General features: G+C 47.7%; 3 protein-coding genes across 3 annotated transcripts; all 3 read right to left on the minus strand.

Moving 5' to 3' along the window:
* Positions 1-50,494: 50,494 nt before the first annotated feature.
* LOC136551488 (ethylene-responsive transcription factor ERF096-like) lies at positions 50,495-51,127 on the minus strand. Its single transcript, XM_066543037.1, has one exon. It carries the CDS (start codon positions 51,003-51,005, stop codon positions 50,589-50,591), a length of 417 nt encoding a protein of 138 aa, XP_066399134.1. The 5' UTR covers positions 51,006-51,127; the 3' UTR covers positions 50,495-50,588.
* A 22,407-nt stretch (positions 51,128-73,534) lies between these two features.
* Positions 73,535-74,073, minus strand: LOC136548495 (ethylene-responsive transcription factor ERF096-like). Its single transcript, XM_066539998.1, has one exon. It carries the CDS (start codon positions 73,949-73,951, stop codon positions 73,535-73,537), a length of 417 nt encoding a protein of 138 aa, XP_066396095.1. The 5' UTR covers positions 73,952-74,073.
* A 14,552-nt stretch (positions 74,074-88,625) lies between these two features.
* Positions 88,626-94,844, minus strand: LOC136548496 (protoheme IX farnesyltransferase, mitochondrial-like). The gene is made up of 8 exons (XM_066539999.1): positions 94,649-94,844; positions 94,456-94,478; positions 94,311-94,346; positions 92,557-92,686; positions 92,170-92,307; positions 91,910-92,043; positions 90,419-90,571; positions 88,626-88,692 (listed from the first exon to the last, which is right to left on the minus strand). The coding sequence occupies exons 4-8, from the start codon at positions 92,590-92,592 to the stop codon at positions 88,626-88,628; spliced, it is 528 nt and encodes a 175-aa protein (XP_066396096.1). The 5' UTR covers positions 92,593-92,686; positions 94,311-94,346; positions 94,456-94,478; positions 94,649-94,844.
* Between the last annotated feature and the right edge of the window lie 49,335 nt (positions 94,845-144,179).

Raw genomic sequence — 144,179 nt, forward strand, 5'->3', positions numbered from 1 at the left:
GAGCACGACCAAAACCATGGCCAAACCCACCACGTCCATGTCCATGACCAGCGGCACGACGTGGTGCCTCGTTATCCTCATTGTCATCATCCTCATTTGGTGGTGGTTCTCTATGAGGCATGTTCAATTGGAGAGTTTGTAGTTGTTGCATCAAATCATTCATTTGTGTACGTAGCTCCTGGAATTCCTCCACCGAAATAGCAGCACCATCTCCACGTCCTGCCATATTAGTAGAGGGAGAAAAATAGGACAATATATATGTGGAATATATGTGAAATCACTCCCTCACCACTTGCTGAACAAGTTCTTTCTCTTCCTGGAAAGGGCAAGAATCGGGGCTGCAATCTGTAGTGGAAGAGTGATTGTACCAGAGACTACGGTGCAACAGCTCACGGTGCTTTTTAGTGGAGCTTGGTGGGGATAAAATGTACAAGTAGTGCGCTGAAATGTAGTGAGGCAAAACCGAATAATAATCCAAAAGAGAAATAACACAAGTCTAAGTTGCTAAATAGAAAGAAAAAGATGCAAAAGAAAGGAACAATATGGAAGAAGTGGAAACAACTCGCACCAACCAAAGTGCTGCTCAAGCCCCTTTTGGCGTGCTGATCACAAGTCTCTTTTGTTTCTTTTTTTTATATATACTCTCCTTTTTTTTTCTTTTTTTTTGATATCTTTTGAGATAAATGCAGCATAGCTTTCAACCGAGATAAATGCAGCACAGCTTTCAACTAAGGGGGCGCAGCAAAGACAACATAGAGGGGTGGCGCATCCCAAAGAACAAGAAAACTCAGGTGGAAAGGGTGGGAATTTGTGGCGGTTAAAAAGCAATCAAGGGTGGGACGGGTGGGTTTTTTCTAATATATATATTCAGCTGATCAAGGATGAAAGTTAGAACGATGTGGAAAAGAAAATTTTCAGCAACTAGACAAGTCTCAAAGGATTGAAAACTCGATAATGCAAACTACAAATCAGGCACAAATGAGAGGCTGTAGGTTTTCTATTTGTCTATATGTGGACTATAGGTATATAAAAAACTATCCTACCAAAATAAGAATGATCCTAACGAGTAAACGGAGGCTCTGGTACCAGATGATGGGCACACGTCTATGGATCACGTGTGACGAGTAGTTGTGTCTCGATCTTCTCGAAGGATTCACGAACTTGATAACTTGTCGCTGCATGACCTGGTGAAGAGGCAATGCACCGCGAAGGCTGCCCACGCGATGAACTACCAAGACAATCACCCTTCCACATACCGACGATACAGCCCATGCAATCACGTCGTATAGATGTGAAGGCACAAACTGGGTGAACCGTAGTTTGGCGTTCTACAACTCCCTCAGGAATTGAAAGAACAAGTTTGCAAGTCTCTCAAGACTCACACTGGAACAAGAACTCAAAGAGTTTGTATGTCTAAATTTGCAATCTCGAAGTTACTGTTCACGTCACCCATTACATGGATATATAATACTAGTTGAGTTTCAGTTTGGAAGAAATAAATGAGAACATGTAGTGGAAAGTTGTAACACTACTTTTATTAATAGCCAGGCCTAGTGGGATGGATGGTTGGCATTCTTCTGCATGCATGCTGGAACGTGTGTGGATAGCAACCCGGTTGCTGGCTGCATGCATTCCTAACTTCCAAAATATTTGCTTGCACTCCAATGACTGTTATTCATGGTAGCTGAATGTTCTTTTCTCTCTCTCTTGCACGTCCAGTTCCTTGCTTATATTTGGCGGGCAGAATCCATCATCATCCCACGCTTGTTCGTGCACTCCATCGTTTCTAAGAACATTGAAACAAGTACTCAAAAGCATAGGCCCATTCAACATAATCTGATTATTAAGCATAAGGTTAGCGTTCACCTGAGAATGAATTTCCTTCTCCAATTGTTTTGCTCTACTCCTTGTAATCGGACCAGCTATATCAAATGTAGTTTCATTTGGAGATGAGTGAATGCTAGGAATGTCCTCATTAGCCTCCCCCTCTTGAGAAGGAGTCGTCCTCGACTTAGGCTCATCAACAAATGGAAGCAAGTCTTTGACATTGAATGTTGTACTCACATTGGAATATTCAGGTGACAGCTCAATTTTGTAAGCATTATCATTTATCTTGTGTAAAACCTTGAACGGACCATCACCCCTAGGAGATAACTTACTCTTGCGCTGTTGGGGAAATTGATCCTTGTATAGATGCAACCACACGAGGTCTCCGGGCTGGAATGTAACCTTCTTCTTATCTTTGTTCGCTTGCTTTGCATATTATGCTGATTTCTTCTCGATATTCCTTCTTGTCTCATCATGTAGCTTCTTGAGAAAATATGATCTCTTTGCTGCATCCAAGTTAACTTGTTCCTGTAATGGTAAAGGCAAAAGATCTATGGGAGTATGCGGCTTAAAACCATAAACAATTTTAAATGGACAAAAATTTGTTGTGGAATGGACTGCCCGGTTATAAGCAAATTCAACATGTGGAAGGCAGTCTTCCCATAGCTTCAAATTCTTTTTCAGCACGGCACACAGCATGGTTGATAGGGTATGGTTGACAACTTCAGTTTGCCCATCCGTTTGTGGATGATAAGTTGTGAAAAATAACAACTTCGTGCCAAGTTTAGCCCATAAGGTCTTCCAAAAATACCTTAGAAATTTTGTATCTCAGTCTAAAACAATAGTCTTTAGCACTCCATGTAGACGAACGATCTCTCTGGAAAAATAAATCAGCAAAGTGTGAAGCATCATCGCTCTTATGACATGAAATAAAATATGCCATTTTAGAGAAGCGATCAACAACAACAAAGATAGAATTCCTCCCCCTCTAAGACCTAGGTAACCCCAGAATAAAATCCATGGATATATCTTCCCAAGGTACAGTTGGGATTGGTAATGGAGTACAAAGACCATGCGGATTAATGCAGGACTTAGCTTTTAAGCAGATTATGCAGCGCTCAACATGTCGCTGGACATCACGTCGCATATGTGGCCAAAAGAAATGATCAGAGAGCATATCCAATGTCTTTTTGATGCCAAAATGACCAGCTAAGCCACCAGCATGTGCTTCATGCAAAAGAACTTGACGAATCGAACTGGCTGGAATACATAGTTTGTTAGTCCAAAATAAGAAACCATCATGCACATAATACTTATCCCAGCTTTTTCTAGCAATGCAATGAGAGAAAGGTTCTTTAAAATCAAAGTCATCAGCATAAAGTGTTTTAATGGATTCCAAGCCAAGCACTTTTGTATCTAATTGTGTAACCAAGACACATCTCCGTGATAAAACATCAACAACAATGTTATCTTTCCCACGCTTATGTTTTACAATATAAGGAAATGTTTCACTGAACTCAATCCATTTAGCATGTCGACGGTTCAGCTTACCTTGGCTTTTGAGATATTTTAAAGCTTCATGATCAGAGTGGATGACAAATTCTTTAGGTAACAAATAATGTTGCCAAACTGCTAAAACTCGAACTAAGACATAAAGCTCTTTGTCATAGACAGAGTAATTCAGATGTCAACCATTTAACTTTTCAGAACAGTGTCGCTGTGAGTGCGCTGGCTAGCCCACCCAGCCAGTCGGCCAGCCAGCCGTTCCAAACAAAGTCAGAGGCAACCTCCAAACAGGGACCAAGTACAACCCAGATTAAAGCTCTCTTTGGCACGGCTCATCCAAAACGGCTTCACCGGTAAAGTCAAAACCGATGAAGCCAGAAAAACTGGTTTTTTCCGGCTTCTAGTTCATTTAAACTCCGGCTTACAAAACGGCTTCACGCTATAGTACCTCGATTTGCGTAAAATAGATGAAACCGAAACTGATATAAGCCGTACCAAAGAAACCCTAAAATGTAGACTCGCCTCTTCGGCTCTTTGTCCTCGCCCTCCTGCCACTCGTAGCCTCTAACCGCTGCAACGATTAGGGCGTCCCAACAAGTCTGAGTCAGCTAGCTATTTGGGTGTATAAGGGCGCGTATAGTTTCGAATTTTTTTGGCTTTTGGCTACTGTAGCACTTTCGTTTGTATTTGGCAAAAATTGTCCAATTATGGACTATTTAGGCTTAAAAGATTCGTCTCGCCAATTACAGGCAAACTGTGCAATTAGTTATTCTTTTTACCTACATTTAATGTTCTATGTATGTGTCGCAAGATTTGATGTAACGAGGAATCGAAAATTTTTGGTGGGATCACGTGAAAAAAAAAATCGAGCCAGCGACGACTCCGTCGCTCGTCTTGCACACAACACGAGGTACCAAATCGCCTGCTGCTAGCTTTTTCACTCGCGTTTCTACCTCCAACGATTTATTTGCTGAAATCGCAAAAGCAAGGTCAGTCCCTCACCATATCCTTCGTATCCAACATTGGGAGCTGAGAGGGAGCGGAGAGGGCGCGGTGCGGAGGCTGACGCGCGCGCGAGCTGACGGCGCCGGCGAGAGCGGGAAGAAGTCGTGGCTGCCGGTGATGAGCCGGCGAACCAAGCGACAGATGGCTCCGCCACCACATCAGGACGGACCTACTCCTACTCCTGCTCCAGCATATCAGACCGGCTCTGCTCCTGCTCCTACGCTTGATTCATCTTCTCTTCCTGCGCTTCTTTGTGGTGGTCCTGCTGTTCCTACTCCAGGAGGCCAATCAGGTAATCCACTTGGGGATTTATTTCTTTATACAAGATTACTCGTAGATCCATGTTAGCTGTGCAAAATCTGTACTGCGTGGCCTATGTCCCTCGGCGGCGGTGGTTCACCGGCTCCTGTTCGAATCAGCCGGTGGCGGAGGCACTGCTCCGTCCATCCCCAATCTTCTCCGCAGTAGTTTTCTATTTTATTGTGCTTTTTGAGAAGGCTGTTTCAAGAGGCAAGGTTGTATGGCGATGCAAGTATTGCAATGTGGAGTACAACTGAACTTGCTCTAGGATAAAAAATCATTTGCTTCGGATATCAGGAGGTGGAATCAAGATGTGCATATGAACTCTGAATGTGAAACCTTATTAGCTGTGAACTATGTGAACTCTGACAAACTGAGTTGCTCTTATTTATGGGTAGAATGTATAGCTAATTTATTATTATTATTATTATTATTATTTGAAAACTATCATCAACTTGGATGATGGAAATGATGGCACGACTGTAAAGCGTCTTGTATTTGATGCAGACGAGGACGAGAGGCTAGTAAGTAAAATTATATCACTCACTTTCTTTTTGTACCTTCACAAATATATGAACCTACAACTAATCATGTATGCTAAATTCAGGTCAGTGCATGGTTGATTCTTTGGTGTTGCTGGGTCTAATAATGACATCAACGTGCTCAATCAGTCCCCTTTGTTTCTTGAGGTTATAAAGGGTGAAGCTCCTCGGGTTTAGTTTTCTGTCAATGGCTAAGGAGTCTATTGATCTGAATGCAATTCCTAGAGCATCAATTGTTCTTCCTCCAGAAGTGCAAAAGGCCTTAAATAGTAACCCATGCTTCAATGATGTTCGACGTAGAAATTCTGCTATCCGTGCTCACTCAGTCCACGCTTAACTAAAAGATGATTTAATTGAGCACATTTGGTAACGTTTTGGCCATAGGGCTCCCCACTAGTCATTTTTTATAATAACCTCATGTAAGATCTTTCATGGAATTATTTTTTTATTAGCACAGCTATTTATGTTGAGTAAGCTGACTATGACGGAGGTTGATTGGCATTTCTAGCAGGCTATGACAGGAGGTTGTTGGGTCACAGATGACTTTTGGCTTTTTGTGCTTCTTCCTCAACGATGCAGTTAGCTGTTCAATTTGCTTTCGTGGCTTTGAAATAAAGAAATGGCTTGAGGCCACGTTTAGTTTCCAAAAAGTTTCTCAAAAAGTGCTACAGTAGCTATCACATCAAATCTTGCGATACGTGTATGGACCATTAAATGTAGACGAAAAAAACTAATTGCACAGTTTGGTTGGAAATCGTGAGACGAACGTTTTGAGCCTAATTAGTCCATGATTGAACACTAATTGCTAAATAAAAACGAAAGTGATATAGTAGCAAAATTTTCAAATTTCGCGAACTAAATACAGCCTAAGTCATTGTTGACGAAATATGGTCGGTAGTCTATCGAGGGGTATATCCGTGGTGCTAGATGAATCGGTGGAGGTGCTCGAGAAACAAACTAGATGGTGACACAGAACGCAGTGACAACGATTTAGGTAGGTTTAGGCCATCAACTCGACGTAATAACATACGTCCTGTGCCTTTGTTGTATTGTATTATGAGATGAGAGATGAATTTGAGGTGGATCCTTACCTGCCTTATATAGCTCGGGGGTGGAGTTATAGGTTAGTTGTACTTATCCTGATCGGTTACATGATATGTGTTTACAAGGAATACGATATCTAGCATATCCGATCATATTCTTCTTCGTTATCAAGGATGCTTCACGTAGACCTGCGGCGCACGTCGACCTATGTCGTGCCTCGCGTGGCTTGATCTCGTGGGCTAGGCCTCTCCTGGTGACACGGGCCATGTACAACCTTGTGGGTATCCGGGGTTATACCTCCACATTTAGTCCCCGAGTGTCTTGTATCCACTGAGCAACGCCGTCTTGAGCTTGTCCGAGTAGTTCAACTTGACGCCAATCATTAGGAGCAGGCGTTCGACCAGTTTAACTAGGAGTCGAGCTGTTGAATCAACCATCCGACCAGTTTAACTAGGTGCTGAGCAGTTGGAACATGCATCCGACCAGTTTAACTGGGTGCTAAGCTTGGACTCACTCGAGAGTAAGGTTTGTCAAAAGGATGTAAGGAGCTAAAGTAAAAAAATTTGAAGCCTTCACCTTAGGTGAAGTGTGCCCACTTAGGTTCCGGGCGGCGAAGTTGGACGCTTAGCGTCCCTGACTTAGTCAGTGCGGAGGAACTTAGGCTCTCGTGTGCAACGGTAGATGCTTAGCATTCATGCCTTAGGCAAAAGAGACTCTTAGAGCCAAACAAAGAATGTTGACGATTATCGTCGATGACTTAGTCGTTTAGGAGAACAGAGGGTCCTAGAAATAAGCACATTCACCGCTAGGTGAAGTGTGCCCACTTAGTCCCCAAGCCTGACAGTGAGTGAAGTATTCATGTGGTGCTAGGGTCCAAAATAGTAGACTCCAGGTGCAAAACCAGTCCCTAGCTTAGCTGAGTACAAAATCCTATGTAAAGAAGCAGTACAGTCATCGCTAGATTACGTGTACACATATAGTCCCCGAGCCTACTAGAAGATTAAGGAGGAATCTTGTAGCAGGATCAAAGAAAAAATGCTTGAAAAATCCTAGGACACGGATTAAACAGTGCTTAGCACTTAACTCCACTTAACGGCTCGCGTGCAACGTAGCTTCAATTGTAGATCCACTAGGCCCAAGTAGCGGCCCAGGAAAGCTCGCAGAGCTTTTGAGAGTGAATGCAGTGCGACAGGCGTGGTTTCCCAAAAACCCTAGAAGTCAAAGTGTTGGGGTTGAACTATTATAAATCCGCCGCAGCTCCGAGATGCGCTCCCCATTTCTCCACACGCCTTATCGTCTTCCTTGCGCACATGCCACTTCGCCTGCAACCGCTCTGCCATTAAGGCTAATCCAAGAACCAAGCAACCTCTGCCTCGTTAGATCTGACTGATGGTGCCGAAGAGAAACCGTGAAGGCTCAAAGAAGGCGGCTCACGAGACTAGCCGTGACGAGGAGTGGGTGTGGTCAACCAACAGCAAGGCGGTGCTAAACAACTTGGTGGTGTACGACGTCCTCCTCGACATGGCGACTGCAGGGTGGCGCCTGGTGGCCGGTGAGGATTTTCCAACACCCCACACCAACAAGTTGGTTGTGTTTGAGGATTATTTCTTTCGTGGCTTTGGCGTTCCAATTCATCCCTCCATGGTCTGATCACCTACTATGGGATCAGTCTTTGCAATCTGAGCCCCAATTTCATCTTGCATGTTGCTATCTTCATCAATCTTTGCACGTCGTACCTTGGGATCCTCCCCCATTTTGATCTATTTCACCATTTCTTTTGCCTCAAAGTGAAGGGGGTGTCGCGGGGTTGGAACCGCAGCAAGCATGTTGTTCGAGTCGGTGTCAAAGTATGGGTCTCGGTGGCTCAGGTGGACTCACGAACACAAGAATCACAGAGAGGACGCAACGGTTTATCCTGGTTCAGGCCAATCGGTGCCCTACGTCCATCAGTTGATAATCCTTATACTCAAAAGCACCCAAAATCAGGGGTTTACAACAGGGTTGTAGAGAGATTTTGGTAGGGGGTTAGCTCGGTGCTAATCCTAAGGTCGCCTCACCGCTGGTGGAGCCTTCCCCTTCTTAGAGAGCAATAAGATGATCGGATGCGATGGAGGAGCTCTCGTGCCCCTCTGTCGGTTGCTTGCTCTAGATGCTGAGCAAAGTCCAAATAATGGAATGGAATGAACTAAGTTCTGGTGATCGTCCCCTCTCCTAGGTCTGACCTTATCCCTTATATAACGAGATAGGTTGGGTACATGTCAGTTTGGGGGATCTAGTCTATGGTCTACATGTGTTGGAGTCTAGGAAGGCCTTGCAGCGACGTGCTATGGACCGTGGCGGTGTCGTGGAGCCGAAGAAGCCTTGGGCATCATTAGGCTGCTCTGTTCTAACACTCTATGTGTCAGGCTATGTCAGCTTGGACCAGCCTCCCTTGTGTGGACCTTCTAGAGTCTTGGTGGTGAAGGAGGTCAGTTCTAGGGGCTGATGCGCAGGCCTAGGAGCCCTAAGCCTCTAGAGGCCGTTGGGAAGCTTTGTCGTCTTGTGTCACGCTCCATGCATGACCTTGTTAGGAAAGTGTCCAGCAATGTTGTGCCCAAGGGGCAGCACCAGGGAGCCCCCAAGCCTCGGTAGCTCAGGGCTTGTCTTCTTGTGTCCAGACCTTGGCTGGCGTCATTTGCCAGGCAGGAGCCAAGGGCCGGACTAGAGTGTCAGCGTGAATTGGGAGTCTGGGGCCTTGGGTAGCCCCCAAGCCTTAGGCAGAGGTTTCCGTAGAGTCTGGCTCGGCCGGGTTTTGTTCTCCGAGGGTGCACATGAGCGTACCCAATAGGTATCGCCCTCGAGCCCCCAAACGATCCTAGAGGGGTCGGTCAGGGGTCTTCTTTGTTCAGAAACCATTGGACCTGAGGCTTAACATACCCATATGTTAGGATCTCATCAGGAGCCCCTGATCCCTTCATGGCCTCACTTGGCATGATGGCGATGAAGGTCTGAATTCGATCTTCTGGTGACCGAACCCTCCTTGTTGGAGATGGCTTCCGCTAACAAGGGTGCCATGCCCTGCTTGGGGCCTTCTTCTCCCATGTGATGGGTGTTACTTGGCTATTGAGGCCGGGCGATGATGGTGCTGATCCCTTTGTGAGTCTATGTCGCATAGGTCTCCCACTCAAGAGAGGGCTCGGTGAACTCGTCTGGGAGTTACCGTCCTTTGGCCTAGGGCACCCTCCTTTTTGACCGGGGCCTACCGTGGGTCGAGAGATTAAGAGCATCTGGGCTCTGGCTCAGGGCCAACTAATCACCTAGAGCGCCATGCCCTTCTGAGGGCTACGGTAGCAGACCCTGATCCTCTCAAGCTGACCTTCTAGGGGCTGATGTCCTGCGGCCATAGATCAGGGTGAGGGGAGCATGCTAAGCCTCAGGCAAAGGCCCTCTTTGGGCCCTCTACTTTGTGGCTCCCGACCCAACTCTAGGGAGTTGGTTGGTTTTTGGGGATGCTCCACCCAAGCGCTCATCGTTCGAGGGGTTAGGTTGCTCCAACTGGGGAGATGGGGCAGCCCCCAAGGCCGTTGTGGGGCCTCCCTACCAGCAGGAGTGGCAGCTTCTAGGCACGTCCCTTCCACTGACGTCTTGCGCAGGCGATTGATGGCATCTGGGCCATCGTGCCTGGTGGAGGAGTTAAGGCATGCGCCCCCGTGCGATCCCACTTTGTTTGGGAGATGGGATGTTAGGGCCACGTGGAGAAGATCCAGTGGAGGGGAAGCCATGGCACTTGGTGTGCATGAATCTAGGCTATTGATGGTACCCAGTGGGTGTGTGGGGAGTCGGATCCCCTCAAGTCCTGTGAGGAGGAGTGCATGGAGTGGGCGGCGCCATGGTGGAAAGTGGAGTAGGGACTTGACTTGTTGTCAGTGGTTCCCTGAATCCACCTTTACTGCACAGCCGTCATTACGCAACTGCCTAGGGATGTGCTGCAAGGATCGAGGAGATGCCCGACCGGTTCCCTAGGGCCCCTTCAGCTGTTGATGGCTGAGCGTAGGGCTTGGAACCGCTCACAATGCATCATCTGGGCTATAAAGGGGAGGACTAGGGGACATGACATCTTCAATTCCTTCCTCCGGCCCATTGTCTTCTTCTCAAATCCATCTTCTTTGGCGGTGATGGCGATCATGTAGTGCGACACTTCCCTTTGGGTGAGCCTGTCTTGGTCCGCCGGGCGATTGCTTCTTCGAGGGTGGAAGGGCTCTAGCGAAGGGAAGGCCATGGTGTTGCATGGAGGGAGATGAGGGTCAGTGCCGAGAGCTGCTGTCCTTTTCTTGTGCGCTGCCACCCTCAGCACCTCCCTGACCACGCGCGTCATGTGCTTCTTCCCTGTCGTCTTCCTCTAGAGGGTCGAAGAACCCCAGCGATGTGGATTGCTGGGTCTTCCCTCTTTTATCAACGGAAGAGCACCTTGTTTGCCATGGGGTCGGTGGCCAACATAGAGCTAGAGCCTGAGTGGGGGAGAGGACGCGGCCAGGGCCTAGCTCTCCCCCTCCGCTTCGCCTCTCATCATCACTGCTGCTGTGGATCCGCTCCCGCCCCCTGGGTTAGGGGGTGGCATCATCTGGGCCTCCCCACGCTTGTTGGTGAACTGCATGCCCCCGACCATGGATCGGTTGGGGTCGAGTAGGCTGGTGTGGCCGCTACTGCTACGTGGGTGGCTCTTGTAGTAGCGGTTTTTGCTATCGTATATTGTAATCAGGTCATTCCCAATAAAATGAAATTACTTTCATTTGTAATCCCTTTTGCTCTTGAGTCATGCTCAGAGGATTTGTCCCTCGTTGGGATGGGCTATTACGACAATGGCCTCGGTGGCCAAGATCGCCGCGCCCATGCTGCTAGCGGGTAAGTCTATGAGAACCCTAGGTTTACGGTTGATCCATGCCCTAGTCTTGTCCCCAAGAGGGAAGATCCTTGGCTTCCTGACCGAGCCACTCGTATAGTTCCTAAGCCCGTCTGTTAGTGCTCGAGGGCTCGCCGCTTCCCTCATTGGGTCACGACGAGCGGCTCTGAGTCAATACTCGGACATTATTCATCTAGACGGTTGGGACGCTTTGGGTACCCTGGCTACAGCCATGTGGTCTTGTCTCCCAAACATCCCTCGCACTTTAGGTGCTTTGGGCGGCCTTGAAGCCTAGTGGGCTAGCCTTAGAACCCTCGGCGATACCCCTTCTGGCCCCCCTAGACTGTCATGCTATGGGGTGGCCTGATCCAATGAAGGATCGGGAGACACGCAGGTACCTATAAAGAAAATGAAATGGACACAAGAGAAGGGGAAGATGGCATAACTTATAATGCGACAGTTGAGGTTGTTCCATTAGTGCCTTGCCGATCCCTCGCCTAGTCCTCTTACTCCTTTGTCTCCTTCCCGCTTCACTCAGGGGCCTTCTATGGTAGTTCTCCTTTAGAAAGGTCAGCACATGATTAGCTCAGTCGATCCTCTATTGTAGCTGAGCTATTGCTAGGGTGGCTCAGGATAAAGGAGACAATTATAGAGACAAGCAAAGCAAGAGGGTCGGGAGGACAAGACTTATCTTAGTTTTTGTTGTTGGAGAGGTAGGCCGACAAAGGAGGTTGGCAGGCAGGCCATGGCTTGGGAGACGACGCTTCTGGGTGGATGGCTCGGAGTTGGCCTTCCCTCATGGGGAAAGGTCAGAACTCACCTCGATCGAGTCAACCCCTTCTGGGGGGCCAAGCTCCTGGATGGAGGGGCCAGCTAGGCCACCACTACCGCCAGTAACCTTATCCGCCTCGCCAATGCTCGGTTGATCGAGCGCCACTGCTACCTTGGCTGCTTCCTCCACCCGTGCCATTCCTATGTTGTGGCCAGAGCCATTAGGATCACAGGGGGGCGACGAGTGCGGCGGCTAGGGCAATGCAGTCTTGCTCGCAGTAGTAGGCTTGCTCGAAGCTGCCCTCGATAGTGATGACCCCCTTCGGGTTGGGTATCTTGAGCTTTAGGTAGGTGTAGTTGGGGATGGCCATTAACTTGGCAAAGCACGGTCGACCGAGGAGGGCGTGGTAGACGCTGGGGAAGTCAACCACCTCAAAGGTGAGTGGCTCCTTGCAGAAGTTGTCTGGCTGGTCGAAGGTGACGTTGAGATACGTCCAAGGGGCATGGCTTCCTTCCCCGGCATGATCCCATAGAACGGCGCCCTGCTGGGGAGCAGGTTGCTATGGGGGATGCCCATCTTGTTGAGGGTTCTGGCATAGAGTATGTTGAGGCCACTGCCCTCGTCCATCAACACCTTAGTGAGACACGTGGTGCCCACGATTGGGCTGACCATGAGCGGGTAGCGCCCTAGATGAGGGACGCTATCATGGTGGTCTTCCTAGTCAAAGGTGATGGCCGTCTGGGACCATCAGAGCCACATCGGAGCGGCGAGGGTGTGGACGGTGTTCACCTCCTGCTCGGTGATACGGTGCTTCCAGTGGGATTCATAGGCCTAGGAGCCCCCGAAGATCATGAGGCAGCGCTCGGCCTCCAGGAACTCATTGTCTTCCTCTTGGGCGCCTCCCACCGGGTCATCGGCCTTTAGGACAGTCTTTTGGGCCTTGCCCTATTAGATGAGGGTGCCATGGATGTAGCCCTTCATGGTGGCGTAGTCCTTGAGGAGGTGCTTTGCTTGCCCCCCATGGAATGGGCAGAGGTCTCAAGCACCTTCTCAAAGTGTTCTGGGTGTGCGCCTCGCCTATGAGGCTGAGGTCTGGCAGCGTGGTTGCCCACGGCCACCATCTCCTCCTCGAGGCACTTCCGATCCTTGATCCTCCTATCGTGGCATCGCTGGGATGAGGTGGGGTTGTCACCGCCATCGCCTCCGCTGAGGTGAACGACAACCTTGGCCTTACCGCTGAAGTTGGCTAGGACTGCCTCCTCACCGGTGGCGTACTGGGTGGAGACATCTAGGAGCTCTCGCATTGTGCATGGGGTCTTGTGGCTGAGTGCATGGATGAGCGCCTCGTAGGTCTACCACAGATGAAGGAGTTGATGACATCGGCATCGGTGATGTTGGGGAGCTCATTGCGCTTCTTGGAGAAACACTAGATGTACTCCTAGAGGGTCTCGTCGAGCCTCTGCTTGCAGTTATGGAGATCCCATGAGTTCCTAGGCTGAGTGTACGTACCTTGGAAGTGGCCGATGAAGACCAAACGGAGATCGCTCTAGTAGCGGATGCTTCTAGGCTCGAGCTGCTTGAGCCAAGCTCTGGTCAAACTTGACAGAAGCAGAGGAAGGTACTAAATGGTGAAATCATCATTTGACCCCCTAGCCTTCATGGCAAGGCCATAGTCCTCTAGCTAGTGATCTAAGTTGGTCTTGCTATTGTACATGGAGATGTGCATCAATGGCAAGAAACGCCTACGGTAGGGAGCCTCCCGAATCGCTGCCCCAAACAACAGGGGCAAAGTGATCCGACGCGGCACCCCTACCCCACCGCTTAGGGGTATGGGACTGTGCCTAAGCATGGTGCCTAGCCTCGATGGTGTCATGGATGTCGCGGTCTTCACCGATCTAGTGGCGTACGGGGGGACACCAAGGAGAAAGGTCGTGCCTTCGCTCCTGTCGGGGCTTGGCATGTCCGTGGCTAGTCAGAGTTCTTGCTAGAGGTGTCACTACTACTTCCCCCTGCCTGTGGGGTGCTAGTATCGGAGCAGTCCCTATTAGGAGTAGCCATCATCTAGGATGGCCGGGAGAGCACGGCGCGGTGCCAGGATGTTGAGGTCTTGGCCTGCAGCTCGAGGGCGACGTGGAGGGTCCGCTTTGCCTTGTTCAGCTACTCATTGGTCTTTTGGGTCCGGCATGTCGAAGATGTCTTCTAGGTGGTAGGCGGCGGTCGCCATGTTGTACACCGTGCGGGGGAAGCAAAGGCCGCTGGGAGCCCCCATGTGTTCGTCGTTGTCATTGCCAAGAGGGTGCATAGCTTGCTGCCATGCAAAGTCCTACCTTTGGTGCTCGAGCTCTACCTCGACGACCTCCAAGTCCACCTGCAGAGCTCAGAAGCGGTCTGTCTTCTCCTAAAGGTAGGCCGTGTAGCTGAGGGCACTCTAGTCCAGCGGCATGAGCCCAGGCGCCTCCTCTAGTAGAACCTCGCCATTGATGTGGTAGCATATGCATGGAGGGGCATGGTAGTTGATGTCATAAGAGTCATACTCCGAGTTGTTCCCCAAAAGGATCTCGAAGAAGGTGTGCAGCGATAGGACATCGGTCCTCGCCACACCAGAGAGGATTGTGCTTCGTGATGCCTTGCGACTGATGAGGTGCTCCAGCTCCATCTAGAAGGATGCCGCCATGTTCTGGATCCCAAAAGGTAGGTCTAGGAGGTAGTACCAGAAACGGTTAGGCGGTGGGAGCACCTCACCGGTGGTGATCTAGTGGTAGACATTGGCTAGCATGTAGAATATCTAGTGGTGGTCTAACACGATGGGGTTCAGGCCCAAACCACACCAGATCTATCGAGCTAGGACCTTAAGATCTGCTCCTAGAAGTCCTGGCAGAGTGGGCGACACTGGGGCTCGATGCCCACCAGTGCATCCTAGTGGAGTGGATGAAGCTCGCCATAGGAGTCGACGACATAAGCCAAGCTCCCAAAGGTGAGAACCTAGCCTAGAGCGAAGGCACTGGCCATGATGGAGAACTCACCGGGGAAGCGGACATCGCCGTCTAGGGTGGTGCTGCTTGCTTCGATGATGAGGTAGGTGGCTCTAGCCACCATAGAGATAGAATCACACTTGATGCTGCCCCCTACCTAGCATGCTAGCTGTCACGGGGTTGGAACCGCAGCAAGCATGTTGTTCGAGTCAGTGTCAGAGTATGGGTCTCCGATGGCTCAGGTGGACTCAAGAACACAAGAATCATGGAGCGGATGCAATGGTTTATCCTGGTTTGGGCAAATCAGTGCCCTACATCCAGCAACGGATGATCCTTATACTCAAAAGCACCCAAAATTGGGGGGTTACAATAGGGTTGTAGAGATATTTGGTAGGGGGTTAGCTCGGTGCTAATCCTAAGGTTGCCTCACCACCATTGGAGCCTTCCACTCGTTAGAGAGGAGGAAGACGATGGGATGTAGTGGAGGAGCTCTCATGCCCCTTTGTCGGTTGCCTTGCTCTACATGCTAAGCAAAGGCCAAGGAATGGAATGGAATGGAATGGATTGATCTGAGTTTTGGTGATCATCCCCTCTCCTAGGTCTGACCTTATCCCTTATATAACAAGATAGGTCAGGTACATGGTGGTTTGGGGATCTAGTCTATGGTCTACATGCGCTGGAGTCCAAGAAGGCCTTGCAGCGATGTGGTATGGATCGTGGTGGTGTTGTGGAGTCGAAGAAACCTTAGGCATTGTTAGGCTGCTCTGTTCTAACACTCTGCGTGTCAGGCTGTGTCAGCTTGGACCGGCCTCCCTCGGGTGGACCTTTTGGAGTCTTCTTGGTGGCAAAGGACGTCAGCTCTAGGGGCTGACGTGTGGGACTAGGAGCCCTCGAGCCTCTGGAGGCCACTGGGAAGCTTTGTCTTTTTGTGTCACGCTCCGTGCATGACCTTGTTAGGAAAGTGGCCAGCAATGTCGTGCCCATGGGGTAGCACCGGGGAGCCCCCAAGCCTTGGTAGCTTAGGGCTTGTCTTCTTATGTTCGGGCCTTGGCTGGCATCGTTTACCGGGTAGGAGCCAAGGGTCAGACCAGAGTGTTAGCGTGAATCATGAGTCTGGGGGATTGGGCAGCCCCCGAGCCCCAGGCGGAGGTCGCAGTGGAGTCAGGATTGGCCGGGTTTATTCTCAGAGGGTGCACCCGAGCCCCATGTTTTTGAAGATCCATGGGTAGGACCGAGTGGTGTACTTCTCCACCGTGCCATCCCTAGTGTTAGTCTAGCTCGGGGGCTGACGAGGAGAGGTCAAATGGCCCTAGAGACAAGGATGAACAAGCGCGGACTGTCTATGTCTATGAGAAGCTTCGAGGGAAGTGACCACCATGAGATGAGCCTTCCTTGAAGAGGAAGAAGATGTCAGGCTCCTCTCGCCGTGAAGAGGGACCTATAAGCATTAGGCTCTCAGCCCCTCCCTAGAGGTAGTAAAGGGTTCTGTCAGACTCATCTAACGATGATGAGACAACGATTCTTCATCCTCCGAGCACCGAGATGCCTCTACCAGCTATGTCAGCTAGGGCAGAGACATGGGAGAGGTGCTGAGCATGGGAGGCTATGGCCGTAGTCCCTGAGAGTGCTTGGATGACCCCAACGACGATAGGTAGGACCATTGGTCATGTCCCTAAGCCAGCTAAGGTGACCCCAGAGGTGATAGCTGAGACCACTGGCCTAAGGAATGTTGAGACGCTAGCTGGCTTCGCTACTAGATAGGGTAGATCCAGACGGGTATGCCGCTTTAGGACAACTCAGTGAGAGTCATAGTTGTAAGTTTTTCTTCATTCACGTTGCTTTGTGAGAGTAAGGTTGTTGTTTGATGAATTTGTTTCCTTACCTTAGCACGGAGACGACTGAAGAGCTGCATCTATCAGTCACTGATTATGAGCAGTGAGGGGTGGAGACGGGAACTCCTAACATAGAGCAGGGATGAGTAGGAGCAAACCCAGTTGTCCCCAGTATGAGGGAGCCGCCAGCTACTGGGCTGACCTCCCCTAGTGGTGGTGCGCATGATAAGGGTGACCCCACGGATGTGTTAGGCAACAAAGAGGCACAAGCCACAGTGGGCATGCCAGTTGGCTCTACTGGAGCAAGAGCGGAGACCATGGGGGATGCGCCGAGTTGCACGGCGTAGGATCCACATGTGGCCATAGAACATGCGGCGCCCGTGGCATGTCAGGTGATGGAGGTAGGCCCTAGACGTCCTGTCCGAGCACAACAGTGTTGGAGGAGGTCTCCTCCGAGGATGGCTGTTGTACATGTTGAAGAAATACCAGGAGAGCCTGTGTGGCCTCCTTAAGTCTTCCGCACAGTTGTCCGGTGTGGCAACGAGTTCAACATGCTGGAAGAGGAGGTGACCATGGAGTTGAAGAGGCTGAGGGCCAACCTATCGGCAATGATAGGCCAGATTGAAGTAAGTTGAAAGCAACCTTGTTGCCGAATTCTTCTTTAGGTGTGGTTTGTAACCACTTGCTCCTACATAATGTGATGAAGATGTCTAAGCAGTGGCGGCGACATCTAGACAAGATGGCTCTAGTTCTCATAGAGAATAAGAAGCTACAGTCATCGATAAAGGACCTTGAGGTGAAGCTGACTAGGGCAAGCTACTGGGAGGAGGTCTTGGAGGTGAAGGTCCTAGCATTTGATAAACAGCTCCAGCTGTTAAAGGTGGAGAACTGGTTGCTAACGGAGCGACTTAGGCGTGGCGCCAACTAGTAGAAGGGTAAGACCTTCAGCGTTGTCCTATAGGTGTTCAGTGTCTTAACCATCTTTTCATGTGTAGAGTTCGAGATAGAGATTGGCCTTTCCCGCGAGGCCATCGCCCAACTCTAGAAGGAGAAGGTGGAAGCGGAGGAGAAGGCCAATATGGTCACAAGGGATCTTGAGAGTGAGGGGATCTTCTATAGAATTTGTTGTTGTAGTGCTAGGAACATGTTTAACATGTCATCACCTTGTTGTAGAATATCAGTACAATGCCCATGCATAGTTCAAGATCTTTGGAGACTAGGTGAAGGCCTAGGAGGATAAGCTAGAGGCAGTGATAGTAGGGATCAAACCCATGCTTGACTTGTCAGCTTCAAGCCACCCAAGGGATCAATGCAACTACCCGGCCACCTACCCCACCGACCGATATTAGATCGGTGCCAGAGGGCTTGGATGGACTTCAAGGAGTTCATGCACAATGCCGCTCAAGGAGCTATCATCCATGCACTTGCGATGCTATGGTCGCATTATCCTTTGGTAAAACCTGAAGTCATAATGATCGGCTATGCCCATGGGACGAATGCAACGAAAGATCATGAAGCTAGAGGAAGCGGCGGAGGAAGCGGTAGCAAAACTTGCCGGAGACATTGACCTATTCATCAAGGGACAAGACAATGCCTAGTAGATTAGGGAAATACTTATAATGTAATGTTGTGTAAAGTTGCTTAGCAGCTTTCGTTGAACACTTAATGTTATTTTGGAGTCATGTTTATATTTAATATAAACTGTCAGTTTGTAGCTAAGTCTCTAGAGCTAGCTAGCCCATAGACCGTAACGTGAAGTGCAGAGCTCATGTATGTGTAAAAAAACAAGGTGTCGCCAAGGAGCCCTGCCGACCACCCATAACGCAGAGGGCGAACGCTCATGCATGTAAACGTGACTGCTCGGGGATTTGCCTTAGGCAAAAACATATTTCATCTTTGAGATGTTATACATGGGGAAAGATCGCTTAGCGAATAAGTATGGAGAAAAACAACATGAAGAAACAATAGAGTGAAAACTTTATTTAATACTCAAATATAAAGGGTACAAATCTTAGTATGCAATGTTTCAGGGATAGAAATGCTTAAGGAGATCGATGTGCCAGGAGTTTGGGATGTCTACTTCATCCATGTCACATAATCTGTAAGACCCTAGTTGGGTGACTGCCTTGACGATGAAGGGGCCTTCCTAGGGTGATGAAAGCTTGTGCATCCCATCGGTCTTCTGTTTTCTACATAACACTAGGTCGCAGACCACGAAGTTTCTATCATTAACGTTGCGGTTGTAGTACCTGCTCAAGCCATCTAGGTACTTGGCCATCTATACACAGGTGACTAGGCGCTCTTCTTATAGGCAATTAACATCATCGAGCTATGCTCGGTCGGAGTTCTCCTCGTCATAATGCTCTACATTTGGTGCTTGGAAGGTGACATCGGCGGGTAAAATGGCTTCAGAGCCAAAAACCATGAAATATGGGGAGACATCGGTACATGTTGTGACTGGGTTGGGTTCTTAGCCCCTAGACCACAGCCAGAAGTTCCTTGAGCCACTTGCTCGCGTGCTTCTACTCCTTCTCATAGAGCCTCTTCTTCAATGCGTCCAGAATCATGCCATTGGCACGTTCGACCTGGCCGTTAGCCCTAGGGTGAGCCACGGAGGCATACTAGACTAAGATGCATCTTTCATCACAGAAATCCCTGAAGTCGCTGCCGTTGAACGTAGACCCTAGATCGGTGATGATGCTATTCGGCAGGCCAAACCTATGAATGATATCGTCGAGCAGCTCAGCTGCCTTCTTCACTGTAGCTTGGACAACGGGTTTGTATTTGATCCACTTGAAAAACTTGTCGATGCAGACGTAAACCCAGCGAAAACCTTCGAGGGCAGGCTTGAATGGCCTGATCATATCATGTCCCCAGCATGCAAAGGGCTAGGAAGTAGGTATGGTCTATGGAGCCTAAGCTAGGACGTGGGTTTACTTAGCAAAAAACTGACCATTCTCACACCGGTGAATGAGTGCTTCTGCGTCAGTGATGGCTGAAGGCCAATAGAAACTAGCTCGGAAGGCTTTGCTGACTAGTGTTCTAGAGGCTACGTGGTTGCCACAAGTGCTGGCATGGATCTCCTTAAGTATCTTCTCTCCTTCTTCTTTGGTTACGCACTTTTGTAGTAGCTCCTCCTTGGCATTCTTGCGCATTAGTCTGCTATCAACTAGGACATAGTGCTTGCTGCATCAGATAAGGTGCTCCATCTCTGTCCTATTAGCTAGGACGTCTATGGTGGTTAAGTACTTGATGAAGGGTTCCCTCCAATCACTGTTTGGCCCAAGGACCACTATGACTATCTGCTCGGCAGGTGGCGCTTCTTCAATGTTTTGTTGCCCCAGCTTGATGGAAGTGGTCAAAAGGTCATGGATGAACACTCTGGCTAGAACTTTGGCTTGGGTTGACCCTAACTTTGATAGCTCATCTGCTGCTTGATTATCAGCTCGGACCACATGGAGATATTCAATGCCATAGAACTTGCCTTTGAGTTTCCTTATCTCTGTGTAGTAAGCGTCCATCTTCTTGTTGGTGCAACTCCAGTCTATATTAAGTTGGTTAATCATGAGTGTGGAGTCATCGTACACCATGAGGTGTTTAATGCTAAGCTCTATGGCTATATGAAGATCGTGTAGTGCTGTCTCATATTTCGTGGCATTTGTGGGATGCCCAGAAGTGGATGCGAAGGACATAGCGGAGTTTATCCCCTAATGGAGAAATGAAGTATACACCTGCCTCGGTGCCGTCGAGGTTGAGGGATCCGTCGAAGTGCATAGTCTAGTGCTCGGGATAGGAGTATGCATATCCATCCACTTAGTGATGAAATTAGCGAGCGCCTGTGACTTGATAGTCTGATGTGGCCTGTACTCGATGGTATAGGTGCTGAGTTCAACCACCTGTTTAATGATGTAGCCATTGGCTTCCTTGTTCTAGAGGATATTGCCAAGTGGGTACTCAGTAATAACTACTATGGGGTAGGTCTCGAAGTAGTGGCAGAGTTTTCGAGATGTGATTAGGATGGTGTACATCAGCTTCTGGACCTAGGGATAGCGAGTCTTAGACTTGTTTAGGACCTCACTGATGAAGTAGACTAGGCACTAGACTTTATAGCCGTGTCAGTCTTCTTCACGCTCGACAATGATGGTCGTGCTCACCACCGGTTGGTTGCTGCGATGTAGACTAGTAGGGTTTCATCGGCTTGGGGCGCAGTCATGATCAGAGGTTGGGTGAGAAGCCGCTTGAGCTCGATGAACACCTTGTCAGCATCCTCTGACCAGATGAACTTTTCTTGGGCCTGGAGTAGCTTAAAGAAGGGGAGTCCCTTTTCACCTAGATGGGATATGAAATGACTTAAAGTCACCATGCACCCCATTTGATGAGGACATCCTAGCCATCCGTAACCCGAGTGCATCGGTTATGCCACAAGTTACACCAAGCAAAGCCATGGATATAGGCGCTGAAGGCTATGAAGGACCCGTTACACGCAGCCATGTAAAGTTACTCCAATAAGAGGTGCATACTTTCCTCTCTCGGTTACACCTTGATATTGATGAGAATTATATACTGCTAAATCATGTACTCTTATGTTACTTAGGTTTACACAAGAGGTGACAATGTCGGGTTACATCGAGGACGCTGAGGGCTATGCCAAGAACACCAAGGCGACTGCTCCTAAGGAGAATGGGTTATGCGCCAAGGCCTAGTGTTACACAGCAACTGCTCCAACTTCCAAGGCAAAACTGTACCATCTTGGGAAGAGACTGATGAGGACATGACCTCCATACATATGACCATGCTTGGAGAACCATATGGAGACCAAGGAGATCAGCGAGGGTGTCCTAAGCATGAAGGAGGCCCAAAGCTCATCCGGTTCGAGTCACCAAGGTGGAGGCCCAAATCAAGTTCGAGTCCATCTCAGCCTCTAGGACCAGTCTGCCTTAAACTGGTCACCCAGGATGCATCCAGACTCTGTTTTCGATGATCCACATATGGATGGAAAGCTAATTGGATAAGGAAGCCAACCCAATTGGTCTCACATCAAAATCCCTTCAGAATCAACGGAAATCGTCAAAACAAGTCAGCATCCAGAATCTGCCAAGGTGCTGCGACACCATCTTTTGGTCCGTTGGACCGTGTATCGTGTTTGGGCCCATTAGGGGGCACGTCCAGGGGGCGTGACACCCAAGACTCTATAAATAGCAGCCACCACTCTTCTTAGGGTTTGGGTTTTGTTTAGTTCTTGATTTCCTCGTGAAACAGACATCGTTTTGCTGCAACTGTGCTGCCAAGGCTGCTTGCTGTGAACCAGGGCCCCAGTTCTTGATCTTGTTCGCCTGTGGAGATTAGTCCTTTCGAATAAAGACTTGAACTCCTTCTCGTTATCGTAAGCCTCATATTTATTTGTAATTTTAGATTGCGTTCATTCCGTTCTTACTTGTATTCTTGATTCGCTTGCAAGAAAGCCTTCTCGGCGAGGTCAATCGCGTTCTCATGGTTGATAACTAATGGAGCAGTGGTGTAACGGTTGCGGGGGTCCAAATCAGTCTTGGTTCGAAGCCTAGATCGTGAATGTCGAGTCTCCACCAATCGACGCTATCATACCTTTCGGAAGATTGGGCCTTGTCTACATCAAGTGGTATCAGAGACCTTGTTGTCCGTTAGGTATAACTTTGTTTTTCCCTTTAGATTGTTACTGTTTTTGCATTACCTATAGTCCACAAAAAGCCAAAAAAATATACATCATCACATATTCCCTGTCTTATAGCCTCATTGTGCCATGCAATTTCGTCTCTGTTTCATGTTGTTGAGTTTGTGCCCTAGGTCAAGTTCTGGTTGCTGGTTTTAGATTGTTTTTTAGTCCAGTTTGTGTTTTTCCCTTTGTTTTTCATCATAATCCGTGAACATCTCTAAGTCTTGTTGAGTTTCCTTTGTATCCATCAAACCTTAGTCCACGCCATCTAATTTCCTACACTTGTCTTCACTGTTTCCATCAAATCATTACTGCCATGACTAATTTTGCGCGCATTATTCTTGTTTTGTCCTCTAATTCAGAGTGCGTTCGTAAAACTGGTCTAGTTTTCGCATACGAACTCGGATTTCGATGTTCCATATATCAAAATCGATTAGAAATTTTTTTGGATCCGTCCATCCTCCATTTTGTTGGGGTCAGAGATTTTTATTTTGGTCAAATAGTGGTCACAAGATCCTGTTTTCGTGGTCACAAAGTTTTGTTGATTTTGAGCACGTCTTCTAGAAATTCCATAGGCCACGTCTTTCACTTGTTTATATTTTCTGTGGTTACTTCTTTTGTACTCCTAAGTGAAGAAAAAATATCAAAAAAATAAAAAGAAAATGTCAAAATTTCTCAAAAAACAACGACAACCCAAAAAAATAGAAAAAAAGAAGGGCAAAAGAGAAACAATATCTAGAGGAGCACATAAAGAGCGTCATTTGAGTTGTGTTTGCGTGTACTATTTTTTACCTTGTTCCTAATCATATTCTTGCTGTTCACATCACTTAATACATCTGGTACTTGGAATGTGAGTAGGCCAGCAACTAAGACAAGTACTTGGGATACTTATTCAGCTTTGCTATTCAGTTGCGAATTTTGCTATTCCTTGCTACTATATTGTGCCTGTCCAAGCTCCACTTTCTTCTAACCAAGTACAGGTTTGCCTTGCAACTATTACACTCAAGCTACAATACAATGGTATCATAGTCACCAACTGATTGTACCACCTGTTGCTTTAGTAAGAACACTTGTAAGACCGTGGTAAGACGCTTGAGAGTTGAGTGCCTTATTTTTCCTTGTCCACAACCTAAGTAGTTGGTAGGGATAATACTTTTGTGTTGTCTTTTGCTATCTTCTAACAATGACATGTTGTTCGTATCCACCGACTTATGATGGTATAGGTGCTAATGAGTACATGGAGTGGGAAATTGCCATCGATAACATATTTGCTACTCGCTTTATGTGTCCAAGGAGGAAGGTAAAAATGCAGTTAGTGTTTTGCGACATTTTACTTTATCTTGGTGGGAGTCTTTAGATTCTTCTGATAAGCCTCAAACTTGGAATGATATGAAACTTCTTATGTGAGAAACCTTTGTTAATCCACCTCCTGTTTTGACTTCATATGATGAGGTGCACCATTTAGAGGAAGAGTCTATTGTTATTCCTCCTGCTATGCCTAACCTTTTGCAGGACAATGCAGAAAAGAGCGAGGATGACGTGATAGAAAATGAGAAGCTCACAACCTCATGTGAAAATTTAGAATCATCAACTATTACCCCTGTTGAACATGAGAGCAAAGGTAATGCCCATGATGCTAAACTCACAGCAGGTGAGAGTTCTCTTGATGTGCTGAATTTTTCCACCAATCATGCTATGATAGAGCAAATTTTAGTGGAGCATTCGTTTGATTTACCTTTGTCACAAGATGATTTGCTTGATGTTTCTTGTGATGAAGATGACTTGCATGATGATATTTATGTTATACCCATGCAATCATTGAAGAATGATCACGCTATATGTGTGCTGAAAATGAGAACTTGTGCTAAAAATAGACTTGTTATTCATAATGCTAGTGAAGTTGATGAGCTAAAATTATTGTCTTCTTTAAATACTTTGGGTTACATTGAATTTGATGTTCCATGTAATCTTAGTTCTTTAGAGGAGAAACTTTATGCATATGCTGATTTGCCATGGTTCTCTAAACATACATATCATGTTTTGGGTAAATATAACAACCAAGGGCAATATGAGATACAACGAGTTTACATTTGTACAAATCTGAATTCTCCTTTTGTTGTGCAGATTAATGATCAACTAGAGGACAGTAAAATCAACACTGTTATTATGCCATATTCCTCTAGTTTTGCTTTTTGAACACAAGTGGAATCCAAAGAAAGGGAGCATATATTTCTTGTTAGTACTAATCTTTTGCAGGATAGTATTGGCAAAGATCGTGTGTATTTCAATCGAGCAGACTACATGTCTGTAGGACAAGACATGCTACAAACCTAGACATGTGGTCATATTCTTTCTCACAACATTGTCCATTCCCATTATTTTGGAAACCTTGTTTGTTCTCATGTTGTGCAGGATTGACTTCAAACAAAATCGACGCCGATGACGACTTTTCGTCAAGAAAGGGAGGATGATGAGGACATGACCTCCGTACATATGACCATGCTTGGAGAACCATATGGAGACCAAGGAGATCAGCGAGGGTGTCCTAAGTATGAAGGAGGCCCAAAGCTCATCCGGTTCGAGTCACCAAGGTGGAGGCCCAAATCAAGTTCAAGTCCATCTCAGCCTCTAGGACCAGTCTACCTTAAACTGGTCATCCAGGATGCATCCGAACTCCGTTTTTGATGATCCATATATGGATGGAAAGCTAATTGGATAAGGAAGCCAACCCAATTGGTCTCACATTAAAATCCCTTCGGAATCAACAGGAATCGTCGAAACAAATCAGTGTCCAGAATCTGCCAGGGTGCTGCGACACCATCTTTTGGTCCATTGAACCGTGTATCGTGTTTGGGCCCATTAGGGGGCGCGTCCAGGGGGGTGACGTCCAAGACGTATAAATAGCAGCCACCGCTCTCCTTAGGGTTAGGGTTTTGTTTAGTTCTTGATTTCCTCGTGAAATAGATATCGTTTTGCTGCAACTGTGCCGCCAAGGTTGCTTGCTGTGAACCAGGGCCCCAGTTCTTGATCTTGTTCGCCTGTGGTGATTAGTCCTTTCGAATAAAGACTTGAACTCTTTCTTGTTATCGTAAGCCTCATATTTATGTGCAATTTCAGATTGCGTTCATTTCGTTCTTGCTTGTGTTCTCGATTCGCTTACAGGAAAGCCTTCTCGGCGAGGTCAATCGCGTTCGCGTGGTTGATAACCAATGGAGCAGTGGTGTAACGGTTGCGGGGGTCTGAATCAGTCTTGGTTCAAAGCCTAGATCGTGAACGTTGAGTCTCCACCAATTGACGCTATCATACTTTTTGGAAGATCGGGCCTTGTCTACATTAGAGACGGGGTCATAATATATATGGTTAGAAAGTGCTTCAAGTCTAGTTTCCAACGCAACTAATGGCACATCATTTGGACTTCTGAGCTATGAGTAATGGCCATTTTTGTGAAGACTGCGCAGAAAACCCCAAGACGTGCGAGAATTAAAGACCATCTCAGGAATGCTTCACCTGTTAGCCTTCCACCTTCCCAACATGGAGACTTTAGTTCACACTTATCTTAGACTTGTTACTAGTAAATACCCCTATGTACTACTACAAAGGGGGAGGATTTTGATCATTTTGTGAATGAACACATAACCTGTATGATTTTGCAAGCGAGCTACTGAGTGCCTTGCACACCCTTGTTCTTCCTAGACTTGTGAAGAGATCCCTCTGGGGTCCTCTAGTTCATGCTCTATGGTTTCTAGTACGACTGCACCGTTTTGTGTGGATTAGTCCTGGTTGTGTTCTACGGTCATTCAGAGATCGAGTCAAAGTTTTCGCGGTTTCGGTGCCTCTCTCCCCATCGCTTGGTCATATCCAACCTTGGCAGGTATAAAGCTAGTTATCCTCCGCTAGTCATAGCAAGTTATCTTGTGATTTCCAACCTACTGTTGTGAAGATCGGGCCACTTCGAGGAGGTTTCCATCGGTATCTTGCTATTGGTGATCTCCGACCCTTATCATGTGGTAATCAGAGCTATCATTGTCATGGTAGGTTTTGTTATTACCTACTTATCTATCTATTCGTTTACCATCTACTACTGCTTTTATCCATCACATATATTTGTTTCGCCATATCCTACAATCCACTAAAAAGCCACAAAAAAATCCTATAGCCATTTCGTGGTGCTGTTACTTTGTGTTCATTTCGTTCATCTTGTTGCTAGTCATCATCTTTGTTCTTCCACCGTACTCTTGTTTAACTTTTATCCGCATCCCTCATATGTCATCGTGTGTTTGCTGAAAAAAAGAAGCAAAGAGGGCTGTGTTGCGGATTGTGTAACTACAAATTTCATATCTGTGTTGTGGATTGTGGTGCACTGACTGTAGCATTTATACATCATTTGAATGGTTACGCCACTTTGTTACAGTACCATAGCCTCCGTTGAACAGCCACCTATAGCTCCACAAAAAGCCGTAAACTGGACCTCTCGTTTCCTAATCCTTTCGACCGCTTAATCACAGCTGTGTTACACCACTTTGAGCACATTCACGGTCCTTGAGAACGAGCAAGAACTTGGGTAAGCAAGAGGTGAGATTGTGTGTTTCCACAAATTTACCTATTCCACTTTTTCTTGCAACTAGTCTAACATGGCAGGATCCAATTTGAGTGTTCATGGTCAGAACCACGGAGATGAAGAACCCCCTATTGCACGGGCGGAGCTACGCCAAATGGCCAACTCGCTCTTGGAGGCGATGGAGAGGATGTTCAACGAACGTCTTCCTGCAATGGGTGGTTGCGGTCCACAACATCAACATGAAGACAATCACCATGAAGAATTTGGTGATGAAAATTCTGGTTTGGGTGCTGGATTTCATGGCCAAGATGGCAATGGTCGTGGTGGTCATGGTGGAGGGCGTCGTGCTGATTTTGATCAGCACGGTGGTGGACGGCGTGCTAAATTTGATCATCAGCGCAGAGGAGGACGTGGACGTGATCGTCGTGTACATTTTGATGATGAAGATGAGGTTCATGATGAGTATGAGGAGGGTTTTGATGATAATGAAAATCCTTTTGGTCACCACGGGCATTTTGGACAGCCACATGAACATCGTCGTGGTGCTGGTCATGATGGGGAAAATCATCGTGGTCGTCGCAATAGAGATGATCCTGATAGCATTGCTAGTGTAAAGTTAAGTGTCCCAAAATTTTCAGGGAAAGAAAATGCTGATGCTTATCTTGAATGGGAGGAGCAATGTGATTAGATTTTTAGAGTGCATAATCTTTCTGATCAGAGGCGTGTCAACCTTGCTTCTATTGAGTTTTCAGGTTACGCTCTCACATGGTGGAACCAAGTTCAAGAAAATCAACGTGTGTTGGGACGTGATCATATCAACACATGGGCTAAGATGAAGAGAGTGATGAGAAGACGCTTTGTGCCATCAAGCTATCAGCATGACCTCCGCAATAGGTTACAAACATTGAGACAAGGATCAAAATCTGTTGATGACTACTTCAAGAAGATGGAGTTACTCTTGGTGAGATATGGAATTAGAGAAGATGAAGAGTAAAAAATGGCAAGATTTTTGAATGGTCTTAATGAAGAAATTTTAGGTTTTGTTGAGATGTTTCCATATCATAATTTGCAAGACCTTGTTGATCAATCTATGCGCACCGAGAGGAAAATTCAGCAAGAGGGATGAAGAAGGTCTTATGGGAGCCAATCAATTTCAGCCCCATTGGCGTCGGCAGCAGCTCGGTACCTCTGTTGGTGGGGGAAGATCACAAGGAGTTGCTACTAGGCCTTCTCCATCCATTGGTGCTGCAAAGACAATGATTTCTACTGCTTCTTCACCTGCAATTATGCAAGAACAGCGACATCCTGCTGCAAGCACAGCAACCCCTTCTGTTGCATCAGCTGCTGCTTCTTCTTCCCATACCCGAGGCATTGTTTGTCACAAGTGCCAAGGTCAAGGACATGTTGCTGCTCAATGTCCTAGTCGAAGGACCATGATTATAAATGAGCAAGGTGAATGGGAATCTGAAAGCAAACCTGAGGAAGAAGCTCCAATATATGATGAAGAAATTATGCAAGATGAAGGTGATGAAATTCAACCTGATGATGGAGACAATAATTGCTTCATTTCTCGCCGAGTGCTTAGTCTTACTGCTGTCTAAGAAGAGAATAATCAGCGGCACAATCTTTTTCACACCTGGGGCATGATCAAGGACAAGTTGTGTCGAATCATTGTTGACAATGGCAGCTGCAATAATATTGCAAGTCGAGAATTAGTTAAAAGATTGGGACTGAAACAGCGGCGCCACCCTTCTCCATACAAGATGCAATGGTTAAATGATTGTGGTGCGCTGCGTGTAACAAACATTGTGACTGTTCCCTTCTCCATTGGGCGGTACAATGATCACGTGGAGTGTAATGTGGTTCCAATGGAAGCATGCCAATTGCTGTTAGGAAGACCTTGGTTGTATGACCGAGATGCTCAGATTTGTGGTCGTGCCAACAAGATTGTTCTCATGTACAAAGGAAAGCGCATCACTTTGCTTCCTTTGTCACCGGAGGAGATTGTGAGAGATGATCTGAAAAGAAAACAGCGAGCAAGCGAGAACCACTTGCGAGTGACACACAAACATAGTGAAGGAGTGTTTCCAAAGCCAAATAAAATTCCATAGCTGCAAAGAACCGAGCCAAAGGGAAAAGAGGGTTTAGTGATGATGGCTAGGAAGGGAGATTTAAAAGAATTGAGTGAACCCAATGCTGTGTTCTATGTACTCCTGTACAAGGACAATTTTCTTGTCACTAACGACTTACCCTCTACTTTGCCTAGTGTTGTTTTTGATGTGTTACAGGAATATGAAGATGTGTTTCCTGAGGAAGTACCACCAGGGCTGCCACCAAAGAGAGGGATTGAACATCAAATCGATCTTGTTCCTGGTGCTCCACTTCCTAACCGTGCACCATATCGCACCAATCCGGAGGAAACAAAAGAAATTCAGCGCCAAGTGCAGGAGCTCATCAACAAAGGTTATGTAAAGGAAAGTCTATCACCTTGTGTTGTTCCTGTCCTTTTAGTTCCAAAAAAAGATGGCTCTTGGAGAATGTGTGTTGATTGCCGAGCCATTAATAACATCACCATAAGGTATAGACATCCCATACCTCGACTTGATGATATGCTTGATGAGCTTAGTGGTGCTATCATTTTCACCAAAATTGATTTGAGAAGTGGCTACCACCAAATCCGAATGAGAGAAGGAGATGAATGGAAAACAACCTTCAAAACCAAGTTTGGGCTATATGAATGGTTGGTAATGCCATTTGGTTTGACCAATGCACCTAGCACCTTCATGAGATTGATGAATCATGTGCTTAGAACTTTTATTGGCAAGTTTGTTGTTGTTTACTTTGATGATATCTTGATTTACAGCAAGTCTCTTGATAAACATGTTGAACATATAAAATGTGTGCTTGCTGTTTTGAGGAAGGCATGCTTGTATGCTAACCTTGCCAAGTGCACCTTTTCCACTAACAAGGTTGTGTTTCTTGGTTTTGTTGTTTTAGCTTATGGCATTGAGGTGGATGAGGAGAAGATCAAAGCTGTTCGAGAGTGGAAGCCTCCACAAAATGTGAGCCAAGTGCGAAGCTTCCTTGGACTTGCTGGTTTCTATCATCGGTTTGCGAAAGATTTCAGCTCTATTGCTGCCCCAATCAATGAGTTGACAAAGAAGGACATTTCATTCCAATGGGGGGGAAGCACAAGAGAAGGCATTTGAAGAATTGAAAAAGAAGTTGACATCAGCCCCACTCCTTGCACTTCTAGATTTTGGTAAGACCTTTGAGATTGAATGTGATGCAAGTGGTGTAGGGATTGGAGGCGTGCTCATGCAAGAAGGAAGACCCATTGCATACTTCAGTGAAAAGCTAAGTGGTCCAACTCTGAATTATTTAGTTTATGATAAAGAACTTTATGCTCTTGTGAGGAGTTTGGAAACTTGGCAACCCTATCTATTGCCCAAAGAATTTGTGATACATTCAGACCATGAATATTTGAACCATTTAAAGGGTCAATTAAAACTGAACAAAAGTCATGCTAAATGGAGTGAATTCCTTGAGTCTTTTCCTTATATTGTCAAATACAAGAAAGGAAAGGAAAATGTTGTTGCAGATGCTTTATCTAGACATCTTGCTTTGCTGTCCCAACTTGATGTTAAAATTCTTGGTTTGGAGAACATAAAAGATTTGTATGCTACAGATTCATTCTTTGTTGAACCATTTGCAAAATGTTGTGATGTCAAGGGATGGAAAAAGTTCCATTTACATGATGGATTTTTGTTTTGAGCTAACAAACTTTGCATTCTAGATTGCTCTATTCGCCTAATGCTTTTGCAGGAAGCTCATGCCAGAGGACTTATGGGCCACTTTGGTGCTAAGAAAATGGAGCAAATGCTGGTTGATCATTTCTTTTGGCCAAAGATGCGGCTAGATGTGGAGAGACATGTTCTTCGCTGCATAACATGCCACAAAGCTAAGTCACGCTTGAACCCTTATGGTTTATACACCCCTTTGCCTATTCCTAGTGTTCCATGGGAAGATATTTCTATGGACTTTGTTCTTGGCTTACCTCGAACAAAGAGGGGGAGGGATTCAATCTTTGTTGTGGTTGATTGCTTCAGCAAAATGGCACACTTTATTCCCTGTCATAAGAGCGACGATGCTTCACACATTGCTGAATTGTTTTTAGGGAAATTGTACGTCTACATGGAGTGCCACGTACCATTGTGTCTGATCGTGACACCAAGTTTTTGAGCTACTTCTGGAAGACCTTGTGGGGAAAACTTGGAACAAGGCTGCTATTCTTTACAACGTGTCATCCTCAAACTGATGGGCAAACCGAAGGTGTGAACCACACACTATCAACTTTGTTGCGAGCTATCCTAAAGAAGAATCTGAAATTGTGGGAAGAAAGCTTGCCTCATGTGGAATTTGCATACAACAGGGCGGTACACTCAACCACAAAATTTTGTCCATTCGAGATTGTCTATGGTTTCAAATCTTCTGCTCCCATCGATCTTTTGCCTTTGCCTATGCAGGAACGTATGAACTTTGATGCAAGCAAGCGAGCTGAATTTGTAAAGAAACTTCATGATCAAGCAAGAGAAAACATAGAGAAGATGACCAAGCTGTATGAGCAGCGTGCAAACAAAGGGCGCAAGAAGATGTTGTTTCAACCAGGAGACTTGGTTTGGGTGCACCTACGCAAGGACTGCTTTCTTGAACAATGCAAGAACAAGTTGCAGCCCCAAGCCGATGGTCCATTCAAAGTGCTTCGCAAGATCAATGACAATGCATATGAAATTGATCTTCCAAGTACTTATGGTGTGAGTACAAGTTTCAACGTCGCCGATCTATCTCCTTTCTTTGGATTGGAAGAGTCGAGGATGACTCCTTTTCAAGAGGAGGAGGATGATGAGGACATCCTAGCCATCCGTAACCCGAGTGCATTGGTTACGCCACAAGTTACACCAAGCAAAGCCATGGATACAGGCGCTCAAGCCTATGAAGGACCCGTTACACGTAGCCGTGTAAAGTTACTCCAACAAGAGGTGCACACTTTCCTCTCTCGGTTACACCTTGATATTGATGAGAATTATATATTGCCTAAATCGTGTACTCTTATGTTACTTAGGTTTACACAAGAGGAGACAATGTCGGGTTACATCGAGGACGCTGAGGGCTATGCCAAGAACACCAAGGCGGCTGCTCCTAAGGAGAATGGGTTACGTGCCAAGACCCAGTGTTACATAGCATCTGCTCCAACTTCTAAGGTAAAACTATACCATCTCGGGAAGAGACGGGGGTCATAATTACATGGTTAGAAAGTGCTTCAAGTCTAGTTTCCAACACAAATGACGGCACATCATTTGGACTTCCAAGCTAGGAGTAATGGCCATTTTCGTGAAGACTGTGCAGAAGACCCTGAGATGCGTGGGAATTAAAGACCCTGGGAAGTGCTTCACCTGTTGGCCTTCCACCTTCCCAACGTGGAGACTTCAGTTCGTACTTATCTTAGAGACTTGTTACTAGTAAATACCCCTATGTACATGTCGGGTTCATAAACCCAGGGTCCCTCGGGGACCGGCTTCCGCGCCAAGGCTCGGCCCAAGAGTCTAAAAACAACAGGGCAAAGGAACGGTCCAGCAACCAACCAGAAGGCCAGGCCTAAGAAGAGAAATGCCCGCTCGTCAGCTACTTCGGCCCACTTCTCCGACCAGAGCGCTCAATTCGGGCTTCAGCCACCTCCGGAAGGCCTACCCTGAGCCCTACTTCCGACTCCAACCCCATGTCCCTCCGACTAGGGCTCGTAGGAACCCTGCTCACCGCTCTTCTCTGACCGGCGCACTCAGAGCCGACTCTAGCCATCCGACAGGGGATGCCCACTCGGTAGGAACTAGAAGACATGCAGAGAAAGGCAAGGCATGGCTCACAAGTCAAAACCACTGTACCAAGGACCATACCCTACTCAGAATAGTACTCTGTAGCCACCTAACGCAAACAATATTACAGGCGCCGACATCTCCCTCTATAGTATTGTAGGGGCTGCTAAAACTCCATATGGTAAGACCCCCCGCGTGTCTTTGGACATCGATAGTGGTATGGGCACTAGGATTTACCAAACCGGGTGAACATAGTGAGACTCCTCACATGTCTCTAGGCATCAAACATTATTTGTAGGTAACGACGTCCACCATCCCTGAAAAAGGCAGCACGACCTCCCGAGTGCATCTCACATTCTATAGTGATAGCAACAGTGTTGTAGGCGCCTACCACTATCTTGTACCCGCCCGTGTGGGCGACAAGGCTCGGTAGGCATGGGCAACAAGGCTCGGTAGCATACGTACCCTCACCCTCTCACTTGTAAAGCCATCCCCTTCATCTATAAAAGGGGGTGCGCTTCCTCCAACAAAAAGAGAGACCAAATGATCCAAGCTCAGTTCCTTTAGATTCATTGGTCCAATAGCTCACAATCATAGAACCGCTAGGTTTAGACCTCAAGCGCACGCTTGAACACTTAGCTCATAGCGGAGTCCCCGTCGCTCTCGGCCCTTCCGACCAGAGGCAACCAGGCTTCTTGTACACCCCATCTTTCTCCTTCTCATTTGTAACCCCACAACAAACTTCGAGCACCTGGGCTCGGGAATAAAGTCACCGACCGACCCCAACTGGACATAGGGCATGTTGTCTGAACAAGTATAAATCCTATGTCATTGAGTGCTAGGCCACCTTCGATCACAACGTACAACAAAACTACAAATATTCACAAGTTGGTCACTTTCTGCACCGATAGTTGGCACCGTCTGTGGGGAAGACGTTGTACGTTCAACACTTTTTGGTCATCAGATGGCCCACTTTTTAGCCTCCCTCGCCGTGGCGGGCTCAGGCGATACGATTCACTTTGGCTCGTTGGAGTTTCCCACACTCTCACCCGCTGGGATGTGGGTTCCACCCATTTTTGAGCCATCCCATCCCTTCCTCTTTGGAAGCCTAGAATTCATCGCTGACTGGCTCGGCGTGCTCCACCTCTGTGAGGAGGATCGCGACCCGGCACCCGTCAGAGGGACATCCTCCATCGACTCTGGGACGCGCAACTTCGATGACGCAGCATCTACGCTTCATTTCGAGCAAACTCTCTGCTCAAACCCCACTATGACTAATATACACGCTGTTATTTACTTACTATTCTCTATCTTCCGCCGATTACCCGACAGAACCCCGTTGTCCCCAACGCAACCACCGTACAGCCGGTTCCCCTATGGCCTCGCATCTTCCGCGAATGCATACGCCCGGGGGCTTCGAAGGATGCCTACGCCACCCCCTCTTGCTTCCAAATTCGTGGGAATGGCGAGCTATGCTCCCACCTATTTCCTCAATCTCTTAGATGACGATGGCGAGAGTGATGGCTCTAGCATCGGTGACATGGCACCTAGCCACCATTCATCCCAGGAGTGCGCCATGGCAGACCCTCCGGGACACCCACCAGTGGAAGCATAGTCCTCATGGACTCACACCTCTCCGGACCCTCATGCAGAGACCCCCGAACTCACATGTGAGCATGGGGAGAATCTACGACGACAGTGGCCACATCAGCCACCGACCGCACCAGCGTGCTCAGCGCACCCCACTGTGCTCCGTGCGCATAGACCAGTGAATGACGCTTGGGGTCGCGCCCGCCAGGTCCAGCGCAACACCCCAGTTATGGGGACCGATCCCCTATAGTTTGCTCGGGCCAGTCAGAATGTTGTCATCGCGGCAATGCTCCTACGCGGCCTGTCCGAGCCGAACATCCCTCGCGAATGGGCAATCCACCAAAACCTCCGGGCATTGTTGGAGACCACCACCATTCAACAAGCGCAGTGCTCCATATCACGATGCCTACTCGTGACCTCGCTCCCCGTCCGAGGAACAGGGATGCAGCAGATGGGGCACAACACCCTATCACCGCAACAACCACAGAGTGTGGCACAGGAAGCCACAATGGCACCTCATCTTGACTTGATGACCGCTTTGTGCTGACCGCCTGTCCACACATGGCTCAGGCTGAACCGAGATACGCGCAGCATCGACTAGAGTCCTAGCCCTGTAATGGAGACGGGGATCCCAATCTTCCACCAAGTGATGGTAACTATCATTGTGGCGGAGAATGACACACCGATCCGGCTTCAGATCGAAAGATCGAACCCTGCAATCTTAGCACCACAGCTCCTCTGGTTATCAACCAAGTCATGGACCAGGTTGACCTCGCCAAGAAGGCTAATCCCTGCCTACGCAATGAAGAACACAAGCAAGAACAAGAAAGAATGCAACCAAATTGCAGATGAAAGATTAATTTCATGAGTTGGGGTCTCACAAACCGAAGAACGGCGAAACTGTTTCTTGACAGAATAATCTAAGCAAAACCCAAAACCTAATGACGGTGGTGGCGTATGATTATAAAGGTCTTAGGGTCGTCGCCTACCCTGGACGCGCCCCCTAATGGGCCCAAACACGATACACGGCCCAACGGACCAAAAGAAGGTGTCGCAGCACCCTGGTAGATTCTGGACGCTAAATTGTTTCGACGATTCCTGTTGATTCCGAAGAGTTTTTGATGTGAAACCACTTGTATTGGCTTCCTTATCAAATTATCTTTCTATCCATATGTGGATCATTGAAAACGGAGTCCGGATGCGTCATGGGCGTCCGTTTTATTGCAGACTGGTCCTGATGGCCGAGGCAAACTCGAACTCGGATTGGACTGGGCCTCTGGCTTGGCTTGGATGTCCTTGCTGGCCTCCTAAGGTGGTGGCCAAGGAGGAGGACGTCCAAGGCCATCTCTTAGGAATTCTCCATTTTCTTGAGGCATGCTCTAACTTGGGCCTGGGTCCCAAGGATGTCTAACAAGCCCATGACGACAGTGTAGCTCCCGCCATAAATAGCGATAGAATATATTGGTGATTGTGAGGCCTTGCCGATGTGATATTGAGATGCGACCAGATCTATTTGAAAGCTTATCAAACAAGCTTTCCATCAAGTGCTCATTGACCTCGATCGCACTCTGGATGGATGAGTTATGGCCTTCCCAATGAGGCACTGTCGGGCTGCCGATGAACCAAAAGTTCAACTTTGATGAACTTCCATTATGAAACATATTTGAACCTACAATCAAATAGTGACATGTACATGTGGAACCAAGTGAATTATAACCAAAGCCACTATGCAAATGTAGGAATGAGCGCACCTTATAATCATTGTTCGTATCCGAAGGTGCCATGTCCTCATCATCCTCCCCTTCTTGACAACAAACGTCCTCGGTTTGGGATTAGCTGAAGGAAATGTTGTTGGTAGTAGCCAACATTGCTCCCCTTCTTGAAATTTAACATGTTTCTTTATAACAAAACTAGGGAAACTTGACATGACAAGATTATAGCAATTGGAATCCTTTGGTTGATCATACTTTTGCGCAATATTAGGAGATTTCAGAGTTGAACAAATATAGACACGATGCACCATATACTCTCCTTTACAATTATATTTTCCAATAAAATGATATGTACAAGTAGACAACCATGGCAATTCAACGCATTTAAGTTTCTCTTCTAAACTACTAAGAGCATATAAAGTATCAAACTCAATATAACCCAAAGTATTTGAAGAATACAATAATTTCTTTTCTTTTTTTTCGATAGCAATGGGAAGCAAACGTTTATGTTCAGCATAAGTAATTGGTTCCAAAACATGGAAAACTGAAGCATTATCAACTAATTCATCTTTATCACAAGGAACATCAAGCAAATTATCATGGGACAAAGATAAATCAAGAGAGGGTTCCACTAACAATTGCTCTATGATAGCATGGTTTGTGGAAAAATTTAGTACATTAAGACAATTTTCACCTTCCGTGAGTGTAGGACCATGGGCATTACCTGTGTTCTCAGCAGGAGTAATAGGTGCATTGTGAAGTGATGGTTCTGAATTTGCATATGAGGTTGTGAGGTCCTCATTTTCTTCCATATCATCCTCTCGCTTATGGATATTATCCTGCAGAAGGTTAGTCATAGCAAGAGGAATAACAACAGATTCTTCCTCCAAATGGTGCACCTCATCATATGAAATCAAAACAGGAGGTGGATTAACAAAGGTTTCTCGCATAAGAAGTTTCATATCATTCCAAGTTTGAGGTTTATCAGAAGGATCTAAAGACTCCCACCAAGATAAAGCAGAATATCGCAAAACACTAGCTGCATTTTTTACCTTCCTCCTAGGACACATAAAGCGAGTAGCAAATATGTTGTCGATGGCAATTTCCCACTCCATGTACTCATCAGCACCTATACCATCATAAGTCAGTGGATACAAACAACCTGTCATTGTTAGAAGACAGCAAAAGACAATACAAAAATATTATCCCTATCAAATGACTACATGGTTGCAGTGGTGTCACTTTTGACAGCAAGTGGAAGCGTCTTACCAAGCTCTTACAAAGTTCTTACCAATGCAAGCAGTGGGTGGTACAACCGGCGGCTGGTTCGTGATACCTGTGAGGTAGTGGTACCGAGATTGCAAGGACCTTTTTTCTGTACTGATCTAAAGTATATATGTGGAGCTTGGGAGGCACGAAAAAAAACAAATATATATATGTGGCACACAAGTCAGTGATAGACAGCAATATTGAATAAATGTCTAGAGCACTTGTCCTAGTTGCTGGCCTATACGTGTTCCTATCACCAGTTGTGATAAACAAGAGAGGAAACAAGGATGAAAGGAAACAAGTATTAAAGGTAGCAACGGATATGAACAAGGCAAAAGGTACCACAAACAATAGAGCTATTGAGTGTTCCTTTTGTGCTCCTTTTCGATATCTTATATTCTCTTTTACTATTTTTTTCTTTTATTTTTTTTGTCTAATCTTTTTTTTCTTACTTTTGCTCTTTTGATATTTTTTTCTCAGCAAGGAGCACACAAGAATAAACCACAAAAAATTTGAGCTCAATTGAATAAAAGATGTGGCCTATAGAAAATTAGGACTGTGCTCTAAAAAGCATACCAAAATTTGTGGGCCCAGAAACTCAATTTTCCTAATCGAATTTCGCAAATCTAATTTTTGCGAACCCAGCAACGCTGGGATGAAATAGATCTAAAATTTTCTGGTGTTCTCCATAGATAAAAAATTTTCCCCGTTTCGAGTTCGGATGCAAAAGTTATGACTGTTTTAAGGAAGCTGCTCGAATCAGGGTTTTAGTGGACACAAGATGCAAACCGATGGTAATACGGAATAGCGGCGGGTGAAGGGATCAACACAAACTAGAAAAGAACACAATCTAAACCAGCAACAAGACTTTGACCTATGACACAAACTCAACAAAGTGGACTCTGAAACTGAATCATGCAAAGGCTATGGCGCGGATGGTTATAGGATAGGAAACAAATATGGCATTGGACTATGGGATAAAAGCAAAAACACTCAAACTAGGGAATAAAAGTGAACCTGACGGTATACCTTAGCTCTGATTACCACTTAATGGAGACGGGGATCCTGATCTTCCATCAAGTGATGGTAACTATCATTGTGGCGGAGAATGACACACCGATCCGGCTTCAGATCGAAAGATCAAACCCTGCAATCTTAGCACCACAGCTCCTCTGGTTATCAACCAAGTCACAGACCAGGTTGACCTCGCCAAGAAGGCTAATCCCTGCCTGTGCAATAAAGAACACAAGCAAGAACAAGAAAGAACGCAACCAAATTGCAGATGAAAGATTAATCTCACGAGTTGGGGTCTCACAAACCGAAGAACGGCGAAACTGTTTCTTGACAGAATAATCTAAGCAAAAACCAAAACCTAATGACGGCAGTGGCATATGATTATAAAGGTCTTAGGGTCGTCGCCTACCCTGGACGTGCCCCCTAATGGGCCCAAACACGATACACGGCCCAACGGACCAAAAGAAGGTGTCGCAGCACCCTGGCAGATTCTAGATGCTAACTTGTTTCAATGATTCCTGTTGATTCCGAAGAGTTTTTGATGTGAAACTACTTGTATTGGCTTCCTTATCAAAATATCTTTCCATCCATATGTGGATCATCGAAAACAGAGTCCGGATGCGTCCTGGGCGTCCGTTTTATTGCAGACTGGTCCTGACGGCCGAGGCAGACTCGAACTCGGATTGGACTGGGCCTCTGGCTTTGCTTGGACGTCCTTGCTGGCCTCCTAAGGTGGTGGCCAAGGAGGAGGACGTCCAAGGCCATCTCTTAGGCATTCTCCATCTTCTTGAGGCGTGCTCCAACTTGGGCCTGGGTCCCAAGGATGTCTAACAAGCCCATGACGACAGTGTAGCTCCCGCCAGAAATAGCGATAGAATATATTGGTGATTTGGAGGCCTTGCTGACATGATATTGAGATGTGACTAGATCTATTTGAAAGCTTATCAAACAAGCTTTCCATCAAGTGCTCATTGACCTCGATCGCACTCCGGATGGATGAGTTATGGCCTTCCCAATGAGGCACTGTCGGGCTGCCGACGAACCAAAAGTTCAACTTTGATGAACTTCCATTATGAAACACATTTGAACCTACAATCAAATAGTGACATATACATGTGGAACCAAGTGAATTATAACCAAAGCCACTATGCAAATGTAGGAATGAGCGCACCTTATAATCATTGTTCGTATCCGAAGGTGCCATGTCCTCATCACCCTGATAGCCTGGGACCATGGACCTTTGTCCAACACCTCCAGCAAGCGTCGTTCCCACCGCGCTTCAACGAAGGCCACGGCAAAGGTAAGGCCAAGCGCTAGGATCAAGATGAGGGCCCCTCCACGCAGAGGGAAAAAAGAATAGAAAGGATCGCCGCCGATCGGCCAACTTCGCGTTGGTCACCGCGGCTGATCACGCGGGCACACAGCCCCAGCAAGACCCTCCGGGCCACTTCCACGATCTCATGTAGAGCCCGTGCACCAACCACGACTACCCCATCCAACACCTCTACAAGGACTACCAGCTCCTCAAGCGCCTACTGAGGTAAGCTGGCAGGCCAAAGGAAGAAAAAGGCGAAGAGGCAGCAACCGAAGAAGGGGGCGCAGCGGGCAAGGATCCTAACGACCGAAGGATGGAGTGATCTAACAGGACGCCTACCAACTGAAGGACAACAATGACGATGCTCTCTCCGAGCACCTTGGAACAGCTATGTCATTTTTTCTTTTCCTAAGTTTCAGTCTTACCTTTGTTTACTTAGCGAACGCTCCTATAAAAGCACCCCGACCCGAACACTTTTTGGCTCAGGGCACTCGGGGGCTCCACTATGGTGCTCTACTACCCCTCTGTTTTGTTTTTACTTTGAATACTCTTTTACTTTCATATGGAGAAACTCCTTCCTACCCGAACAAAAGGGCAGTTCGTTCCTTTGATTTACCTTACATAGCTTTGCTTTAAAACATTCCGACTGATCGCACCCCACCCTTACCTACGGTTATGAACATCCGAGCCTCGCAGGCCATGCCCCGGGCTCACAAGGTTGCAGCCTATGGGACAAATGGGCAGGTACGAGAAAGAAAGAAATAAAAACAAAATTATGCTAAGGGAGAACTAAGGAACGAAAGGGAACAAGCTTCCCCAAATGGAGCAACTCCATCACAAAAACAAAAACCGATTACAGTCATTAAAACACACACAAACGTTTTACACAGGGGCTCCCCCATGAACTTAAACTTTTTACGTTTACTAACTGCTTATATTCTGCAAGCTATTAAACCGGCTCGGCGGCATCTGCTGATGGCACGACCAACGACTGAAGGATGACAACGACGCCCATCTCTCCGAACTACTGGAACAGCTATGTCGTTTTTCCTAAGCTTCAATCTTACCATTGTTTACTTAGTATATGCTCCTACAAAAGCGCCCCGACCTGAACACTTTTTTGCCCGGGGCGCTCGGGGGCTCCACTAGGGTACACTACTATCATTATGCTTAATGACTACCTCCATGTTTTGTTTACCTATGGTGGAATTCCTTCCTACCCAACCAACGGGATAGTTTGTTCCTAAGTTTTGCTTTACATAGCTTTGCTTTAAAAACATTCCAACCAATCGCACCCCGCCTTTCCCTAGGGTTACGAGCAACCGAGCCTCGCAGGCCACGCCCTAGGCTCCCAAGATCGCAGCCTATGGGACAAACAGGTAGGTATGAGAAACAAAGAATAAAAAACAAAATTATGCTAAGGGAAAACTAAGGAACAAAAGGGAACATGCTTCCCTGAACGGAGCAATTCCATCACAGAAAACAAAACCGACAGTAGTCATTAAACAAATAGTAATATTTACACGGGGCTCCCCACAAACTTAACTTTTACATTTTCTACTACTGCAAATACTACTACGACCGCAAGGGATCCGCTCGGTTCTACTCCCTCGGCTTCATCAAGCGCAACGGGTAGGAAGCGAAGGGACGCCCCATGTAGGCCATGCTGACTCCATCACGAACGACGAGCGTGGGTCCCGGTTGGACATTTCTGACTGAAGCTCTCCAAACCCCGTCACTCAGGTTATCAAGGTCCCAGTCGAACATTTCCAACTAAAGCTCTCCGAACCCCGTCACTCAGGTCATCAAGGTGAGCAGGCGTCCATTAATATAAAAACTATTCACATGAGGGCTCACCCATGATTGATGAGCGTAGGTCCCGGTCAGACATTTGCGACTGAAGCTCTCCAAACCCCATCACTTAAGCCATCAAAGTGAGCACTACCAACCCCCTCTATTTCCTTACAATCATTTCATACATCCATACGCGCATTCATTCCATACGCCCACGCCTCCCAGATGATTCAGGCCCTGAACCGCTCGGGGGCTCGGGAACTAAGCATCGCACGTGCAGCGAAATACATCAGAACGCTCCATGTTGTGTCACAAAGCGGCGGTTGCCTCATTCGACATGAGTAACCAATAGAGCTAGGGGAGAAAACCGTAGATGAGCACCGTGCGACCCTCGCCCGGTCTGACAGACCGGGTCATCTCAACCTTCTCGTTCGATCCTGAACTTCTCGCTAGGCCCATAGAATCTCCATCGAGGGGAGTCCGTTAGGCCACCCGGGTCGGTCTCTGGAATGACCTAGGCATCTGCCAGGTTGCAGGTAAAGGAGTAGTGGAATGTCACAAGAGGGATACACCAACCCCGTCATGAACAACGGACCCGGATTCCGCTCAATCACACCCGTTAGTGAACTCACCGAGCTAGTCTTTGAGCCCGAGTGATCGGGACAAGCGACGAAACTCAGCCCCTTCAGTTGTGAGGAACCAGATGGGGTAACGCACATAACTCACATCGACCCCCATGAAGGCCCGATAGGGATCGGGGGCTCAAGACAAATGCCAAGGAAAGCGACCTCGAACTCACCAAATCCACGACTACGACTCGCTCGGTCCCACAACGCGCACCGACGCTAGGATCCACAAGAACCACCTTGTCCGATCTTTAACTAACTAACTACACTTCGTCTGCACTCCAAAAAACCCTAGGACCATGACCCCGAACTCGCATCGATAGGATCTACGACATCCGGCTACAGCTTGGGACCGTGACTCTGAACTCGCATAACGGCTTCACTTCGACTGCACTCCAAAAATCTAGGGACCACGACTCCGAACTCCCATAACGGCTTCACTTCGACTGTGCTCCAAAAATCCAAGGACCGCGACTCCGAACTTGTGTGAAAACTAACTAAACTAACTACCTCGGCCGCCCAGGCTACGCCGAGGCCGGGATCCATGACTCCGACCCGCTCGGTCCCACGGCGTGCACCGACGCCAGGACCCATGGTCTCAGTCTTGTCCGACCCCTAAACTAACTATTTAGAAACCACGACACGCACTGACGCTGGGGTTTGTCCAAACTAACTCCCTCACCCGATCCCATGGCGCGCATCAACACCAGGATCAGTGAGCTCTCTCACGACCGAACTAACTCCCTCACTCGATCCCAAGGCGCACATCGATGCCAGGATCAGTGAGCTCTGTCTTGTTTGAAACTAAATGCCTCACCCAATCCCATGGCATGCATCAACACTAGGATCAATGAGCTCTATCTCATCTGAAACTAACTGCCTTACCCGATCCCATGGCGCGCATCGACGCTAGGATCAGTGAGCTTTGTCTCATTCGAAACTAACTCCCTCACTCGATCCCACGGTGAGCATCGATGCCAGGATCAGTGAGCTCTATCTCATCTGAAACTAACTGCCTCACCCAATCCCACAGCGCGCATCGATGCCAGGATTAGCGAGCTCTGTCTCATCCGAAACTAACTGCCTCACCTGATCCCACGGTGTGCATTGATGCTAGGATTAGTGAGCTCTGTCTCATCCAAAACCATTGACTGACTCTCTCGCTCGATCCCATGGCATGCACCGACGTCGGGATCCACAAGCTCCCTCTCACCCAATTTCTCAAAACAAACTAAAAACCGCCTCGGCACGCCTCGGGCGACAAAATTCCGTCTCAGACTAAAAACATGCACACACACCCACCAAAACAACACCCCCTAGACAGTTCTGCCCGAACCGCCCAAGGGCTCAGGGCTACACCCATGGGTGCGCTCGTGCGCACCTGTCAGCAAGACAAAAATCCCCCAAACGATTCGACCCGAATCGCCCGGGGGCTCGGGGCTTCTGTCGAGTTCATAAACCCGGGGTCCCTCAGGGATCGGCTTCTACGCCAAGGCTTGGCCCAAGAGTCTAAAAACAATAGGGCAAAGGAACGGTCCAGCAACCAACCGGAAGACCAGGCCTAAGAAGAGCAACACCCGCTCATCAGCTACTTCGACCCACTTCTGCGACCGAAGCTCTCAATTTGGGCTTTAGCCACCTCCGGACAGCCTCTCCGATCAGAAGGCCTGCCTCGAGCCCTACTTCTGACTCTGACCCCATGTCCCTCCGACTGGGGCTCATAGGAACCCTGCTCACCGCTCTTCTCTGACCGGCACACTCAGAGCCAGCTGGAGCCATCCAATCAGGGACGCCCGCTCGGTAGGAACCAAAATACATGCGAAGAAAGGCAAGGCAAGGCTCACAAGTCAAAATCACTATACCAGGGACCATACCCTGCATAGAATAGTACTCTATAGCCACCTGACACAAATAGTATTGTAGGCGCCGACATCTCCCTCTACAGTATTGTAGGGGCCGCTAAAACTCCCATATGGTAAGACCCCCCGCGTGTCTCTGGACATTGATAGCGGTATGGGCACTAGGATTTACCGTACTGGGTGAACAAAGCTAGACTCCTCACATGCCTCTAGGCATCAAATAGTATTTGCAGGTACCCACGTCTACCATCCCTAAAAAGGCAAGCACGACCTACTGAGTGCATCTGACATTCTACAGTGACAACAACAGTGTTGTAGGCAGCCTACCACTATCTTGTACCCACCCATGTGGGCGACAAGGCTCGGTAGGCATGGGCAACAAGGCTCGGCTACATACTGTACCCTCACCCTCTCACTTGTAAAGCCATTCCCTTCATCTATAAAAGGGGGTGTGCTTCCTCCAACAAAAAGAGAGACCAAATGATCCAAGCTCAGTTCCTTTAGATTCATTAGTCCTAATAGCTCACAACCACAGAACCGCTAGGTTCAGACCTTAAGCGCATGCTTGAACACTTAGCTCATAGCGGAGTCCCCTGTCGCTCTCGGCCCTTCCGAACCAGAGCCAACCGGGCTTCTTGTACACCCCATCTTTCTCCTTCTCGTTTGTAACTCCACAACAAACTTCGAGCACCTGGGCTCGGGAATAAAGTCACCGACCGACCCCGACTGGACGTAGGGCACGTTGCCTGAACCAGTATAAATCCTATGTCATTGAGTGATAGGCCACCTCTGATCACAACGTACAATAAAACTACAAATATTCACTAGTTGGTCACTTTCTGCACTGATAGTACTACTGCAAAGGAGACAAATTTTGATCATTTTGTGAATGAACACATAACCTGTATGGTTTTGCAGCCGAGCTGCTGAGTGCCTTACACACCCTTGTTCTTCCTGGACTTGTGAAGAGATCCCTCTAGGGTCCTCTACTTCGTGCTCTATGATTTCTAGTACGGCTACACCGTTTTGTGTGGGTTAGTCCTGGTTGTGGTTTTGTGGTCGTTCGGAGATCGAGTCAAAGTCTTCGTGGTTTTGATGCCTCTCTCCCCGTTGCTTGGTCGCATCCAACCTTGGCAGGTATAAAGCTAGTTATCCTCTACTGTTCGTAGCAAGTTATCTTGTGATTTCCAACCTACTATCATGAAGATCGGGCCACTCCAAGGAGGTGTCCATCAGTATCTTGCTGTTGGTGATCTCCGACCCTTATCACCGTTAGCTTCTATACGTCTTTGATGTAGGTTGGTGGTTTCATCTTGGTCAGCGCCTCTATCTTTTCTAGATTGGCCTCGATGCCATGATGGCTAACGATGTTTCCTAGTAGGATACCGGATGGAACGCTAAAACTGCACTTAGTGGGATTTAGTTTCCATCGATATTTCTTCAGGGCTTTGAATGTCTCGATGAGGTCGACGATAAGGGTATCGGTAGTCTTAGACTTAACCAACACATCATTGACATAGGCCTCAATGTTCTTCCTGATTAGGTCCTTGAGGCAATGCTGGATGACTCTTTGATATGTAGCGCCAGCGTTCTTAAGCCCGAAGGACATGGTGGTGTAGCATTTGGCGCCGAAGGGCGTGATGAATGATGTCCTGATCTGATCTTCTTCCTTCAATGCGATCTGGTGATAACCAAAGTAGCAATCTAAAAAGCACATGGAGCACACAACTGGCTATAGAATCTATGACCTCAGTTTATGTGAGGTAAGCCAAAGGGCTCTTTAGGGCAGTGTTTGTTGAGATCGGTGTAATCAATGCACATTCTCCATTCTTTATTCTTCTTTCTTACAAAAACCAGGGTTGGCTAACCACTCTGGGTGATACACCTCTTTAATAAAACCAACAGCTAAGAGCCATGTTATTTCTACTCTAATAGCCTCCTTTTTGTCCTATGCAAATCGTCGAAGCTTCTGCTTGATCGGCTTGGTGGTCGCTGAGACATTTAAGGAGTGCTCGATCAGCTCCCAAGGCATGTCGGGCATGTCTATAGGCTTCCATGCGAACACGTCAATGTGCTCCCTTAGGAAGCTGATGAGCGTGTCTTCCTATTTGGCATCGAGGTTGGCCCCGATCCGAGCAGTCTTGCTCTGGTCGCCGAGGATGAGGACCACCTCCTTAACCTCCTTGGACTTGGTCACCGCTCTAGGGGCCTCCATGGTCAGGATCTCCAGTGCCTCTAGTGGGATCTGTTGTGAAGTAGCGAGGCAGTCCTACATACGTATGGAGATGTTAGTAGCCTCGACGAGCGCAAAGCTTTCCTTCTCGCAGGCAGTAGGCGATGTTGAGGTTGGAGCGCAGGGTGAGGATCCCCTGCTTCATTAGGATCTTCAGCACTAGGTACGTATAATGCGACATAGCCATGAACTTGGAAAGAGCTGGTCGACCGAGGATGGCATGGTTTGCCATGTTGAAGTTGGCCACCAGGAAGTTGACGTAGTCGATTTGGAAGTGCTTGGCGGTGCTGAACTATATCGTTAGAGTGATCTGTCCCAGGGGTTGGGACACCTTCCCAGGAACGATCCCCTAGAACAGAGAGTCCATGGGGGTGAGGTCTTCCTTGGTGAGCCCTAGCACATCTAGGGACCCAGCAAACAGGATGTTGAGGGCACTGCCACCGTCGATGAGGACCTTCTGGAAATGCATGCTCTTGATAATGGGATCTAGTACGAGCATAAAATGCCCTAGGTATGGGATATCTGGCCACTGGTCGGCCCTAGAGAAGGTGATTAGGTACTCCAACCAATCCAGGTACTTGGGATCTACGATGGAGTCATCATAGGTGGTGACCGACATGATCTACCAGGCGGTGAGCTTCTATTCTCGCCTGTTCTTGGAGGCAGCTCTCCCACCAAAGATGGAGGCGACAATCTTGGTGGGGTCCTGGTAGGCAGGATGAGCATCCTTGCCGCTATCTTCTTCCTGGCCATCGTCGGTCTCATCATCCTTCCGGTGCGGCCTCTTTTTATCTTCTTCATGGAAAGCCTTGTTCAGGCCCTTACACTCCCCATGTCACGTTTGGCGCCTTTATGAATAGGGCATGGACCATCCATGAGTTTAGCATAGTCGGCGTGTAGCTATGCTTAGCATGAGCGCTAATGGTGTGGACTGAGTTATCTGGCCTATGACGGCGGTTGTGTCTGCCTCTCGAGCCTTCTGGCCTGTCATCACATTGGTGGTCGCGATCATCGTGGCGACGATCACGGTCATCATGGCGGTAGTCGCGATCGTCGTAGCGCCTCTCCTCACGACGGTCGTCACTACTAGAAATATCCACTTCTATGATGAAATTCTTAATGACGAATCTAAAACTGTCATAGAAGATAGCTTTTTATGAAGAATATTCCCGTTTCAGTCATAGATCAGCGAGTAGCTCGATCAGCTTCTTCGACGTTGTTGTAGGTGTTTGCTATCTACAGCAGCTCACCGATGGTAGTTGGCCTCTTGCGATATAACTTCCCACTGAGCTGCTCGTGGTAGAGGAGCCCTTGGATGAACGCGGCGATGGCCTCGCTGTCGCTGATGTTGGGGATGGAGTTCCTTGTCTCCAAGAACACCTATTTATAGAGCCCCCTTGGCTCAAAGAGCCGTTGGGAGCTCAGCAGACACAATAGGACTCTCAAACATCGAGCGTCAGGTCGAGTACAGAAAGGTTGCAGAGCCAGTTTTAAGCGATCGGACTCACCCTAGCGTCCGGTCCTCACTGCGCTCGCGCGAAGAAACTACGTCAGCTGCGACCTGATGCACCCCATGTGCGTCCAGTCGCGTGCTCCTTCCTGCATTCGATCGCGAAGCCGCGCAACACCTTCACTGCAACGAGTGACCGGACGCTAGCCCTGCGTCCGATCCTAGCAGTCTGGTCATGCCACAGAGGCGGACCAAGAGCAGCGCCAACTGACTGGACACTCCAAGGGTGAGTACTGGTCACGTACCTTCGCCTCCTTTGCTTTTTCTAACTCCTCAACCTCTTCACCCTTGCTTTAAGTTGCTAACCACAAAGTGTGTAACTTGTGTGCACGTGTGTTAGCATTTTTCCAAGCATTTTCAAGGGTCAATTGTTAGCACACTAGGTCCCTAATGCATATGCAAGAATCATGTCACCTAGTGGCACTCGATAACCGCTTAGCCAAAGATTTCTTCTTTTTATAGTACGACTATCGATCATAAACACACTCACACCCTCTATGGTGTCTTGAGTGCAAAAAAAACTATTGATACTTTTGCCTTGATCTCCTTGATTTTTGTTTTTCTCTTTCTTCTTTACCAAGTTGGAGCTTGATCACCATCATCTAATGTCCATCTTCATCTCCATGGACCTCATCTTGCTCCACCACTTGGAATGGACCATCCTATCTAGTCTACACACTTATCTCAAGGATTAGTTCATAGGTTTCATCAATTACCCAAAACCAAACTAGGGCTTTCAGCGCTGCGCCTTGGTCCGTCGAGCGTCGGCTGCCGCCACCGCATGCCGCTCTCAGTTTCGCCTGCGCCGTCGTCCGCCGGGTGCCGTCCTAAGCGTCGTAGCACCGCACGGCCGAGCACCCGAGCTGGCCGAGCAGGAACTCTAGAACGGGAAGAGTGAAGTGGTTTCTTCTCTTTATTTCTATTCTTTGGTCATTTTGATTCTAACTTCTAGGTTTACAATTTCAATTTTGTCATTTCTATGTGGAGTTTTGAACTTTTGGTTCCAATTAAAATATAATTTTATAGATTTCTTAATTGGTATATAAGATGAAGAGCACTTGGACTTTAGCATCATGTTTCTCTCGACCAGTCAGGAACAGCTATTTTTTCCTGACACACATGTATATAGACTATGGTGTAGCTATCAGTATTTCGCCTTTGAAATTTGGCCGTAGTCTTCACTGAATCCTAGGGTCGCCACCGGACGCAAGGAGTGATGTAGGCTTGTTTAAGCAGTGTTGTCGCTGCATGGATGTTGACAGGCACTAAGCATAACGCCAGAGCCAGTCGTACATGCGTGCGTAAGATCACACGTGTATGCCGTCCGTGCTCCATCGGTCGTTGCATTGTATAGTACTAATAAGAACCAAAAGCTAAAACGGATCACGCTTAGCTTGCGTTAGTTGACTAACAACTCTAAAACACGCTCCCTAACGAGCTTTCTAGAGATAAACTATTGTGGATCGGAGTACTGTACTGTACAGCGTGGAGGATCGAGTAATTAGTACATACTAGCAGTGTATATATGTATGATACTAATATGCACACGTATGATCATGCATCCTACGATTTTTTTTAAAGGATCCCGAAGAGGTAATGCCTCTGTTCCAAGCAGCACCATACCATACAAGAAAAAAAAACTACCCATGGAATTCAACAGTTCCTACAGTCTCTTTTATGGTTGTCATACTCCCTCCGTCTTTTAATAAATCAATTTCTAGAGTTATCAAGTTTTTTTTTAAATTTTACCAAATTTATAGAAAAATACAACAATACTTATGACATCAAATGAACAAATTATAAAAATATATTTCATAGTGTATGTGGTGATATTAATTTGGTGCCATCAATTTTTGTTTCTTTTTTCCATTAGTCAAACTTAGAAAAAAGTTTGACTTGGAACAATTCTAGAAATTGATTTATTATTAGAGACGGTGGAAGTACGTTCATGTTAAATTTCTTTGTAGATTTCTTTACACAGTTATTGATGATCCACCATTGTTATCGATATATGATGCTCCTCTGTTGATCAATCGACCTCTATTGAGGTTATCCCTAAATCTGATTTCCCTCATCTTTTAATTAATTGCACATCTAACTCAGAACTCATTAATGATCGATAAATACATGTATGTTGACCCCGAGAAACTCTGTTGTATATACATACTCATGTAGGTAATAAGTGAACAAATTATTCTTTGGAAAACACAAGATATATAGGCGCATTATTTGCGATTTTTGTTAGAAATATCTATCGGAACTGAGTTAATCCATGATGATTAGCGAATTAATAATTTATAAGTTTGCTATTTATATAAGTTGTACTGTACACCCCCAACAAATAATGATCGACGAATGCTTGCAGAGACGTTACGTACGCACGGACTCCGCAGGCACGCAGAGAATTCTAGGAAGCTTCTGCCGCGAGCGCGCAGCCGGCATGGTACAATGCTCTCGAGTGTTCTTCTCGGGCCACTGCATCTATCCGGCCGTCCGGTCCGGGTCCGGGTCCGGGTCCGGGTCCGGATCCGTCCCACATACAGGCATACAGCATACAGGAAATTATAACTTTACCGACAATATCCAACAACTCAATCTTGTATGCAAGACATTTATTTCTTTGATCAAATTGTTGGCCTTGAAATGATTATCATTGGTCCACCGTCCACGAGAGAGTTAACACACACACACACACATATATATATATATATGTATGTGTGTGTATATATATACACACACACCTACCACTCATGTAAGTAGCAGGTCCGATATATATCCAGGAGCCGGCCGGTAGTCACTCACTGCATGCATACAATTGTACGTAACCCACGCATACATGGCATTCTCATGTGTCCAACTGCATTCGCTCGCTACTTCTTCTTCCGCGCAGACGACGAGGGCTCGTGGTTCCTGAGCATCTCCTGCAGCACCTCGTCGTCGAGGTACTCGAACTCGATCACGTCCCTGCCGCCAGAGCCCTGCTGGGGCTGCTGCTGCTGCCTGGACGAGGAAGACCCGGAGGACCCGGAGCCGCGGGAGGCGGCGGCGTAGACGGCCGCGTCCTCCGGGAAGTTGAGCACGGCGTTGGCGCCGCGCATGGAGTAGGCGGAGCGGTCGTACGCCCTGGCGGCCTCCTCGGCGGTGTCGAAGGTGCCGAGCCAGATGCGGACGCCGTGGCGGCTCGAGTCGCGGATCTCCGCCGCGTACTTGCCCCAGGGCCGCCGCCGCACGCCGCGGTACTTGGTCGGCTCGCCGCCTCCGCCGTCCTTGGACCAGTCGCCGTCCATAGCGACGATGGCGATGGGTGCGGTTGGTGTCAGCAGGTATGTCAACTGATGATAATCGATGTGGCAATCAAATTGCTGGCTAGCTACCTGCAGCCTGCAATTGTGTGTTCTGCAAGCCTTGCGAGGAGTGAATTATATCGATGATAGTAGGGTGGTGGCGGGAGCCGGGATCGGAGGGAGGGAATGGAAGAGGAAGGCGCGCGCGGAGGGAGTTTAAAAGGGCCAGGAAGGTACATGGGAAAGGGATATTGATGGTGGGCCCGGCACGTGCTTGCATTGGTTCCTTCCTTTTGCTTCCAAAAGGAAAAAAATGGATTACAAGATTTCTGCCGCTATTCCACCATATATTTATCATTTCTGCATGCATTAGGTTTATGTGGGGCGGTGAGCGCGGGGGAGGAGAATCACCAGAATTGAACTGAACTATACACTCCCAACTCCCTACGCATGCTTTATGCTAATTATAATATATATAGGTCGAGCATCAATATTCTCTTGATTCGAGAATATAAGACGTTTCAGTTTTGCCATTAGTTAAACCTTTTCAACTGTAACCAAGATTATGAAACTACTCCCTATTAGCATCCTATACAATACTACATTAAATAAATACACTATCAACACACATTTTTGTTTAGGGACCCATCTCTTTAATTTACCGTAGGTTTTTTCAGTTGCTTAGGGTTTAGTCCACATAAATATTTCGGCGAAATCAGATCATTTTCGGTCGGGATCGTGTTTTCCTACGATGACTTTGATAATTGCCACGACGAGATCCCCATCGCAAGTGTCGATATTTCACCGACAGGTGGCCATTATGTGCAAGGAGATGGGTGCTTCTGGGTGCCCCCAAAGAAGGCAGTTACTCCGGGTCATCGATCTCATTATCGTTGGTCGCTGAGCGGAAATCAAGGTCTGAAGGTGATGAATCTCCATTCTATGCTGCTCCTGACGATGCAACCGCTGATATTCTTTCATCGATTCAGATACGTTTTGGACTGGTTCCAAAACATTGGATCGCACAGGCATATATGTCCAATGTTTTGGATTGGTCGTTAGATCCGGCATAAGGACTGTACTTTGTCTCCTGCGTTCGAGGGATGCTATTGGAGAAGAAGATGGAAAATCTGGATAGAATATTGTGTATTTTTATTTTAGATTTTTACATATGTAATTTAGGGATTTACTGTGCCGGATTTTAATATAATCCCCTTCATTCGCAAAAAAAAACACATTTTTGTGGTGAATTTGATTAATGAAATCTGTAGTACTATTGCTAGTTTTAACGTCACTGATTGTTATTGGTGTATATAAATCTGGTTAAAGTCGAAGAAACTGTAATTACTCAGTGAGTAGAACAAAAGTAATAAAATACCTTACTTTTTACAACGGAGGACATTCGAATCGAATCGTGGTACCTGCGGTCGTCTCCTTTTCGTCACCACCGCCTTCATCAACCGCCCTTAATTTTTCTCCTTTTCATTTCTTCCCATCCTTTTCATACTCACGGTCACCAAATAGTATAGCAACATGTTTGTTTCTTTCACCAGCTATTTGTGCTTGCTTTCATTTCATTGGTGCACACCTCCTTCCCTTTTTCGTGATGACCATCAGCCAACCTGGGCCTGTGCACGGGAAGACCGCACCCAGCAATTGATAAATTTATCATCCCACCCTTTTAAGGAGCCTAATCTTGAAATGCAAGCAAATTGGCAAAAGTTGCTTAGTGTCCTGCTTTCTTATGTGAGGCTGGGCATGTAGTAATTCATACTGACCTTAAAATTAATACTCTCATCCAGAATTAATAGCTTTCTAATGATTAAAATTATCAAAAAATAATATTCTATAAAAATATATTGGACACTGCCTCCTAATACGGAAGGTAATTATGGGCGCATGCAAACGAGTAACTGCCAAATCTAAGAGAAATCCTTCGAGAAAGCAAAAGAGACGAGGATACATGCACGTCTTTTTCTAGCATCATTAACCTGTCTAAGAAATTCTAAAACTTATTTATTTTATTAGGTCAGAGGAAGTACATATAAGCCACACCCACTAGTCGTCTGCCCCAACTTAACAATAAATTCACTTGCAAGTATGTTTCGATGACTTTAATTTAGCTCTATTCTAAGTCAAACATTTTCTATATTTTCGCAAAAAAACATCTTCAATAACATACATCCAAAAAGTTAGTTGATTAAGTAGAAGATCCCATTCAGAATCAAGATGACTTTGTGTGAGTTAAAATCCAATTAATTAGATGGACAAAATCAACCCATATTGTTTCAATAAAAGATTTTTTTTACATAGCTTACATGGAAGACTTAGAGTTCAACACAAGAAAGTAAAACAAAGATAGGAAAACATAGTGATGGCATTGTCGGGTTCATAAACCCGGGGTCCCTCATGGACTGGCTTCCCAGCAAAGGCTCGGCCCAGCAGACGACGTCGCGAAAAACGCGCAACTCCTGGGCCGGCCCAAAAAACCTAACGATAGGCCAGAAGGGCGATCTAGTCTCCGACCGGAGGGCCTGGCAAAAAATGAGGGGCGCTCGCTCGCCTCCGACTCCGGCCCGCCTCTCCGACCGGAAGGCCTCGCTTCCGACTCCGACCGGAAGGCCTGGCCAAGGAGGAACGATGCCCGCTTCCGACTTCGACCCGCATCTTCGACCGGGGATACAGCGAACCTCTGCTTATAGCTCTTCTCCGACAGGCGCGGTCGGAGCCGACTGGGACCAACCGTACCCTGTACACCTACAGGACAGTACCAACAGGGCATGTTAGAAGGGCACCCTGCAACCTTCTAGGCATGTCAGAACCCCAACAGTGTTGAGGGCGCCGATATTTACACTACAGTGTTGCGGGCGCCATCAATTCCCATACTAGACAAACGCGGTAAGGCCTCTCACATGCATCTAGACATCCACAGTGTTGCGGGCGCCGGCATTTACCGTACCTAGTGACCACGGTGAAAACCTCTCATATGCGTCTGACATCAACAGTGCTGTGGGCACCTACAATCATCTTGTACCCGACGGCTTGGGCAACAAGACTTAGTAGCATACGTACTCTCTCTCTCTCTTGTAAAGCCGTCCCCTTCATCTATAAAAGGGGATGCGCTCTCTCCCAACAGGGGGATCGATCAGTTCACTTACATCGATTCACCCTCTGCTAGCTTTAGACATTCTAAAGCTACGCAGAGCGCGCGCTTGAACACTTAGCACATAGCGGAGCTCCCGTCACTCTTGGCCCTTTAGACCAGAGTTCGACTAGACCTCTTACACCCCCATCTTACTCCCTTCCATTTGTAACCCCACAACAAACTTCGAGCACCTAGGCTCAGGAATAAAGTCACCAACTGACTCAAACTGGACGTAGGGCACGTTGCCTGAACCAGTATAAATCCTATGTCGTTGAGTGCTAGGCCACCTCCGATCACAATGTACGGCAAAACTACAAATATTTATGTGTTGGTCACTTTCTGCACCGACAGTTGGCGCCGTCCATGGGGAAGACGCTGTACGTTCACACTTTTGGTCATCGGATGGCCCATCTTTCTGCCATCTCTGCCATGGTGGGCTCAAGCGATATGACTCGCTTTGGCTCACTGGAGTTTCCCACACTCCCACCTGTTGGGATGTGGGTTCCACCCATCTTTGAGCCGTCCTAGGCCCTCCTTTTTGGAAGCCTAGACTTCATCGCCGACCGGCTCGGCGTACTACACCTCCACGAGGAGGCACCCATCCCGGCGCCTGGCGGAGGGGCGCCCTCCATCGGCTCTAGGAACACTCGACGACTTCAACGACGAGGCGCCTGCGCTTCATTCCGAGCAAACGCTCTGCTCAAACCCCGCTGTGAGTAATGTACATGTTGTTATTTACTCGCTATTTACTATCTTCCGCCGATTATCCGGAGGGGCCGTGTTGTCCACACTGCAACCACCGTACAACCGGTTCCCCTACGGCCTTGCGTCCCCTGTGGACGCGTATGCTCGAGGGCTCCGAAGGACGCTAGCGCCGCCCACTCTCACATCCGAATTCGTGGGAATGGCGAGCTATGCTCCCACCACTTTCCACGAGCTCCTGGATGACGAGGTTGAGAGCAATGGCTCCAGCATCAGTGATGTGGCACCTAGCCACCGTACATCCCGGGAGTGCGCTATGGCGGACGCCCTGGGACAGCCGTCGGCGGTAGCGAAGTCCTTGCAGACTCACACCCCTCCTGACCCTCATGTTGGGGCCCTCGTGCTCGCACAAGAGCATGGCGAGGAGCTACGACAATGACGGCAGAACCAGCCACCAGCTGCGTCGACGCGCTCGGCGCCCCACGCTGAGCCCCATGCGCGTAACCCGGCGAGGGCGCCCGGGGTCACGCCCGCTAGGTCCAGCGCGACATCATGGACAGGGGGAACGATCCCCCACAGTTCGCTCGAGCTAGCCAGAACATCGTCGCCGCGGCAATGCTTCTGTGCGGTCTTCCCGAGCCGAACGACCCCTAGGAACAAGCGATCCACCAGAACCTCCGGGCACTGGTGGAAACCGCCGCCGTTCAATAGGCGGAGAGCTCCACATCACGACACCGACTCGTGGCCTCTCTCCCCACCAGGGGAGTGGGGACGCACCAGATGAATCGCTCCATCCGCTCATCGCTACAGCCACCGAGCGTGGCACAGGAGGCCACAGCTATGCCTCGGCCTGACCTGGCGCCCGCTCCACACCGGCCGCCTGTGCATGAGTGGCTCAGGTGGAACCAAGATGCTCACAGCGTCATCAGCAACTGGCATCGGGCCTAGGCATGATGAATGACGTCCATCGGGCAGCCATGAGGGCAGGCGACATAGACCCCGACCGAACCATCGCGGGGAGCGGTGAAATGCACCCTAGGCGTGGTTGCTGGCCGGACGACCAGAGTCCCAGCCAGGATGGCCTAGGACCATAGGCCTTTGGCTGACGCATCTAGAGAGCGCCATTCCCATAGCGCTTCTGACCGCCCACCAACATCGCTAGGTACACCAGAGAGACAAACCCTGGTATATGGCTCAAAGATTTCTGGCTCACCTGCTGAGTCGGAGGAGTGGATGATGACCACTTCATCATTCAGTACCTCCCCATTTATGTAGGGGAACATGTTCGAGCGTGGCTCGAATTCCTCCCACACGACAGCATCCACAACTAGGTAGACCTCAAGAGGGTCTTCGTCAGGAACTTCTAGGGGATGTATGTCCACCCTAGGAACTCCTAGGACCTCAAGAGCTGCCAGCAGGAGCCCAACGAGTCCCTATGGGATTACATCCATAGGTTCTTGAAGCGGTGCAACGCCCTTCCTGATGTCGTCGACGTGGACGTCATCAACGCATTCCTCTCTGGGACAGCCTGCGAGTCCCTGATCCATAAGCTTGGCTACCTAAAGCCTTGGACCACCCATGACCTACTCGATGTCGCCATGAACCACGCCTCCGGTGAGGAGGCGGTCAGAGCGGTCATCAATGGAGGCTGGGACAAAGGCAAGGCCAAGCGCGAGGATTAGGATGAGGGCCCCTCCACGCAGAGGGGCAAAAAGAACAAGAAGGATCGGCGCCATGGCTGATCGCATAGGCAAGCAGCCCCAGTAGGGCCTGCCTGACCACTTCGATGAGCTCATGGAGGGCCCATGCACCAACCACGCCTACCCCATCAAACACCTCTACAAGGACTATGAGCTCCTCAAGCGCTTTCTGCGACAGGTCGGTGGGCCGAAGAAAGGAAAGGGCAAGGAGGTAGCAGCCAAGAATGGGGGCGTGGCAGGCAAGGATCCGGATGACTGAAGGTCCCTATACGGCGACGAGGTGATCCGACCGGGCGCCTACCGACTGAAGGACGATAACGGCGACGTTCTCACCAACACTTGGAACATTGAATAGTTACATCGTTTCTTCCCTTAAAAATTCGGTCTTACCGTCTTTTCACTTAATGTTTGCTCCTATAAAGCACCTCGGCCCAAACACTTTTGGCCCAGGTCACTTGGGGCCTCCACAGGGGTGCGATACCACCTCTCTTTTTTACTATCATATGATAAATACATTTTTCCCAAACAAAAGGGTAGTCCGTTCCTTTAATTACCTTACGTAACTTTGCTTTAAATATTCTGACCGATCGCACCCCGCCTCTACCTACGGTTATGAGCAGCTGAGCCTCGTGGGCCACACCCAAGCTCTTAAGGTTGCAACCTACGGACGAACGGGCAGGTGTGAAAAACAAAGAATAAAAAACAAAATTATGCTAAGGTAAAAATAAGGAACGGATGGGACAAGCTTCCCCGAACGAAGTGATTCCATCACAAAAACAAAAACTGATTACACAGCGGGCTCCCCCACGACATTATCTTTTACATTTGCTAAGGATTTCTACTCTAAAAACTTCTACTGCTGGCTCCCTGGCGGCATTGGCTACTGGCTCGACTAGCGAGGGTAGGGGCTGCTCATCCTCCAGCTAGGCAACGTTTGGCTCGGTTAGAGGCGGGGCGACGTGCGCTTCCAACCCAGGCTCCACTCCATCCGTAGGCTGGGTGACGTCCTCCTGGCATGCACCTTCAGCCACGTTCGCACGGCGAGCATCCAACACCCACTGCGTGGAGACTTGCTCGGCCACCAACTACGCGTGTGGCAGCAAGCTCTCCCCGAGCGAGTGGATGTCCTCCGCACTCTAGCCGTCGGCATACCCGCTGCAGATGGCGGCTGAAGTCTAGGTCTAGATGGTGTGTCAGCCACCGAGGTCAGCACCCCCGACGTCCCATAGAACATCCCGTTGGTGATGAGGGCCCGAACCTCATCTGAAACCTCCGCCAGCCAAATGGCTAGGCGCGCTCGTACTTGGTGCTGACCCGAAGACCTCCGATACGATGAGCTAGGCAACATTGCGTATCTGGTCAAATTCCCCCTCGAGAGCATGTCACTCTTCAAGGGACTTGGCCAGTGCCTCCGCATTCTGGCCAATCGTGGCCTTTGCCATCTCCAGGTCCCGCTCCAACGACTCCTCCTTTCCACCCAGCTCTAGAAGAAGGGACGACAAGCTCAGAAGCAGGCTAAAGGAAAAAACCAAGACACCAAAAGTAGAAAGGGTACGTACCGAGGTGGGTGTTCTCGAGGATGGAGAGTCCCTCCTCCTGCCGAGTCACCTGCATTGCGCAACCAGGAGTTCAACTCCTTAGTCCCAAGCACCCTCTCCGAAGCGCGAGCACTTCTTGGTCGGCCTCCAATCAGGCCTTCCGCTCTGACTCCAGGGCCTTCCGCTCTGTCTCTAGGGTCTCTAGGGTACTTTGGAGCCCCACCTCAATCTCTGCCAGGGACTTCTGCTGCGCCGCCTTGGTCTCCGCCTGGCGGACCTTCGCCGCCTTAAGCCCCCGCTCTGCGGCGGTTGCCCGCCCCGCCGCGAGCAGCTCCATTGCCCATGCCTCGGTCACCTCAGCTGCCAGGTCTTGGGACTCACGGTGGGTGGACTCTAGCTCATGCTCGAGCTCGGTGACCCGGGCGTGCTCCATCCGGAGGAAACGAGACTTGCAGCTCGACATCTCCTCCAGACCCTGCAAAACAAGAAGCAAGCGTGCTGAGGCAACTGATGAAATACCAGGAGTCAAAGACGAACATAGAAAACTCACCTCTATGACATGGGGTAGGTCGACCATGACCGCCTGCTAGACGGACTTGATCCGCTCTAGGGCCTCCTCCAGCTTTACCCTGGTTTGGGTGAGATCAGACTCCATAACAAGTCCTCTCCCCCAAGCATGTCCCAGAGCTGACACTCCTGCTCATCCTGAAGGATGAACTAAACCTTCCTCGGGTCCTTGGGGCAGGGCCACACCAGGTTAGTAGCCCCTAGCCCGCTGGAAGGCCTAGCTGACTGACCGGACCACCGCTAGCTCCTACGATGGCACCGGTGGCTCCACCTCATCACCTGCTTTGCCGTCGGAGGGGATCTCCACCACCTTGATTTCACGGGCCACTGGTGGATGTTCCTAGCTCTGGCCCGACTCCATCTCCCCCTGACACCTATTGCTTCGACCGAGAGGGTGAGCCTGCGGCCCTCCGTCCGATGAGGTAGGGAGCCTGGTCTCCCTCTCTTCTTCCATCGTAGTCGGTGGGGGAGGGGCCGCAAGGGTCAGCTCCGCCGCCGCCAGGATCGCCACCATCGCCTCCGCCACCACCGCCGTACTTATGAACTGGTTGTGGAGGTGCCGTCCCTGGAGGGGTAGGACGCGCCGCTGCCACTCTGCTCTCCCCACCACTCATCACGGCGCGCTGCAAGGTGGGCCTCCACTCCTCCCATATGGAAGTTGGGGCGACGCTCAGTCCCGTCAGCATCTAGCCGCTGTCAAAAAGAATAGGTCAGTCACACTCCAAAAACTCAACTATCAGATAAAAAAGGGACAAAGAATACATACCGGGACACAAGCGACAGGACTCTGAAACCCTGACCTGCCAATAGCGGGCCCACCGAACGGGGACCTCCCATGGGATGCGACCCGCTGCCCCCTCACTTCGACTAGGGGGGAGTCGAGCCGACCGGCTCCCAATCGGCACGCAAATCGCCGCCACCTCTGGCACGGGGTGCACCGACCGGAAGTAGCTGGCGGGGCATCCTCCTATTGTGGGTCGTGCACTAATGCCAGCCCCAATGATGCACAGGTGTGAGCCCACTCCTCCGACCGCCTGGCCTTCCCCGCCGTGCCCGCAATGGGCGGGGACAAAGCCGGCGACGCCTCCTAATAGCATGGCGACCGCGTCCGCTTCGCCTCCCTCTCACCGACGGTGTCCGAGCTCGTGGCATGCTTCCTTGGCACGGGGGCATTGCCACACCTCTCTAGGTCCCACCCATAGCCGACAGACGTGGCCGCAGGTTCGCGACGCATCGCCAAAGTCGCACCGGCGTCCTAGCCTTCCTCCTCCTCGGAGGAGACCACGTCATCACCCACCTCCGTGGGGTCCTCCAACTCGAGCTCTGACTTGATGTCGCTCCTATTTTCTCTGGCCCACACAACTCCGGGCGATCTCCATCTCCTTCTCATGCTTCCGCTGAGCCTTCTCGGCTTTCTTCTTCTTCCTCTCGACCTGCCACCTCCTTTAGGGTGGCCTACCGGGCCACGCCCTCCGGCCCCTTCAGGAAGATGTAGCTAAGACTTGTAAGCTCCGAGTCCCTACAAAATGGATGATACGAAGTCAAGAATACAGGGGAATGGGATTGAAAGGGACAAGAGATAAGGAAAGGAGAACGTACCAGTTTGGACAGCTTCGAAACATTGAGAGCTCCAGGCTTTCCGTCGAGGGTCTCTTTGGCCTTCAGTCGCAGCACCCGGTCAAGACAGCCCTAGAGTTCATCGCTCGCCACCTCCTTCAGCGACGCACGGTCAGGGTCTGTCGGGCCGTTATACATCCACATTGGCTGCGTCCGCTCTACCAGTGGAGCGACCCAATGGTGGAAGAAGGTGTCCCGCTTCACCAGCTACTTCACCAGCTTCTCAAACTCCTCCCCGATGATCTCCAGCTTCTTCTTCTCCTAGCTGGAGGAGCCCCACGACCAACTGTCCCGCCTCTCCAGCCTTCTGCCGATGAACGACAGGAATGACGCCTTCACTGGGTTCCTGATGTAGAACCACTCCCCATGCTACCCCCGGTTGGAGTCACAGGGGGTGTACGTGGGTAGGCGCTTGACGCGCTCAGTTTCTTCTACAGTGCGAAGCCTCTCACCGATGTGATCTTGAGCGGCTTCCCCTCCGATAAAGTTCGCCTAGAGAACATCTGTTGGAAGAAGTCCATGTGTGGCTCCATCCCGAGAAAGGCCTCGCACACGGCGACAAATCTAGCGATGTGCTAGCACCCCAGTCGGATTGAGGTGCTGCAGCTCCTGGACCCACTCATTGAGAAGCCCATGTAGGAACCAGTGTGCGGGGTATCCCAACCCACGCTCATGGAAGGCGAGGAAGGAGACAACCTCACCGGCCTGAGGCTGCAGGGATATCCTCCCCGGTAGGAGCCCTCTAGTGCGCCACCTCCTTCGGCGACAACACCCACTTCTCGGCGAAGGTGGCCAACACCGACTCATTCACGACGGATGACCTCTAGCTCGACATTGCACTCCCGATTTCCTCCTCTCCCTCTCTCTCTCCCCTTTTTCTCCTAGGAACCACCTGTGGCACTGAACACTATTGGCAAGAAGGAAGAAGAGGAGAAGCGACAGATGGGGAATAGGCGAAGAAACGGAGGAAAGCCCTCTCCCTTCCCCTATTTAAGAAGAGGCGCAACAGTTAGGGAAAGGCGCAGCGATTGGGGAAAGGTGAAACGACGGGGGCAAAAAACCCTCTCCCTTCCTCCATTCAATGCGGATGGGATATGACGGTACGCGCCCTGACCGATGGGACGCACCCTACCCGATGGAACGATGTCAGGTCAGACGGGACATGGCCTGGGCATGGTCCACCACTACCGCACACTCGGCGCGGGATACCAAGCGCAACTGCACACAGGCGGCTCTCTGCCTTCCCAAGGTGAGACCTCGAAGGGCCCAACAACGGGATCTCCACCAAGGAGAAACCAACGAGCCTCCTGAATCGATCGGGCGGCTTAGGTAAATCGTCGAGAGACAGGTAAGGAGTAGAGGTACGCCCCATGTGGGCCATGCCGACTCTGTCACGAATGGTGAGCATGGATCCCGATCGGACATATCCAATTGGAGCTCCTCAAACCATGTCACTCGAGTCAACAAGGTAACATTACCAACCCCCACTATTTCCTAGCTCTCATTCATACATTCATACATGCATTCACACATTCATTCATACGAATCATTCATTCATCCCATACATCCGAAGCATTGCATATGCAGTTAAATGCATCACAACACTCCGTGTTGCGTCACGAAGTGGAAGTTGCCTCATTCAACATGAGCAATGACCGACCAGGGTTTGAAGGCTGGCCCACAAAGGGCTCGAGGCCTGCCTCACATCAAATAGAGCTAGGGCAAAAAAACATAGATGAGCCCTGAGCAGCCCTCGCCCAGTCTGCTCTAAAGCAGACAAGGTCATCTCAACCTTCTCATTCGATCCTAACCTCGAGCCATGCCCACAGAATCTCCATCGAGGGGAGGCCAGCGGGCCACTTAGGTTGGTCTCCTGTAATGACCCAGGCATCTGCTGGGTTGCGGGTTAAGGAGCAGTGGAATGCCACATGAGGGCTGTACCGACCTCGTCACGAACGATGGACCCGGATTTCACTCGAACGTGCCCATTAGCGAGCTCACCTAGCGCGTCACTCGAGCCATTGTGGCAAGTGACGTTAGCTCAGCCCCTCCTAGTTGTGAGAAACCACGGACGAGGTAATGCACGAAACTCAACCAGACCCCTACCAAGCCCAAATGGGGCTCAGGGGCTCAAGACGCCCAACGCCTCGACTGCGCCTAGGTCCGTGACTCTGACTCACCCGATCCCACGGCACGCCTAGCGCCTGGGTCCACGACTCTGACTCGCTCGATCCCATGGCATGCCCAGCGCCTGGATCCACGACTCTGACTCGCCCGATCCCATGGCACGCCTAGCGCCTAGGGTCCATGACTCCAACTCGCCCGATCCCACGGCACGCCCAGCTGCCTGGATCTATGACTTCGACTCGCCCGATCCCTCATTGCTCCTGACGCCTAGATCCGTGACTCCGACTCGCCTGATCCCTCATCGCTCCCGACGACAGGATCCGTGACTCTGACTCGCCCGATCCCACAGGCACACCCAGTGCTAGATCCATGACTCTGACTCGCACGATCCCTGGTGGCGCCCGACGCCTGAATCTGCAACTCTAACTCGCCCGATCCCTTGTCATGCCTCGATGTCTAGATCCTTGACTCCGTCTTGCCCGATCCCTCATCACGCCCGACGTCTGAATCCATGACTCCATCTTGCCCGATCCCTCGTTGCACCCGACATCCGGATTCGCGACTTCAGTCTCGCTCGATGTCTGGATTCACTGACTCCGTCTCTGCCCGATCCCTCGACCACGACCAAATGCCTGGGACCACGCTCCTAGAAACGATGGGTCAAAACTAGAAAGAGGAGGCCACTGCCCACCAAAAGTGCACACACGCACACCCACTGACAAGAACCCCCCAGGTGATTTTGCCTGAATCACCCGGGGGCTCGGGGGCTACACCCACGGGTGTGCTTGTACGCACCCGCTGTCGAAACAAAAAAAATTTCCCCCGCTAGCAACACGGAAACCCCCCCTAGACTATTCTACCCGAATCAGCCCGGGGGCTCGAGGGCTACACCCACGGGTGCACTCGCGTGCACCCGCCGTCAAGACAAAAATCCCCCAAACGATTCTACCCAAATCGTCCGGGGACTCGAGGGGCTCCTATCGGGTTCATAAACCCAGGGTCCCTCACGGACCGTCTTCCCAGCAAAGGCTCGGCCCAGCAGACGACATCAGCGAACAACACGCAACTCCTAGGGTCGGCCCAAAAAACCTAACAATAGGCCAGAAGGGCGATCCAGTCTCCGACCGGAGGGCCTAGCCAAAAATGAGCAGCACTTGCTCGCCTCTGACTCCAGCCCACCTCTCCGACCGGAAGGCCTCGCTTCCTGACTCCTGACCCGCCTCTTCGACCGGAAGGCCTAGCCAAGGAGGAACAACGCCTGCTTTCGACTTTGACCCGCGTCTCCGACTGGGGATACACCGAACCTCTGCTTATAGCTCTTCTCTGACTGGCGCGATCGGAGCCGACTGGGACCAACCGACCGGGGATGCCCGCTCGGTGAGGACCAGGAAATGGGTGGAGCAAGTAAAGCAGGACACTCAAGTCAACAGCAATACCGAGGACCGTACCCTATACACCTGCAGGACAGTACCAACAGGGCAAGGCAGAAGGGCACCCTGTAACCTTCCAGGCATGTCAGAACCCCAACAGAGTTGAGGGCGCCGATATTTACCCTACAGTGTTGCGGACGCCATCAATTCTCATACCAGACAAACGCGGTAAGGCCTCCCACATACATCTGGGCATCCATAGTGTTGTGGGCGTCGGCATTTACCGTACCTAGTGACCACGGTGAAAACCTCCCACATGCGTCTGACATCAACAGTACTGTGGGCGCCTATAATCATCTTGTATCTGGCAGCTTGGGCAACAAGACTTAGTAGCATACGTACTCTCTCTCTCTCTCTCTTGTAAAGCCGTCCCCTTCATCTATAAAAGGGGATGCGCTCTCTCTCAATAGGTGGATCGATCAGTTCACTTACATCGATTCACCCTCTGCTAGCTTTAGACATTCTAAAGATACGCAGAGCGCACGCTCGAACATTTAGCACATAGCGAAGCTCCCGTCACTCTTGGTCCTTCAGACCAGAGTCCGACCGGACCTCTTGCACCCCCCATCTTACTTCCTTCCGTTTGTAACCCCACAGCAAACTTCGAACACCTAGGCTCAGGAATAAAGTCACCGACCGACTCAAACTGGACGTAGTGCACGTTGCCTGAACCAGTATAAACCATGTGTCATTGAGTACTAGGCCACCTCCGATCACAACGTACGACAAAACTATAAATATTTACGTGTTGATCACTTTCTACACCGTCAGACATCATAATTAAAAATAAGAGATCACATGTGAAGTAACATATAGAAAACTAACATGAAAAAGGCAAACCGTAGGATCCATTATATTATGACAGTTATGGGGGTCGTACTAAGTCAGCACTATCATAGAAGAACAATAATATTTATAATATCGATAAACATCACCAGATCCATTGTGAAATATATTTTTAATAGTTTATTTCCTGATACAGTAGGTATTAACATTAATTATAATTTGAAAAATATTATTGTTTATAAAATTGATCAAACTAAAGTTTATTCGCTATTGTTTTCTATCTTTCGATCAGCCCCGTACATTAACAGGAACAAGTGGGGCAACTGGTCAGTGCCTCCAAAATTACAGGGACTCCATATTTACACTAAGTAGTAATTAGCAATAATTAATCCTTGAATAGAAAAAAAAGATGCCACTAGGCCTGCAATCACTAGTTTAGTATTGGCCCAAAGTAAGGCCTATGGTCATCCGCCGTGCCACCGCCATACCACTTTCATTCCAATTGTCTATTGTTGTATCTTGGATAGGAGATTAACCAATTAGATAATCTAAAAATTCGCATTATAGTCAAGGGATTGGAGAGGAAATTTGTTTATTTCATTGATCTTCATCATGTCTTCTAGAAATAGGAGGTATGATTCTGGCCATGAAAAGCATAAGAAGAAGTAAAGATTAGAAGTTGTGGCTCAAACTCAAAGGGGTGCTCTTATATGTTGTGAAAGAATCTTAGTTTACTTCTTGAACTTTAGGGCCACATCACTAGTTTTGTTCAGGGTCCTCCAAATCATAGGTACGGCCCTGCTTTGGATAACTATATTTGAATATAACTAATTAAAGAAGTTGATAGAGGGAGTTTTTTTGCTAAAATTTCTATTTGTAGCAATTAGAAAGGATATAGAGAGTCTCTTGGAGTTGCTTTTAGGGGAGTTGTACTAAATCAACACTATCATGAGTTTGACCATGTTTATACAAAAGAGAACGATAATATATACAATGGTATATCAGCGAATATTGTTAGATCCACTATGACATATATTTTCATAGTTCACTTTTTTGACATGGTAGGTGTTTTTTTTTTTGAATTTATCGAACTCAGATAGTATGCATTTTCTTGTTGCCGACCTGCTTGAGATCTTCCACCTTATATATGTGCGGGTAACTGCAAAAAATAAAAAAGAAAAGAAACAATGTCTTGTTCATACATACCTAAACCTCTCCTCTCCCCTTGCCTGCTAGCTGCTCGGATGGCACATAACTTCCACCTCTGAAGATGAAAGCTTTAATGAGCTAGAGCGTGAAATTGAGGGCCGATGCGGAAATCAGTGAGATAGATTTGTCGCTCGTTGATGTTTTCATGAAATTAGCAATTTATTAATTGGGAGATAGGAGTACAATTGTGTGCAGAGAGAAATGTACTCCACATAAAAACCTTCTGATGATCGCGACAGCAGTACTGTGTAACAAGGATTCACAGGAAAAAGAAAAACACTCGTGATGGTGACGCTGTTGATCAATGCAAAGTTATTGTAGTTCACTGGATCCGGCCGTCCATGGAATCGTAGCTGACTGGGCAGGAAGGATGGAGACTGTCCACTGCTTAGTGAGGGACTGAGGGGGGTGCATATGCCGTCGCCGTGCCACAGTGATGATGGAGGGCCCTGGCTGGCACCTAAGCTAGCAGCAGGTGTGATTGGCTGCTTGGGGGCTTGGAGCAGCTGCAGCACACCGCACAGGAGGAGGTGAGAGGGAGAGAGGAGAGAGCAACGATGATTGTGATGTGATCTATCCGCCCCTGTTCACTTCTCTTATAATTTGTTTTTTTTAGCCAGAACAGTATTTTTCTCTTACAACAAATTAGCCGGAACAATGTTTTATCTTGTTTTTTCAGCGAAGGACCCTAATATCAAAAAAAGCTAATGATTGCGATGTCTAGAGGTGTGGCGGTGCATTAGCACTTTAGCAGCCGCCTTTCATTATTTCATCCGCCTCTGTATATAGAATGTTTTTAGGAGAGTATAATCAGACTCCAGTAGTAGTAGCATACTCCTATGTACGTATTGCGAGGGGATACACGTATATGTATATGTATACGTATACGTGGTGTAGTTCTACGAGTAACTAGATGGCCTCGAGCCCTACTTCTGACTCTGACCCCATGTCCCTCCGACGGGCTCATAGGAACCCTGCTCACCGCTCTTCTCTGACCGGCACACTCAGAGCCAGCTGGAGCCATCCAATCAGGGACGCCCGCTCGGTAGGAACCAAAATACATGCGAAGAAAGGCAAGGCAAGGCTCACAAGTCAAAATCACTGTACCAGGGACCATACCCTGCATAGAATAGTACTCTATAGCCACCTGACACAAATAGTATTGTAGGCGCCGACATCTCCCTCTACAGTATTGTAGGGGCCGCTAAAACTCCCATATGGTAAGACCCCCCGCGTGTCTCTGGACATTGATAGCGGTATGGGCACAGGATTTACCGTACTGGGTGAACAAAGCTAGACTCCTCACATGCCTCTAGGCATCAAATAGTATTTGCAGGTACCAACGTCACCATCCCTAAAAAGGCAGCACGACCTACTGAGTGCATCTGACATTCTACAGTGACAACAACAGTGTTGTAGGCGCCTACCACTATCTTGTACCCACCCATGTGGGCGACAAGGCTCGGTAGGCGTGGGCAACAAGGCTCGGCTACATACGTACCCTCACCCTCTCACTTGTAAAGCCATTCCCTTCATCTATAAAAGGGGGTGTGCTTCCTCCAACAAAAAGAGAGACCAAATGATCCAAGCTCAGTTCCTTTAGATTCATTAGTCCAATAGCTCACAACCACAGAACCGCTAGGTTAGACCTTAAGCGCATGCTTGAACACTTAGCTCATAGCGGAGTCCCGTCGCTCTCGGCCCTTCCAACCAGAGCCAACCGGGCTTCTTGTACACCCCATCTTTCTCCTTCTCATTTGTAACCCCACAACAAACTTCGAGCACCTGGGCTCGGGAATAAAGTCACCGACCGACCCCGACTGGACGTAGGGCACGTTGCCTGAACCAGTATAAATCCTATGTCATTGAGTGATAGGCCACCTCTGATCACAACGTACAAAAACTACAAATATTCACTAGTTGGTCACTTTCTGCACTGATAGTACTACTGCAAAGGAGACAAATTTTGATCATTTTGTGAATGAACACTAACCCTGTTATGGTTTTGCAGGCCGAGCTGCTGAGTGCCTTACACACCCTTTGTTCTTCCCTGGAACTTGTGAAGAGATCCCTCTAGGGTCCTCTACTTCGTGCTCTATCCGATTTCTAGTACGGCTACACCGTTTTGTGTGGGTAGTCCCGGGTGTGGTGCATGCGGGTCATTCGGAGATCGAGTCCAAGTCTTCCACGGTTTTGATGCCTCTCTCCCCGTCGGCTTGGTCCGCATCCAAACCTTGGCAGTATAAAGCTAGGTTTATCCTCTTGCGATTTGCAGCAAGTTATCTTGTGGATTTCCAACCTACTATCATGAAGATCGGGCCCACTCCGAGGAGGGTGTCCATTAGTATCTTGCTGTTGGTGATCTCCCGACCCTTATCACCGTTAGCTTCTATACTCTTGATGTAGGTTGGTGTTTCATCTTGGTCAGCGCCTCTATCTTTTCTAGATTGGCCTCGATGCCATGATGGCTAACGATGTTTCCTAGTAGGATACCGGATGGAACGCTAAAACTGCACTTAGTGGGATTTAGTTTCCATCGATATTTCTTCAGGGCTTTGAATGTCTCGATGAGGTCGACGATAAGGGTATCGGTAGTCTTAGACTTAACCAACACATCATCAACATAGGCCTCAATGTTCTTCCTGATTAGGTCCTTGAGGCAATGCTGGATGACTCTTTGATATGTAGCGCCAGCGTTCTTAAGCCCGAAGGACATGGTGGTGTAGCATTTGGCGCCAAAGGGCGTGATGAATGATGTCCTGATCTGATCTTCTTCCTTCAATGCGATCTGGTGATAACCAAAGTAGCAATCTAAAAAGCACTGGAGCACACAACTGGCTATAGAATCTATGACCTCATTTATGTGAGGTAAGCCAAAGGGCTCTTTAGGGCAGTGTTTGTTGAGATCGGTGTAATCAATGCACATTCTCCATTCTTTATTCTTCTTTCTTACAAAACCAGGTTGGCTAACCACTCTGGGTGATACACCTCTTTAATAAAACCAACAGCTAAGAGCCATGTTATTTCTACTCTAATAGCCTCCTTTTTGTCCTATGCAAATCGTCGAAGCTTCTGCTTGATCGGCTTGGTGGTCGCTGAGACATTTAAGGAGTGCTCGATCAGCTCCCAAGGCATGTCGGGCATGTCTATAGGCTTCCATGCGAACACGTCAATGTGCTCCCTTAGGAAGCTGATGAGCGTGTCTTCCTATTTGGCATCGAGGTTGGCCCCGATCCGAGCAGTCTTGCTCTGGTCGCCGAGGATGAGGACCACCTCCTTAACCTCCTTGGACTTGGTCACCGCTCTAGGGGCCTCCATGGTCAGGATCTCCAGTGCCTCTAGTGGGATCTGTTGTGAAGTAGCGAGGCAGTCCTACATACGTATGGAGATGTTAGTAGCCTCGACGAGCGCAAAGCTTTCCTTCTCGCAGGCGTAGGCGATGTTGAGGTTGGAGCGCAGGGTGAGGATCCCCTGCTTCATTAGGATCTTCAGCACTAGGTACGTATAATGCGACATAGCCATGAACTTGGAAAGAGCTGGTCGACCGAGGATGGCATGGTTTGCCATGTTGAAGTTGGCCACCAGGAAGTTGACGTAGTCGATTTGGAAGTGCTTGGCGGTGCTGAACTATATCGTTAGAGTGATCTGTCCCAGGGGTTGGGACACCTTCCCAGGAACGATCCCCTAGAACAGAGAGTCCATGGGGGTGAGGTCTTCCTTGGTGAGCCCTAGCACATCTAGGGACCCAGCAAACAGGATGTTGAGGGCACTGCCACCGTCGATGAGGACCTTCTGGAAATGCATGCTCTTGATAATGGGATCTAGTACGAGCAGAAAATGCCCTAGGTATGGGATATCTGCCCACTGGTCGGCCCTAGAGAAGGTGATTAGGTACTCCAACCAATCCAGGTACTTGGGATCTACGATGGAGTCATCATAGGTGGTGACCGACATGATCTACCAGGCGGTGAGCTTCTATTCTCGCCTGTTCTTGGAGGCAGCTCTCCCACCAAAGATGGAGGCGACAATCTTGGTGGGGTCCTGGTAGGCAGGATGAGCATCCTTGCCGCTATCTTCTTCCTGGCCATCGTCGGTCTCATCATCCTTCCGGTGCGGCCTCTTTTTATCTTCTTCATGGAAAGCCTTGTTCAGGCCCTTACACTCCCCATGTCACGTTTGGCGCCTTTATGAATAGGGCATGGACCATCCATGAGTTTAGCATAGTCGGCGTGTAGCTATGCTTAGCATGAGCGCTAATGGTGTGGGACTGAGTTATCTGGCCTATGACGGCGGTTGTGTCTGCCTCTCGAGCCTTCTGGCCTGTCATCACATTGGTGGTCGCGATCATCGTGGCGACGATCACGGTCATCATGGCGGTAGTCGCGATCGTCGTAGCGCCTCTCCTCACGACGGTCGTCACTACTAGAAATATCCACTTCTATGATGAAATTCTTAATGACGAATCTAAAACTGTCATAGAAGATAGCTTTTTAGGAAGAATATTCCCGTTTCATCATAGATCAGCGAGTAGCCTGATCAGCTTCTTCGACGTTGTTGTAGGTGTTTGCTATCTACAGCAGCTCACCGATGGTAGTTGGCCTCTTGCGATATAACTTCCCACTGAGCTGCTCGTGGTAGAGGAGCCCTTGGATGAACGCGGCGATGGCCTCGCTGTCGCTGATGTTGGGGATGGAGTTCCTTGTCTCCAAGAACACCTATTTATAGAGCCCCCTTGGCTCAAAGAGCCGTTGGGAGCTCGCAGACACGATAGGACTCTCAAACATCGAGCGTCAGGTCGAGTACAGAAAGGTTGCAGAGCCAGTTTTCAGCGATCGGACTCACCCTAGCGTCCGGTCCTCACTGCGCTCGCGCGAAGAAACTACGTCAGCTGCGACCTGATGCACCCCATGTGCGTCCAGTCGCGTGCTCCTTCCTGCATTCGATCGCGAAGCCGCGCAACACCTTCACTGCAACGAGTGACCGGACGCTAGCCCTGCGTCCGATCCTAGCGTCTGGTCATGCCACAGAGGCGGACCAAGAGCAGCGCCAACTGACTGGACACTCCAAGGGTGAGTACGGTCACGTACCTTCGCCTCCTTTGCTTTTTCTAACTCCTCAACCTCTTCACCCTTGCTTTAAGTTGCTAACCACAAAGTGTGTAACTTGTGTGCACGTGTGTTAGCATTTTTCCAAGCATTTTCAAGGGTCAATTGTTAGCACACTAGGTCCCTAATGCATATGCAAGAATCATGTCACCTAGTGGCACTCGATAACCGCTTAGCCAAAGATTTCTTCTTTTTATAGTACGACTATCGATCATAAACACACTCACACCCTCTATGGTGTCTTGAGTGCAAAAAAAAACTATTGATACTTTTGCCTTGATCTCCTTGATTTTTGTTTTTCTCTTTCTTCTTTACCAAGTTGGAGCTTGATCACCATCATCTAATGTCCATCTTCATCTCCATGGACCTCATCTTGCTCCACCACTTGGAATGGACCATCCTATCTAGTCTACACACTTATCTCAAGGATTAGTTCATAGGTTTCATCAATTACCCAAAACCAAACTAGGGCTTTCAGCGCTGCGCCTTGGTCCGTCGAGCGTCGGCTGCCGCCACCGCATGCCGCTCTCAGTTTCGCCTGCGCCGTCGTCCGCCGGGTGCCGTCCTAAGCGTCGTAGCACCGCACGGCCGAGCACCCGAGCTGGCCGAGCAGGAACTCTAGAACGGGAAGAGTGAAGTGGTTTCTTCTCTTTATTTCTATTCTTTGGTCATTTTGATTCTAACTTCTAGGTTTACAATTTCAATTTTGTCATTTCTATGTGGAGTTTTGAACTTTTGGTTCCAATTAAAATATAATTTTATAGATTTCTTAATTGGTATATAAGATGAAGAGCACTTGGACTTTAGCATCATGTTTCTCTCGACCAGTCAGGAACAGCTATTTTTTCCTGACACACATGTATATAGACTATGGTGTAGCTATCAGTATTTCGCCTTTGAAATTTGGCCGTAGTCTTCACTGAATCCTAGGGTCGCCACGGGACGCAAGGAGTGATGTAGGCTTGTTTAAGCAGTGTTGTCGCTGCATGGATGTTGACAGGCACAAGCATAACGCCAGAGCCAGTCGTACATGCGTGCGTAAGATCACACGTGTATGCCGTCCGTGTCCATCGGTCGTTGCATTGTATAGTACTAATAAGAACCAAAAGCTAAAACGGATCACGCTTAGCTTGCGTTAGTTGACTAACAACTCTAAAACACGCTCCCTAACGAGCTTTCTAGAGATAAACTATTGTGGATCGGAGTACTGTACTGTACAGCGTGGAGGATCGAGTAATTAGTACATACTAGCAGTGTATATATGTATGATACTAATATGCACACGTATGATCATGCATCCTACGATTTTTTTTAAAGGATCCCGAAGAGGTAATGCCTCTGTTCCAAGCAGCACCATACCATACAAGAAAAAAAAACTACCCATGGAATTCAACAGTTCCTACAGTCTCTTTTATGGTTGTCATACTCCCTCCGTCTTTTAATAAATCAATTTCTAGAGTTATCAAGTTTTTTTTTAAATTTTACCAAATTTATAGAAAAATACAACAATACTTATGACATCAAATGAACAAATTATAAAAATATATTTCATAGTGTATGTGGTGATATTAATTTGGTGCCATCAATTTTTGTTTCTTTTTTCCATTAGTCAAACTTAGAAAAAAGTTTGACTTGGAACAATTCTAGAAATTGATTTATTATTAGAGACGGTGGAAGTACGTTCATGTTAAATTTCTTTGTAGATTTCTTTACACAGTTATTGATGATCCACCATTGTTATCGATATATGATGCTCCTCTGTTGATCAATCGACCTCTATTGAGGTTATCCCTAAATCTGATTTCCCTCATCTTTTAATTAATTGCACATCTAACTCAGAACTCATTAATGATCGATAAATACATGTATGTTGACCCCGAGAAACTCTGTTGTATATACATACTCATGTAGGTAATAAGTGAACAAATTATTCTTTGGAAAACACAAGATATATAGGCGCATTATTTGCGATTTTTGTTAGAAATATCTATCGGAACTGAGTTAATCCATGATGATTAGCGAATTAATAATTTATAAGTTTGCTATTTATATAAGTTGTACTGTACACCCCCAACAAATAATGATCGACGAATGCTTGCAGAGACGTTACGTACGCACGGACTCCGCAGGCACGCAGAGAATTCTAGGAAGCTTCTGCCGCGAGCGCGCAGCCGGCATGGTACAATGCTCTCGAGTGTTCTTCTCGGGCCACTGCATCTATCCGGCCGTCCGGTCCGGGTCCGGGTCCGGGTCCGGGTCCGGATCCGTCCCACATACAGGCATACAGCATACAGGAAATTATAACTTTACCGACAATATCCAACAACTCAATCTTGTATGCAAGACATTTATTTCTTTGATCAAATTGTTGGCCTTGAAATGATTATCATTGGTCCACCGTCCACGAGAGAGTTAACACACACACACACACACACATATATATATATATATGTATGTGTGTGTATACACACACACACCTACCACTCATGTAAGTAGCAGGTCCGATGTATATCCAGGAGCCGGCCGGTAGTCACTCACTGCATGCATACAATTGTACGTAACCCACGCATACATGGCATTCTCATGTGTCCAACTGCATTCGCTCGCTACTTCTTCTTCCGCGCAGACGACGAGGGCTCGTGGTTCCTGAGCATCTCCTGCAGCACCTCGTCGTCGAGGTACTCGAACTCGATCACGTCCCTGCCGCCAGAGCCCTGCTGGGGCTGCTGCTGCTGCCTGGACGAGGAAGACCCGGAGGACCCGGAGCCGCGGGAGGCGGCGGCGTAGACGGCCGCGTCCTCCGGGAAGTTGAGCACGGCGTTGGCGCCGCGCATGGAGTAGGCGGAGCGGTCGTACGCCCTGGCGGCCTCCTCGGCGGTGTCGAAGGTGCCGAGCCAGATGCGGACGCCGTGGCGGCTCGAGTCGCGGATCTCCGCCGCGTACTTGCCCCAGGGCCGCCGCCGCACGCCGCGGTACTTGGTCGGCTCGCCGCCTCCGCCGTCCTTGGACCAGTCGCCGTCCATAGCGACGATGGCGATGGGTGCGGTTGGTGTCAGCAGGTATGTCAACTGATGATAATCGATGTGGCAATCAAATTGCTGGCTAGCTACCTGCAGCCTGCAATTGTGTGTTCTGCAAGCCTTGCGAGGAGTGAATTATATCGATGATAGTAGGGTGGTGGCGGGAGCCGGGATCGGAGGGAGGGAATGGAAGAGGAAGGCGCGCGCGGAGGGAGTTTAAAAGGGCCAGGAAGGTACATGGGAAAGGGATATTGATGGTGGGCCCGGCACGTGCTTGCATTGGTTCCTTCCTTTTGCTTCCAAAAGGAAAAAATGGATTACAAGATTTCTGCCGCTATTCCACCATATATTTATCATTTCTGCATGCATTAGGTTTATGTGGGGCGGTGAGCGCGGGGGAGGAGAATCACCAGAATTGAACTGAACTATACACTCCCAACTCCCTACGCATGCTTTATGCTAATTATAATATATATAGGTCGAGCATCAATATTCTCTTGATTCGAGAATATAAGACGTTTCAGTTTTGCCATTAGTTAAACCTTTTCAACTGTAACCAAGATTATGAAACTACTCCCTATTAGCATCCTATACAATACTACATTAAATAAATACACTATCAACACACATTTTTGTTTAGGGACCCATCTCTTTAATTTACCGTAGGTTTTTTCAGTTGCTTAGGGTTTAGTCCACATAAATATTTCGGCGAAATCAGATCATTTTCGGTCGGGATCGTGTTTTCCTACGATGACTTTGATAATTGCCACGACGAGATCCCCATCGCAAGTGTCGATATTTCACCGACAGGTGGCCATTATGTGCAAGGAGATGGGTGCTTCTGGGTGCCCCCAAAGAAGGCAGTTACTCCGGGTCATCGATCTCATTATCGTTGGTTGCTGAGCGGAAATCAAGGTCTGAAGGTGATGAATCTCCATTCTATGCTGCTCCTGACGATGCAACCGCTGATATTCTTTCATCGATTCAGATACGTTTTGGACTGGTTCCAAAACATTGGATCTCACAGCATATATGTCCAATGTTTTGGATTGGTCGTTAGATCCGGCATAAGGACTGTACTTTGTCTCCTGCGTTCGAGGGATGCTATTGGAGAAGAAGATGGAAAATCTGGATAGAATATTGTGTATTTTTATTTTAGATTTTTACATATGTAATTTAGGGATTTACTGTGCCGGATTTTAATATAATCCCCTTCATTCGCAAAAAAAAACACATTTTTGTGGTGAATTTGATTAATGAAATCTGTAGTACTATTGGTAGTTTTAACGTCACTGATTGTTATTGGTGTATATAAATCTGGTTAAAGTCGAAGAAACTGTAATTACTCAGTGAGTAGAACAAAAGTAATAAAATACCTTACTTTTTACAACGGAGGACATTCGAATCGAATCGTGGTACCTGCGGTCGTCTCCTTTTCGTCACCACCGCCTTCATCAACCGCCCTTAATTTTTCTCCTTTTCATTTCTTCCCATCCTTTTCATACTCACGGTCACCAAATAGTATAGCAACATGTTTGTTTCTTTCACCAGCTATTTGTGCTTGCTTTCATTTCATTGGTGCACACCTCCTTCCCTTTTTCGTGATGACCATCAGCCAACCTGGGCCTGTGCACGGGAAGACCGCACCCAGCAATTGATAAATTTATCATCCCACCCTTTTAAGGAGCCTAATCTTGAAATGCAAGCAAATTGGCAAAAGTTGCTTAGTGTCCTGCTTTCTTATGTGAGGCTGGGCATGTAGTAATTCATACTGACCTTAAAATTAATACTCTCATCCAGAATTAATAGCTTTCTAATGATTAAAATTATCAAAAAATAATATTCTATAAAAATATATTGGACACTGCCTCCTAATACGGAAGGTAATTATGGGCGCATGCAAACGAGTAACTGCCAAATCTAAGAGAAATCCTTCGAGAAAGCAAAAGAGACGAGGATACATGCACGTCTTTTTCTAGCATCATTAACCTGTCTAAGAAATTCTAAAACTTATTTATTTTATTAGGTCAGAGGAAGTACATATAAGCCACACCCACTAGTCGTCTGCCCCAACTTAACAATAAATTCACTTGCAAGTATGTTTCGATGACTTTAATTTAGCTCTATTCTAAGTCAAACATTTTCTATATTTTCGCAAAAAAACATCTTCAATAACATACATCCAAAAAGTTAGTTGATTAAGTAGAAGATCCCATTCAGAATCAAGATGACTTTGTGTGAGTTAAAATCCAATTAATTAGATGGACAAAATCAACCCATATTGTTTCAATAAAAGATTTTTTTTACATAGCTTACATGGAAGACTTAGAGTTCAACACAAGAAAGTAAAACAAAGATAGGAAAACATAGTGATGGCATTGTCGGGTTCATAAACCCGGGGTCCCTCATGGACTGGCTTCCCAGCAAAGGCTCGGCCCAGCAGACGACGTCGCGAAAAACGCGCAACTCCTGGGCCGGCCCAAAAAACCTAACGATAGGCCAGAAGGGCGATCTAGTCTCCGACCGGAGGGCCTGGCAAAAAATGAGGGGCGCTCGCTCGCCTCCGACTCCGGCCCGCCTCTCCGACCGGAAGGCCTCGCTTCCGACTCCGACCGGAAGGCCTGGCCAAGGAGGAACGATGCCCGCTTCCGACTTCGACCCGCATCTTCGACCGGGGATACAGCGAACCTCTGCTTATAGCTCTTCTCCGACAGGCGCGGTCGGAGCCGACTGGGACCAACCGTACCCTGTACACCTACAGGACAGTACCAACAGGGCATGTTAGAAGGGCACCCTGCAACCTTCTAGGCATGTCAGAACCCCAACAGTGTTGAGGGCGCCGATATTTACACTACAGTGTTGCGGGCGCCATCAATTCCCATACTAGACAAACGCGGTAAGGCCTCTCACATGCATCTAGACATCCACAGTGTTGCGGGCGCCGGCATTTACCGTACCTAGTGACCACGGTGAAAACCTCTCATATGCGTCTGACATCAACAGTGCTGTGGGCACCTACAATCATCTTGTACCCGACGGCTTGGGCAACAAGACTTAGTAGCATACGTACTCTCTCTCTCTCTTGTAAAGCCGTCCCCTTCATCTATAAAAGGGGATGCGCTCTCTCCCAACAGGGGGATCGATCAGTTCACTTACATCGATTCACCCTCTGCTAGCTTTAGACATTCTAAAGCTACGCAGAGCGCGCGCTTGAACACTTAGCACATAGCGGAGCTCCCGTCACTCTTGGCCCTTTAGACCAGAGTTCGACTAGACCTCTTACACCCCCATCTTACTCCCTTCCATTTGTAACCCCACAACAAACTTCGAGCACCTAGGCTCAGGAATAAAGTCACCAACTGACTCAAACTGGACGTAGGGCACGTTGCCTGAACCAGTATAAATCCTATGTCGTTGAGTGCTAGGCCACCTCCGATCACAATGTACGGCAAAACTACAAATATTTATGTGTTGGTCACTTTCTGCACCGACAGTTGGCGCCGTCCATGGGGAAGACGCTGTACGTTCACACTTTTGGTCATCGGATGGCCCATCTTTCTGCCATCTCTGCCATGGTGGGCTCAAGCGATATGACTCGCTTTGGCTCACTGGAGTTTCCCACACTCCCACCTGTTGGGATGTGGGTTCCACCCATCTTTGAGCCGTCCTAGGCCCTCCTTTTTGGAAGCCTAGACTTCATCGCCGACCGGCTCGGCGTACTACACCTCCACGAGGAGGCACCCATCCCGGCGCCTGGCGGAGGGGCGCCCTCCATCGGCTCTAGAACACTCGACGACTTCAACGACGAGGCGCCTGCGCTTCATTCCGAGCAAACGCTCTGCTCAAACCCCGCTGTGAGTAATGTACATGTTGTTATTTACTCGCTATTTACTATCTTCCGCCGATTATCCGGAGGGGCCGTGTTGTCCACACTGCAACCACCGTACAACCGGTTCCCCTACGGCCTTGCGTCCCCTGTGGACGCGTATGCTCGAGGGCTCCGAAGGACGCTAGCGCCGCCCACTCTCACATCCGAATTCGTGGGAATGGCGAGCTATGCTCCCACCACTTTCCACGAGCTCCTGGATGACGAGGTTGAGAGCAATGGCTCCAGCATCAGTGATGTGGCACCTAGCCACCGTACATCCCGGGAGTGCGCTATGGCGGACGCCCTGGGACAGCCGTCGGCGGTAGCGAAGTCCTTGCAGACTCACACCCCTCCTGACCCTCATGTTGGGGCCCTCGTGCTCGCACAAGAGCATGGCGAGGAGCTACGACAATGACGGCAGAACCAGCCACCAGCTGCGTCGACGCGCTCGGCGCCCCACGCTGAGCCCCATGCGCGTAACCCGGCGAGGGCGCCCGGGGTCACGCCCGCTAGGTCCAGCGCGACATCATGGACAGGGGGAACGATCCCCCACAGTTCGCTCGAGCTAGCCAGAACATCGTCGCCGCGGCAATGCTTCTGTGCGGTCTTCCCGAGCCGAACGACCCCTAGGAACAAGCGATCCACCAGAACCTCCGGGCACTGGTGGAAACCGCCGCCGTTCAATAGGCGGAGAGCTCCACATCACGACACCGACTCGTGGCCTCTCTCCCCACCAGGGGAGTGGGGACGCACCAGATGAATCGCTCCATCCGCTCATCGCTACAGCCACCGAGCGTGGCACAGGAGGCCACAGCTGTGCCTCGGCCTGACCTGGCGCCCGCTCCACACCGGCCGCCTGTGCATGAGCGGCTCAGGTGGAACCAAGATGCTCACAGCGTCATCAGCAACTGGCATCGGGCCTAGCATGATAATGACGTCCATCGCGCAGCCATGAGGGCAGGCGACATAGACCCCGACCGAACCATCGCGGGGAGCGGTGAAATGCACCCTAGGCGTGGTTGCTGGCCGGACGACCAGAGTCCCAGCCAGGATGGCCTAGGACCATAGGCCTTTGGCTGACGCATCTAGAGAGCGCCATTCCCATAGCGCTTCTGACCGCCCACCAACATCGCTAGGTACACCAGAGAGACAAACCCTGGTATATGGCTCAAAGATTTCTGGCTCACCTGCTGAGTCGGAGGAGTGGATGATGACCACTTCATCATTCAGTACCTCCCCATTTATGTAGGGGAACATGTTCGAGCGTGGCTCGAATTCCTCCCACACGACAGCATCCACAACTAGGTAGACCTCAAGAGGGTCTTCGTCAGGAACTTCTAGGGGATGTATGTCCACCCTAGGAACTCCTAGGACCTCAAGAGCTGCCAGCAGGAGCCCAACGAGTCCCTATGGGATTACATCCATAGGTTCTTGAAGCGGTGCAACGCCCTTCCTGATGTCGTCGACGTGGACGTCATCAACGCATTCCTCTCTGGGACAGCCTGCGAGTCCCTGATCCATAAGCTTGGCTACCTAAAGCCTTGGACCACCCATGACCTACTCGATGTCGCCATGAACCACGCCTCCGGTGAGGAGGCGGTCAGAGCGGTCATCAATGGAGGCTGGGACAAAGGCAAGGCCAAGCGCGAGGATTAGGATGAGGGCCCCTCCACGCAGAGGGGCAAAAAGAACAAGAAGGATCGGCGCCATGGCTGATCGCATAGGCAAGCAGCCCCAGTAGGGCCTGCCTGACCACTTCGATGAGCTCATGGAGGGCCCATGCACCAACCACGCCTACCCCATCAAACACCTCTACAAGGACTATGAGCTCCTCAAGCGCTTTCTGCGACAGGTCGGTGGGCCGAAGAAAGGAAAGGGCAAGGAGGTAGCAGCCAAGAATGGGGGCGTGGCAGGCAAGGATCCGGATGACTGAAGGTCCCTATACGGCGACGAGGTGATCCGACCGGGCGCCTACCGACTGAAGGACGATAACGGCGACGTTCTCACCAACACTTGGAACATTGAATAGTTACATCGTTTCTTCCCTTAAAAATTCGGTCTTACCGTCTTTTCACTTAATGTTTGCTCCTATAAAGCACCTCGGCCCAAACACTTTTGGCCCAGGTCACTTGGGGCCTCCACAGGGGTGCGATACCACCTCTCTTTTTTACTATCATATGATAAATACATTTTTTCCCAAACAAAAGGGTAGTCCGTTCCTTTAATTACCTTACGTAACTTTGCTTTAAATATTCTGACCGATCGCACCCCGCCTCTACCTACGGTTATGAGCAGCTGAGCCTCGTGGGCCACACCCAAGCTCTTAAGGTTGCAACCTACGGACGAACGGGCAGGTGTGAAAAACAAAGAATAAAAAACAAAATTATGCTAAGGTAAAAATAAGGAACGGATGGGACAAGCTTCCCCGAACGAAGTGATTCCATCACAAAAACAAAAACTGATTACACAGCGGGCTCCCCCACGACATTATCTTTTACATTTGCTAAGGATTTCTACTCTAAAAACTTCTACTGCGGCTCCCTGGCGGCATTGGCTACTGGCTCGACTAGCGAGGGTAGGGGCTGCTCATCCTCCAGCTAGGCAACGTTTGGCTCGGTTAGAGGCGGGGCGACGTGCGCTTCCAACCCAGGCTCCACTCCATCCGTAGGCTGGGTGACGTCCTCCTGGCATGCACCTTCAGCCACGTTCGCACGGCGAGCATCCAACACCCACTGCGTGGAGACTTGCTCGGCCACCAACTACGCGTGTGGCAGCAAGCTCTCCCCGAGCGAGTGGATGTCCTCCGCACTCTAGCCGTCGGCATACCCGCTGCAGATGGCGGCGAAGTCTAGGTCTAGATGGTGTGTCGCCACCGAGGTCAGCACCCCCGACGTCCCATAGAACATCCCGTTGGTGATGAGGGCCCGAACCTCATCTGAAACCTCCGCCAGCCAAATGGCAGGCGCGCTCGTACTTGGTGCTGACCCGAAGACCTCCGATACGATGAGCTAGGCAACATTGCGTATCTGGTCAAATTCCCCCTCGAGAGCATGTCACTCTTCAAGGGACTTGGCCAGTGCCTCCGCATTCTGGCCAATCGTGGCCTTTGCCATCTCCAGGTCCCGCTCCAACGACTCCTCCTTTCCACCCAGCTCTAGAAGAAGGACGACAAGCTCAGAAGCAGGCTAAAGGAAAAAACCAAGACACCAAAAGTAGAAAGGGTACGTACCGAGGTGGGTGTTCTCGAGGATGGAGAGTCCCTCCTCCTGCCGAGTCACCTGCTTGCGCAACCAGGAGTTCAACTCCTTAGTCCCAAGCACCCTCCCGGAAGCGCGAGCACTTCTTGGTCGGCCTCCAATCAGGCCTTCCGCTCTGACTCCAGGGCCTTCCGCTCTGTCTCTAGGGTCTCTAGGGTACTTTGGAGCCCCACCTCAATCTCTGCCAGGGACTTCTGCTGCGCCGCCTTGGTCTCCGCCTGGCGGACCTTCGCCGCCTTAAGCCCCCGCTCTGCGGCGGTTGCCCGCCCCGCCGCGAGCAGCTCCATTGCCCATGCCTCGGTCACCTCAGCTGCCAGGTCTTGGGACTCACGGTGGGCGGACTCTAGCTCGTGCTCGAGCTCGGTGACCCGGGCGTGCTCCATCCGGAGGAAACGAGACTTGCAGCTCGACATCTCCTCCAGACCCTGCAAAACAAGAAGCAAGCGTGCTAAGGCAACTGATGAAATACCAGGAGTCAAAGACGAACATAGAAAACTCACCTCTATGACATGGGGTAGGTCGACCATGACCGCCTGCTAGACGGACTTGATCCGCTCTAGGGCCTCCTCCAGCTTTACCCTGGTTTGGGTGAGATCAGACTCCATAACAAGTCCTCTCCCCCAAGCATGTCCCAGAGCTGACACTCCTGCTCATCCTGAAGGATGAACCAAACCTTCCTCGGGTCCTTGGGGCAGGGCCACACCAGGTTAGTAGCCCCTAGCCCGCTGGAAGGCCTAGCTGATGACCGGACCACCGCTAGCTCCTACGATGGCACCGGTGGCTCCACCTCACACCTGCTTTGCCGTCGGAGGGGATCTCCACCACCTTGATTTCACGGGCCACTGGTGGATGTTCTAGCTCTGGCCCGACTCCATCTCCCCCTGACAACTATTGCTTCGACCGGGAGGGTGAGCCTGCGGCCCTCCGTCCGATGAGGTAGGAGCCTGGTCTCCCCTTCTCTTCTTCCATCGCTAGTCGGTGGGGGAGGGGCCGCAAGGGTTAGCTCCGCCGCCGCCGGGATCGCCACATCGCCTCCGCCACCACCGCCGTACTTATGACTGGTTGTGGAGGTGCCGTCCCTGGAGGGGTAGGACGCGCCGCTGCCACTTCTGCTCTCCCGCCCACCTCATCATGGCGCGCTGCAAGGTGGGCCTCCACTCCTCCCATATGGAAGTTGGGCGACCGCTCAGTTCCCGTCAGCACTCTGGTCCGCTGTCAAAAGAATAAGTCAGTCCACCACTCCAAAAACTCAACTATCAGATAAAAAAGGGACAAAGAATACATACCGGGACACAAGCGGCAGGACTCTGAAACCCTGACCTGCCAATAGTGGGCCCACCGAACGGGGACCTCCCATGGGATGTGACCCGTGCCCCCTCACTTCGACTAGGGGGGAGTCGAGCCGACCGGCTCCCGATCGGCACGCAAATCGCCGCCACCTCTGGCACGGGGTGCACCGACCGAAGTAGCTGGTGGGGCATCCTCCTGTTGTGGGTCGTGCACTAATGCCAGCCCCAATGATGCACAGGTGTGAGCCCACTCCTCCGACCACCTGGCCTTCCCCGCCGTGCCCGCAATGGGCGGGGACAAAGCCGGCGACGCCTCCTAATAGCATGGCGGCCGCGTCCGCTTCGCCTCCCTCTCACCGACGGTGTCCGAGCTTGTGGCATGCTTCCTTGGCACGGGGGCATTGCCACACCTCTCCAGGTCCCACCCATAGCCGACAGACGTGGCCGCAGGTTCGCGACGCATCGCCAAAGTCGCACCGGCGTCCTAGCCTTCCTCCTCCTCGGAGGAGACCACGTCATCACCCACCTCCGTGGGGTCCTCCAACTCGAGCTCTGACTTGATGTCGCTCCTATTTTCTCTGGCCCACACAACTCCGGGCGATCTCCATCTCCTTCTCATGCTTCCGCTGAGCCTTCTCGGCTTTCTTCTTCTTCCTCTCGACCGCCACCTCCTTTAGGGTGGCCTACCGGGCCACGCCCTCCGGCCCCTTCGGAAGATGTAGCTAAGACTTGTAAGCTCCGAGTCCCTACAAAATGGATGATACGAAGTCAAGAATACAGGGGAATGGGATTGAAAGGGACAAGAGATAAGGAAAGGAGAACGTACCAGTTTGGACAGCTTCGAAACATTGAGAGCTCCAGGCTTTCCGTCGAGGGTCTCTTTGGCCTTCAGTCGCAGCACCCGGTCAAGACAGCCCCAGAGTTCATCGCTCGCCACCTCCTTCAGCGACGCACGGTCAGGGTCTGTCGGGCCGTTATACATCCACATTGGCTGCGTCCGCTCTACCAGTGGAGCGACCCAATGGTGGAAGAAGGTGTGGAACACCCGCACCCTATCGAGGCCCTGCTTCACTAGCTTCTCAAACTCCTCCCCGATGATCTCCAGCTTCTTCTCCTGGCTGGAGGAGCCCCACGACCAACTGTCCCGCCTCTCCAGGCTTCTGCCGGTGAACGACAGGAATGATGCCTCCACTGGGTTCCTGATGTAGAACCACTCCCCATACTACCCCCGGTTGGAGTCACAGGGGGTGTACGTGGGTAGGCGCTTGACGCGCTCAGTTTCTTCTATAGTGCGAAGCCTCTCACCGACGTGATCTTGAGCGGCTTCCCCTCCGATAAAGTTCGCCTAGAGAACATCCGTTGGAAGAAGTCCATGTGTGGCTCCATCCCGAGAAAGGCCTCGCACACGGCGACAAATCTGGCGATGTGTAGCACCCCAGTCGGATTGAGGTGCTGCAGCTCCTGGACCCACTCATTGAGAAGCCCATGTAGGAACCAGTGTGCGGGGTATCCCAACCCACGCTCATGGAAGGCGAGGAAGGAGACAACCTCACCGGCCTGAGGCTGCGGGATATCCTCCCCGGCAGGAGCCCTCTAGTGCGCCACCTCCTTCGGCGACAACACCCACTTCTCGGCGAAGGTGGCCAACACCGACTCATTCACGACGGATGACCTCCAGCTCGACATTGCACTCCCGATTTCCTCCTCTCCCTCTCTCTCCCCTTTTTCTCCTAGGAACCACCGTGGCATGAACACTATTGGCAAGAAGGAAGAAGAGGAGAAGCGACAGATGGGGAATAGGCGAAGAAACGGAGGAAAGCCCTCTCCCTTCCCCTATTTAAGAAGAGGCGCAACAGTTAGGGAAAGGCGCAGCGATTGGGGAAAGGTGAAACGACGGGGGCAAAAAACCCTCTCCCTTCCTCCATTCAATGCGGATGGGATATGACGGTACGCGCCCTGACCGATGGGACGCACCCTACCCGATGGAACGATGTCAGGTCAGACGGGACATGGCCTGGGCATGGTCCACCACTACCGCACACTCGGCGCGGGATACCAAGCGCAACTGCACACAGGCGGCTCTCTGCCTTCCCAGGTGAGACCTCAAAGGGCCCAACAACGGGATCTCCACCAAGGAGAAACCAACGAGCCTCCTGAATCGATCGGGCGGCTTAGGTAAATGTCGAGAGACAGGTAAGGAGTAGAGGTACGCCCCATGTGGGCCATGCCGACTCTGTCACGAATGGTGAGCATGGATCCCGATCGGACATATCCAATTGGAGCTCCTCAAACCATGTCACTCGAGTCAACAAGGTAACATTACCAACCCCCACTATTTCCAGCTCTCATTCATACATTCATACACGCATTCACACATTCATTCATACGAATCATTCATTCATCCCATACATCCGAAGCATTGCATATGCAGTTAAATGCATCACAACACTCCGTGTTGCGTCACGAAGTGGAAGTTGCCTCATTCAACATGAGCAATGACCGACCAGGGTTTGAAGGCTGGCCCACAAAGGGCTCGAGGCCGCCTCACATCAAACAGAGCTAGGGCAAAAAACATAGATGAGCCCTGAGCAGCCCTCGCCCAGTCTGCTCTAAAGCAGACAAGGTCATCTCAACCTTCTCATTCGATCCTAACCTCGAGCCATGCCCACAGAATCTCCATCGAGGGGAGGCCAGCGGGCCACTTAGGTTGGTCTCTGTAATGACCCAGGCATCTGCTGGGTTGCGGGTTAAGGAGCAGTGGAATGCCACATGAGGGCTGTACCGACCTCGTCACGAACGATGGACCCGGATTTCACTCGAACGTGCCCATTAGCGAGCTCACCTAGCGCGTCACTCGAGCCATTGTGGCAAGCGACGTTAGCTCAGCCCCTCTAGTTGTGAGAAACCACGGACGAGGTAATGCACGAAACTCAACCAGACCCCTACCAAGCCCAAATGGGGCTCAGGGGCTCAAGACGCCCAACGCCTCGACTGCGCCTAGGTCCGTGACTCTGACTCACCCGATCCCACAGCACGCCTAGCGCCTGGGTCCACGACTCTGACTCGCTCGATCCCATGGCATGCCCAGCGCCTGGATCCACGACTCTGACTCGCTCGATCCCATGGCACGCCTAGCGCCTGGGTCCATGACTCCAACTCGCCCGATCCCACGGCACGCCCAGTGCCTGGATCTGTGACTTCGACTCGCCCGATCCCTCATTGCTCCTGACGCCTAGATCCATGACTCCGACTCGCCTGATCCCTCATCGCTCCCGACGACAGGATCCGTGACTCTGACTCGCCCGATCCCATGGCACACCCAGTGCTAGATCCATGACTCTGACTCGCACAATCCCTAGTGGCGCCCGACGCCTGAATCTGCAACTCTGACTCACCCGATCCCTTGTCATGCTCGATGTCTAGATCCTTGACTCCGTCTTGCCCGATCCCTCATCACGCCCGACGTCTGAATCCATGACTCCATCTTGCCCGATCCCTCGTTGCACCCGACATCCGGATTCGCGACTCCATCTCGCCCGATGTCTGGATTCATGACTCCGTCTCGCCCGATCCCTCGACCACGACCAAATGCCTGGGACCACGCTCCTAGAAACGATGGGTCAAAAACTAGAAAAAGGAGGCCACGCCCACCAAAAGTGCACACACGCACACCCACTGACAAGAACCCCCCAGGTGATTTTGCCTGAATCACCCGGGGGCTCGGGGGCTACACCCGCGGGTGTGCTTGTACGCACCCGCTGTCGAAACAAAAAAAATTTCCCCCGCTAGCAACACGGAAACCCCCCCCTAGACTATTCTACCCGAATCGCCCGGGGGCTCGAGGGCTACACCCACGGGTGCACTCGCGCGCACCCGCCGTCAAGACAAAAATCCCCCAAACGATTCTACCCAAATCGCCCGGGGGCTCGAGGGGCTCCTATCGGGTTCATAAACCCAGGGTCCCTCACGGACCGTCTTCCCAGCAAAGGCTCGGCCCAGCAGACGACATCACGAACAACGCGTAACTCCTAGGTCGGCCCAAAAAACCTAACAATAGGCCAGAAGGGCGATCCAGTCTCCGACCGGAGGGCCTAGCCAAAAATGAGCAGCACTTGCTCGCCTCTGACTCCAGCCCGCCTCTCCGACCGGAAGGCCTCGCTTCTGACTCTGACCCGCCTCTTCGACCGGAAGGCCTAGCCAAGGAGGAACAACGCCTGCTTTCGACTTTGACCCGCGTCTCCGACTGGGGATACACCGAACCTCTGCTTATAGCTCTTCTCTGACTGGCGCGATCGGAGCCGACTGAGACCAACCGACCGGGGATGCCCGCTCGGTGAGGACCAGGAAACGGGTGGAGCAAGTAAAGCAGGACACTCAAGTCAACAGCAATACCGAGGACCGTACCCTATACACCTGCAGGACAGTACCAACAGGGCAAGGCAGAAGGGCACCCTGTAACCTTCCAGGCATGTCAGAACCCCAACAGTGTTGAGGGCGCCGATATTTACCCTACAGTGTTGCGGACGCCATCAATTCTCATACCAGACAAACGCGGTAAGGCCTCCCACATACATCTGGGCATCCATAGTGTTGTGGGCGTCGGCATTTACCGTACCTAGTGACCACGGTGAAAACCTCCCACATGCGTCTGACATCAACAGTACTGTGGGCGCCTATAATCATCTTGTATCCGGCAGCTTGGGCAACAAGACTTAGTAGCATACGTACTCTCTCTCTCTCTCTCTTGTAAAGCCGTCCCCTTCATCTATAAAAGGGGATGCGCTCTCTCTCAATAGGTGGATCGATCAGTTCACTTACATCGATTCACCCTCTACTAGCTTTAGACATTCTAAAGATACGCAGAGCGCACGCTCGAACATTTAGCACATAGCGAAGCTCCCGTCACTCTTGGTCCTTCAGACCAGAGTTCGACCGGACCTCTTGCACCCCCCATCTTACTTCCTTCCGTTTGTAACCCCACAGCAAACTTCGAACACCTAGGCTCAGGAATAAAGTCACCGACCGACTCAAACTGGACGTAGTGCACGTTGCCTGAACCAGTATAAACCATGTGTCATTGAGTGCTAGGCCACCTCCGATCACAACGTACGGCAAAACTATAAATATTTACGTGTTGATCACTTTCTACACCGACAGACATCATAATTAAAAATAAGAGATCACATGTGAAGTAACATATAGAAAACTAACATGAAAAAGGCAAACCGTAGGATCCATTATATTATGACAGTTATGGGGGTCGTACTAAGTCAGCACTATCATAGAAGAACAATAATATTTATAATATCGATAAACATCACCAGATCCATTGTGAAATATATTTTTAATAGTTTATTTCCTGATACAGTAGGTATTAACATTAATTATAATTTGAAAAATATTATTGTTTATAAAATTGATCAAACTAAAGTTTATTCGCTATTGTTTTCTATCTTTCGATCAGCCCCATACATTAACAGGAACAAGTGGGGCAACTGGTCAGTGCCTCCAAAATTGCAGGGACTCCATATTTACACTAAGTAGTAATTAGCAATAATTAATCCTTGAATAGAAAAAAAAGATGCCACTAGGCCTGCAATCACTAGTTTAGTATTGGCCCAAAGTAAGGCCTATGGTCATCCGCCGTGCCACCGCCATACCACTTTCATTCCAATTGTCTATTGTTGTATCTTGGATAGGAGATTAACCAATTAGATAATCTAAAAATTCGCATTATAGTCAAGGGATTGGAGAGGAAATTTGTTTATTTCATTGATCTTCATCATGTCTTCTAGAAATAGGAGGTATGATTCTGGCCATGAAAAGCATAAGAAGAAGTAAAGATTAGAAGTTGTGGCTCAAACTCAAAGGGGTGCTCTTATATGTTGTGAAAGAATCTTAGTTTACTTCTTGAACTTTAGGGCCACATCACTAGTTTTGTTCAGGGTCCTCCAAATCATAGGTACGGCCCTGCTTTGGATAACTATATTTGAATATAACTAATTAAAGAAGTTGATAGAGGGAGTTTTTTTGCTAAAATTTCTATTTGTAGCAATTAGAAAGGATATAGAGAGTCTTTTGGAGTTGCTTTTAGGGGAGTTGTACTAAATCAACACTATCATGAGTTTGACCATGTTTATACAAAAGAGAACGATAATATATACAATGGTATATCAGCGAATATTGTTAGATCCACTATGACATATATTTTCATAGTTCACTTTTTTGACATGGTAGGTGTTTTTTTTTTGAATTTATCGAACTCAGATAGTATGCATTTTCTTGTTGCCGACCTGCTTGAGATCTTCCACCTTATATATGTGCGGGTAACTGCAAAAAATAAAAAATAAAAGAAACAATGTCTTGTTCATACATACCTAAACCTCTCCTCTCCCCTTGCCTGCTAGCTGCTCGGATGGCACATAACTTCCACCTCTGAAGATGAAAGCTTTAATGAGCTAGAGCGTGAAATTGAGGGCCGATGCGGAAATCAGTGAGATAGATTTGTCGCTCGTTGATGTTTTCATGAAATTAGCAATTTATTAATTGGGAGATAGGAGTACAATTGTGTGCAGAGAGAAATGTACTCCACATAAAAACCTTCTGATGATCGCGACAGCAGTACTGTGTAACAAGGATTCACAGGAAAAAGAAAAACACTCGTGATGGTGACGCTGTTGATCAATGCAAAGTTATTGTAGTTCACTGGATCCGGCCGTCCATGGAATCGTAGCTGACTGGGCCGGAAGGATGGAGACTGTCCACTGCTTAGTGAGGGACTGAGGGGGGTGCATATGCCGTCGCCGTGCCACAGTGATGATGGAGGGCCCTGGCTGGCACCTAAGCTAGCAGCAGGTGTGATTGGCTGCTTGGGGGCTTGGAGCAGCTGCAGGACACCGCACAGGAGGAGGTGAGAGGGAGAGAGGAGAGAGCAACGATGATTGTGATGTGATCTATCCGCCCCTGTTCACTTCTCTTATAATTTGTTTTTTTAGTCAGAACAGTATTTTTCTCTTACAACAAATTAGCCGGAACAATGTTTTATCTTGTTTTTTCAGCGAAGGACCCTAATATCAAAAAAGCTAATGATTGCGATGTCTAGAGGTGTGGCGGTGCATTAGCACTTTAGCAGCCGCCTTTCATTATTTCATCCGCCTCTGTATATAGAATGTTTTTAGGAGAGTATAATCAGACTCCAGTAGTAGTAGCATACTCCTATGTACGTATTGCGAGGGGATACACGTATATGTATATGTATACGTATACGTGGTGTAGTTCTACGAGTAACTAGATGATGAAGATGTACTAGACGAAGATGGCGGCGGAGGTTGATCTGGGCAAGCCCCAAGAAAGGTGCGTGTGTGATTCCTCATTCCTCCCTGGGGTGAGTGAGAGTGACTTTGTGGTGGTGGCTCCGGCGCTGCCTGACTATGGCTTGACTGGCACAACAGGAGTAGACAGGTGGCGCGCCAGGAGCCGCCCGCCAGTGCAGGAGGGATGGGAACCACGCACACCACACCCGGACGGTCAGCGCGGACGGACCTGTGCCGGCCGGCCGCCGTGCGTGTGCATGCATCGCATCAAATCATCGTGCGGCTGTCGTCGACTCAGGTCGGTGGCGGCAAATCGTCGCGTCTCTCTCAGGTCGCCTTTTTCCTTGCAGTGGTCGCTTCTCCGGCCTTGACGCCGCCCTGCACCCCACCATCACCGTATGTATGCGGTCTGCCTGCCTGTCTGTCTCTCTGATGCCTGACGGATGCATGCTTCTATTTCCACACGCCCACCGTAGCTGTGTCGTCATCTCGCGCCAAATGGTGTCCAAAAACTGCGGTGTGAGCCATTTGTTTAATTAATTTCCGACGAATTGTCCTTTTTTTAATGCTTAATACTTCAAGTATAAGTTGTAGTATCTGAACTTAAGTACAACTCACACCACACACCATACGCACGCACACTGTGCGCCAGCTAGATCTACACCTATACCTAAAGACACACACGCGGCTGAGAGATACTCGAAGATCAACGAACTCAAGCGTGACTAGCACGACACATTAACCATTGTGGAGCATCCGCGCTGGAGGCTGCAAAGAAAACTAGGAATAAATCCCCATGAGAAAGCGCTGAGCAGGGCTCGAACGATGGTGGTGGGCGCTCCACCAAGCTTGCCCAACCAACCGAGCCAAGGCTCGTTCGCTCGGAGGAATTCACCCTGTTCGGCAGGCCGTAAACGATCGTGGATTATTTACTGCTGGCTGGTTTGGTGTGAGAGAAAAATATTGTTCTAGCTTATAATCCATAATCATATACGAGCAAGCGAACTGATTGTCTTTCGTGTCATATAGCAAGACATTTTAATTTGTCTAGATACATGGTTTTTACTTTAGACTTAAATATACACTATGTCTAGATCAATAATAAAGACAATATATTAAAAAAATCAAATGTCTTCTAATTTGGAACGAGGAGAGTATTTGTTTTATATTGACTGTTGGATGGCTACCGACTCCGTACAATGTTTTTATTCCAAATGTGTAGTTCTCAATTCAAGATTACAATTAAGATTCAAATTACAATGGAGCATTATTTGATCTGACCCGTGTATTGTACTATTGTCAATAAGTCTAAAAAAGTACTTTCAACTCACTACGCCATATAGTATTAGTAGGGGCGGCTCTACAGGCTTTGTAGGGGCGGTTTACTCAGCTGCCCCCTACCTAAGCGCCTCTACAAATCATGCATCTGTAGGGGCGGTTCCCAGACCGTCCATACAAATCGATTTGTAGGGGTAGCTGGTAACACAAGCCGCCTCTACAAAATCGATTTGTAGGGGTGGCTATAATACCAGCCGCCCCTATAATACCTGTTTGTAGGGGCGGTTTAGTCTAGAACCGTCCCTACAGTATATTTTTTCGCTAAAAAAAATTCAAATTTACAATTCAAATTCGACCCGAACATATATTTTTCATGCACAACTCCATCATAACTTATCTTCTTCATATTCAGCATATCAAATAGGATCGGAACAAAATACTCTACAGCAAGAATCGACCAATATTAAACACACTTGAAGGTTTCCAGAAACTTTTTATATGATCTAACGGAAACTGCAGGGCATCATGGATGGGTGGATATTGCTGAAGCATAGTTGCAAAGAGTGGTCAAGATCACAATTTTGTACAGATATTTTAGTAATTCAAATTCTAGACGTCAAACTTACTTTATGCAGCCATGATATGCCCTTGACTAACAATAGACAACTTGATTCTTAGGTGAGCATATCAAACGCATCTCATACTTTCACCTGTACCCCTGTGTAGCTCAGCCCATAGTCCCATAGTCCAAGCACCCCAGAGAAACTAGTGACTGTGCTTAGTGCATTTACAAAGTTGAATCAAATTCACAATTTGACTGCAACCTTTCCTTCTATATAGAGTTATAGACCAACTACTGTCAATTATGTATGTTCTTTTGCAGAAAATATATATAGTGCCATTACACAAACAACTACTCAAATTCCTAACAATACAAGAAATGGTCAGTAACTTACCCCAGAAGTGGTGGAATGGCACCAACGACTGCCCCAACCCATGTATTAACAGGGTGTATTTGCTTAAACGGCGTATACACAAATGCGTACAGAACAAGATTAGAAGCTGCAAGCCCAGCTGCCAAGCCATTAGCCTGCACAACCTTGCCAATTTTTTGCATGTTTAGTTCCAGTGTCAGCTTTCTATCTACTTCACAGCTTAGTAAATTTCAAAAGAAAGTAGAATATACATCTATAGAATGCAAAGAGAAACCAAGAACCTTCCAGGCCAGCAAAGCTGTTCCTGCAACTCCAACACTTGTAGCCCACATGGCAGCATGTGCAGGACTAATGCGACCAGATGGCAGGGGACGTCGCATTGTCCTTTTTATTTGAGCATCATTTTTTATCTCGAACACCTGAAAGTAGGTGTTAATGATCAAATGAGTTGTCTTGGGGCAGCTTAAGTAAGTACAGCAAGTTCAACCAGGGTTATCCATAATTCCATATAGGCAATAGCTCCAATTTCAGATATTGCGTAATGTGTGGGAAGTAGGATACATTAAGAAAACTAGTATTTGGTGCAGGATCATGAAGAACCAAAGATTTGCATGCATGTTAGTACAATGTATATTGATTTAGCATGTCAAAAAGTAATAAATGCATACCTGGTTGAGGGTATTTGCAGATGCTGCAACCATCATTGTACCAGCACATGTGGAAGAAAGTCCGGCAATGTCCACGATGTTGCCACTACCGAGCACATAGCCAGCCCCCGAAGTTGCCACAACAAGAGCACTAAATACGAATGGATCAATGATTAGAAATTACATCTTCAGTCATCAGTTACAAGGGCCCCAAAATGAACAGGCAAGGTTGAATCCTGAATCACAAGATTGTCTGAACCTATTCCATGTGAGATGCCACGCTGCTATACAATATCTAGAGACATTAGGCGAATCAACAATTCTTGCATGCGTGAAAAGATTGTAAAACTGAAAAATTTGACACCCTCATAGCAATCTGGGATTGAAAATCCCAACTCACTGAAAAGTGACAATGCCCCAAGGACTTAAATGACGGTAAGACACTGAGTGGCAATTCCTAAAGTGCTGCTGGAACAAATAATCAATCACCATGTTTCTTAGCAACAGAAGGCTAGTTGCATAAGGTCTGGACAAAAGATGAACTGTCCAAGAAAAAAGTTTGACTTGCATTCTGAATACAACCTATGGATGTCAAAACAGAAAAGTGCCAGAGATTTGAAGCAAATAATCCTTTGTTATCTTAAAAATCTTTTTTCCCTGGAGAGACAAACATCCTGCTCGCCAGTCCACTACCAGTACAAAATATCTCAGTTATACCAAAATGGCACTTAACTCTCTTACCAATGTATGGATGTTAGCTTTATACCATTATAATGGTGCTTTACATAGCTATTTTTATATGTAGACGACAAGCAGACAGGAACTCCCTCTGTACCAAAAAGTGTCTTTCTAGTTTTGTCATAAGTGAAACTATCTTAAGTTTGACCAAGTTTATGGATAAGATTATCAACATTTATGACACCAATATGAAAATATATTTCATCATTATTTATCTAATGATACTTATTTGGTGACATAAATATTGATAATTTTTTTATAAACTTGTTCAAAATCAAGATTATTACTTTGGACAAAGCTAGAATGACACCTTTTTTGGGAGGGGGCGGGGGTATTTCTTTATAGAGAAAAGACCATTTTACAGACTATGGATATTATTCTGGTTCCATGTGCTGAATTAGCATTTTCAAAACAGGAACAATGACAAGTGTGCACTGCCACAGATTGAATTTTGAAGAACTGTCTCAATTAAATTTACACACTCTAACTAGAAAGGAGTGGAGTGGTACTATCTAATGTTTTGGGTTTAGTACCGTAGCAGTTTTTTTTATATATTTATGCAATCTAACATAGTTGAGATTAGCTAGTGCAATATGCTCATGTAGAATTAGTATCAGCAGAAATAACATTTAGCATGCATACTCATGTAGAATTAAACATGAAAGATCAAACGTTTGCAGAAAAAGCATCACAGGGGGTTAAGTTAGCACAGACAGCATCAGCCACAGCAGAATTCTCACTTAGCAACAAGTCCATGTAAAACTGAGCATATGGATTCTACACGTTATATATACATTAAATACACCTCAACAGGTTTTTGCTCCACAGCAGAATTCTCACTTAGCAACAAGTCCATGTAAAACTGAGCATATGGATTCTACACGTTATATATACATTAAATACACAACCAAAGGGAAATTGAAAATACATAACAAATGAGAGGAATAAAACGAAACCACAGTCAGATTACATCGCTATACAACTAAAATGAACAGATCGACAGATGAAAGGAAGAAATCAAAGGAGAAAACACAAACCCTAGCTCGTCGCCCCGAAGTCACCTCGCGTCGCCGCTGCAATACCCAGACCAAGACGAGAAATGAAACGAAACGCACCAGAAATGAAGCGCATCAGAGACCAGAATAAAAAAGGATGACAACAGAATCAAGCAAAATGACTTACCTCACGCGAGAAGCCAATCCAACCTGCAGAGATAGAACAACAACGAAATCAGAGCTACACATCCAAAGGGAAATCGAAAATACAGAACAATTCAGTGGAAAAATACGAAACCACAGTCAGATTACATCACCATACAATTAACTTGACCAGATCGACGGAGGAAAAGGGAGGAATCGAAGAAGAAAACACGAACCCTAAGTCACTGCGAGGACCGCAGGGAGCAGGCTGCGCCGGGGGGCAGCCACGCGCCACGGCTAGCGGCGGGGCTCGCGGGCGCCGCGTCGTGGCAGGAGGCGGACACCATTGGGCCCATTGGCGCGGTTGCGGCGCACACCGGCGGTGCCGCCGCCCAGGCCGTGCGCACGTGGAGGTGCCCGCGCCGGGGCTGGGCCGGTGCGCCACCACGCCGAGAGAGAGGTAGAGAGGGAGAGGGAGGGGGAGAGGGAGGGGAGGCGCGGGTGGGGGAGGGGACGGGGCGCGAGCGGCGGAGGCGGCGCGCCGCGAGAGGAGCATGAGCGAGACGAGCGGGAGCGGGAGGAGAGTCGCGAGAGGAGCGTGCCCGTTTTTTTTGCGAGAAGGGGATGCATCAATTTATTTGGGGTGAATTGGGCGACGTGGCTTGCTGGTAGCAGGGGCGGCTCGTAATACCAGCCGCCCCTACAAATCGACGCATTATTAGGGGCGGCTCGTATTACCAGCCGCCCCTACTGCGCCATTTGTAGAGGCGGCTGCTGTGCTGGAGCCTCAGCACGCCACTGACGGCTCCAATGTCAGCCGCCCCTAGAAAAAAAGCTCCGTTGCTGTAAACTGTTTTTCACGTAGTGACTCTAATGTGAAATATCAAATGTCTTCTGACTTTCAAAACCAGGTAAAATCCTTTGTGGACCATTTCAAAGCGCTTTTCACTAACATGGCACATATGTGGCATGTGGGGCCATGTGTTATTTGTTTTCCATGTCATCTTTTATTTAATATTCGGACTCCTAAATGATCTGAGATGAAAAAAATCAATTACAAAGATTTAGGTCTTGTTGAGAGCTATAAATTTGGATATAGCTTGCTGTCAACCTAGATAATTTGCAAAATTCAAACTCCAAAAATATGACAAACTAAAACAAATGTTTGGGTCTCTAAACAATCTGAAATAAAAATGTAGTCTACTCCTACAATGTTCATTTGGTACAGAGCATGTCTACATCGAGGTTGTTCAGAAAAATTCAGATACTATATTTTAAAATATGACAACTTAAATGAATATTTAGATCTCTAAATAATCTTAAATAAATATTTGCTTATTGGTATAGAACATGTCAACATCCGAGATTGTTTGTCAAAAAGTTGAATTTAAAAAATCTAATAACTTAAAATGTATAGTTTTGCCACTAAACGATCACAAACATAAGATTTTAAACTACAAAATTGTATCATGTCGAGCTTTTCAAGTTTGATTTCAAGTTAGTCTTCAACCGACTTCATATGAAAATGATCTATTTTTTATATAAGAAACACTAGAAAGAGAACTCCGCCTATGTTGTCTCAACATAGCAGGTCCCAAGCCCTGGTAAAGGAGGAGGGTTGTGTTAGGCGTGGCGAGCCAACGTTAAATCTAGCCTTTCTAATGGAGATGAAACCCGAAAGAAAATCATTGGGGCGCAACCTCTTAGCGACATGCCATATCGGAACCCGGGTATGGTGTTAAATGAGCAAGGGCCGGGTCGTCACCCCCGTGACGCGTCGTGTCACGATCTGGGCACGGTGGCAAGTGATCAAGGATCGGGTCGTCGCATCCTTAGTGGTGCGCTACATTGGCGCCCGGGTGTAGTGAAAAATGAGCAAGGGTCTTCACATCTGATTCGACGGGTGCGAAGGGTAAGGAAGTTAGTCGAACCAACTAGGATCCGTTTAGGCAGTTGGAATGTAGGGTCGCTTATAGGTAAGTTAAGAGAATTAGTTGATACCGCGACTAGGAGGCGTGTAAATATATTATGCGTTCAAGAGACTAAATGGAAGGGTCAGAAGGCGAAGGAGGTGGACAATACAGGTTTTAAGCTTTGGTACATAGGGACAGTTGCGAATAGAAATGGAGTAGGAGTTTTGATTGATAAGAGCCTCAAGAATAGTGTGGTGAGAGTGAGAAGGCAAGGAGATAGGATTATCTTAGTCAAGCTTGTCATTGGTGATATGGTCTTGAACATAATTAGTGCGTATGCCCCCCCCCTCCAAGTAGGCCTCGACGAGAGTGCTAAGAGACAGTTCTGGGAAGACTTAGATGGCCTGATTAGAGCTGTACCCAGTAGTGAGAAGCTTTTTATAGGAGAAGATCTTAATGGGCATGTAGGTACTATAAGCGCAGGTTTCGAGGCAGTTCATGGAGGTTTTGGGTATGGTAGTAGGAATCAGGAGGGGGAGAAAGTTCTAGACTTCGCGGTAGCTTTTGACCTGATGATAGCCAACACTTTCTTTAGAAAGAGAGAATCTCATCTAGTGACCTTCAGTAGCGGACAACACTCTAGCCAGATTGACTTTGTCCTCACAAGAAGAAAGGACAAACGAGCATGCTTGGGTTGCAAGGTGATACCAGGGGAGTGTGTTGTTTCTCAACATAAGCTTTTGGTGGCAGACTTTTGTTTTCAGGTGCGTGCCCATAGGGATAAACAAGCTAAGATTGAAAGAACAAAGTGGTGGAAACTGAAAGGGGAAATGTCAGAGGTATTCAGGGAAAAGGTTATCAAAGAGGGCTCTTGGAAGGAAGAAGAGGACATAAACAACATGTGGGAGAAGATGGCAACCAACATTCAGAAGGTGGCCTCAGAGGTGTGTGGAGTAACCAAAGGAAGTGGAGGCGAGGCTAAAGATACTTGGTGGTGGAACGAGGAAGTCCAAAGGGCTATTAAGGAGAAGAAAGAGTGCTATAGACGCTTGTACCATGACAGGAGTGTGGACAACATAGAGAAGTACAAGGTGGCAAAGAAGACTGCAAAGCGAGCTATAAGTGTGGCAAAGGGTAGAGCGTACGAGGATCTTTACCAACGTTTGAGTACAAAGGAGAGAAGGACATTTATAGGATGGCTAGGGTTTGTGAGAGAAAGACAAGAGACTTCACCCAAGTTAAGTGCATTAAGGATGAAAGGGAGCATCTCTTGGTGAAGGAGGATGAGATCCGACATCGATGGCAAGAGTATTTTGATAAATTGTTCAATGGTGAGAATACAGACACAACCTTTCAGTTGGATGACTCTTTTGATGACACCAATAGGCGCTTTGTGCGGAGAATTCAAGAATCTGAGGTCAGAGAGGCGTTGAAAAGGATGAAAAGAGGTAAGGCGATGGGACCGGATGGTATCCCAATCGAGGTGTGGAGATGCCTCGGGAACATAGCTATAGTATGGCTAACCAAGTTGTTCAACCATATATTTTGATCGAACAAGTTGCCTAATGAGTGGAGAAGTATATTGGTACCGATCTACAAGAATAAAGGGGATATTCAAAGTTGTACTAATTACTGGGGAATTAAGTTGATGAGTCATACTATGAAGATATGGGAGAGAGTTATCGAGCATCGCTTGAGAGCAATAACACGGGTCTCTATGAACCAATTTGGTTTCATGCCCGGAAGGTCAACCATGGAAGCCATTTTCTTAATAAGACAAGTTATGGAGCGGTATAGGGAGAAGAAGAAGGACCTACATATGGTTTTTATTGACTTGGAGAAGGCTTATGATAAAATACCAAGGAATGTTATGTGGTGGGCTTTGGACAAACATAAAATCCCAACGAAGTACGTCGGGCTCATTAAGGACATGTACAACAATGTTCTGACTAGAGTTCAAACAAGTGATGGAGACACGGATGACTTCCCGATTAGGATAGGATTACATCAAGGGTCAGCTTTGAACCCTTATTTGTTTGCCTTAGTGATGGATGAGGTCACAAGGGACATACAATGGGACATCCCTTGGTGTATGCTTTTCACGGACAATGTAGTGCTAGTTGATGAAAGCCGAACAGGAGTGAATCAGAAACTGAAGTTATGGTGGGAGACTTTAGAGTCCAAAGGTTTTAGACTCAGTAGAACTAAAACTGAGTATATGAGATGTGACTTCGGCACTAATAGTCAGGAGGAGGAAGATATTAGTTTGGAAGGTCAATTAGTGCATAGGAAGGATACCTTTCAATATTTAGTATCAATGCTACAGAGAGACGGGGATATTGATGAAGATGTTAGCCATAGAATCAAAGCAGGGTGGATGAAGTGGCGGCAAGCATCTGGTGTCCTATGTGACAAAAGGGTACCACAGAAGCTAAAAGGCAAGTTTTATAGGACAGCGATTAGACCTGCTATGTTGTATGGTGCAGAATGTTGGCCTATGAAAAGACGACATGTTCAACAGATAAGTGTCGTAGAAATGCGTATGTTGCGTTGGATTTGTGGTCATACAAGAAGGGATCGAGTTCAGAACGATGATATACGTGATAGATTAGGGGTAGCACCAATTGAAGAAAAGTTTGTCCAACACCGGTTGAGATGGTTTGGACATGTCCAACGGAGACCTCCAGAGGCACCGGTGCATAGTGGAATCCTAAGCCAGGATAGTGACATGAAGAGAGGCAGAGGAAGACTGAAGTTGACTTGGGTAGAGGCAATAAAAGGAGACTTGAAAGGATGGAATATACCCAAAGACTTAGCCTTAGATAGGAGTGCTTGGAAGATAGCTATTCACGTACCTGAACCTTGATTGCTTCTGCTGGGTTTCAACTCTAGCCTACCCCAACTTGTTTGGAACTTAAAGGCTTTGTTGTTGTTGTTGTTGTTGTTGTTGTAAACACTAGAAAGAGAAAGAGGGAAAGAAGACAAAGAGATGATATATGATGACTTGACATGTAGATCCCAAAACCACCCAAGAAACAACTTTGAAATGGTCAAAGGGTATCATATTTGGTTTAAAAACTTGGAGGACATACGATTTGTGGCATTTGAGATGAGGGAGGATCAAACGGACTTCAAGGCATACTTCATTTAGGAGGTGTTTGACGCAACAGCCATGCCTTTTGGTGCTAAAGTTTTGGCATTCTAACTTTAGGCTTAGGTATTTAGATCCATAGCAAAACTTTAGGACCATATGAATAGAATACTGATTTGCCCTCATTTAATGGTTGATTTGCTTCATTAATTACTGCATGCACAGCCATGCATGTTGTTGCAGCACGCCAGTGCCCTGTTGCTGCTCGGTGGAGTTGCTCGGTGAGCTGCTCACCCTTGCTGCAGCTCTATTTGATGTCATGCTCGGCATTGTTAAGGAACCATAAAAAAATATAATTTATTACACAATTATTGAATATATCAAGTACACAAATCAATTGTCCTCAACTATAAAAAACAAAACACACATTACATTTCAAGCTCACATTCGAATTGTCATGATCTATTTAACAACCCAAGGGCAATCGAGTCACAAAAAGCATTCATCATCGCTGATTCATCCTTTGCCGGTGTTTGACTAGTACATGGCTAAGAGGAGGATGCTTCAGGTGGAACATAGTTCTCATCACGGTCACAATGATCAAAATCCCTATCCACTATTCCACTCGTTCTAATGAAGTTATGTAGTGCCATGCATGCAACAATTATTTGGATTTGCTTATGAGGTGCATAACTTGGCATTTGCAACAAAATCCTCCACTTCATCTTCAAAACTCCAAACGACCTCTCGATGACATTTCTAAGAGATGAATGTGCATAGTTGAAGATCTCTTTTTTACCTTGTGGCTCTGGACCGTCTCGATACTCCAAAAGATGGTACTTGGTTCCCTTGTAGGGCGCAAGGTAACCCGGTCGATTTGGGTAGCTGAAGTCCACCAAGTACTTGGTTCCCTTGTAGGGCGCAACCTAATTGCTGGGCTCTTGGACTTCTTGCTAGGACTAGAGCTAGTGGTGCTTGTGCTGCTTGCTCTCTTGTTGCTAGTGATGCTAACTACGGTCTGCACATCAAGGTCCTCAGGTGGCTCCTCCTCCTCTTCCTCATCCACAATGACACTTCCTCCAGGAACAACTAAGGTGGAGCCATCAACAGCTACACCATGGAACATTTGGTCCAGTTCATTGATGTAACCTGGCCACCCATTCTTGCATTTCTTCCAGTCTGGGTGGCCCTACAGAGCTTATTTTAGTGAGCAAGGGAAGATATTTCTAGACATAAACAGGAAACAGGGATATTGGCAATTACCTTAGTGTTGTCTTCTCACCATTGATCAGTGGCATCAACTGTTCCATCATATCTACGGCCTAAGCCTGTGTCATTGCACAGTCTTTGTATGAATTGCCAATATCCCTTCAATTGCCTAATCCTATTACCAATCTGGGTTCCATCATGAACCAAATTTGTTGCAACATAGTACCTTGCTATGACCTCCCTCATCCATGACTTGTTCATGACACAATTCATGTAGTTACCTTTAGTGATTTGGTCAACCCAAATCTCACACAGTTTGCCTGTATTTTGTTCTGACCAATTTCCCCTGTCGACTCTATCCTAAACTGATGCATAACAAGAATACAAACATATATTACAAAGATGGTAACAATCAAACTAAAACCAAACTGTGCAGGGTTCTGAAAAAGTACCAGGATTGCAGCGTTCGAAAAGATCTCATCATCAGCAGCATCCAAAGGGTTGTTGACGTTGAAGTTGTCTTCCACAACAGCTGTACTCACGAATCATCAACGTCCACCATGGCTCCTAGATCCGACTGGCGCGCCAGATGCAGATCCACGCGATGCCCGCACGCCGGCGCTCAAAGGAGGCAACAGAGGTTCCTGGCCACCCCCGGAGGATGAGGACAAAGCGTGAGCGGCCGTGGCGCCTTCTCCACCGCCACTGCGAACCGCACGTAAGCCAAGGGTACGACTTCCACCACGGACATGAATGGGAGGGGGGCCCTGCTGCCACCGATGCCTCCACCTTGCAGTGCCGAAGCGAAGGAGGTCCTCATAGCCCCCCATTCTGGGCCACTCTAGGCTGAAGTTGATGTCAAGCGCCACCATGCCTACCCGGGGAGCATTGACACTGCTCGAGCCCGGAAAGGGATATGCGGCGTCGTTGAAGTTCTCGTAGCCTTTGGCGGGGGAGAACCAATTAGGTTGGGAGAAGAAGTCCCTGGTGCGGTCGCCATCGTCGTTCCCATTGCCGTCGCCATAGCCGTCCATCAGCGTTGCCGGGGAGGAGGAACTGGCTAAGGGCGGTGGCGTAGGAAGATCTAGATCTGGGGCCCGAGGAGTAGTATCTAGAGCTGGGGAAGGTAGAGGCGGAGCAAGATCTGGTCGGCTGCGGAGGCTAAGAGCGAGAGCGGCGGCGGCGGCTACGGCGGCGGGCGAGAGCTAGGGTTCACGAATACAGGGAGAGAGCGAGAACCATGGGGAAGGATGCGGGGAACAGATAGGGTTGGGTGCGGCGGGGTGGGTGGGTGCGGGGTAAGGACGCGTCCGGCTCGCCGCCCATGCGTTTTTGCAAGTTTTGGGCCTCTTGTGTCCCAAATGCCAAAACATTTGAAGCTCCCAATTTTGCTGTTTTGGGTACATGGTGTTTACATCCATTTTGCCAAAAGATAGGCTAAAACACCAAAACTTTTGGCGAAATTGGGGAACTAAACAGACTCTTAGTTAGGATTTAACCAGTTCACCAATATATGCTCCTTCACATGTTAGAATCTCTATGCTCATTTTCTAGCCAATAAACAGGTACATACTTGTAATGTTTATTAATTGTGATATATTTACAAATTACTATATATGTTCTTCATCCATTGTTACAGCCCCCACAACCAATTTTGCATGCTATCGCTATTTGTGTTAATATCTGTTTAGTTGAAACCTTGACATCATGAATCTAGATTTTTTAGCTTTCCAAATTAAGATATTATTTGTTGCTGTATTTTTTTATCCACAATAAGTTATAACTATAGTCCTTATTGTACTTTTTATTCAAGATTTTATTTTATATTTTATTTAAAAAAACTTCTAGAACCTACATTATGCTCCTAGTTACTATGGTGGCATACATAGTTGTTTCAGTGTGCACTATAGAGTGACCATGTCTTATTCTACTAAAAAGATACATAATGAAGGTGTTGTAATAATTTAGTCAAAATATATGAATTTATCTAAATAAACTACATATATTATTTATTTTCATAGATTATTATATAATGAAGTAAAATTTAAAAGTCATTGGAATGTGATTGGGAACATTTTCATGATCGCTAAACTATAACCATATGTATGTATATCCCATACATGCATGCATATTTAGTATGCATGGCGGCATCCAACATATATATTTACTTTGAGTTTGTTTTTTATATATTAATAGTGGTAGATACATGTAATTTAGATGTACAGTCCCAAAATAAGTGCATTTCTAGATATGCACCTAAACAAAGAGCTATATGTGTAATTTATGGTTTTTTATAGTAGCAAATATTAGTAATTTGGATATATGTATACTTTGAGTCCATGTTGTATTTTATTTTAACAATGACAATGTGGGTAATTTATATGCAACCTTAAGATGTTACTTAGACAACTATTACAATGGCATATATGGGTAACTTAGATGCAAATTTTATATTACATGTTTACTTTAGATAGATTATCTTTTATAATGGCAACGATGGTAATTTAGATGCAGATGCAAGGGTAACCTTTTGTTTTCATAATGATGGAGATGGGTGATTGTTTTAAAAAAAGGATATATCCCATTATTATTGATGATGATTGGAGTTAAATAGGATTAATTAAAGGCGGGATGTTTATGATGTTAGTGATAATTTTCAAGATTTATCTTTTTTCCGAGGCACATCTCATGGGGGGTTAATATGAAAGCCCTTTGGACATACTAATAGTAAGGTACATAGCTTCTTTTGATTAAATCAATGTTATAATATTCAAATTTAAAAATACTTACTCCCTCTATTTCTATAATTCTTGTTATTGTAGACAAAGTTAAGGTGAATTTTTAAAACCATGACTGCCAATAACTTTAAACATTTACTTTGAAGACATGGAGACAACACATATAGATTATGTTTTAAAATAACTTTAATATTTGTTGATTTGTATATACTGTATGAAAAGATCATAGTAAAAGCTATGTATCACCGTTCAAAATGACAAGAATTGTGCAACTGGATCAATGTTTTAAATTGTGGGCTATACCATTTAGTGGGCAGCTCTGCTCAACCGCTATAGCCCGCTATTTGGTACAATGATGTTGTTGCGGTAGCTGGCTTGCGCCCTGTTTAGTTCCCCTTCAAAACGCTAAATTTTTCAAGATTCCCCGTCACATCGAATCTTTGGACGCATGCATGAAGCATTAAATATAAATAAAAAATAAAACTAATTACACAGTTTAGACGAAATCCACGCGACGAATCTTTTAAGCCTAATTAGACTATGATTGGACACTAATTACCAAATAACAACTAAAACTGCTATAGTAACGTTTTGCCAAATTTTTTGGCAACCAAACTGGCCCTTGAGCCACTATAGTGTCGCTATTGCCTTCTATTTAAAGCAATGAACGGACAGAGCAATACTGATGGTAATGATTTTTTAGCATATAGAAATATGTTAATGGAATCATGGTGGGTCAAAGCCTTGTCCTGTCAAAAGCAAATACATGCATATTAATTTAAACATAGAGAGTACCTTTGAACAAATAGAAAGTAATTGAAAGAGAGAATCTAATCTTTATTGATTTATGTCTGTAAATGTATGTTCATATTGCAATACCTAATACTCTTGACTACATTCCAAAACATAATGTTTTTTGTTTCATCCTAAGTCTAATTTCTACAACTTCGATCAAATTTATAGACTAAGTGAAACGACATAAAACATCAAGAGCAAAGGTTTAAATTATTTCACCCAAGTTTGGCCTATGTCTAGATAACCACCTAAACTAACATTTCTTTTTTGTTTGTCTACGTACAAAGTATGTTTTAGTTTCAATTTTTGTGAGGTGGCAGAGGACATCATTTTGCGTTAGGCAAATACATTATGAATTTTTCATCATTATGTTTTGTATGATATTGTATATCTAATGTTAATTTATTATTAAATTTGCTAAGCTGTCAAAATAGTGGGAAAAATTAACATATATTTTTTTCTAATAACTTATGATATCCTCTATCACCTCATAAAATTTGATATTAAAACTCAACTTATACAAGGTGAAATAAAAATAACAAATCCTGTTAAGGGTAAACTAAACCAACACTAAAATAGTTGGAGGGAGTAAGACCCTGTTTGGATTTCCTAAATAGGAGATCTAAAGTGTTGTCCAAAGTTTAGCCAACCTCAGATAAATTTTAGACTGCAGAAGTGAGCTAAAGTGGTCTAAAGTTTTATTCCATAATAACTTTAGCCAACTAAATTTTAGGCCATGGGATCCAAACATGCCCTAAATTGAATCAATGTGTTTAGAAGGTTATGTGTACATAGGACAAACTTTGGGGAAGTAATTTGGACTTTCTCTAAACAAAAAATTAGTTTTATTACTATAAATATATTTTGATGGTTTACAATTTGGTCCTGTAAATGTTAACGCTTTTTCAAGAATATCAATTTGAGTTAGAGAAGACTGACTTAAAATAAAGCTAAAACACTTTAAATCTTGAATGGTGAGAGTTGATACGTACAAAACTTTGTGGCTAGTGGCGCGACGGGGTATAGCCAATAATCAAATTAAATCAAACGTGAGTGTTAGTGGATTCGTCCCACCCATCTAACTAGCAATTAACAATCGGCTAGGGTAGCACATGCGCTAGGCTAAAGCAGAGCACATAGAGTATCTTCCAGTGCCAAATTTTCCACTTCCCTCTCCATGTTTCCTTTTCATCTTACTTTTCATCTTACCCGATCCGATCGACCACCGACCGATGTGGGGGCTGCGTCAACTGATTCTGGTCTGTGTTCTTTTTTTAGGGGAATTCTGATCTGTGTTCTAGTGCATGTGATTAAAAAAAGAGAAAACCATATATGTCCTTAGACCTGGTCATTTTATGGGTTCGGCCGGGCTGGCCCACCCCAAAAAAAACACTGTTTTTTTTTTTTGGCCAGAGCCGGGTCTAGGCAGGTCGTCCGGTATCTGCTATTGCTCACGCTACCGACGATATCTCGTAGATAGCCAAGGGCGTGACAGGGCCGCGGCTATCGGGTCCGATGACGGGTGCACGCACCCCTCTCCCATCAGCATCAGCCATGTTCGGCAGCTTATATAATGCGGCTGGTAAGCCGGTTTATCAATTATAGCATAGTATTTTTCTCTTATAAAAAATCAGTCATACAAATCAGCACAAGTAACTTATAGATCAGCCAAACAAATCGATCATATCTTCTGTGTCATCTCCAATTTCTCTTTCTCTTCGCTTTTTTTCCTTATTAGGATCGGCAATGCTAGCGTCTGGACGTTCGGACAGATATGGGCCTGCACTTCGCCTCCGCGCCACCACACCCCCGTCTGCGCCAATACGTCCACGTCGCGCCTGCGTTTCGCGCGCCCACGTGGGGCCCACACCGCTGGACCGCGAGTGGGACCGCTCGCACCTCCTACGCCGTCTACGCTCGCTCGATGGCACCCAGCAACTGCAACTGGTGGCTGCGGAAGGTGGGTCGTGTTGCAATATGTGCAATACACGATCTACTTTTCAAACATCCAGATCCAGCGTTTGAAACATACGTATGAAAGCAGATACACTTGAAACATGTATCTGAAACACTTGCAAAAACAAATGAAAAACACTTTAAAACCATTGCAAACATATGCAACATCCAAATAAAATACTTACAACATATGTGTGAAAACATATGTAACATCCAGATAACTACACTTGCAAAATACGTCTGGAAAAATAGATGAAACATTGAAAATAGAAGCTGGCAACATACGTGTACAACCATTACGCCATATGCAAATCTATTTGTGCAACATCCATATAAAACACTTGCAACATACCTATGAAACATATAAAACACTTGAAACATAAGCTTGCAACATGTGTTTTGCATCCTTCTTCTTCCGGACGACGCAGAGCAGAGCGGGGAACGGCTGATTCCGGCCAGTCAGCGGCCGAGGATGGTGGTGCGACTTGGCAGCGGCCAGCTGTGCCTGCGGCTGGCCTGGGCTCGGCCAGCAATGGCCCCCTCTCCTGCGTGGCGGTCGGTGAGCACAGTGAAGAAGGAGGAAGGCGGCCGCCGGCTCTCGAATACGGTTGAGATGTAGGATGGACGAGGGCGTGGGAGAGACGAAGAGTGCAGCGTCAGGGAGCGGCATGGAGGGTAGCAGGGATGGGACGCATTAGAAGGCCGCCAGGAGCGCCGGCTCGGTGGTTGGTGCGGGCATCATGACTGCAGCGTTGAGAAGAAACTATGCAATGAGACGAGGAGGAAGATAAATGCTTTTGTTATTTATTTTTAGATGGGACGTGAGGAGGACAGGCCAGGCTGGTCCCGCAGGCCCAAGTGAGCACGTCCAGACGGACGGATGCCCTCACCATATCATTATCGTATTAGTATTAGTACCTTTACAAATTTACAAGTTTTTAGAACTATCATACTATTTACTTATTCTAACACGCAAATTACTATTCTTCATTTCTTTGAAATATACCATGGTGTGTGCCTAGGGAGGCCTTAGGCCTAGCAGCAAGCGTATTTGGCGACCATATATTTCTGGCCCTGTTTGGCAGAGCTCCTAGAGCTAATTCTCTGCTGAATCCAAGAGGAGCTCTGCCAAATAGTTTTTAGAGAAAAGTGATTCTCTGTTGATTTCGTTAAAGAATTATCTAAAATGAACTAAGAGGCTAAGAGCTAAAAAAAGTAGCTTATCCTAATTCTGTGAAGCTATTCTCCATCGTGATTTTAAGAGTTCATGCTAAAGAATCAAAGAGAATCACTTTTAGCCATAGAATTACTTCTCTCAGAGAATCAACTTCCATAGAGAATTGGATGGAGCTCTTACCAAATAGGTCCATACGGACGATTCTGTTCCCACCTTCAAGTGGAAAAGGGTCTGCCATGACTAGCCCGGATTGGACTCGGTCTCCACTCCCTTCCTCCTCTATCCGATCATGTCATGATCTGCATTCACCGTTCCCGTCGACCCCTCCCTCCCCTTGGCCTCCATGGATGATGAGATCGTCTACGAGTCCATGCCACCTACATTCGCGTCTACAAGAACCACTACAAGAAATCTCCACTTCTACGATGAAAATCTTAATTACAAATCCGAAATCATCATAGAAGATCGCTTTTTATGACGAATATTTCTGTTTCATCATAGATCAGTGGTGACGATCCTGCAACCCTCCTTTTCTATGATGAAATCAGGCATCGCCACAAAAAACGTCACAGAAGAACGCAGGTTTTGTCATAGTTCACTCGCTCGACTCATCTATGATGATCTCCTTTAAAACTGTGACGAACAGGGATTCATGATTGAACTAATTACCTATTTGTGATGAACAATATTCTATCTGTAACGAACGACTTCATCATAGATCTTCACACGGTACTTTCTCCATCCGATGTGTACCTATGGGACCTACAATTACTCATCCATGACGCTTGTAATTCATCATAAAAGTCTCCGCTCGTTCCTTTCTCCATGCGGCGTGTACCTATGGGACCCATCTCCATCCGACGTGTATCCGTGGGACATGCAGTTACTCATCTATGACGCTTGCAATTTGTCATAAAAGTCTTCGCTCGGTCCTTTCTCCGTCCAACATGTACCTATAGGACCCTTCAGCATCTGACCTATGGGACCCGATGGCTCACATGTCACATGTAACTGTGGGACCGTTCTCCATCTCCATCTAACCTATGGGACCCAGCGGCTTGCGTGTCACGTGTATCTGTGGGACCATCCGACCTATGGGACCCGATGGCTCACGTGTCATGTGTACCTATGGGACCTTTCTACATCTCCATCCGACCTGTGGGACCTGATGGCTTGTGTGTCACTTGTACCTTTTGTGCCACCAGGGTTTAATAAATTAAAAAAAACTTCAATGCCTAGGAGTTGAACCCGGGACCCGGAGGAAGGAATGCACAATCTTTACCATTGCGCTAGATGCCTGGTTGTATTGGCATATCTTTGGAGTCTTTATAGTATTATATTCTCTGTGTGGATGCCCTACATGTTGACCTATATTAGATATTCCCCTTCAAGTGGAAACAAATCTATGCCCGTTAGACTAGCGGTGGCAACGGAGGATCCCTAGTGTGCTATGGTGGCTCCGGCGTCCTTTTGGAGGCTAGGCAGCGAAGCTTGTTGATTGAGCGTGGCGGCATTGGCGTCCGTGTCCATTATGTGTCGCGGTAGAGGCGATAGATCCGATCTATAGGTATCCTTTCTCATCTTTTCCTGTTCGCTTTACTATTTTGGTCTTTGCTTGAACATGAGGTATACAAGAAACATTCTAGCATTGAAGATTTGGTTAGGCCAATGATATGATGATGAAAAGCACTAGATGGTGGCACTAGTTGGTTTTCTACTGATGTCTTGGTTTTCTGCATATGTTCAGTGTTCTTACTATAAATGTCTGTGTGCAACTAGGCCTCTTAATTGTTAAGTGCTTGCTTGATTATACCTATTTGTCTAGGCAAACAAACAGGCCCATTGCTTCTACCTTCAAAACTATTGTAATTGTCATCCTCTTAATGTTTGTTTGTCTCCTATGGAAGAAGCTCTGAGCTCGTGTACTGATTGTAAGTGTGATGGATAGACTTGATTTAGCTAGAATTGTAATGGTTATAGCTCCATTAACTACTACTCTAGTTTGAGTTATATATATCTATGTGGTGCTACTCTAAATTTGTTTGAGGTCGTACCATGAAATTTTTTAATGGTTGTTAAAGTTGCACTTTGGTATGAGTTGTGGACTTCATAGTTGGATTATTTTTCCTCTTCAGTGATCTCATTACTGACGAAATGGAGGAGGCTCCCAACAAGAGGAATGCACTGGCTAGCCTCATAGACGATGCCCGATGTCAAGATCCTCTATCGCCTCCCCGCTCGCTCCTTGTTCTGCTGCAAATGTGTCTGTCGCTCCTGGAACCGCCTAATCAAGGACTACAACAACCATAAGGTGCTGCCCCAGAATGTGGCAGGCTTCTTCTATGACACCAACCAAGGCTATCGATGCTACACCAGTCACCGGTGAACACCCCTCCTTGTCCTTCTTGCCCTTCACCTTGGCTAATGTAGCTATCTCAGGTATTTGCAACAGCCTCATCCTATGCCAGTGCCGAGGGGCTAATGGATCATACTGCTATGTCTTCTGCAATTCGGCAACCTAAGAGTTCAAGGAACTACCGCCTAGCATCCATTCTTTTGGTGAGGCTCGATTGGGGTTTGATCCAAAAGCCTCCTTGCACTTCCATGTGATTGAACATATATAGGAGTTGCCGTTTGATATGTGCAGGAGTGTGGACATCTACTCATCTAAAACTATAGCATGGATCTGTAATGAATCTAAATGGGTCAGGATACTTGTGTGACAATTGAGAGATCAGAAGATATGAGATCATCAAAAACTATGTATCTTAATGGTTGTCTGCACATTATGGGGTACTCGGGGTTTTACCTTCAGATACTTGTTGTGGATATGGAGGGAGAGACATGGAGGAAAATTCCTTGCCCTCGTCGTTCTAAAGGTTTCATCCATCAAGCTCAGGGTCACTTGTGTGTATGTACTGTTCGTGGTTGCGATATGCCCAAGCTTAACATCTGGATCCTTGAAGACTATGGTACTAATAAGTGGACATTGAAGCATACTGTCAGCACTCTAGATGTGTTTGTGGAGACTAAAATTGAATTTGGTTACTGGGATGTTGATCAGTACTACCCAATGGTTCACCTTGAATGGAAATTGCTTCTCTTTGTTGGGGTTGGGGAGGAAAATTACATCGTTGCATATAGCATGGATAGTAGAAAAGTTCATGTCATCCCTACACATTACAGTGTGTTTTTCAGATGGGATGTCCTGCCAGAAAACATCTATAGACCTTACTATCTTCCCTATGTTCCCTTGTTCACGAAGTTGGAGTCATTAGCAGAGGAGTAAATAAAGTTTCATGATGTATCTCTCTATCATGACATGTTTAAATGGATCAATGTTGTTTGATTGTCTATGGACATGTTAATTTCCTCTTGGATGGATGTTGTTATTATTTTGTAGCAACTTTAACTTGTTTGTAATGTAAGCTAAGGTCTGTGCAGTGTGTTAGACGCGTTCAAACCTACAGAGGTCGGACTTTCTTGCGTGTGTAGTAACATTTCAACAACAATGGCTCCTCTTTGTTCCCAAAAAATAAAAAACACCAATGGCTCCTCTGTAGTAGTGATATATTAACCACCGCGATCTCTTCCATAACTCCGCTTGTTTTCCTTCCTTCTCTGAGCCCTCCTATTCCCACTATAGATCTAAAATTGCTAGGAACGTGCGGTTGCCTTCTTCAAACCTACTTCCCTCTTAGCCACTGCCATGGTGAAGGGTGAGCCTTTGGCGAAGCATGCATGGGAGGGGGATGATGCTGTGCCCATGGTGAAGGAGGATGACGCCGTGCCCGTGGTGAAGGAGGATGATGCTGTGCCTGTGGTGAATCAAGATGAAGCTCCAGTGGATCCCTTTGGAGATAGAGACGATTGGGCCATTGGCATCATGAGTAAGGCTTTCTTAAAGATCAGGCATGTGCTATAGAACAACGGTCTGGGAACCCTCAACCCGCCTCGGGAGGAAAAGGTGAGTAGTTACGTCTTTATTTTTCACCAACTCGCCAATGTTCTAGAAGAACTACCAGCCTACCTGAACAAGAATCTCATAGACAACGCGGAGTACATCCTCGCCTGCTACCAGATCCAGATAGATGGCTTCGATACTAGCATCGAGACACAGGGAGTTAGCACCGCCCACAACATCGAGAAGAACTAGCGCAACCTAGTTTGTGCCGATGCTGAGTAGGTGACCAATTGCATCACCGCTAACGAGGACGATGACGATGTTGATATCAACGAGGAGGACGAGGACTAGGACAGTGATACCAATGATGAGTAGAGGAGTAAATAAAGTTCCATTTGATGTATCTCACATTCCATTTGATGTATCTACCTTATGTTGGGAGTATGGAGGGAGTACCTGTTGTTACTCTTCCTTACGTATCTTCCCTTGCATTTTATGTCGGACACGTTCAAATGTATAGAGGTTTTCATTTGTGAAGTCTTATTTGCATGTCTGTGTTTACTATATTGTTGAACTTTATATTAATTAGGTGGGTTAAACTCTGTTGATCAAGGTGTAGATTAGGTCCTTTGATCATTTGGTAGCCGGTTTCTAGCCGTTGTTGGTTGGTTTTGTCTGTAGGTTTCTTTTTGATCTGTAGTTATGGTAAACATGCATAACTAAATTCATCCGATAAAGTCTCGCATCGATGTAATGCCTAACAGAGGAGCCACATAGCTATTCAAATTTTATAGCACATGCAAGAAAGTCTGAGCATCGTAAATCTGACTGGGCCGGACACATCTCACGTTATACAAGGAAACCTGTTTCATATGAATACATTCATTGAATTCCTAAAGAAACAAATAAAATTCAGAATCTTTGTGGGAAGGGGGACGCTCCTCCCATATAGACCTTGTGCGGTTGCCGAGAGTGAAGTGAATGCGCAGGAAAGCTAGACACAAGAAGTGCATCTTAGAAGAAGAGCTTTTGACCACCATGACACGCTTGAGACTTGAAAGCCTGATGCGGTTGTGAAGAGGACTCACAATAGTCGAGGCGTAGTAAGGCAGTTAGCTAGCTAGAGATGGCTATGCAATGGGAGTAAGGCCAGGCTTTGTACACACAGGGACGTCAGGGCTAGAATAGGCTTCTGACGTGATTGCACAAGGTTCATCATTACTAGTATTCGAGTAGTGAATATTTTAGATGGTCGGATCTTCTGTCATCTGGTGAAGTATATAGTGCACTCCGATCCAAGCAGTCGCATGCTCGCAGCAGCCGAGAGGCAGCAGCTAGCTAGAGATGGCTACATGGTTTCCTAGGTTTTGATTGACTACACTCGCTGGGCTGTGGTTGACGCTGCCCCTTTATTAGGCGCCCACGGGTTTTAGAAAAAGTCCGTATTATTAGGCGTATCCTAGAAACAAGGCTGTAATTAACTCCCGATGGAAGCCGAGCTTGTCTCTGGTTTGTTCCAATTAAAGGCTGCATGCATACATGCATGGAAGCTAGGGAGATGGCTCCAATAGAGGTGTGGATGTGATATTTTTTATTAATGCAATTTCACAGTCTTCCTCCATTCCTCGGTATCTGAAATTTCATCCCGTGCACCTAACAAACTGGCCTGCATGCAATATGAATAAATGTACTCAATTTGCTACTTTCAAATATACAGACGACACTATATATTGTCCTATGAGATGAAATGTACAGCGGGCAGACTTTCTTACATGTGCAGTAAAAAATGTGAACAGAAAGAAACGTGTAGATCAGAAAGAGAACTAGAAAACTCTGCATTTCCCAGTAATTTGACCGTCTCATCTACCCGGTTGCCCACCCACCTCATAATCTAAACCATGTCATAGTTGGAATTCCCATGCTAGTTCACAGAGGGTATTTAAAACTCCTACTGTAACCCCCACTCGGCCGCCTCCCCTGCCTCCTCCTCAATCAACATAAGTCGATCGTGCCGCGCCGCCTCTCTAGCGCTCCATCTCGCCGCCGTCCACACACCGTAGCTCCATCCACGCACACGTTGTAGCTCCATCCATGTCACCACGTGAGCCCTCGAAAGGCCTTCTCACGCTTTGTATCACACGACGTCAACACCAGCAATCATGGTGATGAGGCAGCACCATACGTCGCGTTTGCTGGCGCTCCCAGACATGCTGGCCATTGAGATCACCAGCCACCTCGCTGCAACCTCGGAGCAGCCCATGGATGACCTCCGTAGCCTATAGGCGACCTACTCATCCATGCGCCGCATCTACGGCAACCCTGCTGTCGGTCGGCGCGTGGCACTAGACCAGTGCAGACGTGGGCTAGGGTGGGACAATGTCAACAACTACTACGCCCTCCTTTCTAGCCTGGCCTAACTCTATAACTCAGAGGTTTGCTTCCTCACTAGGATACCAGTGGTATTCGAGGAAACCCATAGGCCCCATCCATGCCTCGATGATCTCGCCCGCGTCGCCGATGGCGGGCACAATCTGGCGGCCATCTGGTTGCCATATTGCTCTATAGGCACAATGGCGATGCTCGCAACGATGACACTATGAGGCGGTACATGAGATGGGTTGAGGGCGAGGAAGAATCATGGGTGGCGGTGGTGGACCAATGAGTAGGTGGCTACGCAACAAGGGGTGAGTGTTGTGCCACAGCGAGGTGACCGCCGAGGCGATCTACAAAACGAGGTGGGCCAAGGGCAAGTTGTCTCTACCGCCGCTAGCACAGGTGCACGGCGATCTTCCGTGCGCAGGCGGTGCTTGTGGCAATGCAGATGGATGGGAAGGAAGGGATGTGTATTGTAGCGAGGACTATAGGCTTCGCAGTGAATTTGAGTTGTTCGCATGGGAACTTGGAATAAGAAACTAGTAGTTCACTCTTTACATGCGAGTGTGAATTACTCCCTCTGTCCTAAAATATATTGTATTCTGGCTTCAGTAGTACTTTTCAGTGAATGCACAATGTTTTTCTCTCACAACAAATCAACATAAGCATTAGTGTCGACAAAAGATGCTTGGCAGTCCCTCCGAGGGGTACCCCACAAAGGTAGATTGATCGGCGGAGATGCGCGTAATCTAGAACAATAAGGCAATAGAGACACAAGAGTTAGATAGGTTTGGTCCGTCAGCATGACGTAATACCCTACTCTTGTGGTCTATCGGTTTGTATTGGCTATCGTATGATATTGTGTATGTTTTGAGGGGGTCTCCTACCCACCTTATATAGCCGAGGGGTAGGGTTACAAGTCGGTTAGATCTAGGAGATAACCGGTAAGTAATAATATCCTAACAGATTATGCCGTATCTTCAGGATATCTTCCCGGTGTCTTGCAGGGCGTGCTGAGCAGCGCCGTGCTCTGCAAGGCTTCATGTTGTGGGCTGGACCACCCCTAGGGGTGCAGCCCATGTAGTCTGCCATGGGTATCTAGGGTCGTACCCCCACAGCTAGTCCTCGAGCGCCTTGTATCCGCTATGCAATGCTGTCTTGAGCTTGTCTGAGCAGGTGTAAACAAAGCTGAGTAGTCAGACTCATAGTCCGACCACTCTAATGAGTCGTCGAGCAGTTGTGGACCATTGCCGAGCAGAGTATCCCGAGTAAGGCTTGCCAAAAGGATGTTAGGAGCTCAAGTTCAAAATCAAAAATTTTCTTGATGTGAAACAAGTGTGCCCACTTAGAGTCTGACCACGAGAAAGGGAGATAATCTTCTTCAACTTCAGGAGGCACAGAGTCTTCTAGATTAAACAAAATACACTCACTGCAAGGTGAAGTGTGCCCACTTAGTCCCCAAGCCTGATAGTAGGTGATGTGGTCATGTAGTGCCAAGGTCTAGAATGTAGAAGAAAGATAGAAGACCAGCCGAGCAGGCAACCAGTCCACGGGTGGAGCCCTGAAATGAAAAGCGCACATTCACCGCAAGGTGAAGTGTGCCCACTTAGTCCCTGAGCCAGACAGTAGGTGACGTGGTCACGTGGTGCCAGGGTTAGAAACAACAGTAACCCAAAAAGTCCCCAGTATGGTGAGAGACCAAATCATAATGATGATGTAGTCCTCGAGCCACAAGTGGAAATCTCGGATAAATCAAGAAGGGCCAATTACGCAATCGTGGAGAAATTACTGAGCCTTAATGACATTATGAAGAAGTCAGCGAATATTCGGTGTGAAGTACCAAGTTGCACCAAAGAATGGGTGATATGGGCCGCAGTTGCACGGAAGCCCAGATAACGGCCCAACATGCCGCTTTGGAGAATTCGGAAGGGCGCAAATCAATATGGTGCGGTTTCCCAAAAAACCATTGAATGCGAAAAGTGGGTACGATTTCTTTATAACTGCATCGCCGCACTCCGTGCTCCCACCTTTGCCACTCCACCACTTCATCTTCCTCCTTGCCATCTCGATCCCCATTCCCATTCACACATGCTCCGCCACTAGGACTAGAAAGCTTGCGTAAAGGAACCTAGTTCCGATCCTAGATCTGAGGGATGGCGCCAAAGAGGGGAGGTGGTAACCCAAAGAAGGCGGCTAGGGGGTGGTTCCAAAGTGGTCGACGGTGTGTATCTATGGCTCCACAATAGGATGGCGGGTGAATACATTACTATGCTACTGAATACCTCACTAAATGGTGGAATGCTAGATGGTTCTACATGAAGCAAAGTCATCATGACATTCGATATGACGTTCGACTAGATTCCAGAGAATCAGAGGAGCTAGTCGGAGAAACCGACCAGTGCTGATATGGAGCAGGTGAAGGAGCTCCTCATGCTAATGAGGGGCATGAAGGTGAACAGAGTGGTGGTGGCGGTGAGCTTCATAGTGCGTGGCATCTAGCCCTACAAGGAGAGGGCTCATCCAGGCTTTAACTTCTAGGGAGATACTGATGGCACCTAGGAGAGGACGGAGAGACTAACAAAGGAGGCTATGCTATGCTGGGCCACCGAACTATTCACTCCAAAGGTGCTGTTCAGCATTCCAGGGCAGCCGAAAGACTTCAACTACATGAAGCCACCTCCTCAGGTAAAAATCTTGACTGTTGTTCCTATTGCTTTTTATCCCGTGCCAACGCCGAGCAGTGGACTGATTTGCTTGTGGAAAGATCCATTTGCAGAAACAAGAGGCGTACTTCTCAGGCATGTCGAGGAGCGACTGGCCAAAGGCAGTGGATGCTACGCCGACCACTGTCAGCGCCTCATCTGAATCCAGAGGTGCAAAAGTGCTAGTGAGAAGGAGAGTCCCTCCTCGGTATCAGAGAAGGTTCGGGGGAAAATGGTGGTGCAAGATGAGCTAGCCCAAAAGAAGAGAAGAACGACGGATGTAGCTCCCTACAAGCCAGGGCGGCATCTCACTTGGTGGCGATCGGAACCACTTGGATGCAGAGCGTGGCGATATTCGAGTGGTCGGACGATGACAAGGCTCTAGTAGTTCCCCCTCCGAGCACTAAAGCATCATCGCGCAACACACGCAGTAGAGGTGCAATCGGAGGGAGGGGAAGGAGTCCCTGAGCAGTAGGTGGAGAAGACGCCAACGGCGGGGGCTACAAGACCTCTGGCCTAGGCCACACAGGTTGACCCCAGAGCAGTGCCTAGGTGCTCAGGGGAGGCAACGCTGGTTTAGAACCAGTCTACCGGGAAGCTGATGTGTAAGTATTTTTTGCCTTGGGATCAGTAGCGTTCCAATTTGTATAGTTGCGGTGATCGATGAACTAAACTGATGTAGAACAGGGCGCGCAGAGGACCTAAATCCTTTAGGCCAGACTAGCGAGCAGCCCAGGGCCATTCCTGGCATGGAGGCATTTCGGGCAGACTCCATCCCAGAGTCCTCGAGCACTCGTCGGTCTATGGAGGAGTCGACCACCGCTGCTGATGGAGTTGGAGGCGAAGAGCGGTTGGCGACAACGATGGACGGTTCGGTGGAGACACCCAGAGCAATAGCAGGAGCCGCTGAGTCTATGGAGGCAGGAGTGGGAGCTGCTGGTGTCATGACAGAATCGGTGGCACAGAGGCCGGCAGTGTCGGTGGAGCAAGCGGCGCACCCTGAGATGCTACAGGGCATGGTCGGTCGCTGTGTGCGGCCATCGAGCCCCCAGGTAGTGCCATCAGCTATGGAGGAAGAGGACGAGGTCGAGGAGATTGAGCATGAAGAATCACGACCTCAAGCCATCCGCATCCTCCGCAAGCGAGGTGATGAAGTTGTAGTCTTCAAAGAGGAGGACACCACCAGGGGGGTGAAGTGGCTACGGTCCACCCTGTCCATGGCTATGAAGCAAATTGAGCTTAGTGTTGCATCAGCGGTGTCTATCTTTGGCAGTTGGAGACTATGGTCCTTTACAATCTTGGTGCCTTGCAGGGCATAGCGCGCACTATTATACAATGACAGCGGCTAATCAAGAGGATGGAGCCCCTCACCGAGGAGAATGAGAAGCTGAAGGAGACGGTGAAACTAATGGAGAAAAACATCTAGAGGGCCCAGCGTGAAAGGGACCTTGCTGAATCAAACGCGAGGGACCTAGAGTACCAAAAGGGCATCTTGTCCGAGCAAGTGGAAGACCGTCTCCGAGCAGCTAGAGCGCACCTCCAAGTAGCTAAACAGCATCTCTGAGCGGCTGGGGCGCACCTCCGAGCAGCTAAAAGGCGTCTCTGAGCAGAAGAAAGGTACTACGAATCGGTGAATTTGCTCTGCATTGCCAAACAGTCTTGATGTTGCTATCGACCGTTATGTTTGTAGAGCAAGATGCGGAGCTTGGTCGGTTGCTGAGAAGTCATTGGTCAACTCCAAGTGGAGAAGGAGAAGGTGTCTGGGCGAGTGGAGAAACTGGCCGAGGATCTAGAAAGTGAGTAATTCATGGTTGGAGTTGCTAAAATGATTTCTTCATTTGACGGATCCATTTGGTGTCGACAGAATACCATCAAAGGACCAAGGCACAGTTTGATGTGCTAGAGCTAGAGGCAAGAACCCAAAGGGGAAAACTTGACGCCATGGTGGCTGGAGTCAGGTCGGTGCTCGACTGTATCGACATGGAGGTAGCTCCTTAGCCCGACGACTGGCTACCCTATCCGGACGCCATCATTGATAGGTGCAAGGTGGCATGGGAGAACATCAAAGGCTTCAACCGAGATGCTGTTGTCTCCATCATGACACATGCCCTAGCAATGGTCTGGTCTCATTACCCTGCCATCAATCTTCAAGCGATAGGGGCCGGATTCGCTAGAGGAACAGGGTGCGACGAAGCAGGAGCAGCTGAAGGATGAGGTGGAGGACTGCGGTGAAGAAGCTGGCTGGCGATGTCGATCTGTTCAGTGAGGTAGATGGTGAGGGCCAAGCGCAATAACCCAAATGGAGAGGAACCTGTATGGAATAATTAGAGAGGAGAGTTAAATGCACGAGGGCATAAACAAAAATTTATGTATTTGTATAAATGTTGTAAGTAGACGTTGTATGCATGTTTATGCAATGTGCTAGCACTTTCGGTGAAAAATAGATGTATTGTTAACCCTAATGCATTTATACATGGTATAAGTAGCATCCGAGCAGTTAGTTTGTTACTGAGCTCTTGGCCTTGGCTAGCCCATATTCCATAACGGCGAGTGCTGGAGCCCATGCACGTGTAGGAGGAACAGACGTGACCGAGGAACGACAGCCGACCACCCATAACGCAGAGCGCTGGAGCCCATAGCACATGTAGGAAGAGATCGGAGGTAGGGTTTTCTCCAAAGAACATAGAGCAGGAATGTGTGCTGCTCAATGGTTGGCTGAAATATCTTAGAGATATTTTAGTATGGGGAAATGGGGCGGAGCGTTTATGGAGATCACGTATAATTGTCGGAGTTTGTTAAGGAGTAGCTTGGAGCTAGTAATCCTAAATGGAGATTAAACTAGAGCAGAGAAATAATGGAGACAAATTATGGTGATAAAAACTTCATTCATTATGGAGTGAAGAGTACATATCTGTAGCATTTCAAGGATAGAAACGTATAAGTTGCTCAATGTGCCACGAATTGGGGATATCTATTCCCTCCATGTCACATAGCCCATAAGACCTTGGTCGGGTAACCTCTTTGACCACATAACGCCCTTCCCAGGGGGAGGAGAGCTTATGCATCCCTTCAATTTTCTACTTTCTATGAAGAACGAGGTCGCCGACCGCGAATGAATGGCCTTTGATATTGCGATTGTAGTATCTTTGTAGGCCTTCTAGGTATTTGGCTATGCAGATGCAAGTGATCAGGTGTTCTTCTTTGGCCCTATCAACGTCGTTAGTCTGAACAGCTACAGCTTGCTCTACATTATAATGCTCTACTCTAGGTGCTCGGAAGGCAATGTCAGCGGGAAGTATGACCTCAGAGCCATAGACCAAAAAATATGGAGACACACCGGTGTTGCGACTAGCTTGAGTGCGTAGTCCCCAGACCATAGCTGGGAACTCTTTGAGCCATCTACCTAGATGCTTTTCCTCTTTGTGGTATAGTCTCCTTTTATGGGCATCGAGGATCATGCTGTTCGCCCATTCGACCTAGCCAGTTGGCTCTAGGATGGGCAACAGAGACGTATTTGACAAAGATACATTAGTCTTCAGCAGAAGTCCCAAAAATGGTGGCTAGTGAATGTAGTTCCAAGGTCGGTGATAATGCTATTCGGGAGACCGAATCTATGGATGATATCTTTGAATGGCTCGACTGCCTTCTTTGTAGTAGCCAAAACCAGCGGCTTGTACTCAATCCACTTGGAGAACTTGTCAATGGTGACATACACATACCGAAAACTGCCTAGCGCGGGCTTGAAAGGCCCGATCATGTCCAGTCCCTAGCATGCAAAAGGCCAAGAAGCTGGGATGGTCTGCAAATCCTATGCCGGCATGTGTATTTGCTTGGCGAAAAACTGACATCCTTCACAATGTCGGATGAGGTCTTCTGCGTCGGAGATGGCTGTGGGCTAGTAAAAACCAGATCAAAAAGCTTTGCTGACTAGGTTTCTAGAGGCCACGTGGTTGCCACAAGAGCCAGAGTGAATTTCAAGAAGTAATTTCACTCCCTCTTCTAGGGTGATGCATTTCTATAGTATCCCTTCCTTGGCGCTTTTCCTCATCAACTTCCCATCCACCAGCACATAATGTTTGCTGCGATGGACAAGGCGTTCAGTTTCGGTCTTATCGGTAGGTACATCGGTGCTGGTGAGGTACTTGATGAACTGTTCCGTCCAATCAACAGCCGGCGAAGGTACTACAAGTACCAGCTGCTCGGCTGGGGGATTTCTTGAACTTCCTTCTCTTCCTTAATAGACAACATAAAGAGGTCTTGAATGAAGACCCTAGGTGGTACCATGGTGTGAGAAGAGCCTATCTTAGATAGGTGGTCGGCGAGCTAATTTTGATCTCGTACCACATGGTGGTACTCGATACCATAGAACTTTCCTTCGAGTTTCCTGATCTCGGCATAGTATGCGTCCATCTTCTCATAGGAACATGACCAATCTTTGTTGACTTGGTTGATGACCAGCACAGAGTCTCCTGTATACCATGAGGCATTTTACGTTGAGCTCGACGGCTATATGAAGTCCATGGAGACATGCTTCATACTCCGTGGTGTTGTTGGAGGCTAGAAAATGAATTTGGAGGATGTAATGGAGCTTGTCCTTAGTTGGAGTAATGAATAAAATGCCAGCACCAGCACTGTTGATGTTGAGGGCACCATCAAAATACATCACCCAGTGCTCAGGGCAAGCAGCGAGGATGGGCTCTTGGATCTTGGTCCACTCAGCGATGAAGTCAGCCAGCTGCTTGTGACTTAATGGTAGGCCTGCTTCTGAATTCTATAGAATAAGTGCCAAGCTCGACTTGCCCACTTGATGATGTGGCCATTGGCCTCTTTGTTATAGAGGATGTCCCCTAGAATGAACTCGATGATCACAGCGATCTTGTAGTACTCGAAGTAATGGCGGAGCTTGGACGATGTGATCAAAATGGCATACAACAACTTCTAAACCTGAGGGTAACGAGTTTTGGACTCATTAAGAACCTCACTAATGAAGTAGACCGGATGTTGCACCTTATAGGCATGTTCAACCTCCTCACGCTCAACGACGATAGTTGTGCTAATGACACGAGAGGTAGTGGCGATGTAGATCAATAGGGTTTTGTCTGATCGAGGCGACGTCATGATTGGAGGTTTTGTTAAAAATAAATTGAGTTGCTCAAAAGCTGTATCTGCTTCCTCTGACCAGGAGAAAGCGCTCGAAGGCCTTGAGTAGTTTGAAGAATGGTAGTCCCTTTTCACCGAGGCATGATATAAAGCGGACTGATGGCAGCCAAGCACCCTATGAGCTTCTGTATGTCTTTTACACAGGTTGGCCGTTTCATATTGGTAATGGAGGAGACCTTGTCGGGGTTGGGTTTGATACTGTGGGCACTGATGATGTAGCCCAGGAGTATGCCAGATGGAACTCCAAAGATGCACTTTGAAGGTTTCAACTTCCATCTGTATCTTTTTAGGTTGGCGAACGTTTCTTCGAGGTCGGCGAATAGACTATCGGCGGTTTTTGATTTGACAACCACATCATCGATGTAAGCTTCGATGTTGTGGCCTATCTACTAGTCAAGGCACATCTAGATGTCCCTTTGGTAAGTCACCCCGGTGTTCTTGAGTCCAAAGGACTTGGTGGTATAGCAATACGCACCAAAAGGCGTGATGAACGACGTTTTGATCTGGTCGTCGTCTTTGAGGGATATCTGGTGATAGCCGGAGTAGTAGTTGAGGAAGGAGAGGAGTTCGTAGCCAGCAGTGGAGTCTACAACCTCGTCTATCTAAGGCAGACCAAAGGGGTCTTTAGGGCAGTGTTTGTTGAGATCGGTGTAATCAATACACATCCTCCATTCTTTATTATTCTTTTGAACAAGGACTGGGTTTGCCAGCCACTCAGGATGATACACTTCTTTAATGAATCTGACTGCTAGGAGCCATTTTATTTCTACCCTAATAGCCTCCTTCCTATCTAGCGCGAATCGTTGGAGTTTCTGCTTGATCGGCTTGGCGGTCGGTGAGACATTCAAGGAGTGCTCGATCTTCTCACGTGGTACCCCTGGCATGTTTGTAGGTTTCCAAGCAAACATGTCAGCGTTGGCATGTAGGAAGGAGATGAGTGTGCTTTCCTATTTGGGGTCGAGATGAACCCCAATCTTGATGGTCTTGGTGGGGTCATCGAGGCCGAGGCTGACATCCTTTGTTTCCTTAGACTTAGCAGAGGCACGAGGAGGCTCCAGCGCTGGGATCTCTAGGTCATCAATGGGCACCATCTTGGCATCATTGACCATGCTGGCCATCTAGATGGAGAGGTCGGTGGCTTCAGCGAGGGAGAGACTCTCTATTTCGTAGGCGTAGGCGATGGAGAGGTTGGCCCACAGAGCCAGAACTCCTATAGGCGAAGGCATCTTCAATACCAGATAGGCATAGTGCAGTATGGCCATGAACTTGGCTAGAGCTGGCTGACCAAGTATGGCATGGTAGGCGGTGTTGAAGTCGGTGACGTAGAAGTTGATGTGCTCGACACGGAAGTTGCTAGCCGTGCCGAATTGTGTGATCTCTCTAAGTGGTTTGGATGCCCGGCTAGGTACCACACCCCAGAAGGAGGAGTTGGAGGTAGTGAGGTCTTCTATTCCAAGGCCTAGCTCCTTCAGGGCTCCAGCAAAAAGAAGGTTCAGAGGGCTTCCGCCATCGACGAGTATTTTCATGAAGAGTACTTTCTTGACAGTTGCATTGAGAACAAGGGGGAAATGCCCTATGTAGGGGATGTCCGCCCACTGGTCAGCCCTACTGAAGGTGATGGGGACCTCAAACCAGGGGCAATAGCTAGGGTTGGCGATATCATCTTCTATGTTGATGGCGAGCACCCGCCGGACGATGAGCTTTTGATCTCTTATGCTCTCGGTGGCGGTGAGGCCCCCAAAGATAGTGGAGACCACTTTGTTGTGATCCTAGATGGCATTGTTGTTGTCCCTAGGTGGTCGGAGACCTCTAGCTTCATCAGTCGTCGTCGTCCTTCTTTTTGGTCTAAAACTCCATAGCCAAGCCAAGGCAATCCTTCATCTTGTGCTTGCCATTCTTTTGGAGGGGGTACGGGCCTTCAAGGATTTTCTTGTACTGCTCATCATAGTTACGCTTGGCGCGAGGTTCATCAACAGTGGCGATGATGTTGTCTAGTCAGCGATGATGATACTGATCAGCTTTCGACCCTTCCGACCGATCACGACCACTGTCATGATGGTGGCCACGGTTGTCATAGCGGTGGTCACTATGGCATCATTCGTCGGGTGCTCGTCACTGCGGCGAGTTGGACAGTGAGTGCCTGCATCCTCGTTGAAGCGAACTTTGGCCTCTTCAGCGTCGGCGTACTGATTGGCGGTCATGATCATCTCGCCAATCCCCTTTGGCTGCTTATGATTGAATTTGGAATGGAGGTCACGGTGATGGAGTCCTCGGATGAAGGCGGTAATGACTTCTACTTCCATGATGTTGGGAATAGAATTCCTCATCCACGAAAAACGTCTGATGTATGTGTACTTCTGTGATGTTGGGAATGGAGGAGCTCGGACAGTTTCTGATAGATGCGATTCAGATCGTGCTTGGTGCCTGGCTGAGTACACGTATCCATGTAGTTGTCGGTGAAGACCTTCTTCAGCTGTTCCCAAGATTCGATGGAATCTGGGACGAGGCTCATGAGCTAGTTTATTGTGGTTGGCATGAGCATGATGGGAAGATAGTTCACCTTGACACTGGTATCTCCCCCGACGGCATGCACAACGGTGGCATAAGCCTATAGCCACTGTGTGGGGTTCATCCACCCCTCGTAGGGCTCGACCCTAATGATTTTGAAACCATGGAGCCACTGGAGTGTTCAGAGTGCTTTCGTGAATGCTCGGGGCCCTTCGGGATCATCACCGTCATGATCGATGGTATTGCCGGCGTTAAGTGGCTGGAGGGCTGCATCCGGATTACCAAACTGTTGCTCGTATTCTTGACGCTGGCGTACTTCCTCTTCATGGCAATAGAAATAGCACACGTCGATATGACTTCGCGCATCCCAGAGATTGTTGATGTGCGCTCGGACATCTTGGTCGACTTCTTGGTCATGTTGGTGAGGGTAGTTGATACGGTTTCCCCTAGCTCCCCTTGGAGGGGTCATCCATCATCATGATGCTAATCGACAAAATAGCTTCTATCGGGGCGGTGATGGGATCTTGGCGCAGCGGATCAGCAATTAGAGCTTGTCGAGTAGGAAGGTCCCTGATCCTGGTGGATCTCGTTGACCTGGCAGTGCGCCGCTTTGAGCATTGCGGCGACCTTGGCGACCTCTGGCATTTCCTCGAGCCGAGCGAGCTCATTAGTGGCCACGGCCAAGTTGGCGCTTGGGGTCTTGTAGACATCGTGGCCGTTGACACAGATGAATTCATCATCGAGATTGCGGCGGAGTGGGCGTGGCCTCCCCTACGAGTCGAGCTGTTATCCATTGCGAGCAGCCTTGGCTAGAACAATGGTGGCCTCATTCGCTTGGCGCTGCACATGGTTGGCATTTCTGTTGAGATGAGCTATGTGGTCCTCATTGGTTTCCCCATCCCACAGAGGGCTATCGATGCTAACATTAAAAATCCTGCCTCCTCAGAAGGGAGGGAAAGGAGGTTGGACGGCTATGGTTTCGGTGGTTGTCTCCATAGAGCCCTGAGACTTGGAGTATGGATTTTCCTCCAGGATGGTGTGGAGGGATGCTTCGGGATGTCGGCCAATTTGCAACATTTTGACAGTCGGCGAGAGCTAGTCGGTGATCGGGTCGGCGAGAGGATAGATGTCTCCCACCTGGTCAGCGAATTTGCCCCTTAGGGCATCCTAATGGATGGCAGCTGTAACCCTTGGAGTTTCCTGATTAGCCTCTGATAGATCAGAATCGGAGGGTGGTCGATGCTGAACCAGAGTGGTCAGAGCCGATTCCACGATGGAGAGGCAGTCGGTGAGCTTCTGGCCAACCTGATTGATGGATGTGATCAGATTGTTGTTGCTGATCTGCTTCCTTAGGTAGCAGGGGAGCAAGCGGCGAGTTGTTGGTGAAGACAACCTTGGAAGTGGTTCCAAGATTGGATCTATTGTTGTAGGTGTTGGTGTGGTTGGCGCAGAATCGATCTACGCTGGCTCGATGATCTCTCCATCTCTGTTAGCATTGATGACCCAGGAGATCGATCCGACCATGAAGATTTGGCCAGGCTTTGGGGAGTACGAAGAGCCTATGAAATGTACCATCTTGTTCATCATGGAAACAGCACGCACACACCTACCTAGTGCGCCAACTATCGACAAAAGATGCTCGGCAGTCCTCCGAGGGGTATCCCATGAAGGTAGACTAATCAGCGGAGGTGCGCATAATCAAGAACAAGAAGGCAACAAAGACACAAGAGTTAGACAAGTTTGGGCTGTTAGCACGACGTAATACCCTACTCATGTGGTCTATTGGTTTGTATTGGCTATCGTATGACATTGCGTGTGTTTTGAGGGGGTCTCCTACCCGCCTTATATAGCCAGGGGGTAGGGTTACGAATTGGTTAGATCTAGGAGATAACCGGTAAGTAATAATAGATTACAAGGATCACGGTATCATAACATATCCTAACAGATTACGCCGTATCTTTAGGATATCTTCCCGGTGTCTTGCGGGGTGCGCCGAGCAGCGCCATGCTTCGTAAGGCTTCATCTTGTGGGCTGGACCACCCCTAGGGGCATAGCCCATGTAGTCTATCATGAGTATCCAGGGTCGTACCCCCCCACACACAATCAGCATAAGCCAAATTGTAGCGCAACGAACATGGCCTCGTTTCGCTGAAATTTGGCTTATGCTGATGCTTATGCTGATTTGTTGTGAGAGGAAAACACTGTGTGTTCGTTGAAAAGTACTGCTGAAGTAGTTTGAGCTCCTCAAATATAGTGTATTCTGTAGCTTTGATTTTCTGTTGTTTTGTTTCAATTTTATTTGTTTCCTTTAAGGATTCAACGAAAGTACTCGTATGAAACAGGTTTTCCTGTATAACGTGAGATGTGTCCGGCCCGGTCAGATTTATTATGCTTGGACTTTCTTGTGTATGTAGTAAAATTTGAATAGCTATGTGGCTCCTCCTTTAGGCATTAGATCGACGCAAGACTTGATCGGATGAATTCTGTTATGCATGTTTACCATACTACAGATCAAAAAGAGAACCAGAAAGAAACCTATAGGCAAAATCAACCAACGGGGGCTAGAAACCGGCTACCAAATGACCAAAGGACTTGATCTACATCATGCTCAATAGAGTTTAACCCACCTAATACAAAGTTGAATAAAAGACCCCCTACCCCTCAATATTGCGGCAGCAGCAAAGATCTTAGGCAATTAATATGGTCGTTCTGGTATTTTTTAACTGCTTTAGTCTCTTTTAGTCACCTAAACCAAACACCATAGGATCTTTGCTGTTAAACTTTAGTACTATGTTCCCTTATTCTCGGAGTCATTAGCAGAGGAGTAAATAAAGTTCCATTTGATGTTATGTCACGTTGCATTTGATGTATCTTCCTTATGTTTGGAGTTGGGAGTTTCTTACGTGTCAGACGCGTCCAAATGAGGAAAAAACTATGGAGGAAACTGTCAGATGCGACCAAATGTACAGAGGTTGAACTTTCTTACATGTGTAATAATATCTCAACACCAGTGGCTACTCAGCTCAGTATTAGACTAAGGTGAGACTTGCTCCTCGCTGTAAGGTTCTTGCATGTTGAACAAAGATTGACAAAGACACCAATGCAACAAAAAAACAAACAGAAACCAAATGACCTGAGCTAAACCACGCTCAACATAGTTCAACCCACCTAATATAAAGTATCACCCCATGACCAAGTAGCAATGAGACATTTGCATGGTTTGGCTATGCAGCTTGGCCGTGTCACATCAATGCGAGCGTCCCTGCTGCAATAGGCTGCTGACGCCACCCATGCATGCACGTCTGTAGTTGAGGGGATGCAAGCAGTCACGACAGTTGAGGGGTGGACTGAAGGCTAAAGAATGATGAGTTATAGACTGAAGACTGAAGCAGCCATGAAAATAAGATGAGTTGGGTTCAACACAGATCAAAGCCACTCATGACTACTACTACTACTGAACTAGGGGTCATTTGGTAGCTGGTTTCTAGCTCCTGTTGGTTGGTTTTGCCTATAGGTTTCTTCCTAGTTCTCTTTCTGATCTATAGTGTGGTAAACATGCATACGGAATTCATCCGATCTAGTCTCGCGTCGATCTAATGCCTAACGGAGGAGCCACACACAAGAAAGTCCGAGCATTGTAAATCTGATCGTGCTAGACATATCTCACGTTAGACAGGGAAACCTATTTCGTGCTAGTACTTTCATTGAATAAGGAAACAAATATAATTGAAATAAAACAACAGAAAAGCAAAAGCAACAGGAAATCAAAAGCTGCATAATACACTATATTTGAGGACAAATTTCAAATGCTAGAATACACTACATTTCAAAGAGTGAAAGGACTAGTCTCTTATTCCAAATTCTCATTCGAAAAAATCAATTTCTTGCTTAAGCCTATAGTCCTCACTATTGTACATAGCCCTTCCTTCTCATCCGTCTACATCACCACAAGTGCCGCCTATGCAAGGAAGATTGCTGCGCACCGTCGCTGGCGGCGGCGGCGACAAATGTGCCCATGTCATATTGTAGATCACCTTGATGGCTAGGCAGCGGCACAACACACACCCCTTGTTGCTTAGCCACCTACTCATTGGTCCACCGCCACCACCGCCTTTGATTCTTCCTCACCCTTGACCCATCTCATGCACTGCCTCATAGTGTCATCATCGCTGGCATCGCCATTGTGCCTATAGAGCAATATGGCGACCAGATAGGCCACCAGATTGTGCCCGCCATCGGCGGTGCGGGTGAGATCATCTAGGCATGGCTGGGGCTGTGTTTTTCCATGAATATGATTTGTATCCTAGTGAGGAAGCAAGCCTCTAGGTTGCTAACTTGGGTTAGGCTAGCAAGGAGGGCGTAGTAATTAATGGGGTTGGCCCTCATCCTCCCATGTTTGACTTGATCCAGTGCTAGACGCTGACCAACAGTAGGGTCACCACAGATGCGGTGCATGGATGAGCATCTTACATTTAGGCCACAGAGGTCATCCATGGGCCGATCTGAGGTCACAGTGAGGTAGCTGGCGATCTCAATTTGCACGTCGGTAGGAAGCACCATCAGCGACATGATTGCTGGTGTGGATGGAGCCACGGTGTGTGGACGGCGGCCAGCCAGAGGGCTAGAGAGGTGGAGTGGCATGATGTGCGTTGATTGAGGGGGAGGCAGGGGAGATGGCCAAGCAAGCGGTTACAGTAGGAGTTCTTTAAATACCCTCTACGAACTGGCATGGGAACTCACAATAATGACACGGTTCAGATTACCGGGTGGGCAGGCGACTGGGTGCATTGAGTGTACACTTGTTTCCAATACTAGGAGTCAAAACATGAAATGGGGGATGCTAACCAACCATTCGGCTCTCCTCTTTAATCATTGTCATGTCCTATGGGAGACCAACCAGTTCAGCTCTCCTCTTTAAAATGACTAGCAGGCTGTAGAGAGCACCATCGACTGGGGTATTCTCTCATACATATGTACCAATACACATCACATCACCTCCTCCGATCCCTACTCACCATCCGATCCCTACTCACTGGTGGCGCGTAGAGTGTGCAATGGGGCACTGGTCATCTAGCAAGTTTTACCTTGACTAAGAAGACAAGGACGGCGAGAAGGAGAATCAATCGATGTTGAGCCCCAAGCGCGTGGAGGAGTCCACCAAAGACGATGGGGAGCCCGCCAAAGACGATTAGGTGCCCACCAGTGATGACGAAGAGGAGGCACCGTAGGTGGCAGAGGATGAGAAGGAGGAGGTGTCGGCGGAGGATGTGGACAACATCACCGAGACCATTCTGCCGGGGTTCGGTCACATGCCGCGCAACAAGCAGTGTAGGCTCAACCATCCATCCCCCAACATGGTCGTGGAGGACGAGGATGACTCCTCATCGAAGTAGGACGACAAGGAGGGCAGCGACAATGGCGATGGCAGGGGCAGTGGTGTCGATTAGTAGGTTTAGTTAATTAGTACAGTAGCAGTAGGTCTAGTATTAACTAGTAGTAGTACAATGGTGGGCGCATTGTAGTGCACTTTTGGTCTATTTCGAATGGCCTCATGTACCCAAATAAATATGAGGAATTAGGAATCAATATAATGGCGGTTTTAACTCTTTTTGAGTGCTTTTCATGTATTTTGGAATGTGCTTTTGATGAGGGTGCATAGGTAATGGCTTTCTTTGAACAGTGAACAACATTGCGACGAAATGAACAAACTGATATAAACACTAAATAAACAAGCACACTGCCAGTTATAGATTGAGATACATCAGCATTATTGACATCCAGATACATACCACAATTAACTAAGTTCAAACCATCACCTAACTCATCTTGTTGCCATTCCACTTCTAAACCATTTTTTGCATGTCTGGCCTGTGGCAAAACGAGGGGGCGGACTGTCCTTTTGTTGTTGATTTTGCATGTCCAAGATAAAAGAGCTGGCAAGACACCTAATATAGGTCTGGCCTCATTTAATACAACATGGCTGGACTATGCTTTGGTGGCATAAAAGATTAGGCACCTATTCCTGGGTTGGTTTTGCAGAGCTCGGCATGGCTACATGCATAATAAGAGGAGAGCAGTGCTACTAGAAAGATAACATAACATCAAACCAGACTTCATATATATATGTGGAGTACAGCAATGATACAAGTTCATACTACATAACCATGCCTTCATCGACCATAATAAGAGGAGAAACATGCCACACTAGTCATACAACTTAATGGAGAAGGGAGTCCCGATCTTCCGTCAGGTGATGGTAACTATCGTTGTGGCGGAGAATGACACACCGATCCGGCTTCACATCGAAAGATCGAACCCTGCAATCTTAGCACCATAGCTCCTCTGGTTATCAACCAAGTCACGGACCAGGTTGACCTCACCAAGAAGGCTAATCCCTGCCTGCGCAATGAAGAACACAAGCAAGAACAAGAAAGAACGCAACCAAATTGCAGATGAAAGATTAATCTCACGAGTTGGGGTCTCACAAACCGAAGAACGGCGAAACTATTTCTTGATAGAATAATCTAAGCAAAACCCAAAACCTAATGACGGCGGCGGCGTATGATTATAAAGGTCTTAGGGTCGTCGCCTACCCTGGACGCGCCCCCTAATGGGCCCAAACACGATACACGGTCCAACGGACCAAAAGTAGGTGTCGCAGCACCCTGGCAGATTCTGGATGCTGACTTGTTTTGACTATTCCCATTGATTCCGAAGAGGTTTTGATGTGAAACCACTTGGATTGGCTTCCTTATCAAATTAGCTTTCGATCCATATGTGGATCATCGAAAACGGAGTTCGGATGTGTCCTGGGCGTCCATTTTATTGCAGACTGGTCCTGACGGCCAAGGCAGACTCGAACTCGGATTGGACTGGGCCTCTGGCTTGGCTTGGACGTCCTTGCTGGCCTCCTAAGGTGGTGGACAAGCAGGAGGACGTCCAAGGCCATCTCTTAGGTGTTCTCCATCTTCTTGGGGCATGCTCCAACTTGGACCTGGGTCCCAAGGATGTCTAACAAGCCCATGACGATAGTGTAGCTCCCGCCAGAAATAGCGACAGAATATATTAGTGATTTGGAGGCCTTGCTGATGCGATATTGAGATGGGACCAGATCTATTTGAAATCTTATCAAACAAGCTTTCCATCAAGTGCTCATTGACCTCGATCGCACTCCGGATGGATGAGTTATGGCCTTCCCAATGAGGCACTGTCGGGCTGCCGACGAACCAAAAGTTCAACTTTGATGAACTTCCATTATGAAACACATTTGAACCTACAATCAAATAGTGACATGTACATGTGGAACCAAGTGAATTATAACCAAAGCCACTATGCAAATGTAGGAACGAGTGCACCTTATTATCATTGTTCGTATCCGAAGGTGCCATGTCCTCATCATCCTCCCTTTCTTGACAACAAACCATCCTCGGTTTGAGCTTAGCTTGGTGGACAAGTTGTCGGTAGTAGCCAACATTGCTCCCCTTCTTGAAATTTAACCTATTGCCTCATTACAAAACTTGGAGATTTCAACATGACAACATTATCGCTATTGGTGTCCTCTAGTTGATCATATTTTTGCACAATGAAAGGAGATTTCAGAGTTGAACAAATATAGACACGATGCACCATATACTCTCCTTTTATATTTGCCAATAAAGTGACATGTACATCTAGATAACCATGGCAATCCTGCACAATTAAGTTTCTCTTCTAAACTACTAAGAGCATATAAAGTATCAAACTCAATATAACCCAAAGTATTTGAAGAATACAATAATTTCTTTTCTTTTTTTTGGTAGCAATGGGAAGCAAACGTTTATGTTTAGCATAAGTAATTGGTTCCAAAACATGGAAAACTGAAGCATCATCAACTAATTCATCTTTATCACAAGGAACATCAAGCAAATTATCATGGGACAAAGATAAATCAAGAGAGGGTTCCACTAACAATTGCTCTATGATAGCATGGTTTGTGGAAAAATTTAGTACATTAAGACAATTTTCACCTTCCGTGAGTGTAGCACCATGGGCATTACCTGTGTTCTCAGCAGGAGTAATAGGTGCATTGTGAAGTGATGGTTCTGAATTTGGATATGAGGTTGTGAGCTCCTCATTTTCTTCCATGTCATCCTCTCGCTTATATACATTATCCTGCAGAAGGTTAGTCATAGCAAGAGGAATAACAACAGACTCTTCCTCTAAATGGTGCACCCCATCATATGAAGTCAAAATAGGAGGTGGATTAACAAAGGTTTCTCGCATAAGAAGTTTCATATCATTCCAAGTTTGAGGTTTATCAGAAGGATCTAAAGACTCCCATCAAGATAAAGCAGAATGTCGCAAAACACTAGCTGCATTTTTTACCTTTCTCCTTGGACTACATAAAGCGAGTAGCAAATATGTTATCGATGGCAATTTCCCACTCCATGTACTCATCAGCACCTATACCATCATAAGTCGGTGGATACGAACAACCTGTCATTGTTAGAAGACAGCAAAAGACAATACAAAAATATTATCCCTATCAAATGACTACATGGTTGCAGTGGTGTCACTTTTGACAGTAAGTGGAAGCGTCTTACCAAGCTCTTACAAAGTTCTTACTAATGCAAGCAAGTGGGCGGTACAACTGGTAGCTGGTTCATGATACCTACGAGGTAGTGGTACCAAGATTGCAAGGACCTTTTTTCTGTATTGATCTGAAGTATATATGTGGAGCTTGGGAGGCACGAAAAAAAACAAATATATATATGTGGCACACAAGTCAGTGACTAGACAGCAATATTGAATAAATGTCCAGAGCACTTGTCCTAGTTGCTGGCCTATACGTGTTCCTATCACCAGTTGTGATAAACAAGAGAGAAAACAAGGATGAAAGGAAACAAGTATTAAAGGTAGCAACGGATATGAACAAGGCAAAAGGTACCACAAACAATAGAGCTATTGAGTGTTCCTTATGTGCTCCTTTTTGATATCTTCTATTCTCTTTTACTATTTTTTTTCTTTTATTTTTTTGTCCAATCTTTTTTTTCTTGCTTTTGCTCTTTTAATATTTTTTTTCTCAGCAAGGAGCACACAAGAATAAACCATAAAAAATTTGAGCTCAATTGAATAAAAGATGTGGCCTATAGAAAATTAGGACTGTGCTCTAAAAAGCATATCAAAACTTGTGGGCCTAGAAACTCAATTTTCCTAATTGAATTTCGCAAATCTAATTTTTGCGAACCCAGCTTTGCTGGGATGAAATAGATCTAAAATTTTCTGGCATTCTCCGTAGATATAAAATTTTCCCCGTTTCGAGTTCGGATGCAAAAGTTATGACTGTTTTAAGGAAGCTGCTCGAATAAGAGTTTTAGTAGGACACAAGATGCAAACCGATGGTGATACGGAATAGCGGCGGGTGGAGGGATCAACACAAACTAGAAAAGAACATAATCTAAATCAGCAACAAGACTTTGACCTAGGACACAAACTCAACAACGGAATCTGAAACTGAAATATGCAAAGGCTATGGCGCGGAAGGTTCTAGGATAGGAAATAAAAGTATGGCACTGGACTATAGGACGAATACGAAACTCTTAAACTAGGGAATAAAAGTGAACCTGACGGTATACCTTAGCTCTAATACCACTTAATGGAGAAGGGAGTCCCGATCTTCCGTCAGGTGATGGTAACTATCGTTGTGGCGGAGAATGACACACCGATCCGGCTTTAGATCGAAAGATCGAACCCTGCAATCTTAGCACCACAGCTCCTCTGGTTATCAACCAAGTCATGGACCAGGTTGACCTCGCCAAGAAGGCTAATCCCTTCTGCGCAACGAAGAACACAAGCAAGAATAAGAAAGAACGCAACCAAATTGCAGATGAAAGATTAATCTCACGAGTTGGGGTCTCACAAACCGAAGAACGGCGAAACTGTTTCTTGACAGAATAATCTAAGCAAAACCCAAAACCTAATGATGGCAGCGGTGTATGATTATAAAGGTCTTAGGGTCGTCGCCTACCCTGGACGCGCCCCCTAATTGGGCCCAAACACGATACACGGTCCTAACGGACCAAAAGTAGGTGTCGCAGCACCCTGGCAGATTCTGGATGCTGACTTGTTTCGACTATTCCTGTTGATTCCGAAGAGGTTTTGACGTGAAACTACTTGGATTAGCTTCCTTATCAAATTAGCTTTCCATCCATATGTGGATCATCGAAAACAGAGTCCAGATGCGTCCTGGGCGTCCATTTTATTGTAGACTGGTCCTGACGGCCGAGGCAGACTCGAACTCGGATTGGACTGGGCCTCTGGCTTGGCTTGGACGTCCTTGCTGGCCTCCTAAGGTGGTGGCCAAGGAGGAGGACATCCAAGGCCATCTCTTAGGTGTTCTCCATCTTCTTGGGGCATGCTCCAACTTGGGCCTGGGTCCCAAGGATGTCTAACAAGCCCATGACGACAGTGTAGCTCCCGCTAGAAATAGCGACAGAATATATTGGTGATTTGGAGGCCTTGCTGACATGATATTGAGATGGGACCAGATCTATTTGAAAGCTTATCAAACAAGCTTTCCATCAAGTGCTCATTGACCTCGATCACACTCCGGATGGATGAGTTATGGCCTTCCCAATGAGGCACTGTCGGGCTACCGACGAACCGAAAAGTTCAACTTTGATGAACTTCCATTATGAAACACATTTGAACCTACAATCAAATAGTGACATGCACATGTGGAACCAAGTGAATTATAACCAAAGCCACTATGCAAATATAGGAACGAGTGCACCTTATAATCATTGTTCGTATCCAAAGGTGCCATGTCCTCATCACAACTACTACATAAACAAACTAGTTCTAACTACAAATGATTAACAAGACTTCGTAGCAGTAATGAGCACCAAGCAGCATACTCGTCCTAACTACAAATGTTTACTTGACTTGATATTACTAATCAATTCAATGAGCGGTGCCATCCCACAACTCTAAGCAACAAGGGTACCAACAGGCACGATCAAAATCCAATGCCTACAAGATAAACCTACCTAGGTTGAAACCAGCAAACCTCTCCGCCACATCGAACCGGAGGATCACTTCACCCACTAATGTCGTGGGGCGCTAGGAGCCAATCCGGTGAAGGCGAGCTGGACCACGATGGGGCCACCTCTATAGAGCCCTCGGACATGTCCTTGATGGACGGTGAGTGGGACTGTGACTGTTGTAGGAGATCCACTCCTGCCTTAGGGGCGCTAAGAGCGGATCCGGCGATGGCGAGCTCGACCATGACGGTGCCACAGACGATGGTGAGGTGGACCGCACCGGGAGCGGCGATGGTGAGCGAACCACCAATGCTGGTGGCATCAATGTCATCATTGTGGGCGATAGGGAGACCAACGCCAACCTAGGGGATGGTGTGTGGGACCATGACAGTGCTTGCGACGACGGTGAGGTGGCTCGCATCGGGAGCAGTAGTGGCGAGCGAACCACCAGGTGGCGGTGGCGACAATGTTGTCATCGTGGGCGACTGGAAGACAAATGGTAGCCTAGGAGATGGCGTGCGGGAGCACGATGGGTACCAGCAGGCAAGAAGGGTATGAACAGGCATCGAAGTGGGGTGCACCAGCGCATTGGAGGAAGCGTGGACCGAAACCCAGCCACTGGTTCCTCGAGGAGGACCTAGAGCGCTTCATGGGGACGGCATTCATGGGAACCGATGGAGAGGTGGAGGTGGGGACTTTGCGAGGCAGTTGCAAGGCCAGGGCTTTTGGCAATGCAAGGGGGGAGTGAGGCCAAGCTTTGTACACATAGGGACGCCAGGGCTAGAACAGGCTTCTGACATGACTGCATGACGTTCATCATTACTAGTACTTTTGAGTAGTGAATATTTAGATGGTCGGACCTTCTATCATCCGGTGAAGTATACAGTGCAGTCCATTCCAAGCAGTCATAGGCTTGCAGCAGCCGAGGGGTAGCAACTAGCTAGAGATGGCTACATAGTTTCATAGGTTCTAATTGTCTGCACACCCTCGACTATGTTTGAAGCTGCCGCTTCAGGAATCCAATACCGTACTACTTCATGCATGTAGCCACAGATGGTGCAGCTCCTATTTGTAGCATAGCTAATCAGGCAAAAGTTATACTCATAGCTGAGTACAAGAGTTACATGTCTGGCCCATTCAAATTTGTGCTACTCGGACTATCATGAAAACATACGGTTTACAAGAAACAGGTAAACGTCATTTCATCTAATATCATAGAGGAACATGGTCGGGGGAAAAGTTGTGAGCGAGAAGGTTGGGAAAATGCAAATGGGTGAGGGAAGGGGGATCCAGATGGTAGGTGATTGATGCAATGCTATTGGATGAGAGAAGGAAGTGAATGCGGCAGGAAAGCTAGACACAAGAAGTGAATCGAGAGAAAGAGCTTTTGACCACCATGACACGCTTGACACCTTAATGCCTGGTGCGGATGTGATAGGTCTTTTCTATACTTATTTCACTCCAATCCAAGTAGTCATAGCAGTCAAGGGGCAGACTAATTGCTACTCCATATGACACTTTATTCTGTCCTACAAGATCAAATACTCAGCGGGCGGATTTCTTGCGTTCGCAATAAAAGTCAACAGCTATGGCTCCTTCGTTCTACATTACATCGAGGCGAGACTTGTTTAGATAAACTCCTCGCTCCATGGATGTTTCAAGGTAAACAAATTTTATCAAAGACATGAGTTGGCTTCAATAGATATCAAAGGCACTCATGAATGTTTAGCATGTTATAGATCAGATCAAAGACAACTAGAAAGAATTCTATAGCGAAAAGCAATCAACAGGGGGCTACAAACTAGCTACAAAATGACCAAAGGACCTGAGCTACACCACGCTCAACAGAGTTTGACCCACCTAATATGAAGTTCAACAAAAGTTAACACCAACATGCAAATAAGAGTTCACATATTTGCAAGTGCGTCCCATAGATCAAACCAATTCATGACTACAAATACTACTGATACGTCCCACAGATAGGGTCAAGGCTAACATACAGGATCAGCTCCATGTCCACTTTCGCTAAGATGGTGTTGGCGACCAGCTCGAAACTCTCGACCAGATCAGCGATGTCATCGTCCTTCGATCCCAGTAGAAAACCTTACTCCACCACCTAGACATTCACCGCTGCGCCAAGGACATTCACCACTACAGCCAGCGTTGTGGCAGCCCCCTGAATGAATGGCTTCGGTCACCATGGCTTGAAGGCAGACCGGCAGAGCTCAGAGGCGCTCCTCTGTGGTGATCGGATTGTCCGTTGTTTCCATAGGGAAAGCCGTGTCATAGGCGGTTTGCGCGCACTAGCTACGGGGTCTAGACCCATGTCCTTAGTTCCATAAGAAAGTTCATCATGTTATGGGCCTACTCCTAGACCATTGCCTAGTTGGCTTGCACCTAGGAGGCCTCATTGTTGGAAACTTGAAGTGCGTCACACGCGACGTCTAGCTCACCACGTAACATCTCAGCGTTTAGCCTAGACAATGACAACAATGCTTGGACCTTGCGATAATCCTTCAATAATTGATGGTAGTCTGCATCATCTGAGTATTCATGCTCTTCTGATGATTCACCCACTTCAGAACCAGAGGGCTATGCAGGGACACATGGCCTCAGCAGTGGCGAGCAGCGATGGGACGACTCTCTAGCAACACCGGGGGGAAGCCCCATGACCGGGGATAGCGCCATCATGGAGAAAGCCCTGCACAATGCAAGCCAAGTTCAAGCCCATATAGGATAAGGGGGAGAGCGATCGGATTGAGAATGCAAATGACTTAAACCAAACTGATCGGTGTAGCATGGCACAGAATCACGGATGGCTACCCCCATCGGTGGATGCCTCGCGGGGACGCTTTTCGAGCACGACCGTGGATGAAGAATCGAGCTCTAGGGTCAACGAGGCTCAGGACACCGTCACGCCCATGTTCACCTATTGAGAAAGTAGGCACATTCCAAAACTAGTTAAATTAAATAGCATGAACACATACTAGCTAGTGTGAGCATTGCTCGCATATTCTAGTTAAATGAAGATAAACAACATGAATAGGAGTACGGTGATGATCCACCATTGAAGGGGAACTGGTGGTGGGTCAGAGACCATGCCGATGAGAGGTATGTCTATCAAAGGAGGATTGCCGGCATGGAAGGCATCTGGGGCCTCCCCATCACCATGATCCTGCGTGGATACTCCAATAGCTATCATCATCAGATTGTCTACCTCCTCCAAGCAGATGGGGACGCTCGACTTAATTGTAAGGTCCATCGTGCCCTAGAACTCCCACTGGGGGTGGCCCCTCATCTTCAAGGGGAGGACCTAATGGCTAAAGAAGGTACGGATCACCCTAAGTGTTGTTAGTCCTCGGTGCTTTAGATCCTCGATCATATCTAGCAATAAGTGCAAATGCAGTGATTCTGATAGGGTTGGTGGCCTTGATCATGATTCTGGCGTGTTAGGATGCAGCTGGTCATGAGAAAAAATCGGCTGTTATGGCCGCTCATTGTTGGGGACACAGTGCCACCTATGCTCCCAATCTAGGTCTATGGCATAGTGGCGGTCAAGGCTTCGGTAGCACTCCTCCAATCCAGGACAAACTTTGAGCGAGGCACCCCCATCAAACAACGATAGTGCCAAGAGGACGCTGATGGAACCACCTAGAAAAGAAACCATCATAGATCATAATGGGTAGGTATTCCCAGGAAGCCCTCACACAGCATGATGAAGACCGAGAGGTGGAGGATCCCTTTGGGGTTAAGTCATGGAGGCAGAGCCCATAGTAGTAGAGCAACCACCTCAGTAAGGGGTGCACCGGCAGCACAAACCCAAGAAGGTGGAAAGGGACGAAGAGAAGGTGGAGGATCTCATTTTCCTTCAGCCTCAGCTCCACTTCGCTTCTCACCGGGACTCTCCACCCGAGCTCCTCGGTGGCCTTCGAGATCATCCCCTCTCTTGCAACTAGTTGAACTCAGCCCGATCGATAGACGACCTCGTCCACTCTACCATGGTCCTAGCAGGAGGCATCGATAGCGTAGTAGGGTGGAAGGCAAAAGCTTTGGGATGAAATCATGACCTCTAGTGAGAGAAGACAGTAGGGATAACCATCCCTCTCACGCCCTTGTCTCTGCTTCTATAGTTTGGGGGCCATCGACCACCCCATGATCGAGGCGTTTGCATGGGTGGGCAGTGGGACTTCGCCCTATCCCGTCAATGCAACGGGCCAGTAGGCGACGTCCCCTGCTTTAATAGGCTAATGACGCCACCCACGTGCACACGCCTATGTAGGAATGTAGGAACACATCATCCGGGTAGTTAAGATTTCAGACGGTTGGACCTTGTGTGATCCTGTGAAGTATAGACAATGCAGGTCTAATCGAAGCAGTCATGACAGTCGAGGGGCAGACTATGAGGACTTGCTTCAATTTCTCTTGGTTTGCAGAGGCACGCATCAGATTATAAAAACCAAATTCTAAATAAAATTATCTTTGATGTATGGTTTTTGCAAGTTCAACAAATCTTATCAAATACACAAAAATAAGACGAGTTGGGTTCAACACAGATCAAAGCAACTCATGACTACTACTACTACTGATACAAATGTTGTGACCGAGTGCACTCCATTGGCAATAGATTTACTCATAGCTCTTTACTATATAGTGTCCGGCGAGATCAAATATGCCGCATCTGGACTTTCTTGCGAGTCCTAGTAAAATATAAATAGCTATTTGGCTGCTCTGTTTTGGTGGCTCATTTCTTGATGTGCATTTCTCAGAAGGCATGCTCGTCAGAGATCATGGAGATGTGGCCTCGCCTTACCTCCTGCTATCGCCTGGCATCTACTAGAATTTAGGACCATCGGCCATGCGCTTCCCCTGCTATAAAAACAGGGGAGTCAGTACAGTTGCCTTGTAACCTTGTGAACACACCTTTCCTGCTCATCACCTCCTCCCTAGGACCTCATCCTTCAAGTTTGAACCATGTCGGCGGAGAAGCATCCAAGGGAGGAGATGATGGCGAGGGAACGGGATGTGACCAGGTAGGCTTTCTGCACTGGAGAACCAGGAGGCAGAGCGGCTACGGTCGTGCCTCTCCGCTATGGAGATGGCACTCACCGCAGCCAATAGGGAGACGGATGCGGCTAAAGCCATAGCAGGTTAAGCGTAGACGTAGCTCACTAGTAAGGCATTGTCATTACCATATCTTCTTGTTTTGTGTGGCAGCACACCTTATTAATTGGTACGGTTTTCTCATTCTTGCTCTTTCAGCCATCATGGAGCAGCTGAGTGCCACATCCACGCTGCCGGTGGGGCCGAACTTCCTTTAGCGCGTCTATGCTCTACCGGAGTGGATCCTGGAGGTAGTGACTGCATGGCCTTCGCCATGGGGATACATCAGCCCTGGCTGTTGCCCACCTCCATTCAGACGTGGACTTACGTGCGGTGGAGCTGGGATTCCCGCTGGAGCTGCCGGTCCAAAGGGCTTCATAGGATTTTTTTCTATAGAATTTAGATGTCTCGCTTTTGCCCTAAGTGCGGAAAATTCCTATTTCTCCTCCATTTCAAAGGAGCCATAAGTTTTTGAGTTTCTTTTGTCCATTTCTCGGGATTCAATTTTGCAGTGTTGGTGGGCCCCGAATAGACGGGAATATCTACCCATGCAAAAATTTGATTTTTGGCGAAAATTTTGCACCGCGCCGAGCAGTGCTGCTAACACGCACCAAAAATTAGATGTCTCTCTTTTGCCCACAGCGTGGAAATTAGGTTTACCATGCCATCGACTTTAGACAAGGGTATTTGTGGTACTGTGATGGCCACATAAAAGCGCAAGGAGTCACCATCTTCGCCTTCCGTCTCCACCTCGATCTCCATCCTCCAGCCACCATCGTCTCTCCTCCTGCTCCAAATCCTAGCCCCATGGCCTTCCTCTCCACTCTCTAGCCACCCCCTCTGCCACCCCTCTCCAGACCCTAGACACCATCGGCACAGTAGCTCGACTAATCAATCTCCACTCTCCAGCCGCACCCTCTCTCATAGCTTTCTGAACCCTAGCCAGAGTCAGATCCCCTTTGATTTGTCGATAGCAGGTCAGCTAACGATGGAAGGACCGCCTTGATGATGGTTAGGCTAGATCCAGGGTCCCCTACTTTGGCACCTGTCATGACCAGCTAGATCAGAACCCTAGCCGGAGCCAGATCTGGTACCCCTTCGTCAATGACGGCAACACCAGTTCCGCGACCACGATGATAAGACGGATGTGCCAATGACGAAGTGTAGCCAGGGTACATGGAAGAAGAGGTACCCAAATTCCTTTTATGATGTGTGTTGTATTGTAGTGATTCAACCTGGGATATGTAGATAGCGATGGGGTTGCATATTTCCTATAGTTGAGTATAGCTGACATGTGCTTTATTGGATTAACGACTTCCGTATAAGCTGTAGTTACTAGTTAGGTGCTTATTTGCATACTCTTGCTCTCTGTTATGTTGACATTCACTAGAAGCTTTAGTTAATAAATACCTTTGTAATCTAGATGAACAGCCACTAACTGCTTTTGAACTTGAGCAGGAGGCACAAGTCACAAAGAATCATAGGAAGATGAAAGAACTAGGGATGGTTGTTGAGGGATTTGGTGATACAGATGAAACATATTCAGATTTACAAGATGAGCCAGTGGCCCTTGCAGTTGAGGCACTTGTTCTACCTTGTATTGAGTTTGGGCAGGAAGGGCGGGGGGGTGGGGGTGCAGATAGCAATGCAATGCTTTGCTGTCTGGATAGCAATGCAATTTGTACATGATTCCTGCTTAAATTTGTTTCTCCAATTTTAGAGTCTAGTTCGAAGAAGCCGCAGAGGAGGCTTTACCAGTAGGACAAAAGGCAGCGCTGATATCAGTCCTAGAGGAAGGCAGTCCAAGAGAGTGAAGTTAACATGACCTGGAGAGTTGACTAATGGATCTAAGAAGAATAAGCAAAACCATGCAAAAGTGAAATGCCACCAGGCTACTAGGATCTCGCTCCTATGTTGTACAGCTACAATCATTTATAAGTCATGGTTGTGTTTTATTGTTACTCTAGCGTTTGTATAAATAGAAACTCATGTGCACTGTTAATAGAAGTAATAGTAGCAGGAGCCTAAGGCCCCCTTTGGAACGCAGGATCGAAAAAATGTAGGAACAGGAAAAATACAGGAATATGATTGGAATGCATGTGAAAAACAAAGGAATGAAAAACGGAGGAATTTTGTTAGGAGTGTTTGGTTTTGTACTGGAAAAACATAGGAAACTAATACAATGAGGTTTCACTAGATGTTTTTTCTATGTTTTTTCTATTAAAGTTGAAGGATAGAAAACTTTCCTATGGTTTTCCTTCCCCCATTTCTTCTTGTGAACCCAAGGCCTCTACGGTGCTGATTTCATAGGATTACTGATTCCTATATTTTTTCTTTGGAAATCCTATGAACCAAAGGGGTCCTAAATTTGGCATCATCATTTAATTTTGAAGTTGCAATACTTGTGCATTGTGCTTATGCAATCCATATATGTAACCTATTGTTTACTACTTGAATTTCGCAATATATAATCCATATCAGTACCTGTGCATTGTGCTTATGTAGAGGGTGTTTGGTTGAGGGCCACTGGCCGCCACACCACAAACTGTGGCCCACCATAGGAACCGGAGCAACTGTTTGGTTGCTGACTTAAATGAGGCTACCACAGCTTTACTCAGTAGAGAATGAACCACAAAAGTGTGGCAGATGAAAACCCCGCCACTATCACAACTCGCTACAATGTGGCTATGTGTGGCCAAGCTCTAAACAGCCCCGTAATCCATATCAATATGAAACATGCGTTACTTGTTATAAACTAATCTCTTGGGTTTTCAATTAAAATCCTCTTCCACTATCTGTAACCTAATGTTTACTGCTTGAATTTCATAGGAAGTTATGGAAACTATGCGAGCAGAACCTGTTGCTGATGGGCACGGACCAATGACAAGTGTTGATGTTGTTCCCACGGTCCTTTGCCTCTCCCATGGCCAGGTCCACTCCTAGGTCCGTGGCAACACCCTTTCTTTTGAAGAATGCTGGTATCCCAACAAACTCTGCCAGAACAGAGACATCAGTAGGAGAGAATGCTTCAGGACCAGCTTGTTACTTAACAGGAAAGTTTCGGTAACCTCGTCGAACAAGTGGATGAACTGAAGAGGAAGACAAAAAAGACTAAAAGGGAGTTTGAGGAGTTCAAGATACAACAGCAGGAGGAGTACAATAAGCTACGTGAGGATATCTTGTGCTTCAGCTCTTCTTCTAGTAACTCTCAGTCGTCCAGTCTATTGGCTTGATGTAGTGAACATTTGTGGTTTGATGTGTGTACTCGTGTGCCGGTTTAATGTGGTGAAACTATCAGCAGGTTGTTGCTGATGTGTAAACAGTAATTTGTTGTATTTGATTGTCATGCTGAATAATTATGTAGACATCGTCGAATAATTATGTAGTCCATTAAGAACCTGAAACGTGCAAGAACCAAAGATAGTCTCGTTGTCCAATAACAAGGTGACACGTACCCGAACTATCTCCAATATGCAACCGGCTATAGCAGGTATATGTGGAAAGCATCTCCAACGGAAGCAACCGCCAGCGTGGCTGCCTCCTTGCCACGCATGCCAAAGCAGTTCTATGACAATCAGTTTTTATCATAGAATTGCAAGAATGACGCGACTTCTATGATGAACCAGTTTTCATCATAAATTCATCATAAAACTGAAATTACGACGAATTTAGCATAGAAGTGGATATTTCTAGTAGTGAACCAATTGGAGTGCTACTTCGGGACCGAGTTCATCGCTGACGAACATAGCCACATTCATCGCCTCTAGGAACGTCGTCATCTCTGCACGCCTCGATGGGAACCCCATGCTCCCCATCTTTATCAACTACTATGATGGCGGCTTCTACCTAGGCTCCGCCTTCAACCCCACCTTCCATGATCGTGGGCCTATACAACTTCCTCGCTGTCTCCGTCGAGTACCACCTCGCCTCTGAGCACCCAGTCCCCAGCCGCCTATGTCGATTCCTAGGACATGCTTTCCTAGGTCATCTCCCACCTCACCGCTGTTGCCAATGATGACTGGGACCCGTGGATTGCGAGCCACACCAACTTCTCTCGCCCTGTACCTTGGTAGTGAGAGCGTAGGCACCAACATCATGTACCACATCAATGGTGGTGGCG

Source organism: Miscanthus floridulus, chromosome 4, assembly GCF_019320115.1.
Source record: "Miscanthus floridulus cultivar M001 chromosome 4, ASM1932011v1, whole genome shotgun sequence".
Lineage (NCBI taxonomy): Eukaryota > Viridiplantae > Streptophyta > Magnoliopsida > Poales > Poaceae > Miscanthus > Miscanthus floridulus.

Excerpts from the sequence above, each read along its gene's own strand:
- LOC136551488 (XM_066543037.1), bottom strand. The coding sequence starts at position 51,005 with ATGGACGGCGACTGGTCCAAGGACGGCGGAGGCGGCGAGCCGACCAAG.
- LOC136548495 (XM_066539998.1), bottom strand. The coding sequence starts at position 73,951 with ATGGACGGCGACTGGTCCAAGGACGGCGGAGGCGGCGAGCCGACCAAG.
- LOC136548496 (XM_066539999.1), bottom strand. The coding sequence starts at position 92,592 with ATGATGGTTGCAGCATCTGCAAATACCCTCAACCAG. Across the intron at positions 92,044-92,169 it reads CAGCTTTGCTGGCCTGGAAG|GCTAATGGCTTGGCAGCTGG; the intron begins GTTCTTGGTTTC and ends AAGGTTGTGCAG. Across the intron at positions 90,572-91,909 it reads GCCATTCCACCACTTCTGGG|GGTGAATTCCTCCGAGCGAA; the intron begins GTAAGTTACTGA and ends CCTGCCGAACAG.